General features: G+C 40.9%; 3 protein-coding genes across 3 annotated transcripts; 1 reads left to right on the top strand and 2 right to left on the bottom strand.

The window, feature by feature from the left end:
* Positions 1-1,061: 1,061 nt before the first annotated feature.
* Positions 1,062-5,273, bottom strand: cd226 (CD226 molecule; the record flags this gene model as incomplete). Its single annotated transcript, XM_080488966.1, is given in 7 exon segments — positions 1,062-2,126; positions 2,465-2,519; positions 3,339-3,441; positions 3,717-4,106; positions 4,179-4,502; positions 5,088-5,208; positions 5,211-5,273. Coding segments are annotated over 7 exon segments (1,200 nt in total). The 3' UTR covers positions 1,062-1,982.
* Positions 5,274-5,582: 309 nt separating this feature from the next.
* On the bottom strand, positions 5,583-39,979 carry rttn (rotatin). The gene is made up of 49 exons (XM_080489902.1): positions 39,806-39,979; positions 39,357-39,544; positions 38,400-38,589; positions 38,119-38,217; positions 37,938-38,028; positions 37,513-37,627; positions 35,447-35,597; positions 34,962-35,130; positions 34,185-34,375; positions 33,884-33,999; positions 32,814-32,981; positions 32,527-32,739; positions 32,239-32,351; positions 31,997-32,123; positions 31,545-31,670; positions 31,150-31,266; positions 30,462-30,601; positions 29,711-29,882; positions 29,534-29,633; positions 28,569-28,654; positions 27,864-27,981; positions 27,242-27,338; positions 27,094-27,159; positions 26,793-26,984; positions 24,980-25,222; positions 23,556-23,712; positions 22,504-22,673; positions 21,548-21,767; positions 20,354-20,482; positions 20,052-20,162; positions 19,296-19,454; positions 18,726-18,803; positions 17,898-18,096; positions 17,691-17,788; positions 17,503-17,590; positions 17,022-17,223; positions 16,402-16,492; positions 15,976-16,126; positions 15,490-15,627; positions 14,521-14,723; positions 14,124-14,229; positions 13,065-13,162; positions 12,739-12,816; positions 12,136-12,262; positions 8,916-9,109; positions 8,492-8,765; positions 6,597-6,700; positions 5,856-5,925; positions 5,583-5,736 (listed from the first exon to the last, which is right to left on the bottom strand). Exons 1-49 carry the CDS (start codon positions 39,834-39,836, stop codon positions 5,660-5,662), a joined length of 6,741 nt encoding a protein of 2,246 aa, XP_080346028.1. The 5' UTR covers positions 39,837-39,979; the 3' UTR covers positions 5,583-5,659.
* Positions 39,980-47,292: 7,313 nt separating this feature from the next.
* On the top strand, positions 47,293-51,898 carry socs6a (suppressor of cytokine signaling 6a). Its single transcript, XM_080488968.1, has 3 exons — positions 47,293-47,475; positions 48,098-48,166; positions 48,971-51,898. The coding sequence occupies exon 3, from the start codon at positions 49,097-49,099 to the stop codon at positions 50,708-50,710; it is 1,614 nt and encodes a 537-aa protein (XP_080345094.1). The 5' UTR covers positions 47,293-47,475; positions 48,098-48,166; positions 48,971-49,096; the 3' UTR covers positions 50,711-51,898.
* Positions 51,899-144,179: the final 92,281 nt, after the last annotated feature.

The following is a 144,179-nucleotide window of genomic DNA, read 5'->3' on the forward strand; positions in this document are numbered from 1 at the left end:
TTTCCCCCGACGACAATCACTATTTTCTCTCTCGTTTCAGTGTGTCTCTTTGTTTACGTCTAGAAGTGAAGTAGGTCTCCGCAAAGAAGCGGCTCACTCTTGTGTTTGAGTTAGACTGTGCAGCCGTCACTTTATTTGGGTCTTTATTGACGGGAACTCGACCCCGAGTTTCTGGGTGAGTCGGTCTGAGACGTCCGGCCTCGTTCCCGCCTCAGCCGTCTCCAGTTTTGTTTTGTTTTTTTTTTAGCTCAAGTGTGGTAAATAAATGTTGTTGATAATGTCCCACATCGCTCCTTATGGACATTTCTGTTTGTGTCCGCCACCATCTGTGTTCTGTTAAAGTTTACGTTCATAGCACTTTTGAGTACACGAGTGTAGGACTACAGTTTTCACTAAATGTACATATGTAATGTTTTTTGATGAGTTAAAAAAAAAAAAAAGAAGAAAAAAAAAAAAAAGGTATTAAATTGAATGTTCTATCACGTACCTGCATTTTCTTTCTGCAAACATATTTAATACAGTTAAAGTGAAATAAGGTCTTTTCTGGAACTTTAGAAGATTGAATCAAGCAAATAAAGATAAATAACAGCCAAAGGCCAATAACATTACCAATGATTTAATAAGTTATATTACCGCCTGGTTATTACATAATTGAAGTAGCATTAGAAAAAACTCTTGAAAACAGTCAATACATAAATAGGATTCTTTCTTTTTTCTTTTTTTTTTTACTTATTGGCAACTAAATTTGACCATCGTTAAGTTACATTATTAAAGTATCATTAACAAAATGCCGTAACTTCAGTCTGTGATGTAATACATAACTACGGCTGCATTTCTTGGAAATAAGCCTTTTTTTTGCAGTTTGCTTGAGTGTGTGTGTGTGTGTGTGTGTGTGTATGTGTGTGTGTGTGTGTGTGTGTGACCCCTGGACTAACCACCCTGCCGTGAAAAGTTGAAGTGATGAACATTTTAATTTTACAGGAAGTTGTTAACGTTTCCTCAACAGATTTTTTTTGGGGTGAGGTTGGTAACCTGAACTCACAACAGGAAATCCAGACGTTCGGGGGTCTATGACTTGTTTTATTTGCACCACACAGACTCGTCAACAGCCGCTGGCATCGCTTTCACTCTTGCAGCTCGCACGCGCTCCGTCGCAGGCGTCGCAGGCACAGCTGCGGCTTCCAGCGTCTCTCCCGGAGCAGCAGGACGAGAAAACCGCCGCAAAAACGTGCGAATCCAAACTAAATTGTCCCTTCATGTCTAGCTTGTCCACATTTGTCTTGTTTCCTAGCGGAATAGCCCGCTTATCCATTACTGCCTCGGCCACTGCCTCCACTTCTACGGAGATAAATGAAGGAGATTACAGAGCAAAAAAAAAACAAAACAACAACAGCTTCACAGCACCACCTTTAAGTATTGATTCACAAAAGAAAAGCAGTTTACAAAAGTTGATCAAATAGATGACTTTCACATTTCGAGAGGAAAAAACAAACGAGAGAGAAAAGCGCGAGGAGGCCTGAAGTAAAGCTGAGGATTATCTAACTGGAGGCCCAGACCCGGAGCCACCGGGGGGGAGGAAGCTACCGTCTCAAGTGACGCTGCGCTGCCGAGCCGCTGCTTTTCTTCCCCGTTAGATGATTAGACGCCATTGTCAAGCTCTGAATGGAAACCAGGAGGGATGAAAGTGAAAGAGAGGGGCAATTACACAGGCTTTTGTCAGTGGTTTTACTTTGGGGGGGGTTATGGGAGTGAAAGGGATGATTAGAAGGGCTTTTGTCTGCTCCTCCGTGTGGATGTTCCCGTCAAATAACGTGGACCAAACAAATGTTTCCTCATCGGGGATTACGCCGCACGTCCTACGTCGGATGAGTGGGGACGAGGACGGGCCCCCCAACCAACCTGATAGCTTCAAGCAAGAGAATTCATCTGAACGTGGAAATAAACTGTAACCTGCTCGTGGCGACGTCTTAACTTGGCTCTCGCTACGTTTTGCGTGTCCTCTTGCTGTGAGCTTTGGGTTTGACTGATCGCACGCTCTCCAGGTTGGCGTAGACGGGACACTTCTCTCTCCGTCTGGACTTGGACGCCATCCTGGGGCACGTTGACGCGTTCTCATAGACGTTGGGCTGCAAGGCGTTATTAGTTGTTGTTAGTAGATGGTTAAGGTGTTGACGCGTGCAAAACGTGCAGCGGCCTGGCGACACGTCCTACATATTAAATACTACAGAGATCAAACAGTTGAGGTGCATACAGGATTAATAGCAGACTTATTAGTCAGGCGAGCATAAATTCCATTAAAGGATTTGGGATTACCTGGTGAAGAGGACTGCAGGATCAAGCAAGATTAATAGTCAAGTCTCACAGCTTTGTAATGAAGTGTGTGTCTGATGAGCAGGTGAGGGAGCGCCTTAAAAGTGTCCAGTGTGAAAACCAGAGTGGAGAGCAGGAATAATGCGACCCCTACCTGTCTCTGGGACGGGTGCAGTTTGACTCTGTACTCCTCCCTCCTGTTCTTCTTCCTGTCAGAGACAAAAAAAAAAAAAATACTAAAGAGTTTTTAAATGGATCGCGATGACAATTTCTACAAACGAGCTCGTGATGCAGTGGTAGGGGAAGATTTCTTTCAGGTGGGAGAAACGAGGAGCCCGATGGAGCTGTGAGTTTAGGAAAAAAGCCACAGCTTACCTGGTTTTCATAGCTTCTGCTTTGAATGAGTCAAGTGTTGTGTATTATTTGTCATTAAAAACGTAATCCCCGAACACGGGCCATCTGAAACCCGACTTCAGTGAAACATATTTTGAATGTCTCTCTTCCAAACCCTCTTTGTTCTGCATCAGTGTTTCCTTGTTTGACATGAAATCCCGTTCTGACCAGCAAATCTACAAGATGTATTCAGGGTCAAGAGAATCGTGGCGGCCGTCTTCAGTGTAGAAGGAAAGCAGCCATACGGCAGCAACACTTTTCATCCGATTCGCTCTTGACCTCACGTGGACCAGAGACGAGCAAAGGGCCGCACGGCGCCCACGTCCGCAGCTTCAACAGGTAATGGATTGACTTTAACCCGGGTGGCACATTTCACAGCTTTACATTCACACGCTCTCTCGCACCGCAGCGGACATGCAATGTGGCCTTGGTATTTCTACTCCATCCCGAGAGTCAACTGCTGTTTCTGTTTGTCACCCAGAGACATTTTGAACACGTGGACAGAGCGAGAGGGAAATACGGACTTTTAAAGAAACGTTCAGCGATTCCATAGATTATAAAATGAGAAGTGTGTTTTGCGTAGTCAGCATTGTGTAGGGTTCACAACCCCCCACCGAGTTAAAACAGACTGGTACCTGTGTCTCACTGCGAGGATGAGAATGACAGCGAGCAGAAGGAGTCCGGCAGCTCCGGCCCCGATGTAAATGTACATCATGTATAACGACAGGCTGAATCCTCCTTTAGAGGGAAAACCAGAGAAAACAAATGGGATTAGAAAACCGAGGCGACACTACGGTTTTACTTGTGTTGGAGACTTCTAACACATTTTCTTCCGGTGTCACAACATAGCGTCACATTAAAGCATGCGACGCGCGGGGACGAGCCACAGGAAGTTGTGGTTTTAACATGCTTGTCGTGTCGCAATGAAATTTCCAGCACTAATCACTGCGAGGCACATCTCCACAGGTGACTCGCTGTCGGTCTCACTCATGGTCTTGTGGCTTGTTGCGTACCTGCAGCAGCGACGGTGAGCTGCACGGTGGTGATCTGCACCCCCGTGTCGGTGTTGAAGGTGCAGCGGTAGAAGCCGGTGTCGTCCAGGCCCACGTCGGTCAGCTGCAGGCTGATGTCCAGGCTGTCCTCGCAGTGCACCCGGCCCCGGTCGCTGTAGTCCTCGCTCACCAGGCCGCTGTCCACCTTCTTACACACCCCGATGATGCCCCACGGCTGGCCGCGCAGCATCCTCTCCAGAACGACCTGGTACACGCTGCCGTTGTGCCGGTGGTCACAGTTGATGGTCAGGTTGATGTTCTGCTCGGCCAGCAGCTCCGTGTCCGCCACCGTCACCTCGGGAGGCGGCGGCGACTCCGTGCCGTCGTCGTCTTCTTCCTCTGGCGGCTCGTCTGCGGACGCAGGACACAGCCGGTCAAGCACATTCAACAGCAATGATCTTTTTTTCTCTACGGGTTTCTTACCTAAATCCTCCACCTGGATGGTCCTGGTCCAGGGGCCCTGAGGAAAGGTCTGAACAGAGCAGTGATACACCCCGATGTCCCGGTGGGTGACGTTCCTCATGGAAATACTCCCGTCCATCGGCGTGGTCTTCAGGAACTCCACTCTGTCCCGGTACAGGTGGGAGAAACTCACTCCGTACTCGGGGTGGAAAACAGCCACCGGATTCCTGTCGGGCACTTTGGTCCAGGACACCATGCTGAGGTTTCCCCCCCAGGGACACGAGCAGTCCAACACCATCCCCTCCTCCAGCCGCACCGTGGCCACTTCTTTATCCTGGACAGCAACTACACACAGCACTTCTGTTTGTTATCAGCTTAAACAGGCAAACAAACTATGTCCATTCAAATCTCATATATTTGAGTATTCCTCTAAACAATCTTGGAAAATAAAAAGCCATGTCTCTCTCTGAAATCTGTCCTACTTGAAGATTACCGCAACCATTCATGGTTTTAAGGCCGTCCCTTGGGGAACGGTAATTAGGCTCATTTGAGCCAGTAGCTGCACATAAACACAGCCGACAATAGCAGATGATCAAGCTTCCAAGTTTTCAAAGGCTTTTTTTTTTTTATCTGAGCTGAATGACAACTCATTTTCAGTCTAGTGAAGCTCCTGGGAGCTCCGGCTGGTTTGGAATAATAATGTCCACCAAAACACCCTTTTATTTAAGGTTGTACCATCCAAAAGGACTAAAATGAAGGCTTTAGTTACTGAGCTACAGATCACAATCTAATTAAAGTACACGATACATACATGTTTGTTTCTTTGGCGTGCAGAACACAACACCCTAAACAAGACTCACAGGAGTTATTGTCAATATGACACGTCGTTTAAACAAACTAGAAACACTTAGAAAAGTCGGCAGATCATACCTTTAAGAAAAGGAAGAAAGACGAGTACCACGAAGTACCAGTATTCCTTTTGTACAGCCTCCATCTTGCCCCACCGAGGCAGAATGAAAGCTGCATTGATGAGACGAGTGGAGAGGCGCATGAGCTGCACTTCCTGCTCGCGCTCTGGCTACAGAGGAACACTTGAGCTACTGGGGCGCACTTCATGGTGGCTCGCAGTAAGCTCCATCCACACAGAGGGGCACTTTATCACAAGGGGGGGGGGGGCAGGGAGGAGAGGAGGGCAGGCCGATAACATAACACAACACTGCATGGACGCTTCTCCAAATACAAACTCCAACAATGTGTCAGGTCTCACGCAAACATCCTTCATAGGACTTTTTTTTTTTTTCATGTCAAAGGTGGAAGAGTATAGAAGCGCAGCTTCACACCAGGTTCACACCTGCTTCACCATAAACAGCTGGGTACAAACCACAACTGGAGTACTTCAGAAGTAACTACACAGCACTCACACCTAATGCATCTAAAAATTCTTTATTGTTTACAAAAAAAAAACAACAACATGATCTTAAAGAGTATAAATAAAGTGACGTTCAGGTGTTTAGGAGCTGGGAAAGGTTTTCAAGGCACTTCAGGAGGTAGCTCATTGTAGGTCCCTGCTTTTGTGCGTCTGCAGACCAGAGAAGAAGAAAACAGTTGTTGACAATACAAGAAAAAAAAAAAACCTTGGAAGTTCAGCGACAGGGGCAGGAAAAAGCCTGGCGCGTTCGCAAGTGAGGGTGCAGATACCTTTTTTAGAGATGGTATATGCTTCTTCGAGTCTCAGTCGAACAGAAGGACACTTTAAAGCCGTCTTGGCCTTTTGAGAGGAAAGCAGAGGTAACATGAAGAGAAGAAGAAACAGTGGCCTCACATTATATGAGTGGATAGTGAGATTTTCAACGTGTGTGATTGTGTTAGAATTCCAAACTGCAGCAGAAAGTAGAGTTTTATTTTTTTAATCCTATATATTTACCGATACATGAGCCTCCACAGGGAGGACTAAAACAGAGGTGCTAATGGCAGTAAACACTAACATTTTTAGGTAAAAGCACGCTTTGAAATCAGGCATTGGTTGGGGTTAACGCCAACCCTTAAATATTGTGAATTAATATATCATTAATTATTAGATTAAAAACACAATGAATACATTTCACAATCAAATGCAGACAAAAATCTACAATTTTCCATTAAATATGTCTTAAAAAAAAAGCCTACAATCATTAAAGATTTCTTCACTGGACGAAGTTTGGTCAGAAGTTGTAAATATAAGAACTCAAAAAGGCCTCATAAGACATAGAAAGTAAGTTTTGCATGTGTGAACATTGATTCTGGATCTTGCCCAATGAAGGGTTTAGGTTACAGTACAATGAGGGTTAGTCAAGTAGCTGTTGCTACTGGAGGCATAGAAACGTGTGTGTGTGTGTGTGTGTGTGTGTGTGTGTGTGTGTGTGTGTGTGTGTGTGTGTGTGTGTGTGTGTGTGTGTGTACCCTTTGATTGTTATGGAGCAAAGCCCAGAGTGCTGACGCTCCCATACAGCGGGTTTCTGTCTCTTTACTTTCCAGACAGCCAAGTAATGCCTTCATGGCTTTACCTGGAGAGAAAAACAAAGTCATTGAAAACAACAATTACTCATTATATATATGTATATTATACACCGTTTCTGAGGAAGTCCTGTCCTGCAGCTTTAGATGTAGGATGTTGGTGTAGGGTCACAGGTCAGGAGGAAACCTGCAGAATTGTTCCACAATGGATGTGACGGCTGGTTCTGGCAGTGATACATGAACGTAGTGAAAGTAAATGTTGAACAGCAGCTTTGTTCGGAGACTGTTTCCTTTGTAGCTTTAACTTTGATACACTCATACAAACCGTCGGTTTGCTGATAAAATCACTATACTCTTTCAATTGTTAACTAGTGATCACACTGCTTAACTAGTTGAGAAACCAGTTTGGAGAGGCTCCATGATGTTCACACAGAGAACTCATAAGTATGTCTATATCTGCAAATGAGCACCACACTGCGCTCAGAAACACACTTCTATGTGGGTATTATCTGATGTCATTTTGTTTCACACAGTTCCTACACTGGAAATGTGATCAGACTCTCACTTGGGTTCATTTCCTGTACATCTGTCAATTGAGGTCTTACAACATGCTCAGCATGCGCAAGAAGTGTGATCTTTCCACAGGAAACAAAAGATGTTGCGGGCACCTGATGTCATGACTCCCACCTTGTACCCTACACTGAAGGAGGGGGACACGATCCGTCTCTTGTTGCCTCAAAGTTCCTCTGTCTTAGAAATGTTCATCCTGATTTGTGTGCAAAGCATTTGTCCAGCATTATGGACTGGAATTGTCATATTTGTGAAACTGCATGTTTTGACATTTTCCTCTAAACTTAGGTGAGAGATTTGATAGTATAATTGATATGAATCAGTGTATCTTCATACCGGCTTAAAAGTCAACACTGGTTTCTAAAGCAGCCATTTCAAGTGCTTCAGTTCTCTGAAATCTGGTTACATTGACCAGTTCAATCGGAAACTGAAGGAACTTAAACAATCACCAGGTGGAAACGTCTGGAGTGTTGTGCAGCGCTCATGACCTGAAAAATCGGAAATAATTAAAACGGACTGAAACCAGTTAAAAGCCTGGCTGTTCATTTTCAAATGGCTTACTGGCAACCCTTTGGCAACACGGCAAAGCTTCTGTTTGACTGTTAGTTTGACATGTTGGTGGCCCAGAGATTAGATGAGCAAAGGTTATTAACTGGAAGGTTGGTTTGGAATAAGGGAGGGGATCCTCGTGCCAAGTCAAACATGCAGCTCACATGATCTGCTCTGGCGACCCTGGAAGGGATCAGCTCAAAGAACACCATAGTCTTTGGCAGATGTCTTCAGCTTTAACTAAAATATTCCCTAAAAACCAATAGATGTATTGATTTAATGTGTGAGTCTGAGCCACAAGCTTAATAGATGAGCTGGTAAACCTGTTTAACGATTGAAGCAAAGCCTTAAATTGTGCAAAAACCTTTGTTTCATACACATTTCTTTCTGCCTGCAATACGTCTGTACAGCAACTAAAATTGCTGCAAAAGTAAGTTTTCTTTCCTTCATCAAAGATAAGCAGCGCGAAGCTGGTCGCTGATGCTCCTAATCAGTTTTAACTTTCAGCAGAAATACCATCGCACTGCACGCACCTCATGGTCTGTGGATTTTAACAGAAGCAAAACAAAAAGATTTGAAGAGCTTTAGCTGTGTAAAAGGATTATTAACACGGGTGAATTTGCATCGTTTTACTTCCCTTTTTTTTTTTCTTTTTGCTACTTTGACACTTTTTACGTCCCTGAGCGAGATTAATAAACTTAACCCCGGCTTGCCTTCCATACCGTTGGCAACGATGTGGGACTTGTTGGCAGGGCCGAAGCAGAGGTTGTGGAGGGTGAGCAGTGCGTGCCGCCGGTGCGGCGCCAAGTCTGCCAGCAGTTCCAGGGCTCCAGTCACCCTCAGGATGCTCTGCTGGCCGTCCTCCGCCGAGGAGAGACTGACCAGCAGCCGCAGCCACAGGCTCAGGAGGCTCCCACCACCACCGGCAGCAGATGTAGACTTTACAGCCGCCGCCTTCGGGACCGGCACCGACAGGAAGGCCTGCAGGAAGTTATTCTGAAAACGCAACGACAAATTCATTTAGAGGACAAATCAAAAGTGGCATTATGTGAAAATAGATTAGATAGGCAGCGTATATGCACTTCTCGCCTTCGGTACAAAATAAACGTGAAATACATTTGGAATGAATTTGCTGTGACCGCGTACCTTCTGCAGGAGGCATCTACAGTCTCGGGACATGGCCAGGTTAGCCAGGAGAGAGAAGGAGAGGCTCTGGATGGGGCTGTTGTCTTGAGCAAGTCCTGAGCTCAGCTTCAAGACGCAGTGCATCAGAGAGCTGCCGAGGGAGCCTTTGGATCCGGGGACGACGGCAGGACCGCTGCCACACAGAGAGCTGCATGCTGGAAACAAAAGAACAAACTGTTCAGCTCCAGGAGTTGTAACACTGTTGTAACGCCGCGTCTTCGCAGTGAATCTGTTAGAACGTGAAAATCTGCTTATTCCCGAATATGTTAGGGTTTTTGTTTTGGTGCCATTGACTCTTGGTTCAAACTTCTGGTTCAATGGTCTAAATTCTGGGTCTGGATGTGGTGGAGGCAGACTGAAAATACGAGGCAGCATCTCCCAAACTGTAAAAGTGGCAATCCCATATACTCATTCCTACAAGATGACAAGTTGTGTAACACACAAGCTCTTCTGCTCATCCCACAAATGCATGTCCCAGACAAATGTAGCACCATTCAAGAAGGAAATATTCAAACGGTAAAAAAAGATTTATTGCAAAAAAATAATTTATAGCAAAGAAACAACCAACAGAACACAAATTTTATTCCATTGTGTGGATTAGAGTGGAACTGAAGCAAAGAAAGTGACTTTTCTGATTTTAAAGATCTTTTTTATTTATTTTTTTAACACAAGTATTGTTCAGTCCTGTTCCCTGAAAGATTTGACATGTCACTTGGCTCATGCATACCTAACTGTGACGAGAGGATCATTAGCAGGCTTTCTGCGCCGCCTCATGGTGATACATTTATTTAATTCAGTTTTGTTGGAGCAGGAGAAATCAAACACATGGAGAGCAGCGACCCTCCAGTAACAGAATTAGACGATAGTGATTTTAAAAATTAAGACCCAGCTAATGCGGCGTAATCAGAAATTCTATTTCCTCCATTCATTTTACCACCAGTGACTCTCCGGGACTATCATATATCCCACTGCGATTCTCTCAATGTGCAGGAATCCCAAAACAAAACAGGGATACTTCAATGGAAAATTATACAGGAATTAAATTTTTTTTTAATTAAAAGAAATATTCAAACAGAAGTAATTTACACTTGTTACTATCCACAACAATCATCCGCTGTGTGTTAGTGCTCTTAATCAGTTCACATATGAAAAGAAATCCAGTGTAAAGAAAGTGAAACGCCACTTTTCAGGCGGCTAAAGTTGCTTTCTGCTCTCTGTTTATCTTGAGGCTCGCTGGCCAGCAGCACCAGTGACCACAAAAATAAAGAAGGAGCCGTTGGACTGCACGGCTGTCTGCCCAATAAACCAAAACATCTCTGCATGACGGCACGAGGAGCTTATTTGGAGGGGAGAGTTGTCGAGCCATGGACCAAAATCATGAAGAGAGATGGAACTCCTCTACAAAGGAAGAATATAATGACTTTTCAGAGAACCAAAGCAAGGCTGGAAAACAACGATTTGGAAGCACGGAGCTCGGCGTGTCGAATAGGACAGCATTCAAACAACTAAGAAAGTCTTTCATCTTCTAACTGGCTTTTAATCTTCATTCAGCACGGGAGACTCTGACGGATGATGACAGCCATGCTCTCCTGACTCTGGAAGGGAGGGAAATTATCAAGCCTTAGGCTATGGCAACAATTTATTCGACTACAAGGCTATTCAGAAATGTAAACCCTAATAGATATCGCATAAATGAGTGATGCAAATGAAATATCTGCTCTGGCACCACATTAACATCAGGATAACTGACGTGACTAATTGCCGCAGCTGCAGATTACATCCAAAACACAGAAATTAACAAGCTTAAGTCACAGAGCGTTGGCAAGGCAGAGTCAGGCGCTGATTGATGCTGCTTATTGGACAACACGACAGCTTATTGGTTATACTAATCCTGGAATGGGAACATTTGGCAACAGGCAATTCCTGATGTTAGCCTGAGGTTATCTCGATACCTGTCAAGAAAGCTGCTGGATTTAGAATTTGATGAGAAGGTCTCCTTCATAATGTATCTATTTCTTTGACACATGAAAAAAAAACAACAACATTTTTTTAAAAATTCCTCCGCCTGCTGCCTTGAATGTGATCAATTACTTTACAAGTATGCAACATACAGGACAAACTATCCCACAGTAGGTGTGGAAGAAAGAAAAAAGAAAAAAAAACAGTTTCATTTGTTTAAGTTTCCGTGTGTCTGTGGGAGGAAGGTTTGGAGCTGCTACAAAAATGTCTGTGGAAAATCTGTGGGGCATAGATGAAAACAACAATCTGACTTGAACTAGCAGTGCTAACAAAGCTTTGGATGAAGGTGGTAGACTGGAGATGAAAGATTGAGGAGACATGTAGCGGTCTCAGGAGAATGAACGGTAGCCTGAGGGTGTGTGGTGTAATACTAAGCCTGGCTGCATGCAGCCTGAACACAACCTGCTGTTCGGTTAACCTTTAGGGAAATACTGTGCCTGACTTCACTGATTTCTGGCGCTTTGCAGCTTGAGCTTATATCGGGGTCTAATGCGAGTGAGTTTAGATCAGAGTGTGTGCACGCACCTTACCGAGGAAACCCTGCCAATCAAATAGATTTCACATATAGACACACTCAATCTCAGAGATGTTGATAACTTCCTCTTGCTGGCGTAACCCAGCCAGTTCCACGTGCACGCAAACACACAGACACATCAAAGGGACCATGAGATGTTTATCATAGTCAAAACCCCCCTTCTGTTTCCTCCACATGAATCTTGCTCTTTCGCTACTCAAAAAGTTGTTTTTAGTGTCCCACATACACTTTTGTTATTTGGAAAACAAATATCCCAGGCAACACAAGAGTCGTGCTGTTCCCCCTAAATAATCTCCCACTGGTCTGAAACTGGTTGCCATACATACAATGAGACAGCCATGCCGCCTGATCTCTCACTCCTGACACTGTGCCCATTGTGACTGACAGGCAAGCAGGCGGCGGCCTTATACAGTGAGAAACAATGTTGTTCAGTAGTCACTGGAGTGCACAATGGGACTCTTGGTGCAAAGTGTGTATGACTCAGTCAGAACGCAGAACTGCAGACAGATGCGATGGGCTGGCACGGGCCAGGCACAATGCCTGTGCAAACATATAAACATACAGGCTGACAAAGCAGACACACACGCGCGCAAACACACACACACACACACACACACACATACAGACCCGTTGTGCAGTTGGCCGTATAGACACACAGTAGCTCCAGCACCGCCTCCATGGTGGGGTCGTCCAGTAGGAGCCAGGGCCAAAGAGCATAGAGTGCCAGTGTTAGGCGGGCATCTGTGGCTACCACCTACACACACATACACACACACACACTGATTATATCCACATGCACACGTAACACCTCCAAGCCCACATGCAGGCATGTACAGGATAATAGTATGCACATGTGGTAATAACATACATTAGAGATTACTTGAGTTGTCCACCAGCATGCACACAGATGGCCGAAATCGACATAAAACGCCTCAATGATTTGCTTGGTGTGGAAAAGTATAACAGCAGGGTAAACGCTGGTGTGGAGCCTTGCTGACTTTTTAGTCCAAGGTAAACCACCAGTGACTGGAAGGCCACTTAGGGAATGAAAACTAGCTAATATGTTCCGTGAGTCATGATATTACAGGATTTAAGGCGGTAAACTTGCTGAGATGTTAGCAGGGCCACACACATTTGGGCGATTCTCATTTACAGGCACAGTGCTGATACTGAGGTTCCATTAAAAACCAGACAGCAGTGGGAAATTAAAAGGCTGACAAAGGGGCTCACTTTGCATTCATCGTTGTGGTAAAGAGCACTCCGCAGGATCTCCACGGTCAGCTTGACGCCCTTTAAATAGCCCTCTTCCTGAGGATATGGAAAACAAAACAAAAACCAACATATTTAATAGTTCCAAGTTAAAAACGCACTGAACTGCTCTCATTAAACACTTGACAAAAAGAATAAGAGGATGTTGAGCTGAGCACGACACATTGAGAAGATTTACCCATTAGCACATTGAATTTGGTTTGTTATTCTATTCAGTAGAGGGAAAGAAAACATACAGGCAGTAGAGAGGTGCTGGGGCTGGAAATTTCCAGCAAGTCTCCGCTCACCTTTTTCCGGTGAGAAGCTTTGCCGGGTCGGACCGACTCCAGGTGGAGCTGGGAATAAGTTTGCTTCATTTGCTCCACGCAGCTGTCAATCAAACCGGCTAGAAGAACAAGGAAACTAGAGATTTATGGCTGAAATGAAAAGATTTAATCCAGCTACTTCAGGATTTATTGGCTAACTGACAAGTCAAAACCTCTCAATCATGATAGTTCGGTTGACTAATTTTCTGACACTGACAACAGAAAGATTTGGTGAAACCATCAAACATTGTGGTGTCTTTCAGCTTTACGAGCTAATCTTGGCCGTTCTGCTTTTGCCGCCACTGCCACAGGTAGGTAATGCTGATAGTCACATTTAAATAAACTTCTCTAAAGGCATTGTTGTGTGACCGTTTCTCTAAACCAGGGCTTTTCAGAGTGAGGGTGCATGAGCTTTGTTTTATACACGTTAATATTTCTGGTTGAAATTTCTAAATAATTTTATAATCAAGGATATTATAAGTAATGGTTTAGAAAGCCAAATGCAACAAAAAAGTTGTTATATCTCATTTTGATATATAATCTGCAACTGATAGTTGTTACAGTTTTGTATGATTTCTTAGATTACCATTTGAATTAGTCTATCCATCCATCCATTCATTTTTCTTCCACTTATCCGTTTCCGGGTCGCCGGTCCGGTAGATTGACCAGTTAACACCAAAATCACCCCTTGAAAAGCACAGCTGCCGTCCCCGCCCTCTGGAACTCCCTCCCTCAACCCATCAGGAACACGGACTCGGGCGCAAAACTTCAAAACACTCCTCAAGAACCACCTGTTCTAACTTGCTGCTCCTTAACCTCTACATTTCATTTTTATTGTTGCCTTCTTTATTTTTCTTTATTTGTGTTTCTCCTATGTAAAGTGGCTTTGAGTTCACAGGCTATGCAAGTTTGATGGATAATTATCATTATTATTAAATTAATGGAAAATACAACAAAAATGATCATTCTGCTTCAACATGAAGAAGCCACTATAAATGGGAGGTGAGCGTTGGGCTCTAAGTTGAGGTTGGTGGAAGTTACCTTTGGCTGCATAAATCTGAGCTGGCTGACTGCACGCCAAAAGCGTCATCAGAGCTCTCGCTGTGGGCTTCTTCAGAGGGTCCTGAAGTGTCTTCCTCTCAAAACTCTGATAATAACACAGAGGGAAACTGATCAGTCAACATAACCATACCATAAATCTAACAGCATTGTAATATAAACACAGATCGACTCCATACACATCTACCTGAAAATCTCAAACAAAACGGATTCCCTGGTTAATACTGGATGGTGCATGTATTTGCATTCAGCCAGCGATTTTATTTTAGGTTTTTACAGCTCTCACATTTTGGCAATAGTGGTTCTAATAATATAAATAATAATAATCTCCAATGGGACCGCATAGATATAACCATGTAAGTGCAGTTCGCCCACTTACCTGCAGTAACAGCTCACACAGTCGGTTGGCTGGGGAACCATTTAGGATGTCTGACAGAGAGGTGGCCGCTTTACAGTGTGAGGTTATGGCCTCTGGGCCTCGGCTCTTCGTCTCCTCTGTGAAAATCGTGCAGAGGAACTGCAGAGCCACTGTTTGCAGAAGAGGGTCTGCAAGCCTCTCATTCACACACACTGATAATGTTCCTGCAGACAAACAATAAAAGAGTGAGATTGCAGCTAAATAGCTTTCTTTTAATGAATGAGACGCTGAAACGCATACTGAATCACAGTGAGACAAAATGGCAAATCCATAGTTGAAACCTTGTGACAGCTGGGTGTTTGTTCATGACTGAGGGAGGATGCACTGGCGGGGAACACACCAATCAACTGAATGTGTATGCAGACACCCAGATACCACAAACATGTACTCGCAAACAAAAATACACGCACAAAGGCTCAGCATTCATCTTTTACTGGACTCATCAGACTTCTCCTGCTGTGTCATTAATCACAGAGGAAGATGAGTGGGAGGAGTAGGGGTAGAATGAGGACAGGATGCAATTATCCTATGCTAGCATCTGTTCAGTAAAGTTAATACAAACAATAATGATACAAGGAGCATGTTAAGATGATCGGATTTGTTTATACTTTAGTTGACTTAAGACTGCAATTATACCGAAAATGCTAATCCTGAATATTTTGCCACTTACTGCAATCAGCATAATTACCCTCATCACGGTTATCAGTATTTCATAAAGTAAGGCTTCATTTCAAGGAAGATCTTGTGTCTTGAACCTCAGTGGGCTATTGAACTCAATGAAATTCAGAAATGCAAGAAAAATAACAACGACTTATTGCATGAAGTGAAAATTGATCCGTAACTTGCGATTACGCAACTAATTCTTCAACCCAAACCAAAATAATCACTTTTGTCACTTTTACACACTCACAGAGCAGAGATTCTGTGTACCTGCAAATGTCCGCCAGCATTTCCCCAGCGCAGCGGAGACAGATGGGTGCGCTGCTGAGCCGTCCCTCTTCAACAGAGTAGCCAGGAGCATAAACACGTCTGCCCAGCACACACAAACCACATCCTGGGTACCTGCATCTGAGGAGGGAGAGAGTGAGTCACAACTTTTGTGGCACGAGAAAGTCAAGAAGCCACTCTCAGATCACGACGTGATGAGGCAAATATCCATACAAAAGCTGCATGTGAAAGGTTTTCCAAAACAATCGTTGTATAATATGAATCAATTCATGTATCTTGTACACCACGTTTTTATAATTCAGGGTTGCAGGGGGTTGGTTACACCCTGGGCAGGGGCCAATTTAGAGTCACTCTCTACCCTGTGGATTGAAACCTAAGTGCGAAGTACATCACCGTCCAGCGCTATGTGGTCTTCACTAATTCTAAAAAACATAATTCAGTCACTTTTCTTTTTCATGAAGTCCTGACCTAATCCTGTGATATCCAGCATGAGTGCAGCCACCAGAGAGGAGAGCAACTGTTTGAAGAAGTCCATCTGGCCAATCAGCCCCTCACTCACAGTCGCACATGACTGCAACAGTTTGGCGAAGCTGGACAGGAACCGGAGCATGGTGACAAACTACAAAAGAACCACATACACAGACAGTGATTGGACTATAACACAGGCAAGCAAACATGTATAGAGAAGGAAAACTTGTGAAAAACACAGTAAATAAGCAACATAAACAACAGGAAACTTTGAGGGAGCGCTTGTTAAGTATTCCACCCATGCTGAAGTCTAGAGGCGCCCTCAGATACCCTGCGCAGTGTTGAACTGTGCCAGCCCACATTTTCTGTAAGTCATAATAACAAAGTAAAACATCTCCTTGTAGCTGTAACACTCACGCGCCTTACCTGACTCCTGATGTCCTCTCTTTCTCCAGGAAGCACAGTGGGGGTCTTCAGTTCAGCCAGACATCTCTCGATGAGCCGCACATCCACTAGACTGAGAAAGGAAACAAACATGATGGGAAAAACATGTTGGAAGAAATAACAGAAAAATTAAAAACAAATGTGCTAAGTAATGAGATAGGTGTTGTGATTTTTGAAGTATTTCCCATAATACTAAAAATACTAGTGTTTGGTCCTTTTCATTTACCTAAACTTCTCCTATTCCCAGTTAGTGCAGCTGATTGATGCACTCAACACAAGCATAAAGTGAGAAAACTGATTGAAAATATCGATTGTATACAGAAAGAGACAGGATTTTTACACATACACCCAATAAGTACTTTTGATAATAACACATTGTTGTATATGACAGTAGTCTTTAAGAGGGAATAAACCCATTTAGAGAACTTTTAGAGTAGAAAAAGTGAAATATGTGTGATTTTGGTCCATTTTCTAACACCTTGCAAGAGATTTAATTTGATTTAACTGACTAATCTGAGGGTGGACTGAGGTAGATGATTTTATGTTACAAGGAGGGAAAGTGGAGAGGTAATCATCAGTATACTGAGCATGTGGCGTCCTACCTGGCCAAGGCCTGGAGGAGCTGGTTAGGTCGGATAGCGCTGAGGGTGAAATCTGGCAGGATTGCCAGCAGGTTGGTCAGCAGTCCACAGTGGGCAGTCAGCAGGTCTGGAGTTACTATGACAACATGTTCCATGGCTGAGGGTTCACCCTGTCGGGAGTCCTGCGAGGTGACCGAGTTGCTGGTGTCTGTATCACTCTGACCTGGGACACACATCAATAGACTGCTAATGGAGAGATATTCCCTGTGGCTCATGCACACATAATCAACCGCATCAAACCGAGTTAAAACACCAGAGAACAGTGGTTTTCTTTGTAGACTGTATATTCAAGGACCCAAAAAAATATCCAAATGCTGGCAATGGCATTAGTTTATAATTGTCTTGAGCACACTGAGGTGCTATGAAGGACTGAACAAAGTGTTAGTAAGGTTGTGAACGCACATGTGCACACAGTTGTACACACACACAGCTCTCGTTTTACCTTGAGCCATCAGCCTGCTGGTGGGAGTGTTTTCCATGATGTTTAACAGCGAGGGAGCCTCCAGGCTGTGTGGCCCTGAACCTCTTATCTTTAATGAACAAGATGGAGATGTGAGGATATAGTTGACTTAATGCAGCTGTTGACTGCAGCTGTTGTGCCTAAACAGAACGTACAACATTGCTGCTGACCACGGTGCTGGAGGTAGAGAAGGAACTGGAAGATCTGCTGGAGTTTATAACAGGTGCTGGTGGGTCACATCTCCAAAACTGCAGAGAGTCCTCAGAATCTATCCAAGTTGAAACAATGTGACATAAAAATGTTTATGGATTTCACAGTTTATTTTTTGTAATCTATGATGAAGATGTACTTAAACAGACATACGAGTGAAAGCTTACCCACTGAAGAGCTCCCCTGTGGACTGGGGCCACGGCTAGCGCCAGCACGAGGCTGGAGGTGGAAGGCATACCTGCCACGGTAACAGCTGGAGGCAGACTGAGCCACATGCTGGAAATAATGACAGTGGTGGAGCAGAGCCTGCAGAGCTGGAAGACCCACCAAAGACACACCAGACACCTCATCATGGACACACGGGTGCTGGAAAAGAAGACAGTGAACGTAAAACCGAAGCATTTTCAACATACTGGAATTTTACTGTTGAAGTTCAAGCCCAGTGAAGAGAGAAAGACATGGGTATTTGTTAGGTTGTGGCAGTTATATAAAACATAATTCATTTCACAAATGTCACTTGATATCTACAGGATGACATTTTGTGTCCTAGTTTCTGTTTTGTTTTTTTACCAGGCCCTGCAGAAGCAGTCTCACAGTTAACCTGCTTTGATTATATCTTTTCAACCTGCCTGTTTTGTACCTTTCATCTATATCAGATTTACTAAATCACAAGCCTTCACAAGATGAAAAAGAACTTCTGCTTGTGACATACAGCCCTGTTTGCAGGTAATGGCATTCCACTTTAAGATGCTTCTGTTTTTTGGGGGGAAAAGATGTAAACCTGATTCTTCTAAATGAGAGTGCTACATGCCTGCACTTCAATGCAGTTTTGATTATCACCAGCAGTCCTGGTCTGAACCCTGCAGGGCTCAATGAGAGAGAAGGTTTAGGAATGGAAAAGAGGGACAGAGAGGGGATATAAACAGAAAGATGGGGAGAGAGAAAGCGGTTCATGGTCTATAAAAGCTTTTTAACTGGCTGGCAGATCTGCTGACCTGCCAGTGGGAGTCCTTGGCCTCCTCTGTGTTGGCAGGCATTGGCATCACCAGCAAGTTCTGCAGGATAAATGCAGCCTAGACACACACACACACACACACACACACACACACACACACACACACACACACACACACACACACACACACACACACACACACACACACACACACACACACACACACACAAGTTACACTGCATCAGCAACAGTGCCATCTGCCTGTACTTGGCTAGTAATACAAAGAAGTCTTTCCTCGTTTTCTGACCGCTGATCAGATGAAAATTAAATCTGCCTTTGCTTTCACAGTTTAATATTTGGTGAATCAGTGTCAAATCCTGGAATACATTTTAGAACAGTAAAAAAACAGTAGATCATAAGTTTTGACATTTACTAGCAGATATTTGAGCTTTTGTAATTCATTTCTGTAATTTTTACCAACAGTAAAATATTACGTCTTTCGCCTAGGACTCCTCAGAACAAGTTGTACATTCTTTTAAAGCAATAAAAGTAAATAAAAATTGCATTTAGCATGTGAATAAAAATCCTTAGTTCCACTCTTTTTGAATACCTCTCTCCGAACCATGCTGCTTTCCTGCTGATCCAGGAGGATGTTGAGCAACGTGCCCCACAGACCTCCGCTGATGTTCTGACAACTGGCACACAGAGCCTGGCACCCGCTGGGCATCATGGACAGAGCTGCACCTAAACCCAAACTGGCAAACCTTACCTGACATGAGACGGGGCACACAGATTTGGGTGGATGTTTTGGGAGAAATAAAATAAAAAATAAAGAAATAAATTGGAGGAGATATATGACAATAAAGCCCCAAGATGTGCAACATGCAGCTGCAGATTAAACTGAAGGATTTCAAAGACAACACTAATGTCATGAGACAGAAATTTATAGTGATGCTAAAGATTAATTTGGCCACACTGGTTGTTCATAATACTCGACTGGCATCTGAATTGATGATGGCAAAGACAGACCATTCACTGTCAAGGGAGCCACTTAGACTGACTTGTGAAGGGATTTAGTTTTGAAGACAGCGAGAGAATTTGGTACAACTTGCTGTCATGTACTTCTTTTTGTCAGCGAGTTCATGCACAACAGTTACAGGTTTCATTGCGTCCCAAAAGTCAAACATCTAAAACTTCCCTTTATGACGGGAAGAATTGAGGGAGTGAAGCTGCAGAGTAAAGAAATAACTCTTCAATACTTAGAAAGCCATTGTGATATACTCCATATGTATGCAGTACAAGTGCATGCACAAGTTTAGACAATAGTATGGATTGAAGGCGGCAGAAGGCAAGTGGTTTTCCTTACCTCTTGATCTCTGTCCACCCATAGCGGGACGAGCCAGGCCAAACCCAACTGAGAGGGATTAGTCTCCTCAGCAGCTGTCTCGTTCCCCAAAGACCACTGGGAAATCAGGTTCTGATGGGAAAACAAATTCAGAAGGAAATGAGTTTGATTTGACTCTAAAAAACTTTAAAACCGTAGTCTCTCTACCAAAAGTCAGACGTTCAGAGCTGAAACATCCCCAACAAATGGTTACATCAGGTGGACAAATCTGATCAAACATTTTCATGCATCACTAAACTAAGCAGAAGTAAGTTTCCACTTGCCTTGTCCTTGTTCTGAGCCATCATCTCATGCGACAGGTGAAGCAAACAGATGATCGCATTCTTGGTGACGCCTTTCCCCATAAAAGACAGGGAGTTTCCGCCCCACTCAACATAAAATGAGGAAATCACCTGTGCAAATGACATATATGCTTCGGTATGTGGTCAAGAATTTCCTCATACAAGGACACATTTTATGCTGACCTCTTTTAAATTTAGTGAACACCATTGGATGAAGCTACTGACTTAATGAATAATCATTAAAGGTTAAAAGCTCACTGTAAGTTTATCCTTCAGCATATAGCATTCAAATCAAAGTTAAATACATCAGAGGCTAATTATTTTTGTTTTGTCAAGCCATTAGGATGTGAGACTGCACATTGGGGGCATATAAAGAGAAGCTCAAGGCCTGCTGAATTTCAGGCTCCTCCACTGCCAAGAATATGAGCTGGGAGGTGAATCAGAGGGTTTAAAAGGCTAATGTGAAAGAGGTGAGTATCTGATCGTTTCCAAATGCATGGAAGAGGGCCCCCATAAATCCTGACTTGAAAAGCTAAGATCTTCTTTTATTGTTATGATGATATAAACTGCGCTATGAGATACTCAGAACGAACAGCGATGGGTTGCGTAAACAGGACTGCCTAGTCTTTAGGGGTCTTCATTTCCAGGCAAAAAAATAAGAGTTTGGACACCTCTGTGCAGAGTACTGCTGTGCAAGCTGGTCGACACTATGTTACGCTATTGTTTTATGGACCGCTGAACAGATGGAAAAGGCAAGGCTGATTAATCTCATCAGCATCTTCACAGTGTGGCATATCTAATCAATGAGATTTTTTACAACTTACAATTCATGTCTCGTAACCACATTTTGTTTCATTTTAATTAATTCCACGGAAAGTACCATGCTACTCAATTTATTTATTTATGTAAGCATTCTTTATCTCTTGAGCTGGTAGGAGGTTTGCATATGCCCATAAAACACATGAACATATGCACATATAGTGTGTAGACGCAACTTCACACACACACACACACACACACACACACACACACACACACACACACACACACACACACACACACACACACACACACACACACACACACACACACACACACACACACACACACACACACACACACACACACACACACACACACACACACACACACACACACACACACACACACACACACCTCCAATAACCCGCTGAGATACTTGGAGCAGAGGGAGCTGGGTTCCAGGTCAGGGCAGTGGGAGCTCCAGCCAGGCTGGGCAGTCAGGCAAACCATGCCCTGCAGTGTCCTCTCCAGGCTGGGAAGGCCATAGAAACGCGGGGCGTCGGACACCCGCAGGCTCTGAAGCAAACGGATTGCCAGCTGGCTCTTGAATGGCCCTGCTAAAGCCAAGCATAGCCTGGGCAAACAGGAAATGAGAGAGCAAGTAATGAGTAAATATGAGGCAAAAAGATCCAAAAAAAGACGATGAATTTGATTATCCAATATTTCAATCATGCTTCTAATCATATACACTGGGTACTACTACTTTAAAGATTACTCTCTTATTCCACAAATCTGCACTGATTACATATAACTACAAATATGGATTGCGTCCATCTTCTATTTTCCCTTTTCCAGCTCAGCGTGCTGGAGAGCTGGAGCTGATCCCAGCTGACTATGGGCAAATTCAAGGAAGACCCCTGGAGAGGTTGCGAGTACACCACAAACTCACATTAACACCTGTGGGCAATTTAGAGTCACCTCAAATGTTACCTCAAATCCCTGTTTTTGGACTTGCTTGAAAAACAAACAAACAGAGTAAGCAGAATAAACCTACACACATACAGAAAGAGCGCCCAGACACAGACTCAAATCGGGGACAATCTCACTGTGAGGGGAGAGAGCAAACACTACTGGAATTGCTCTTTTTATTTAAATCAGTAACAAATCGTTACGGAATATTGAGTCAGCAGTACAAAAAGGCCAACTGTGTCTTTTCAGTTGATGAGTGGTAAAGTCAATACATCTAAGAAGGGGATCCGTGTGACTGTTTTAGCTAATAAAACTCAAGTTGTATTATGAGTTGTGCTTAATTTAACGATAATACATATAGAAAGGTTTTTCTAGGTTTTCTACAGGTAGAATCAGTCTACCTGTCAGCAGTGTGTGTGAGATGGAGCAGCAGGGTACTAAAGAAGCTGGTGAGTTCTCTTTGCAGTCTCTGGCTGACATGGTTCTTTAGCTCGTCCGACTCCCCGAGGCTCTGAGTCGAGGTCTGCGTTTCCACATCAAGCAGTAAGTTAAGAAGAGACATGTTGTTCTCCTGGAAGAGTAGTGAAGGGAAACAAAAAAAATATTGGATTTCTGTATGCCATTATCTTCAAATTATTCTATTTTCATTGTTCGTACATATATATAAATATATATATATTTTGTAGGCAGCAAAGATCAGCAAGCATCTCCTCTTTTCCTTTTTTAAAAACACACACTGAGCCGCACACACATACTGACTGAGTAGTTAATGCAGGAGTCTGACGCGACAGATGTTCCTGAAACAGCTCAGTAATTACAGAAAAGACGGTGCAGAGTAGCGTTGCTCACCCCTACCAGGCATTCAGTCTGAGTCTGCTTTAGCTGCCAGGGGAGGACTTATTGTTTACACACACATTAATGAGAAAGCCTAGGTGAGACTGATTAAATCCTAAAAGTTGATCTCCTTGTGAGGTGGTATTTGTCCTCCGGTAAAAAAATATAATTCCAACTTTTTTTTTTTAAAGAGCTCAGGAAATAATCTGAGGTGGAGAGCTATGATACCACCTTTCTGTTGCTATGAGAAAACAATTTGCCTGGCTTGTTTGACAATGTGATGTGATTTATTCATGCTTTGATTGGAGGTATATAACTGTGCGTTGAAGAGGAGAGAGTATAACAACATTACTAGCTGATGGAGAGGAAGACTTGCATATTTCCTGGCATACACATACATCAAAGGCATTCTACAATGGTACACACATGGAAAAGATAGCTACTGTCGTACTGGGAAAACCCTGATCATATTCCAAAGACTTATGTCATGCCAGCGAATCTGTATCTATGCTGCCAAAAAAAAGAAAACTATATAAATCATCCCTTGGAGTCCAAACCTTGAAAAGAAACACTGCACGATGGGAGTGAGGTTTGTCCAGGAAGTGTAAATGATGTGCACCTGGTTGAGAAGCAGCTCCAGTATCCAGCGTAGGTCCTTGTCCTCTGGGTCACACACAAACTCTGTGTGCATCTGTTTGAAGTAGGCATTCAAAAATGCAACAATGCCCACCAGCAACTTTTCATCCTCAACACAGGCAGGACGCACCTGGAGAAACCTGCAGGGAAGGAGAGACAGAGACCGTGACAGCAAGAGGAGAACACAGCTGAAAGAAGAAAAATATTGTCAAATTCTATGTTGATATATTCCTTACATACTGTACACACTATACAGTGAACGTTTTATCTAAACTGATGGTAAATTAAAGACTAGTGCTGCAAAGATGTATAATAAATGTTAAGCATTTCTTCAAATCTGTATGGATTAGTAAACATAACCTTTATCTGGCATGTTTATGACACGTAGAAAATCCAAAGACATATAATCCATCCATATAACTTTATCTGTATACACTGGTCATTACAGTAGCCATATCTGCCACGACTGGACCACCACACGACAGGTTAAGACTTAACCCAGATAATGAAAATTTTAAATATCTGGGGAAAGGGCAGCATTTTTGACAATTCTACTATCATAGAATAAGAATATAACCAGTCAATTCAATCATAAGAGGAGTAACACGTTATATCTGATATATCCTAATAGTTCATGTATTTAATCTGAATGTATTAATTCTTCTAAATATATAGATGAAAAACAAACCAATGTTGTACCAAATAAGAAGTTTTACTGTTATTGCCGTGGATCTCAGAGAATGCAAGGATGCGGCCCCACTCACAGGACTCAAACCAAACTGTGACCTCAAATATGTCCACATGGGGCAGTAGCGGCCTAAAGGTTAGTGAAGTGGAAAGACACTGGTGGAGGAGTGACAACTGTGACCTTAAACACTCCATGGTGGCTACACAGTGGCTGTTCACTGCTTGGTCGGGATGCGTCAAATGCAGAGGAAAAGTCTCACTGACTGTGGTGCTGTGTACAGATGACAAATAAAGGGGTTTCTTTCTTTCCTTCACTCTCTCATGCCAAATAGGAGGATTAGGTTGAATGCCAAACTTCCTGATGTCAAAAGGTAATAAAAAGCAACAGCATAACCTTTCTCCTGCTAGTTAGATACTTTTAGTTTCAATTATTTTTCAAGTTTTCCACATATACTCTGCAACTATCATACTGCAGCTTATTTTAACATATTTAGTTATCTTAATTACACAAAATTATGCTCTGAAATTGTATTCCATTCCCAGATGTTTTTCTGCTGCTACCTCTTGGGAGGCCTGCCTCACACATTGAAAACTACACCTATCGAGTGCCGAGGACACAATAAACCGTTTTCTTAATTCATGAAAATTAACAGGATGCATTTAGTGATTTGCATGAAACCAACTGTTTATAAATCTTCATTTAAAGTGTACACCCTATACCTTGTTATTGCGGTCTGCCAGCTGAGAGAGCAAAGGGTGCCTCTGCAGCCGTAGGTGGGAGCGTGAGGGAGAGCCATTCTGTCAATCAGCAGGTAGAAGCTGAGCCTAGAGAGGGCAGAGGCCACAGAACGGTGTCCTGCTGCTGTGACAATGGCCTGGATGCAGTCATGCAGCACAGTGGGGAGGTGCGCTGCCTGCAGAGACAAGACCTGTGCTTCCGAGAGCATTAAATCCGGATGAAATCTGTGGGGAGCAAAATGTAAATGGTTAAAAAAATATATATTCAAAATCAGATTGCATGACTATTGATGTGCTGACAAGTGTGTTGGATGAGCAGCGCCCTCAGATGCATACTAATGGTGGCATTAACAAACATATTTGATCACCAATCCAGAGGGATGAGACATTTATGAGTCATCAGAAGAGAAACGCTGGCTGAGGATTTCTTGTAAGTGAGTTAAGCAGAGGCAGCAGCGGCCATACAAGCCAGAATCAATGCAAGAAGAATAAACTGAACTGGTAATAATATCAAAAAAGAGATTTTGGCTTTGCATTTGATATTGAGACTCTCTACCCAAACACCAAGATACCGTTCAATTTTCATAAAGAAATCTTAGTCTTAAGCAAGTACTCTTCTACCAATCATAGCACTGTACCAGATTTTGCTTCAGATGGATTGATCAATCCATTGTGCGTTTCAAATGTCTCTGCTGTAATCAAGCCGGTTAAAACTGTGAGAGACATTCTCATTTGTTTGAATTAGGTCACATTAAGAGTAAATGAAGACAGATGAAACACAAGATGCCAACTCTCTGAATCTAATTCTTCACTGTAACTCCTCACCAGAGAGAATGTTACAAAACGCTGAGATGTCTGAGTGAGAAGCAACATTTATGCACTGAGATACAATTAGTGTGCGAGACCTCTGGTTCCCAACATGAGGTTTGGGACCTTCTTTAGGGGAACACGAAGGCTTTGTCTCTCCTGAGACGTTGCAAACCAAAAATTACAAAGAAGAAATTAACTGCAATTTTTAACTGTAATTGTAGCTCCAGCTTAATTATTGAAACTTACAATTTAACAGCAGACCGAAGCAATGCCTGTCGTAAAATCAAATGACCTTGTCACTACCGAAATAGAGAAAAAAGAAAAAAGTGACATCTAGTTAGATAAATAGTTTGATATTTGTGAAAATATTTACACTGAAGGCCAAAGAATTGACATGCTTTGGCCAACAGTCTGAAAAAACAAAACCAAAAAAAAACCTGAGGATTTGAAAAATGTTGAACATTTTTAGAATGTACTCAATAAAAAATGTATGCAATAAAACGAAAAGAGAAAATGTGGTGTTGTCGTTATTTATAAGTAAAACTGCTATTATTTTGCTGCTCTGGCCACACTGAGAACAGACTGTTCGGTACATGACCCCTGAAATGAAACGATTTTCACACCCAGATTACACTTAAATTGCACATTTCAACAACTATAGTCATCTCAAATAGCTTTGCACTCATTTTTACTCACACACTCAAACACCAATGGCAGCTGCTGCATTAAGAGGCGGTCACCTTTATTGGGAGAAACTTTGGGTTCAGTATCTTGCCCAAAGACAATTTGACACAACGAATAGATCGAAATTCGAGATCAAACCACCAGTATAGTGATTGGAAGATGAGCCACTCAACCTCAGGACCATTAAATGATTATTTAATCATTGCTATTACAAAAGAACAAGAATCATGGGCATCATGGCTATTTAATCATGAACTTCTCATTGCATGCTTTAAGGTAAATACATTTAAACAAAACTCACTCTGTAACGTCACTTTTAGGACCACTCAGCTGCTCCAGGAGGTTATCTATCCCAGAATACCATGAAGTGTTCCAGGCCACCTGAAGGGCTTGGCGGGCAGGACGGAGAGTGTGGAGGTCGGATGAAGGAGCCAAGATGCAGCAGTGCGGGCTGACAGCATGATGGGCTGCTGCCTGGAAGGGAATGTTGTACCTTAAAAGAAAAAGCATGCACCGATAAAAAATGATGTTAATGGGTTCAGTGAAAGACAGGAAGTTAAACTTTCCATCTGTGACATTTGTACCTTAAGTACTAGTGTTACCTGTGTATTACTGTCAGTGGCAAGGAGAACGGAGTCATCGTCAGGTCTGTGTTCGACTTCTCTGACCTGAAAACAGGAAATATTAAATGGATTTGGATTAAAATTCGAGGCAATGAACGCTCAAAGAAAAAAACTGAAATAAACTCACCAGGTCTCAATGTGCGCAATTTCATCAAATAGCAGTAAACTCATCAGGACCGCAATCTCACTTCCATTACTTTTATTTTCCTTTAATATCAAGGACGCTGTAATGAAGACACAACAGAGACAATTTTCATTATAACTTCCCTCTACAGTCTATCACTCAAGGTCGTGAATAATTCATATGGGCTGTAATTGTGAAATTCCACTTAAAGCCTCATTTTAGAACTGAAGATAGGAGAGCTTACATTTGTCATGCATCAAAACATTTTGTATATTTTGCAGTGATTTGCCCATAACTCTATTTTCTAATCTAAATCAAACAAATTATATTATGCAAAAATACAAGAAGCAACCATGAAAGTGACTACATTTAAATGAAAAACACCCGAACTTAAAGAGGCCGACAGACAATTTAACTATGACGATGTGGGTTGCTGTGAGGTAAACTGATGAACACTGTATCAGTGCACCAATGCAACAAGTTGCATCATGCTAAAATGCCACTTACTACAGTGTGACAACAGGGTTAAAAGCAACGCATCAAGCGGATGACTTGGCAATGTGCCCCGGGGCTACACAACACACTGCGTTTAGCTGTTACTTAATGAGTTGCCTTGCGAACGTACCCCTGAGCAGTGTCAGGAGCAGGAGGTTGTGCTGTGCCAGCCTGTGCCTCAGAGACGGATCAGCATACACTAGCTTTCTCAGGATGCAGGCACAAGGCTCCAACAGACAATCCAAGCTCTGGGGAGAACACCAACATTCACACTTTGTGTTTAATTGCAGGAAAAACACTGACAAAACTTTTCTTTCTGTCTATTCCTGCTCTGTATATCACATTTTAATGGAATATATTTCTTTACTGTCATCACGAATAAACCAAACTCAAATCCATCCTGCAGACACCCCATTACATACTTTTCAGCTTATGGTAGTCTTTCAGTGTACCCATGTTCCTTCACCTCAGTTTATGTAGCCATGTTGTGAAAGTACTCTGGGTATTTTATGATTCAAGGCCTGGGAATGATCAGCAGACTGCTGTAACTAGAGGGAGAATATCACTGCTGACCAGGGCCTGTCTGACTCTATTAATACACACTATTTCATCCTTCCATCATCCACGCCTCAGTGGGTTTCCTCCAGATCCGCTGGCAACACATGTACTCACACATTAGCACACAGGAACAAGGACATGTACACAAATGGGAGAAAACACGGCAGCATTGAATTTCCAGAGTTTCTTTGATTTGACTGCAGTGGCAGTTCATTCAGAAGCATCTACTTATCACTTTGCTAAGGCTGGGGGGTTTTTTTGGGTGGGGGGGGGTTACCTTGTCGCCATTTACAGTCTCCATAATGAAGGAGATAACTTCATCTGTTATTCCAAGACTCTTTAGTACCGCGTGCATTGTTGTGTCTGAAGAAAACAAGTGAGAGAGCAATTTAATATACGAGGATAAACATTTGCATAATCGTTGACTATTTTCTTTCCCCTTTTTGCCTAAAACATATGGTAGTGGGAGGACAGAAACACTGCAGCACTGGTTGCAAATGGCAGTTCTCATAAAAGGAAAGCTCTCGTGTATGCACACAAACTTTCAAAAGTTTATTTTCTTCTTTTTTTTTTTTTTTTAAATTGCAGTAAATGCATAACATTTCATTTACGTCTGTCAACTGGGACAAGTAAGACACATAATCAGCAATTAGACAGATGTGAATAATTAGCCATTAAATTGTGCTTGTACATTTTTCACTGGCATGATAGCCATCTCAGGGTGATGGTGGTCAAACTCCAACTAACAACAAGGACATTTAGTGGAAAAACACTGGAGCTGGATGGTAACCTCAGTCAGTATACAGTATCTGTGTGCTCAGATAAAGAAGAATCTATAGGTAGAAACTGTGGTTTAAAAATACTGCAGTAGTGATTCCCAACCGAGGGTCTCTGAATTAACATTTTGATAAAATACAATGAAAAAAGTTTACAATCTTGATTTTCTCCTTTCTCTTTACGGATAAAAAATACAGGTTCAGTCAGAGGAGGTGGGATTAATATTGACATTGAGAGACACAGTTGGGAGGCAGGAAACAGCAAGTTGCTGGTATTTAAAGGTTGCTGCTGTTATGTAATTGACAGGTTGTGCCCAAATGTTTTTGGCTTTTCTGTAACGTCTTCAAGGCAGTCTCGAGAGGATCCAAGAAATCACTGAGGTGAAGTAAATGTTTTACTTGAAAACCCACCAGAAGAGGCTATGATCCCAAGCAGTATCATTGCGGTCTTATACCGTTAACTCACCTTGTAGCACAACAGACAGCTGTTCGGCCGCTGATCTTCTCAATGAGATGTCAACAGTGCGTGAGCGCAGTATAGAAAACAGCTTCTCCACCGACTCCACCTGATCACCATTAAACATATTGAGTAAACTATTTCTGAGCACAGTCTTTTCTTTTATTCATGTATCTAGGTCCATACCTTCAAGACAGACTTGTTGCTGGTGTCGAGTGTGATGTCTAGAGGATCCCGGAGGCAGTAGATATTAGCAAGTAAAGAAACAACTGGCTGATCCAGCTCTGGTCTGGCTTTGCTCACAGTGTCACTGCCAGTTAAGTGAGGCAGGATTTGTTGTACTGCTGCTATTCTCACCCTGTTCATAATGAGAAAAGACAAGATTTGTGCTTTAGTTTAACTAAGAGTTATATGGAAACCTGTTATCTGCAGTGAAGCACGAACATCATTAAAAATGTTACAAGCTGTAATTTTTTTTTCTTTTTTTACATGCAAACAACAATTAGTCGTCAAAATAATGCCAGGTATTGGAGATGATTCAATTAGCTGCTGCCAGATTTTACCAGGGCTTCTCTGGTGTTCATTTCCAGCTTTATCAATATTCATGGAGAGAGATTGGGTGTATGGCCATTTTAAACAGGCCTCAAAGTCTGTCACAATGACTTAATGAGCACATGAAGTGACATCAACGTATAGCGGTAACATGTCCACCGCAACTGTCAAAGGGCACAATTGAGTAAAACAATTCCACCCACAGTCAACTTAATCAACTTCACTCAAAAAGTTGAAGAAACACATCTGACATGCAGTTTGATACTTCACAGGCATCCACAAACAAGAAAGCACACATCTGTGCTGATATGTAACGCTCAAACAAACACAGAGAGACACGACTGCAAACAAGGACAATGGAAAGACCCCCCCAGCCTGGACTCACAAGGGCTGTCTGGTGAACAGAAGTCGAAGTGCAGCTTTTAGCTTGGCCGTCCTCGGAAACACGATGTCTGTCGCTACGTCCGACATGTCACTTATCAGCAGTACGCAGTTTCCCAGTGGCTCCTCAGTACTGGTGTAACCCTGACACAGACACACACACACACACACACACACACACAGACACACACAATTCTAATACCGCCTTGGCAGACATTCAAGCAAACAATAGGGAATTCCAGCTAAGCAGTGCAACAGTAAATAGAATATGCAACGCTTTGATTAGGAGTGGTTTCACTTCGTCTCCTGTTGACATGGTGGGCCCATATCTGAATGGCCTCCTTGAATTAAATCACACTTGACAGCCTAGTCAAAATCTCATGTTTATTCATGATGATTTTCCTGGCTTTCCTCCTGCCTGAAACTGAACAATTAATGATTTTTTTTTCCCACCCAAAAAAACAAAGCAATACAACACCGAATATGTAAATGAGAGAATAACTAAATTTTTCTCACTGGCAGCTCAATATGCAGTATTTGTGGTCCAAGAGTGCTAATATTGCACTTTTGATCATTGTTGTATTGATTGCGGAGAACATACCACTTCCTCCTCTACAAACACGTAATGTAGTAATCCAAACATGATGCCACTTAAAAGAAATGGAGCGCAGACACTAGGGAAAATACAACACCTGTAATATGGGCATGACCGGGTACAGTGCCTCATTGAGCTTGTCCCAGGTTGATCCTTTCATCATCAATCGTCCCTTGAGAAGGAAGAGCAGGATATCCTTGGCAGGGAGGTTCACCTATAGATCACAGGTAAACTGCTGAATTCACAAAGACAACGCTGATAAAAATCCACTTGTATGGAAGCTCGGGGGCAGATATTTAAAATGTGTAAATCACATAACAATCTACAATAGCCTCAAAGTATAGCACAATAAATGACACATAGGATTCATTAATCTTCGTTGCTCAAGTACTTGTCTGTGATTCTAATATATAACATGGATAAAAATGGCCTAACTGATGTTTCTTAAATGTCTAAATCATTAGATTCCTTATACATGAGTAGTATGTGCACCTTTTCGGAAGAATCCTGGAGTCCAAAAGTGCTTATTTCATAGAGCACCCTGTGGTGGAGAAGAATGTTGACTCCAGCACACACTTCTGGTTCCTGTCGCGACACATTCTGGATGCCAAGGCAGTCCTGGGGGTATATATAATCACAGCAGAGCGCGTCATAAATTATCACAATCCTCTCACTTGTGCTTGAATATGAGAGTTTTATTTCACTTTAAACGTAGCAATGCACTCCAGACTGTGAGCCGTAAAGTGAAAAGAAAGACTGATTTAAAATGTCAAGTGGGGTTTTTTACAGCACACTGTCAAGCAGCGACGGCGCATCCATCTTCATTCCAGATATTTACATATGAACACACCACAAAGCAGGCTACATCAGGCTAGTACAGCTTAGCAATGATCCTTCACACTCATTTAAACAATGACCGTTTCTATAAGACGGCTTGCTCTGACCTTGACGAGGTTTAAAGTGCACTCATAAGTTTCAGACTTGACAGGCAGTAAAGGATGGGCCAGCAGCTTGAGGAGGACCTTCTGACTCTCAGTTTGGAGGAGGGGACTGGGCTGATCAAACTTCCAGCTAACCAAAGAAAAGCAAACACAAACAAGCACAAATGAGCACGTGTTATACATGAAAGCAGCAGAACATGGGACTGATATGACAAAGCAACACATGAATACGATTTTTCTCTTACAGGTAAGAGCAAATGTGAACACATTCTTTGACGATGGGCAAGTGTTGATGAAATGGGAGGCCGTCTATGGCTTGGTCTGCCAACTCCAGCAACTCCAACCAGTTATTTTGCCCCTTAAGATGGAAAAAGATCGAAGATATTACAAAAACATGCAGTGTGGGTTTCTGCCTTAACACATTTTCTGATGGAAAAAAAAAAAGAAAAGAAAAGAAAAAAAAAATATATATATATATATATATATATGCCTCCAAAAGATGACTGGCAGCTCAACTCGACCACAGCTTTTACCTCGGCTTGTGCTTCTTTGAGAAAGTTGCAGGTGGACTCCATCCAGAGGGAAGCTCTGGTCACTCTCCTGTAGATGTCATGGCTGTCTGAGTTCACCTGCTCTAAGTAGGCCACTGCAGTCTCTTGCATGCTGGGTATCAAAGTCCCCACTGATGTGTCCAAGCATATGTGGAAAAGGGCAGTTGCTGTGCTTTCTGGGATATTTCCACTGGCCTGAGTGAGGTTAAGAGAAACATTAACTTTCAAAGAAAAATAAGTAATATAATGTGAGTTGGGGAAGCACACACCTTCTCAGGAGGGAGGATGGTCTGTAGGAGTTTGACGGTGAATATGGAGCAGCCTATGTGCGCCATTTTATGGTGAAGCTGGGAAATGTGTGGAATATTTGCTGAGCAGCTCTGGTGATAGCTCAGAATATCTCCTAGTAGCTCCATGCAGCACTGTAGCTTCTCCTTCTGAAAAACACAGAGACAGAAATGTAGACAAAAGCACACATGCCTCACAAACACACCAATATACACACACGTGCGCTGGCATGGCGTGCATGCTCACACACTCAGACGGAGCTTTTGGCGGAGAGCCAGGAGAAAAATTGTTCGTTCCAGGGGTTAGGAATTGAATGTAATCAGATTTCAGGGTTATTTTGGGACGAGATACAAATCCACCCTATCTCAGTATGAATAAATTGGAACAATCTATTCTCAGCCACTTTGTTCTGGGTGTACAAATTGAACAATGGGAGACAGACTCCAGCAGGGGGCAGTACATGTCCTCTGCATCACTGAGGTTGGCTTGAACACTTTGGCCAGTTCCCACAGGAAAAACCTAGAGGTCTGGCACGCGAAAGCTGCTCTCCACATAAAGATGACAAAATAGTTCTCAGGCTGTAAGGCTCTAGGCATGTATTAAACAGCAGAGGGCCACAGGGGCCCGGACTTGACAAGTGTGTAAATCCCCCTGCAGAGGAACATACCCTTTAAACAGCCAGGGAGGATGACAAATGATTCTGCAAGGTAAAAAAACACACCTGCTAAACAAGTCCATTTTGTGGACTTTATACGCATAATAAATGAAGACATTCACTAACACAGTAATTTTGTTTGGATAAGCTCAGAGGTACAGACGAGTCATGCATGCATGTGCAAGATGGTCTTTGTTACCAGCGGGGGAAAAAAGCCTTTGTAACCTCGTATAATTCATTCAGCTCAATCGCCTGCCCACAGTTCTCCTTGACAGTTGAGTACCTTATGCCTGTGTGTCTGTGGCAAATTGTCTGGTGGCCAACCCAGTCCCCCCCTTTCAGTGAAGTGTATCCATTCATCTACATAAGAGGCTGTCATGAGTTGTGTTGACTTGCCAGCTCCATCCCCACCAGGCTGCGATCGTCCCAGACCAGCTCACAAACACTATCCCCAAGCAGGAGGGAAGCGTCACAGAGCAGCTCCAGAACACGATGGAACACATGGAAACCTTCTGAGAAGCAGGAGAACACAGGAGTTCAGATGGCTAACAGAGTCTAGTTGACACAAAGAAACAGGTGAGGGCACGTGTACAAAATCTCAAGTTTCTTAAAGAAAAATGCAAAAATAGGCAGGAAAGACTTATCTATGGAATTAAAAATATTGTTGTCAAAACAATAAAAGTGCAAAGAAACATACCTGTCTTAAGCATTGGTATGGCATGTTCCATAGCTGATACACTGAACTGAGCCAAAGTGAGCTGTTGCAGCTGCAGCTCGAGGACATCTTCCACACCCAGGTCCGGAAACTCCAAGTGGGCCACATCTGCAGGTGAATGGGGCGTCTGTGAGGGGGGCCGGACTGCCGCTCCACCCCTGTGTGAGCTGCCACTGATGAATCACAGAGAAGAACGAACAACAAGAGTAAATTCACGATCTGTTCTGAAATGACTGAAATACAAGGGGATGACTCATCGGCTGAGTGGGGATGGTTCATAGAATTGAGCGTGCCATCACAGGAATCAAAACTGATTTTTAAACACTACAGACCAGCCGCAAGAGGGCTCCTAGTGTCATTCCTAGTGAATAAGAAGGAAAATCCTCCACAGTTTCTCTTTTACAGTCTTATCTTCTTGTGTGGGCTGCTCGTGTCACTAACAATTTTGTCATAATCAAAGCAAAGGGAAACCCTTCTGTGCACCAATTTTCAAGCCCAAATACAAAAAAAGGAAAATACACGACTCCATTCTAACATCTGATAAGCTGCAAAGCAGAATTTATATCAAAATTTTATTTCAACAACCCAGACAGAAATAATACAATTTATGCTTCAAAAGTGTGACAAAAGCTAAACTAAATAAATCACTGCTTTCACTGACATAACATTTTAGACGACAACAATAGAGTCACGATCTTGATTCTTACTTTTTTTGCCTTCAAAATGCATAGTTAAATAGCATTCTCTGCATGTACAAACCTGTTAGAAGCTACATCGCCATCTTGGCCATCTCCTCTGGCTCTCTGGCCTGTGCGTCCCACGACAGAGGGCCGGGGAGAACCCTCAGCCCCGGGGGACGAGGCCTGTGAACGCTGGGTGGCCCGAGCCTCTTGGTTGTGAGAGAAAGACGAGTTCTGGGACACTGGGTCTACACAGCCACGGGGAAAGGACATCATTTCACATTTGCGACAGGGGGGGGGGGGGGTTCCAGTCTAGCTGATGACAGCTTGCCACTGTGAGTTCTGGAGGAAGGCTCTTAACCCCATTTACTACACAGTGACTATATAATGAACTAGATTAAATACACTGGTGTTACAACATTTAGTTTGACAGGATTAGACAGATTCACGCTATACTATACATATATATATGAAAACTGTTTACCACTCATGCCAACTGAAGTCAGCTTTAAAAAAAAAAAAAAAAAAAAACACCAATAAGAATTCTACATATAGGCATGCTACCTTGTTTCACAGAGCAGAAGCTTGGATCTTGATGAAAGCGCAGTCTCTTCCTCAGCCCTACACAAAGCTGCCGCAGGCACGAAATCGCTGGCAAGTGGAGGTGGCTCCCCTCACCTTTACCTGTACCCAGCCTTAACAGGGACAGCAGGTTCTGAAGGCAGAAAGAGATGTTAAGGTGCTATATAACTGTGATTAGGATTAAACATCTAAAAATATATATCAAGTATTTTATTGTAATGGGGTCAATAATGTTTTTTAGGCCAATATAGAGACAAACTGAGACAGATAATGTTCAAAGACTGTGTGTAAACAAGACACTGACAATGATAGAGAAGTCGTAATAAAGTTTGTTACATGAAAAGGGCAAGTGGAATTGAATTATTGAAGCAGCAATTTGTTCCAAGTTCAGATAGCCTGCCCTCTGCAGCTAATGATGTCAGGTCTCTAAATTCAAGTCTTTTAATTTTGCTTAATAGGTCCAGTAACTCAAAGACGGGGCAAGTGAAGCCACAAGAAGAAAAGTACTTTCCAATAATGATTTCTTTTTGATGAGGAGACTACTGGGTGACAGTATGCTAATGATGTCCCGAGACCGAAGTAATTAAAAGCACCACTTTATTAACAAAATAGCAATGTTCACTGTGGCTTGTGGGGACAAAATGATGCCTCCTCCAACACTCCGTCCATGCCAATGAAATGAAGAGCTCAGATAACACATGCACTTTGGTGCCGACGCGGTGTTGGTAGATACATCAAAAAGTGCAGCGAGTGCCTGCAGAGATGGAGCGAGAGAGCGCGTCTGATGAAAGCACAAAGTGGGAGCTCATTGCAGACTTTAGGATTATGACCCCACTCGTCAGCTGTTGGCATTCCTCAAAAGCTGACAAGACAAGTCTGATGACTGTTCGGAGCCCGTGGACGTCTGTGTCCAGTTAGACAGGAACTCTCAAACTGAAGGAGACCTTAGAGGAACGAAGCAAAAATGCTTCCATCAAGGACATTCACGCCCTGCAGAACGCACATCAGGACCAAACGATATCCTTGCAGCTATTTAATACCTACTCGAGCAAAGTAAACCTCCAGAGGCCTCCTGCAAGATCAGGGACAGAGAATTATAAATTGATGTTTTGTTCAAGGCCACCATGTGACAGGTTATTATTTCGACAGTGGCTGGAGTGACCATCCAATAAATCCATTATGAATCGGTTACACTAGCTGCTCGAAACAATATATTGCATCTAATTGATGTAAATAGACAAGATAGCAGCGGAAAATACACCAACTCTTGACTACTCTGCTTTCTCATTTTTAACCTCTTCTCTCAGCATTCCTGAATCAAGCGTCACTTTCACAATACGGGGAATTATGTTGAGCATAAGGATGTCAGAACTGAAGTTAAACTTTAGCAGTGGAAGCTATTATACAGTACTGCATGGTGCTAAAAGAAGAAAAATCCCCACGCATTTTTCAGAAGTAAGACAATAACAGAAAATGAAAAGAAAGCACTATCCATCAAAATACACTATGCCCATTTTAATCAAAAAGCATCAACAGCGACCACAGCAGATCTCTCGTTGTCCCATAACCAGTCTGGGTAACATCATTGAGATATAACACAAAAAAGTGGAATAGTTGGAGTATTTAAAATAAAACAAATTTGGAAGATGCCTTGAGATGAATGTGTTGTATTTTGCACTATATAAATAAAATTGAATTGAACTTCCAAATACAACAGAAAAAGATCTACAATCAATATAGAAACACTGATCAATTTTACAAGCGTGAGTTTGGATTTTAGGAGAAAGAAGGAATACATAGAGAGAACCAAGACACACATGGAGAACATGCAAACTGCACATGCACTTCTTGCTATGAGGTTAACCACTGAATCACTGTGTGCCAGCTTATTTCCTTTATATTCTATTCCAATATATTAATACAGTTCATAAAACAACAGATTCTCTCTGGTAGAGTTATAGTGGTCATCATTAAAAAAAAACATACAAATATGTGGAAATGTTCCTATTTACAGTTCCACTACTAATAGAGTTGAGACACTGCGGTACCTTTACTATATTGGGCCTTTGGAGGAAGATCTCAGCAGGAAAGTCTTGCATGATGACGTCGCACAGGAGTTCGCATGTCGTACGCACCAGATTAGGATTGCTGTTACCTAAAGAACTTGTTTCAAAGACAAACTGAACAGTTCACTAACTTCACAGCAGACACGTTTTGTAAATTTACAGAGGTTTCTTGAAGGGGGAAATAAGTTGGTTTGGCCATGATTTTGAATGCAGAGACCATCAAGGACATAATTCGATGTGGAGTCTTAATTTTATTTTTTACAAGTCTGAAATCTTTGAAACAATTTATGCTATTTACTTACCAAGATAAATTATAAAGCTAATCAAGCAAAATGGCATTATTCATATCTGGTTTATTTATTTAAGTGGACGTCTAATATATTATTGGTTGTAGCATTGCGTCTTACCTCTCATTAGAGGAAAGTATGTGTCTGTCAGTGTTTGTCAAGGTCAGCCATGGAAACACAGAAAACTTCAGACATCTCACAGATTCGTGCACTGCACAACACAGAATGTGAACAAGAGTTAAAAAAAACATTATTATGCTTATTTGGACAACGGTAATTGCTCATTTAAAGCAAAGGGCACCTGCTATCTTCTGAGGTGGTTCTTCCGTTTGGCCCTTCATGCTCTTGTGAAAATAACCCATTTTACGCAAATCCTCTTCAGGTATATCATCTTCTAGTGCTGCAACAAAGACTTGTCATTAGGATAACATTCCCACACGGCAAGTATTTATCGCAGTGCTTTCAGAGTTACAACATGCATCATCTCATCCTGAATCTCTTCAGTATAGTATTGCAAACATTTAGCGTTATCTAAATGACAGGCACTAAGCAGAAAGAAATATTTGGCTTAAATCCTAACACCTGTTGGAGTAGTACTTGGTGGTCCATGTGAGTAGATGACTGTCTGACTAGGGAACAGCTCAGGTAGCTGGAACAGCTGGTCCAGGGTACCATCGATGACAGCTCGCAGTCTGGGCTCCACATTAGGAGAAAGCTGGGTGAGAAATTCCACAGCCCCAACGTCTCTCAGCATCTGGGCTGCACTTGGATGCTTTGGCAACAAACACACAAAACAAATGGTCACATAATGAACAATATGGAGAGTGTGGTACCGGCATGAAACCGGTTAGCGTAAGCTATGGTCACATATTTTGTCCCAACATTGGCATGTTTTCTGCGGTGCGTGCAAGAAATCGACTGGATTTTTTTGCAGAGATGTAAAAATAGCACTGGTCATTAATTCCCACGACTAAGCTTTCGTTACTAATTAAAATGTATACAGCATGCCATAGCACGCCAGAGTACTTTCTAGGTTTTGTACATTGTGTATACGGTTTCATCTTGCGTGGTAATCTAATGGTATTTGTTTTTTATGATGACATGGTAAAGAAAATAAGAGTTGGCTGCATGGTGGAACAATGGTTAGCGCTCTGGGGTTCAAATACCAGCCAGGCCTTTCTGAGTGGAGTTTGCATAGTCTCTCTGTGAGTGTGTTGGGGTTCCCGCCAGGCACTTTAGTTTCCTCCTAAGGTCCAAAAATATGCATACGACGTTATGTTAACCTTAAAATGCTTCTAAGTGTGAATGCAGGTGTGTGTGGTTGGCTGGTTCTATGATGGACTGGTGACCTGTCCAGGATAAAGCAGTATAGAAGAATAATAGAAAATAAGAGTCAATAAGACAGATTGCTGAAAATCCATTGCAACAATAGCATTTTGAATCCATCTCGTCCATATTAAAATAGAAACTCTATAATCAAAGCAAGTCTAATAACTTTTTTGACTGAGTGTAGTTCCTAGTGTGAAAACCTTATAATACCTTTGATAGGGTGAGGAGCAGTTCAAGGACCTCCTCCTTCATTGGCACTTCGGGATAATTGAACCACTCCAGCAGATGCACAAAGAGCATCTTTTCTTGCACAATATCGTGGACAGAAATCAGGGAATGGTCCAATTTACTTAAGATGTTCTTCAAGGCTCGAACTCTGATCTCCAACAGAGAGTGACCTGAAGTTAGAGGAAAACAGTATTACACAGACAATACAGCAGAGTTCAACGCGATTTCCTCTTCGAGTACAAAACTGACGAAAACGTTTCATCGTCAGGCAGCTCCTGAGTGTTACAGCAGCGTTATAGCAAAGTAAAACCATAAAAGTGGGAAAATCAATCAATTCCAACAAGGAGCCACTACTGTTCACTAGCATACAAGCAGCTACAACATAAGTTTGGGGAAAGTCCGTTTCCAACCGAGCAAACAGTTCAGCTTACTCATTTTCTTTATGAGAGGGGATAACTCCATATCCGCTGTGATGTTATAGAAAGTTTAGGTGATAAGACGCTTTAAAACACGACCGCTGGTGTGTGCATTGTGTCTGAAAGCTTCATGTCAACAGCGCCTGTGAGCGGGTTTGTTTTCAACGGCCGCGCCGGCGTCACCGCACTTCCTGTGGAGGTCAGGACACGGTGCGTTCACGGACAGCAGCTTTGTGGGATAAACTGATTCACCACACAGGGTGCGTTCATGGGCAGCAACAGTGTGGGGAAACTGACAGACCACACAGTAAGCGCTCTAAATCTCACACTGGTGTGTTTAGAAAAAGTATAAACACAGTGGAAACGTTCATTTTCACCACAATTCAGTTAAAATTGTGAAACGTCCTAATGTTTTAGATTTATAACACATGAACTGAAAACTGAGAATTTGTTTTCCCCTTATTTGTAATGTTGGTGTATTTAGTCAATTTAAACCAGGGGTGGACAACCAATTTTCCCAAAGAGACACATGAAACGTTCATGGAGATTTAAGTTGACTTGGTTCTTTTTAAAAGCAGTTCTTAACAGGGTCTTTTTGAGCTACTGCTGCTCTGCATCACTGTTTTTCAGTCTGAACTTGTCTGGAAATCATTACCGGTACATTTTTTTCAATTTCGAGTTCAGTAATTAAGTAAATAAAAACTATTTTTTTTCATTAACCATGTTTTTATCACTGTGAAACACCAATTTTGCAAGGGAACATTTGCTATCTCTGCTATCCAAGGTGCAGCTAGACACAACCAATAATATGATATTGGCCAATACTATGAGAGAGATGTGTCAATTTTAAATGCAATAAAGTCAGTAATAACAGTAATTTTGATTTTGATTCAGGATTTCCCTGAGGGCCAGTCACGGGGTGAAGGGCAACATATGGCTCCCAGGTCATATGATGCCCAAGTCTGATTTATACAGTGAAACACATTCACATTCAAACCTCTCGCATTTTACAGTCTCAATCTGCATGTTTTGGGACTGGCAAAAACCCACTCAGGGAGAACATGTAAACTCAGCACTCCATCTGGGGTTATTTTCTTTTTGAGACAAACATGCCAACCACTACACCACTTAAGTTTGTACATGTTTTTCCTTTTTAGTGCATGGTGGCACCATGGTTACTGGCCATAAGTTCCTTGGTTCAAATACTGGCCAAGACTTTCTGTGTGGAGCTTGCAAGAAAGAAAGAAAGAAAGAAAGAAAGAAAGAAAGAAAGAAAGAAAGAAAGAAAGAAAGAAAGAAAGAAAGAAAGAAAGAAAGAATATGTCCAGGATCTTAACTTTGCTCAAACTGCAAAAGCAAAAAGCTTCAATTGAGCTTTGGCAACATTTCAATTAAAGAACCTGTTGTGCTTCATACACCATCAATAAGATTAGGATGTTATACGAATTCTCTTGCCTCAGATGTCGCAATAATCAGGTTTTTTTTTTTTTCTGACGTCAAAATTTGCTTTATCATCTGTTCCTTCTTGTTTTGTCTCTTTTAAAGTGTCTATCTTTTTTTATTTCTGTCTTGCATGCAATGCACTGATGGGAACAGATAAGAAAATAATGTAATGCAATGATGCAAAACAGACTAAATTTTATTTAATTTAATTTAATTTAATTCAAAAGCAATCAAAACAACGCTGAATCAGTAAACTTTAAAATGTTAATTTTACAAGATAAAAAGATTTGAGTTTTTAAAAAGAAAGTGTATATATCAGGAATTCGTATCTTCATATTACCTGCCCTTCAAAACCTTTCAGCTCTATTTGCCACAGACCTTAAGTTAGTATTTGCAAGATATCTAGCTCTTAGGTTGTTTTTTTTTTCTCCCCATGCAACCCAGCTGATGTGCCATTTAATGCCCCACGTCTCTCATCTGCTTTCAAAATGTTATGCAAACAGGCTGAAGCAGTTTCTCTTTCTAGTGTCATCGGGGTTCGAAGGCAAGTTTTCAGAATGTCTGACAGCTTCTGGCTTGCTGACATATTGAATAAAGTTATGACAGCCGCCGCGTTATCCTGTCATCGAATTAATCTTGTCAAACATTGATGTTTTCAAAAATCAAACTTGATGTGCGTTGCCTCGCAACACAACTTTCACCCTCTGTGTGTAAATTAATCCACTTGCACGAGATCTCACACATCAGACGTGACATGGATATGATCCGCCGACAGGGTGATAATTAACAAACTTAGCAAATTGTAATTTGATATAATAATAATAATATAATCAACCAGCTTTTCGGGATTCCACAGGGATTTAAGACCGTAATTAATTTAGCCGCATGCTACATGTTCTGCAATCACCATGACACTTTCAAGTGTTTGGGGAAATTCATAATTCATGATCATTTTATTGTAACAGGAGTCAGGTACTTAACTACATCATCCATCTAGTTCTCCCCATGATTCTTCAAATGGACAGAATTTCTTCCTCACAGTCATTGTCAGCCACACAGAAATCTACAACCTCATTTTCAGGGTTAGACATCGAAAAAGCAAACGCAAGTTGCAATGAGACGCAAATCTAAAAACAAATAACACAAAAATCTCCTGCAATCGGCCCCAATATAACATCCCAAACATTTACAGGCATTAGTTTGGTGACAACGCAAGTAATCAAACACAGCAAACATGGATCAAACCGTATCTTTCTGGAAGTGTAAATTTAAAACGGCTGCTATTTCCATGCAATTTTTCAAGTGGCTTACTTTTAACATCAGCCCATCGTCAATGTTATCCTTTACATCAATATCATTTTGACAGTTCTGCAAATAAGTATATCCTGTTTAATTTACATCTTCAACAATATTTTTGTTGGGGTTTAATACACCCCATATATCACATGACGTGTTCAATATTCCAATCTGGCCTGAATCAAATTTATATTGATTTCATCCTTAATTTGAGAGGCGATGCTCTTTTTTTTACCAACATGTTGTCGATGTTGTAGGACATATTTGTTGTGTTTGGAAAGCTATGCATCTGGACCAGAATATGAAATAAAGGTTTGTGGGTTGGAACAGAGCTTGTCCGCACAACATGAGTCATATTGATGGACCTGCCAGTGGGTCCATTGACCTGTGGAAGTTAAAAATTTATTCCAGTTCTCTCAGTGTCTGATACTGTATACAGGACGGAGCTTCCATGAATGTTTGGTTTTTTTTTTGACACCTTAAAGCTGTTCAACAAAAATACAGGGAGGGAGAGCAAGAGAGAGAGAGAGACAGAGAGAGAGATCGGACATTCAAACAGCTGAGGGGGTATTCTTTACCTGGAAGGGAAGTGCATCGCCCGAGGTCAGGCAAGGAGTTTGCGGTAGCAGTGGAGTTTACTTACAAAGAGTGCCTCAGTTCTCTGTTTGACAGCCAACGCGTGTCTTGAATTGTTTGTTAACTGGAGCTGCGGACAAGACGCTAAGTGTAAATAAATGAAAACATGGATTGAGTCTGATTCAAGTCTGTATGCTTGCAAAAATTCATGTTTTTTGTTGTTGCTTTTTCGTAAATATCCATTCATTCAGCCATTTTCTGTACCACTCCATCCAACTGTCAGGGCCGCAGGGGGCTGGAGCCGATCCCAACTGTCTATAGATGAAAGCAGGGGAAAACCCGGAGAAACAGACAAACATACACACTCACTTTGTCATATTCTCATTTAGAGTCACCAATTAACCTCAAATGACTCATTTTAGACTGTTATAGAAAACCAGAATACCTCAAGAAACCCCACATGTGCACAAGGAAAACACGCAAACTCCTTAATGACCTCAAAAAACAGATTCAAACCAAAAGTATTCTCACTGAGTGTAAACCACACTGACTCCATAGTCTAGAAGTGCATGAACCTATTCACTCTCCACCTTTAATTGATGACATTTGAAGCAATTGTATAGATTTTTTAACATAAATATGAACAATTGTTCATTATGGATAAGTTATTTTTCATCAGGCGTCTCATTGGTAAGAAACCATCCCAGGCTGTTGACGAATGCTCGCCTGAACACTGAGAGGAAATCATGGCAATCTAAAACCTTCCCAATGTGTGGATGTTTAAAGCTAAAGAGTTGAAATATAGACAGAATAGCCTAAAACAGTCTTGTGATAATCTTTAATATAACAATATCATTATGGAAGCATATATTCACAGTAGCTATCATTGCATTCATTTGAAGCTAAATATATAGTTTACTGACATCAAGCAACAATAACAAGAGCCAATGAATTCTAGTTTCTCACTCTAATCAAAGAGAAACTTAATATAATGATTGGTGAACACTGCAACTTAACGAAATGTGCAAAATTTTTTAAGTTCTCTGTAAAGACAACCAACAAAAGTGTCTGTGTTTAAAGGTAATATTCAATCGGGTACAAATGAGATGTAGTATGGTGGTACAGTGGTTAGTATTTATGACTCACAGCTGAAGTGTTTTGGTTAAAACTCAGTGAGTGATTCATCCTTTAAACAGGGAGTTTGGATGTTCTTCCCACATCTCCAAAGGTTTTTTTTTTTTTTTTTCTGACTTCCTGCAGCTTTTCACCACTCTGCAGGGATAGGCTCCAACCACCATGATTATCGTGTAGATTAACACATTTCTATCTATTTAAATTTTAGGTTCTTTTTAAAGCTGAAAACCTTTATAATTTTAAATCACCACTATACTGTTAGAAAAATACATCCTTCATTCAGCAAGAAGAAAAAAAAATCCCCCACTTTATTTGTTTCACCCTCCAGTCTTCGCCTAATGTTTTTTTTGGGGGAAAAAAACTGCACTAACCGCCACCTGTCAAATGTTTCAGAAGAGCAAACTCTGAGCTGCGATAGTGTTAAATGTTGGCTTCTCATGCATAATACAAGGTCAACTCACCTAATTAACCATATCATTATTGTAATTGTCCAGAATTCAGCACCCCATATGGCAACAAAATAAAAAGAGTTACAAGCAGAATTAATAATGTGAAATGAAGGGTGGTGTTACAAGAGACCCGAAGAACTAGCGCAAGCATGGACAATTTATTCATTGTTTTAAACAGGCAGCTGTTTGGACTGAGCTCTAAAGCTGAGTCATTAGATTGTATATGGACACAGCTGGTGTAATGGTAATTAATGCAAATCTTTGAAGACCTTATACAACTTGTAGGGAGGGGAAAAGTGAATGTATAGATGGATTTAGAACTGCGGAAGCTTTTGCTGTGAGGATCATTCTCTCTGTAACTGTTCAGATTGTGTTTGGAGACGAACACTTCCCATGTTATTCCACCGTCACTCCTGAAACAAAACCTCAAGTGGTCCCGCTGGCCCTGTCTCTGTCTGACATGCCTGCTGTACCCGTCTTCCGCTCCACTGCAAGTGTTGAGGATATGAAGGTGGGCACTGAGGGGCCCCACAAAATCCCCCGTCGGCAGAGGAGTCAAGTCAAAGGCCTGAGTCAAAATGAGCCGAGTGCAGACATATTGTGCAAATAATTTATGGCTGATACAGCGTTCATTTGAAATTAAGATGAAACACGAGGAGCTCCCCCCTCCCCAGACGGAGGGGGTGTCTCATTAAGCAGCGTGGCTGGCCGGCGCCTGTACAATGTTCTGGCTTGACTTGTGATTCAATATTTTGATTCGTGCTTTTACATAAATTCAAATTCTTTGGGAAATATTGATATGGAGTGGGAGTGAAGAGGGATGGTCCTGAGGCACTCATATGTTGTGCTGCGTGCCTGTTTAATAACGTTGTGCGGTTACTCAGCTTCCATCAAGCTACGAGAGCAAGATTTATGTAAATTCCAAACAGCCTGCTATTAGTAACTATTTGATCTGTTTACCCTGTCTGTACTAAACAGACTGGGTTATTCCCACTGCTGAATATTTACTTGTTTTTACTGTCTGGCAACAGATCTCAACCACACTTAAACTTTGTTTGTCAGGTCTAATTTAGTTTGTGGAAACACTGCATCCTCGTTTCCCAGTGTCCTTGGTGTTATATCTAAGTGCTGCCACCCTCTTCTTATTCTTCCTCCCCCACCCGCTAGTCCTCCCTCCCTCTCCCCCCCTGCCTGTGCTAACACATCAAGTGAAGGCAGCCTGATCAACCCTAATAGGGTCTGGTAATTAGCGTCTTTGCATAGAGCCAGTCTGCACGCAGCTGCCCTAAGCAGGTTGGGGAAGGACTGCCATACACTTGACAGTGTGGAAAAAAACAATGTAATGTTCAGTATATGGACCAAATTAGCCTGGCAGTGGTAAACACAATCTACTTTAAAACAATACTGACACTAATTAGGCAACCAATGTATCATTTCAGAGTTCAAGTTTTAGCTGCGGTATCAAATACTTGGAAATACTTTGCGAGCCAACTTGATGTTTCCCGAATACAAATTAGAAGGACCTTTCTGGATAAAGGCTAAGCACAGCCTGCATTAGAGGGAGAGAAATGGCGGTTGATGTTTCTGCTGTTACATGACTTATGTAGTGGAGAATAGAGGGTTGATTTTGTTACACAGAGGGAGATTTATTTACTGTGTGATGTAAATAGGAAGCAAACTAAAGAAAGCATGCATTCTAAGGATCATTAATCTTTCTTTGGAGTCTGAATCTATATCAGTTGCAGCAAAATAAAATAAATGTTATCACTGTCAGTCAACAGGAACTTGATGTGGAGACACATTGCGTCAATTAACATTTTGAGCAACAAGCCATCAAAGCATGACTATTTGGATGAAAGACTGGATCATGTTACAGTAATATAAGAAAATTATAAAATGCTCTTAAATTGGAATCCAATTTGTTTAAAGTGAAATCTTCTTATGTTGTGTTTTTTTTTTATTATTAATGATATAGATTCTTGTATTGTGAATTTTGCGACAGTTATTTTATAGAATGAAACATCTAAAATAGGAATAATTATAATCAGATATTTGTAAAGATGTTCAATATAAAATTCAGAGATATCATGTGCCACTGCAAGACTGTTTATTTTCCTAATAATTGTCAAAACTGTTAGGGAAACTTTGTAGAAACCTTTCTTTATAAGTTTATAAGTAGAATCGCAGAATTTTTGGGGAGCTGCACAACCACATTTATTTTTTTTAGATTTTGGAAACAGATCTGCATCCAATTTCGTAGTTTTTTTTTGTGTGTGCCTTTTTATTGGCAGGTTATTCAAGAAGGAACATGTCTTTTTTAAAATTTTGAAATAGTGCAATAGTAAATATCAAATTGTCTATTTTAAACAGATATTGAAAAGCATGAAAAGGGTCAAGTGTGGTTTTTAATTAATTAAAAACATCGAAGAAAAAAAAGGTTTTATTTTACATTGGGTGGATGGCAACGACATGTTATGAATTTTCGTTCTTCTCTTGTACTAAAAAGATTTGCTTTTACCTAGATTTTTCCTGTGTTTGTGGGGTGTCTTGTGTGGATGGGAAACTTGCTGCTGCGCGTGATTCGCTGCGTCTCGCTCCGCTCCCACAATTCAACAGGCAACAAAGGAAGAAAGGAAGAGGCCGAGAGCTACACACAGCTAGCCAGCCCACACTCAGAGATGTCACCTTATCCTGTCATCACCGCCCGCCTGTCTCAATAGGTCCAACCTGCGGCCACTGAGACGCCGCACACGGTCGCTTTTCGCTCCGAGGCGGACGATAAAGAAGGTAAACGGGGATGTTTTCCACAGAACGACGCCAACTGGCTCAGGTACACAGATAGCATTAGCCGAGCTAACATTAGCCAACAATCGTCCTGGAGCGACTCTTTTCATTCAGAAAAATAAACCTTTGTTTTAGTTTTCCGCACTAATAAACGGAGAAGTGGCGAGGTGAGAGGCCTCGGCGTGGTGGTTTTAAATGCGTTTACACGCAAAAACTGGGTTTTAAAGTCGGAATGCTAACATGCACCCTGGCTGTTGGCTATATTTTATTAGCACACACAACTGTAATTGTTGTATTTGAAAGCGATGTAGGGATGTGCCGTGACTTATGCGTGTATTAATTCAAGCGAATATACTATTTCCGTGTTAACCACAGTGTTTTGTTGTAAAATATTGCAGGTAAAGTTGTAAAAGTGAAAAAGCTAATAGCTAAGCTAAATGCATGCATGCTGTTGTGTCCGCGGGCCTTTACAGGTCAGGACAAAGCTGGGCAACTTCAATTTTACAATCACACACCGTCTCATGTTATTATGCAAGTTCATGATAAGTATTGGTGTTTATCGCATGTTTAGTCATTATATTAAATGACCTGACTTTGTTGTTTTTTTTTACTCCCTTTTCTTCAGCATCACATGAAAGGTGGTAGAAGTGGAGCTTGACCCATCCAACTGAGTCACCATTTCCCTGATCCCATGGTGAGTAATCAGATTGCAGCTGTCTTGATTATCAAGCAGCTTTATTTAGCACACGTTTCTAGATACATGTCCAGACGGCTGTGAAGCCTTAATTACAAATGACAAGGCTGTTACTGTTCTCTTGTATTGCTTTGTAGCCATTCATGTTAGATTTTTGGTGGAAAGCAAGAGTAAGGCTGGATGAGTTTTTCATCAATACACCAAGGCAATAATTTGAAATGTGCAAATAAATCTTCCAAATATTAGCAGTGACATGATAGTAGGCCCTGTTTACGCTACAATGGTTTCAATGACGCAAGGCTTTCATTTTGTTTTGAGTGTTTGTTTACATGACAATGGTCGGAGCCACTGACGACACACTTTTTTGAAAACGGCTCCCAAGAGGGAACTTTTTGACAATGCTCTGGCTTCGTCATTGTTTGCACAATTGAAAATGGAACTTTTTGAAAATGCTCAGGCTCCGTCTCCATGTAGATGGTGGAGACACTGCTACTGCACATCGTACCACGGCCCTAGTAAATGGTTCTTCTGCACATGCATGAGTAGATGGACAATAACAACAATGGCAGCCTCCAGAGTGTTGTGACTCCCCGTCCATACCCTCCTGAGACTTAGTAGTTTTATAGTTCAGTCACCTGTAATAGCATCTTAGTCGCTTTTCCGTGTACTTGTCTAAGATTATGAAAAGTAGAATTCATTTGTGTATTTGCAAGCATATATTTTGTTAAAATAATCTCATTAATTTATAAGTAATGTATGAGAAAGTTATTTCTTTTGAATCAATGTTTGTTTTTCTTCTTGCAGGGTTTGATGTCACATCTGTCTGCATGACTTGCGTTGCGTGGCCTGATGGGAGGACATTGTGGATAGTACTTTCATCGGGACACCAGGAGAGCCATCCCATGCCCCCACTTTGGTGGGCCTGTCAGAATGAAGAAGATAAGCCTTAAGACCATCCGCAAGTCCCTCAGCATAAAGGGCAAAGAGGAGGGTGACTTTGTCATGCTCCAGCAGCCCTCGGTGACGACAGAGTTTTCCAAGGAAGAGTCACTTTTTGGGGGCTGCTACACCAAAGAGCTTTCTGGCTGTGACCTCGGTGGAGAAGAGGACAAGGGGGACCAGAACAAAGGCCGTTCAAAAAGTGAGGGTATTATGGGATCGCTAAAGAGGAGACTGTCTGCCAACAAGCAGAAGGCTAAAGTGAAAGGCAGCTCCTCGGCCATAGGCTCAGTGGATGATGACGACACCTTCTCCTCCTCTTCTGTGCCTATCAGCTTCAACGAAGTGAAAGCCCAGAGACCACTCCGATCTGCGTCCTTACGGAGTCACCACTATAGCCCCTCCCCGTGGCCTCTGCGGTCAGTCAACTCTGACGAGGCGTGCATCAAGATGGAGGTAAAAGTCAAAGCCATGGTTCACTCTTCGAGCCCAAGTCCTAACCTAAACGTTGTCCGGAAGGAATTTCATGACTTCCAAATGGAAGGGCTCTTTCAGGACCAAGCAGAGTCCTTAAAAAATCTCCAGCAGCCACAAAATGGTGAACTGCATCTAAATATTGATGAAAATGACGTGCCTGTGGTGCTGGGGCTAACGCCCCAGGACTACATCCAGTACACAATGCCTTTAGATGAGGGAATGTACCCAGAAGGGTCCCACTCCTTCTGCCTGGACAGCTCCTCTCCTATGGAGGTGGTGACAGAGGCTGACAGTGGATCCTTCCACGCAGACCAGGGACAGGACGAGCATGAACTGGTCAGTGCGATGCCTCCGGATCTCTTTATGGAAACCTCAGTTAATAGTATTCTTCTCGGTTCTGCTGGTGTGATGCTACAAAGCTCCAGAGCGGAGGTCCCTCCACCTCTCTCTCCACTCCTGCCACCCATGACGGTTAGTGGCCGTATTCCCAGGACTTTCTCGGGCTTCAGCTCTGCAGACAGCCAGGTAGCCGAGCGGGTCAGACACCATCTCAACTTCGACCCACATTCGGCTCCCGGCGTGAGTCGGGTGTACGACTCGGTCCAGAGCAGCGGGCCCATGGTGGTGACCAGCCTGACGGAGGAGCTGAAGAAGCTGGCAAGGCAGGGCTGGTACTGGGGCCCAATCACGCGCTGGGAAGCGGAGGAAAAGCTAGTCAACTTGGCTGATGGTTCCTTTTTGGTTAGAGACAGCTCAGATGACAGGTACCTGCTCAGCCTGAGTTTCAGGTCACAGGGCAAAACGCTCCACACTCGCATTGAACACTCCAACGGACGCTTCAGCTTCTACGAACAGCCCGATGTGGAGGGACACACATCAATCGTCGACCTAATCGAACACTCTATCAAGGACTCTGAGAATGGAGCATTTTGCTATTCCAGGTCTCGCTTACCAGGGTCTGCAACCTACCCTGTCAGACTAACTAACCCGGTGTCTCGGTTTATGCAAGTGCGCTCCCTGCAGTACCTTTGCCGCTTTGTCATTAGGCAATACACAAGGATAGACCTGATCCAAAAACTGCCCTTACCCAACAAAATGAAAGATTATCTGCAGGAGAAGCACTACTGAGGACACAGACAGGACAGTGGTAGCAATTTGCACTTTTGTGTTCAGTATAAGAGATTTAAACAAGGTTTACAGACAACCACAGTTTTGAGGTGATTGGTTCATGTGGCTCTTGGTTTGTGTCCAGGTGATCCTGTCACTGTTCAGTCCTCCATTCCACTGTTCTGAGGTGTTTCGCTCTGTTTTAGGAGGCTACGACTTTCAGAAATATCAACCACCGCATAATCTTATTCAGAATTAAAAGTATACAGCCAAGTGATCTTAGGAGTGCTGACAAACAGCACTTGTGATGTATGGTTATGTGTACTATACAGCTAGAGCAGATTACATTTAGATTCATGTTAAAGTTGGGCCTGTAAGAAAATAGTCCGAAATTGAGAAGTTGCTGCATTTAATCCACTTAATTGTACATGTCGGATAATTTGAAGATGGATGTTGCTACGTCAGATTTTAGGATCTCTGCAGACTGTCCCATTTTGATCTTTTGTTGTTTTGTTTTGTTTCCAGCGTTTACATGTTCAGATGGCAAACATTATTCTTCACCCACATTTGAAATGAATGTATAATGTCATTGCATTATTAATCCATGAGTTTCAGATTATTTGTGAACCTAAAACCTTAATATGAAAGGCAGTCTCGTCTTTGTCGACATTTTGCGCAACGTCTCTGCATCAGATGTAATGTTTTTCATAAATAACACTTCTCTCCGACCATCAGCAGAAGATTCCGGTCAAGCATTATTGCAACATCATCATTTATAACCTTATTTAGCCATGGAAGGATCCAAATGTGCCAGTTTGTCAGAGGTCACACACAGTTAGGACACAGAAGTAGCTTTAAATTGTACGGCTGCATGTAGCCATTATACAGACTAAAGGTACTGATAATGCTGGATTTTACTGTTGTGCTGTTTGTAGAAATGGCCTCAAGTTGATGTATAAACCTTTTTCAAACAATGTTAATATAAATTTAAAAAAAAGTAAATTTTCTGCATTAGGAATGTTACAAAAATCTGCACCGCAGCTCAGGCCTACAACTTTGTCACTATCTGTAACGCTTGTATGTGCATGTAGTAAAAAGGCTTTAAGACTGTCGAGTTACTTTAAACGAGAGAAGATGTCACAGTTCAGAGGGTGAGACTTCTGATGTGTTGTTAAAGTGCGACTCTTGAGTAAAAGGTTGTTGAACTGCACACTTGCATTAACGTAAAGTAGGTTTATCGGTGGAGACAATTGCCCTCAATCCCCCTCAAACAGGAAACAAAATACATCTGTAGTCAATTGACGTGAATCTGTGTGCAGGAAAGGCCGTTTGTTAGTCTCTTAATGCCAGCAATGAGCTGGACTCGGATCAGAGGAATCCCAGAAATGGTGCGAGCTCCGGTAAAGGGATTTGGGAGAGCCAGGGTTAAGTCCTTCTTGCCATGTTGGGAGCGATGCCAGGGTTTCAGCGTGTGACAAAAGTCCAGTCACTGCTGCTTTGCATCAGTAATGTTACATGGGTTTCCGGAAGACGATAAAGCATAAACAAAATGTTTCCATTTGCTTCATCACACTGTCCACACACACACACAGATTATCTCTCTACTGGGCTGTTTGTGCCGGAGTAAAGGGAAGAGCACACAGAATGCTACGCAAGTGCTTTATATGGATACTTGACAGGGAATCGTGTTTTCACATTATGAATGAGCATCTTTTTTTGACATCAGTGTCCTTAAAAGTATTGAGAGGGAGAGAGAGAGAGAGAGAGAGAGAGAGAGAGAGAGAGAAAATAAAAGGTCTCTCAGACAACTGGTAGGTCGTTAGCGCATAGTTCTAGTTTTAGTTAGCTGGAAGCGTCGGTGTCTGAGGAAGTTACCATGAAATCTAGCACAGCAGTAGATAGGAACTTTGAACGGTCTTGCATGTTTAAAGACTTAAGCATTTTAAAGCTTTGAGTTGTATAGGAATGAAGGATTTAGGTTGTGTGTTTGGCTGTGTAGAGAGATGTTTCTTCTGTCACAAACATTGGCTGGACGTTCTGTGTACAACAAATGTGTTTTTCTTTTATGAATCCTCGAGTTATGTTGTGTTTTTTTGTTTTGTTTTGGGGTTTTTTTTCTCTCCACCCTCTTATTTTGTGACATTTGCCGTCTGGGGGATAGGGCTGTACAGAAAAGAATGTTTGAGGTATCGGTTTCATCTGCCTGCAGACCAGTTTCAGAAAGCATGGGAAACACAAAAAAACCCCACATTGTCACATTATTTGCACTTGAAGATTTCTCACTTGACATGCTTGGATCCTCTCCTGCCAAGAGTCGTCCCTCAGATAGTGTTTTTTTTTTTTTCTTTTCCTTTATTGAAAAAAAATAACTGAAGTCACACGTTGGTCTGTATGTGATCATATAACTGTTAAGTGAACTTGAGGCTTTTTGTCATATCTGTGGGATACAAAGGGTAAAGGCACCAGCATCATTTCAAAGCCTCTGCTATTGCTCATCAAGGAATGAGATCACTGCAAGAATGTGGATGTAAATTTAATATTTTCTTTTTGTGTGTGTGTATGTGTTTCAGTTAAAATGTGAAAGCAAAATGTCTTTTTTTTTTTCTTTTTTTTTTAAATGTTCAAGTGTTTTTCCATTTTAATTTGCAATTATCACTTTTTTTTCCCTTTTTTTTTTGACAAGCAGGAGCCAGTTTCATTTGGTATGCTGCTGTGATTTCTCTGAACATTAGTTTATTATTATTATTATTAAGCGTTCTTGCCTTCAATGTTTAATTCCAGAGGTTGAAGCTTGTTGGTTAATGAGAGCTCTTCAGCACTTAACAAGCTACAACTGTTGGTTTAGTTTCTTTTTTTGTGCATCTCGGTGAGTGAAGGTAATTGTTTACAGCCTTTTGTCCGGACACCCTCCCTTTGTTTACCCTCTCACACATGAACATCTTGGTACAATTGTTTATATTTCGTTTGATGTGTTTCTACACATTCGTGCTGCTTATGGATATGATTGCCTTTCTTGTATTGAACAATGGGGAAGTAGAATGTCACCAATGTAGATGTATGTACACATAAAAAAGACTTTGGTTATCACCTCGGGAGAGCGGAGCAGATTTGTTAACAGCCGTCGTCCGGTGGAAAACGAGAATTCGTAGCGAGTCAGTGAATCCCTCTGTAGTGTCACCAGTTCACTCCCGTTTACATTGGTTGTCAATTTTCCAAAGTAGATGGTCTTTTTGTATTTTTCTTTTGGGGGAAAAAAAAAATCAACAGTGATTTATTGCACATTTTGGATACAGTTCAAGAGTTTTTTGTATCTGCCAACTATAAATTATAAATAAAACTATATTCTAAAAAAAACAAAAAAACAACCCAAAAGGTTCACTGTCTTTATACACAGAAGCCTCGTGGTCAGATTAATGCTGTAATACCTGTAGCCCAGGAGGTGTTAAACATGAGACCTCAGTCCAGCCAAACCAAGCAAATTGTAAAAATATTTAAGATTTTTTTTTTTTTTAACTAATTTCTTAAGTTTAGTGGACAACAAAACACTGAGACCCCAGCTGAGATATCAGTGATGATGCCATAAGAAATAGTAAACTACCATTAGTCTCAATGCTGTCAGGGTAAGTTTGAAAAACACCCATAATGCAACGGGTACAGAGGTTTTTTTCTTTGACATTTCACAGGATTTTGCACCAGAAGGTTTCATTAAAATTGGCTGTTAAGGTCGTAGAAATGGTTTGTTTTGCAAAGTTACAGACATTTTGATCACTTATACTCTGTGCCACAACAGAGAATTTGAGCTATATGTATTAGATAAATGGTCCGACACGTCATAAAAATATTAAAGCATTTGATCTACAAGCACATCGAGACAAATCCAGAACGCTATTGAAAAGGTAACATTTTTTTGTCAATTCAACATTTGGAAACACTGAAAAGGTGTCAAGCATTCAAAAATAACTGTGGCCTTCAATGCAAAAAAAAGAAACCCTTTTTGTATTCAAACTTTTTTTTTAAATTTTGTTGGTTTATCAGTTAAAATGCTAAAGCCTTGAAATGTTTATGTGAAAACATGAATGGATACCAGATGAAAGGGCAAAAAATAGAGAAGAAATAATTTGGATAGTACTAAAACACAAATCATATTTGCTTATAAGTGGTTAGAATGTTATAAATGTGTTGGTTGTAGAAACTTCAGCATAACTTCCACTCACAATATCTTTCTGTAGTCGGCTTTTTTCAGGTTAAGATTCATCTTATCTTCTCTGCCCAACAAATTCCTGCTGACTCGGTGAAGGCAGGGTATGACTGGCTCACATGTATAAATACGGGCAATGTAGAGACAGGAATTAGCCTAAAACGCATGTTTGTTTTTTTTTACACTCCTTGGCTTGGAAGCTGGAGTGCCTGGAGAAAACCCACACATGCACAGGGAGAACATGGACTCTCCACAGTCCCCAAAGTTCAACCAGGACAGAATGAGATAAGTCAACAGTATTCACAATGACATTATATGCATTTAATATTCTATGTGGTGAAGCAATTTTAATCATTATATGCTGAGGATTTAAGTTTCTTACTCCCTGTAAGCTTACATAAATAACTAAAAATCCGAAACCAACTCGGGATTCCAAGACAACTGGAACAGACCTTTGAGCGTCTTGCATGTTTAGTTTAGAATAAATCGGCTTAGATTCGGCGATGCACTCGATAAGAGTTGGATCATGCTCGCTAATGTGTTAATAGGTTGAAAGATTAGAGGGAGATTCCTTCCACAGTGGGTAGAAATTGGCGACTAATCTCCATTGCCTAATTTACAAAGACAATCCAGCCGGTCTTTAAATACAACAGAGTGAAGCGGAGACTCTGGGGAGAGATTAGCAGCCATGCTACCAGTCTGGCTTTAACTTCTCTTTATGTCTACTCTGGAGAAACCCTGTGTGAGTTGCCGTGTTGCGGAGGGAGAGGGGAGAAGACGGGAGGTGGGGTAGTGGTGTCAGGTTTGGACTTGGATCTGCAGAAACATGGCTCGCATGATGATGAGGAGGTAGACTTTGTTAACTGCTGTGTCTGACAGCCCTCTCCAGGCATCTTAGGTGAAGATACACAACTGTTTACTCTCCCTCTCTGCCCGGTTCAGGATGATTTATTCATGGCACTCGCTGGTGGTCGCATGTCATATAGAGATGCCTCCATCATAAAAGGACTTGTCTGCCTTCCACAGTTAGTCGTGGGTTTTTTTTTTCTTCTTTTTTTTTAATTTGCAGATTTTGAAAATGTTTATATTCGGGATCTAGCGAGAGAGGGCCATACTTTGCCTGGAGTGTGCGACTTGTCTTGATGTGACAAGGCATCTCAGCAGTTTTGGATTTATCTGCAGATGCAATATCCGCAACACTCACCTTGCTATCTTCTACTTGGGCTGTTCCCTGTTTCCCAGAGTGCTGTACTGTGGTTCTTCTAACGGGCGGCTGTCACTTGTCATCTGTTACTGTCTCAGGAAACATTTAAATTATAAAATAACTTGACATAATAATAAAAGTATCTATATATTCCGTCACATCACTTCATGTCTTTTTTTTTTTTTCCAAACAAATAATGGCAGGAAAAATGCAGGTTTATCTGGTATGATGTAATCTGAGCCAACAGGAAGGATTATAGAGATCCCACCCATCAATTGTCATTGATATATAATTAGTGACATGAAAGTGTAGTGGTTAGCACTATTTTCCATTTTGAGTCTAGGATTGAGGTTCCTTCCTGTGCAGTTTACATGTTCTGGATGTGCATGAATGGGTTTTTTCCAGGCACTCTGAGGTTGATTGGTCACAATAAATTGATTTTAGGTGTAAATGTGTGTCTGTCTCTGTGTTTTCCCTGTGATGGACTGGAAACTTGTCAAAGCCATGCAATCCTTTTCACCCATAGCCCCCTGTGACCGTGAGCATGATACAGTTGTGTCATTTGAACATGAGAAGTACATAAGGATTGCTTTCAAATACTGTCTTTTGCAGAGGAAATCAAAGTGTCGACTCCTCTGTCACAATTCATCATCCTTTTTCGTAGGTTGTTGAAAGCCAGTTCAGATACGTGTCTCTGAAATGTAGATGAAAGTCAACACACGCACATGGGGTCTAACAGAACCTCCATCCCTCCATTCATCTTTTATACCGCCTCTTCCCATTCTGGTGCTGCAGCGGATCCCAGCGAGCGGGGGACAGGTTAGATCCTGGACAGGTATCCAGTCTATCTCCGCTGAATCACTGGATCACCAATTGACCTGAGATACATGTTTTTGCACTGTGGAAGGAAATGGGAGTACCTGGAGGAAACACATGAATGGGGAGAAAACACAAACCCCAGATACAGATACAGATACACATCATTCACTAGCCACCATTAAGTTATCAATTAAGTTTTGTTTTTGGAAGGATGCCAAGGAAAACTCACTTCCAAAAATGTTGTCTCTCCAATCCCAATGGTGGCAGTTTGATGCCCATGCCATGTCAACGTATTGAAGTGCTCCTGGTTGCTCCTGGTGGTGTGTGAGCACCAAATGGCATCTGTCATCACTCGTGTGTGAGTGTGATTGTGATTGTGTTGGCAAATGGGTGAATGTGACTGATCACGTAACGCAGCTCAGTGCACTATATATGTAAAGCTCAGTTCCCATAAAACATTGAAATAACCTGCAGGTTGATCAATTATAGGGGAATTAAAGCATGTAGTAAATTAGAGTTGTGTTTGCAATTTCTGAGTGAATTCAAGGATCCATTTCATTTTCTTCAGTTTTGTGGTGAAACATCTGGATTTATACCTTCACAGAATTCTCATATGTTCACTGGCTATTGTCGAACAGTGTAGACTCTTTTGTGTTTTGTCTGTTTTAGTGCTTTTGCTGTGAACAGCCAAACAATTAGGAGAAACCCATTTTGAAGGTCTTTAGGGCGCTGATGCTGCAGATTGTTGACATTCTATGAGCCATTAATGTCTTTTGATGTTCGTCTTTTCACATATAACATTCAAATGCATTAAAACTACAACTTCTACAGTTTTTGTTTGGTTTGTTTTTTGACCCAAAACTTGAATGTGTTTGCATTTTGTTGCGGCACATAATGTCACCACAAAAGTGGGCATTTGTGAGCAAATTTGTTCTCAGTGTGGTTCTTAGTTTGAAAGTGTTTACTCTGGAGAATCCATCCATCACATGTCGTCTGTCTCAGATTGATGATACATTCCTGCCATCTGGTGCGCTGCGTGGCGCAGCCATTTTTCACCTACAAACAGGGAGGATGTTGACAGCTTGAATTAGCCAGCAAACATATATATCGCTTTAAATTGTCATGCCAGGAAAACATCGGTGGGTCTAGCTAGTAATGATAAAGCCGAGGTTACCTGCTGGCAACAGATGTCTTTCAGGCCAGAGTGAAAGGTTCAGCTCTATTAATGCTTGTGATCTCATGCCAGCAGAGCCATATACCACTGAGACCTTCTCCTTCCCCATCTATCATAAATGAGATGCCTCTGAACCCCCAATTAGCCCCGTTAGAGACGGGACTGCCTTCATCATTAGCAGGTCCCCACAGAAACAACTGCTCATTGCGGTATTCATTGTGATCATTCTTCACAGTTTCCCATGTACTCGTGGAGAGCATGTTTGTTGAAGTTCAGCTTGGTAGCTACCACCTTGTGCCTCTCACACCGTTGTGCTGCGTGCCTCCAGATCAAAAACCATTTCCTAAAGCGACATTTGTCCCACAACAAGCAAAAATAAACATTTCACATGCAAAAGTGGTTCGGACTGTGTGCACCGAGCCCAGTTCCTCTAGCAGGAGAAGAACAAGAACTCGCACAATTTTGAGGAGTGAGTGTGTTTAATGACCAGAAAATGGCTGTTCCAGATGGCCTCAGCTCCAGGGTGTCAGCAGAGAAGGATCTGGCTACTTTGATATTTGATTGATAATCTGTGCAGAAAATAATTTGTTTTGTGAGAGCCTTTCGTGCTTTACATTTTCATTAAAATATAATCTCATTTCGCATATTCTGCTGTTCTTTGTGATATAATTTGACAGCAGGTGAAATGTAAATGAGCTACCTACAAACTATCTTTCAGAAAGACAGCTTCGTAATTACCAATAACGTATGCACACAAGAATTGAATAACAATAATAAGCAGAACTTGCGTGTGTGTGTGTGTGTGTGTGTGTGTGTGTGTGTGTGTGTGTGTGTGTGTGTGTGTGTGTGTGTGTGTGTGTGTGTGTGTGTGTGTGTGAGTGTGTGTGTGTGTGTGTGTGTGTGTGTGTGTGTGTGTGTTCGTGTGCAAGCGTGTGTGTGGTCGTGCCGAGTGCACATCTTCAGCACAGAGCCAAGGCCAAGGGGAGTTGTAAGACGGCCATAATTATGCCATTAAAAAGAGTGACATCTGGATCTTGGGGGCCATCGAGCAACACAGAGTACCCACCTCCTTCCCTCCTTTGCCCCCCCCGAGACTCTGACAATCCACTTTCATTCCCTCCAACAATCTGCCCATCCTTCATGCAGGGGCTAGGTGTGCGCGTGTGGCAGGGAGGGAGGGACTGTGGGCTGGGGGTGTGTGAACAGGTGGCAGGCATCAGGAAATGGATGGGGAATGTTTTGAATGGGAAGCCTGCCTCCATTCCTCACGGAGTACCTGGGTGTCTGCCCTTCACCAGTGGTCCAAGAGGCACAGCGAGGATGGGAGAGATGAAATGAGAACAGGTGGTGGTTTGTCGTTTAACGAGGAATGGAGTTCCCCAGTAGGTCTAGGAAAGCGCAGCCAACAGAGCGGTATAGCACGTGCCTTCACAACACGATCCCCACCCCACTGCTCGTGGGTCTCTGTGGGATCCACGCTGTATGTGAAACAGAGGAGCGTTTAAAGATAAAGCCCGATATGAAACAGTGCTCACTGCTGGTTTGAAATTAGTTTGGCAGACGCTAAATGGGGAAATTTACCCAGGACAAAAAGTGCACTGCTGGAAGAAATTGAACAATGTGTAATTAATGACATACCTGCCTCCAATCTGGTTTTGGTCAAGGGCCAGGCTGCTATCATTTTGTACTTTGATTGAATTGCAGTCACACTCCCCACTCTTTGAACTGCCACTGTCCCACAAGTGCTTCACACTCCCTCAACTGAGATGTTGCATGGCAATTAACAACCCCTCCCCACCACACACACACACACACACACACACACACACACACACACACACACACACACACACACACACACACACACACACACACACACACACACACACACACACACCCCTCCATGCAATGGCTTACTCAGTGGGACCCCGCCCTCCTCTACAGCCTCTTCCGGCTAATATCCCACCCTCATGTTCTCCCCCTCAACCCTACTGTGGCGGCTACAGTAGCTCAGGGCTTTCTGCTCTTGTGATGAGCCCATTCCCTCAGTCCACACCTCTGGTACACAGCATCTGCTCTGTAACTTTCCCGAGCGTCATTGTGACACAATCGATTTAAACACGTCCCCAAAAAACTCCCCTTTATTTGATTTATGCACGTTTGTTTTGATAGAATTTACCAGACGAGTTATAATTTCTCCTCCTTGATATGGTGTTTTCACCAGTCAAATTGGAATGCATCATTTTCTCTCAACCATTTATTCCTCATATTCTCACAGCTTCGAAGCAGCTGATGGGGCCTAATCACTGAGATATATGCTAATTGTGCTGTTTAACATCTCTGAGTGATATTTATATAAAAAAATGAAAGCAAAATTAACTTGTTTCACTGAGAAAAAAAAAACTGAAAGGATGTTTTCAGTGATTCCCAAACATCTTTTTAATGTTATCCCAGCAATCTCTCTCTCGATTGTATACTATCCCAACGTGTTTATGAGCTTCTTAATTGTTTATGCGCGCATATTTTAAATTCAGACTTTTTACATTCATTACGCTTTGATGCACCATCATCATGCTGACATTTACCACCCTAAAGGTTTGACATTTTAACAACCTTGTTAACCTTAAAACTCGATTACATTATCTCTGGTGCCATGCATAACAACCGAGGAGTACATTAAAAGCTGGATCTCTGGAAATAGTAAACGCCTGAATTGGGTGAGAATCTGATTTGCCTCGGCTCCTGCCTCAGTTCTGAAGTGGAAAGTTTTTTTTTTTTTTCCTTCCCTCCTAAAAAATTATAACATCGCAGGTGATTTGCAGTTTCCCACAGGACACTCGCGGTGCTCTGGCACGAGTTTTCTAAAACACAAGATGACTCTAAAAACTTACATCAACCATTTCCAAAAAGGGGAATCCAGTTTCTTTTTGACAGCTTCAAATATTTACCCAACTTGATATCATATGATCCTGTGAGTTTTTCTTTTTTTTTTTTTTTCCTTCCTCTCTCTTTTTCTTTCTTCTATTCCAGGCAGCATGACACTGGAGAAGGCGTGGGCGGTCTGTTAGTTCATCAAAAGGTCTGCGACACTGATCTAGAGTGACATAACTTAACAGCTCGTGGATGCAGCCTACAGAGATTGGCAGTCCCCCAGGTGTTTTGTCCTTAATTCCCCGTGAGTAGGACAAGATTGGTTAACCAGAGCAGCTCAGTCAACGCTGATCGTCACATCTTACAATCCCATTTACCTCCATATCTGAGGAGGATCAGAAAAACTGTAGTGACTATATATAAGAAAAAGACTGATGTAATCAACAATCTGTATGATAGGAAGTAAGTGGATAAATAATGTGCTTTTTTTGGGGGTGATTTCAGAGCAGCAACTCTAAAAAATAGTGTTTATCCTCTGTACCTCTGTATACACAGTCGCTCCCCTCTGATGGAGGAGATCAGAGGAATAGGCACTATCTCTAATACTGATGTAAATCTGAACCAGCACACAGAGGTTGCTGGCTTGAAAGTGGGCCTGGAGGGAAGTCTTTTAACATTACATCCAAACTGCACGAATTGTGAGAAATATTGGACAGAGCCCCACTGGATAGACAGCAAGAGCTTATTCCTACTGCTGCCTTCAGTTTATTCACTTCTTGTGTTTGGCAATTAATCAATCGGATGCCATAAGAGAACTACGCTGTAATTTTTCTAAGGGCGAGCATGTGGTTTCCGTTTACAGTACAAATCTTGGAGCTCTGTGGAGGGAGAGCCATCTATTACCCAATGATGCAGGTCATTTGAATTGGGCTAACTCAGTCTCCTCAGTGGTTGTATCAGCTAATCTGACTGACGTTGTCTCCGGCCGGCCATTTATTGAGTCCGTCTCTCTGTCAGCCTGTCCATCTCGTCTTCAGCGGGATCCCTGCAGCCATGTACTCACTGCTTGAAATCCTTCAATCCTTCAACGTGATGTAAGTCTTTGCCCAGCGTCTGCCCAAAACAAGTCAAAAAGACAATTGTTGTCCTGAATCTGTCTACCTCCCTTCGTCCAGAAACAAACAGCAGGTTGGAAGAAAGGCATCGTTCTTAAACACCACTTCACCAGATAAAGGCGCTTAATGGAAAAAGGCGCAGTAAATGAAGTACTCATTCATAATTCAGGATTAAGTTTTTAATGGGTGACTCCCAGTCCTGTAATACAGTGCTCCTTCAATTGTTTTCAGTTTGTAAATAATGTAATGCAGTCTTGATGAGTAAAAGTGGCCATGGGCCATGCAATAGTAATGAACTCAGAGAGGAGGCTCAAGCACAACTGAAACAATTCTGTTTGAGGAGGAAGGTTAAATATCCACAGCTGTCATTAGACAAATCTACAGGGGTGTGCTCGGATAAAAGAATATGTTCCTTCACTTATTCATCTCGCAAACTGTCAAGTGCTCTAAAGACTTGGTAGTTTGTTGAACGTCAATGAAAAGAAAATGCCTGGAGTGGGGTTTGATAGGAGGCATTATTCGCTACTGGCAGGTCTGTGTGCACAACTACAAAAAAAACGTTTTTAGTCTTATTTCTTTTTTTTTTCTGGGTTTTGACTCAGCTCTTTTTTGATCTCAGCAGAAACTCTTTAATTACAACACACATACAACCTGATAAAATACATATGAATACATTTCTGCTCACAATAGCAGAGAGTTGATAGTTAATACTTAGCAGCCTCTAATATTGTAATCTTTGGAAGCCCTTCATCTTTTTTTCCCCCTCCTCAGGTCTCAAAGGTCAAAGCAGCCTCTTCAATCAAAATCAAAACCACTGCAAGTACTGATTGAGCGTGATGAGGAAAACGAGTGTTCCTGAAAAGGGCGCCTCAGTGTTTCCTGTTTGAATGAGAGTCTTCAGAGACATCAAGTGGTCTTTGTCGCGTGTCTGATGCAATTTGTGAGTAAAAAGGAGGGGAGGAAAAAATAAACACACACACACACACACACACACACACACACACACACACACACACACACACACACACACACACACACACACACACACACACACACACACACACACACACACACGCGCGCGCACACACACACACACACACACGCAGAAAAACCCACATTCACAACAAATTCAGGAGTGTTTTGTGATGCATCCCTTGACGAAGTGAACACTTACGCTCGCGCTGTGTTTATACAACCTAATTCCATGAGAGACGTCAAAAGACATTCTTCTATTTATTGACTAAGCAGCTTGTGCCCATGCATGTCTGCTCCTCCTACAGAAGTGTGCCATTCAGTTTTAAGTCGAAAAAAATCCTTCCAAATCCCCTCCAGAAAAACAGCGGCTTAAGTAAGGTTAATGTTCACCATCCTTACTTCCCCTTTATGTAAGATTATAGTAAAGGACGCAAATCACCTCTACCGTTCAAGCTGTGAGCCGTGTGGCTGTGAGCCGAGGGGACAGCAGGTCGTGACCTATCAGCAATAATGGAAACCAAACATATTTTTCTTTGTCTCTGGTTTGTCACAGATATAGTCTGTAATAGATTTGATGAACTGCATTTCTTTTAATGGACTGAAAACCGTAGAAAGACAGGTTAATTAGGTTTTCCATTAAAAATAACAACCCCCCCCCCCCAAAAAAAAACCCCTGAAAAAAACAAACTAAATATTATTGCCAAAAGGAGCCTCCATTCATGGTGTTTGTATTATCAGATGTGACCCATAGGTGTCCTTGTTCAGCAAGTCATTCTGCTTTGTCCACTTCTGAAAATAACTTGTCTGTTTCTGAGCACAAAGTGAAAGCAACTTCACAATTTTCCTCAGAATTCACAGACATAAAATCAAATGTTTACCTACAACAGTAATCCTCAACTTACTGAGTTGTTCCCTCTGTTCTTGCTTCCGTTTTGCATCCTTCAAAACTATCATTTGTGTTGATGATTTAGACCTTTACAGCTTTTCTACCGTGTTGCCGGGATATTCTAAATAAATATGTGTTGCAGAGGGAAGCCTTTTTGGAAGCTGCAGTGCAGACTCATCTCCTCTCTAGCCCCTACCAAGGTCTCTGCAATTCAGCAACAGCAACAGCAACACACAATTTGATCCAGAAGAGCAACAGCAATGTTTCACTCTGATTCACACGTTATAAAGGCAAAAACAACAACAACACACATGTTTAATCATAATTCCCCGTGTCTGTGGTTTAAATAAATCAACCTAGACTCCTTGAAAGGGATTCATCTTGCAGGTATGATGAGTGCTCATGATTATTCATTACTTGCACAGAGATTCAAACAGACTGACCGTTAAATAAATTTTTTTTAAAACAAGATATTCTCAACAGTTTTGTGTTAATTGCATTATCTCAATTGCCTCAATTACTCAAAGAGCACCTCATAGTACAAAAGTAATTTTTAAAATTCTGAGAAAATGTCTTTTGATGGCCAAGCTTGGTGAAAAGCAGCAATTTAAATCCCCCAGTTGGAAAAGATTGCAACTTGTGTCACTAATTTCTTGTCGGTGCATGTGTTGTGGTGCATTTCAGAAATCGTTTGCACCCTGCAAGGATACACATTATATCTAAAAATCCTCTGCCAGTGCTGAAACGTCTGTAAATCCACATTTAGAGGAGTAAATATGCAGTATGTGAGGCTTTTGGATCTATGAATCACAAAGGTAAGAGACTGTCAGCTCTGGTGCTGCAGTGCCTGGATCTTAACGAGTGAGGAGACAAGAGGAATGTGGAGCAGACGTGGGTGGTATTTAAAACTACATATAAATAAATAAAAGGTGAAAATAAATAAATAAATTCTACCTACATCACTGAGCAGATCGCTATCTCTTGCAAGATGAATCCAAGTAGAGCAAATGGAGGACAAGCTGCTTACATTTCTTAGTTTAGTCTTGAATCTTTAAATTTTTTTCTCCGTTTTCATTCCGCACATGTTTAGGTAATTTCTTTATTTGATATGGAAGGTTCGTCTCTATGATCAGCTTGATGAAAAGCAATACCAGAGGATATTTACTGGACATATAGTGCAACGACTGTCACCCATGCAAAGAAGGAATGACTGAGGTAGCAACACCTTTCCAGAGATTTCTTTTCCTTCATAATCATAGTGAATGGGAACTATGAATGCCAGCCATGAAAAGGCACTTTTCAAGTTATTATTCAAATCGAGCTTTCAACAATATGAAAGGACCCCCAAAAGTTTGGAGTTTCAAAGTGCCTTTTGCCTGCCACTTCAACAAAAGTGTTTTCATTGTTCATTTATTTTTTCTTTCTCTAAAGTGTATAACATACAATATTAGCACAGCAAGCAAGTAATTTGGCAGGTATCCATAAGTATTGGAACTTTTGGTTTTCTGAAAACTTTTTATTTTACATTGGAAGATAAATATTTATCCTTTTTGCTCTTTACATTCCTCGAAATGGCTCGTAAAGTGTTGAATATCTTTGAAGATAATTCAGTGTTACAGTGGAAGCAGATGGTAAAACTTCAATGCAGAGGTTGAGGATAGTTAGAGTGATAAAGCTTCACCAGTAATGACTGAATGTCAAGACTTCTTGTTTTCATTGGAAATGAGAGTCCTTCCAAATGAATAGTGAATAATCCATAGATGAATTTTCGTTTCTCAGTGAATTTAGTTCTAAATTCAAAACTGTGTGAAAGTTGAACTAAAATGTCTCTGAGAATTACATGTCATTAAATCCTTGTTTTTTTTTTTTTTTTTATAATTTACACCTCATCCCAACTTTTTAGGAAATAGGTTTGTAACTGTTGATTAAACTGCTCTAGACAGACTTAATATTACAAGAGTAATAATGCCTGTACATGCCTACACACGACAACCTCCCACCACAACCAAAGACTCAAAATGCCTTAAATTGTTTGTGTATAAATAATGGCAGAAAATTGATTTCTCCTTTTTATTCCGGTACATTTTGTAATCTGTACATTCTTACTTTTACTGAAGAAAATACGTTGAATTGGCACTTTTACTTTAAGGTTTTTGTTACATAAGTATTTGCACTTCTACCTTAGTAAATAATAGGTGGAAGAGTATTCAGACAAAGAATAAGATAGCACCATACAATTCAACAACAAATATCAGCTAATAATCTACACCAAATCCCAGTTTTTTTAGATGCTCTGCAGATACTACCATCAACCTATTTAGTTTAGAATATACAGTACTTTAAAAAAAAAAAACATTTTTACTGTCTTAATTTTACAGATTTCCCACGGGAGTGAAGCGGACAGCACTTTTATCTCACAGTAAGATTATCTCCAACTAAAATAAGCTATCTGAGTGGAGTTTGCATGTTCTTCCTGCCTTTTCATTATCTAAAGTAATAGAGCTTATCTCCACATTCCAAAGGTAGTCAATATATAATTAGTCTTAATTTTGATTAATTTGGTCTGTGTGGTGAGTATGGATGGATTGGATTTTGTAATTAACACCTATGTCACTGCCAACAGTACTGGGACACACCCTGTAATCCCTGGGAGAGTTCATATTAATATAACAGACATAGAGGCAGTGCCACATCAGTTCTTTACTTTAATTTGCTTTAGTGACAATAAAGTGTTTCTTTTTGTAGTGAAATGTTCACAGTGATTTTTCTAAAGGATCAAAAGATCAATTAAGTTTTTGACTGATTTCTTATGATGGTTTTTACATCAGGGTAAAATGTATAGTAAAATATTTAGTTAAAATAGAGAATAAATTCTTCTGAATTTCCAGTCATTTTTTTTTTTTTTTACAGTGTAAGTATAACAGTAGGAAAGGTTGGGGCGATGGAAGATAAAAACTGAGAAAAAAATGTCAACAAAAAGAAGGTGGGCATATTTATCCCGGCCTCGTTGCCTCCCTCCTCCTTCTGTCTTTCACTGGGCCATGATGGACACAGGGGCACAGTGAAGGTCCAGACACACATCCATCCAACATCTTGCCAACTCTGGGCTTTTAGATTTTCTTTTATCCCCCCCCCCACCCCATTACCCCATCCCCCATCCCCCACCGCACCCTTTCCTTTTCTAGCCAATCCACTCAGCACACATTGTGAATTTCACCCACATCCTTCACTGAGTCGCCCAATAAATCTTTCACTCTATTGGATAAGGTGTGGTCTTATACGAAGCTGATATGGTGAAAAAAAACAAAAAAAAAACAGAAGGGAGGTTGTTGTATGTTGACATCCTCAACTCTGCTTATACTTTCCGAACCTTTTGAACTACTATTTGTTGAATACATTAGATTTTCATAAAGCAATAAAAATTCATTTGTATCTTCTTATACTGAATCAATCAAACTTATTGCAAATGTCCGACAGCACATTTTAGCATAATTAACTGATTCAATTAATCAGTCATAATTTATTCATAAAGCATTTTTCATCGTAGCAGAATGCAACAGAAAGTGCTAAAAGCACACGAGCCCATTGAAGGCAAGGGCTTCAAATCTGTAAACTGTTATGAAAAAAACATTAATCTGAAAAAAAAACAACAACTTGAAACTGAATCTGCTATGGTTTGTAATATCAGTCTTTGCTTTATAAGCCTATATGTTTATGATGTGGCTCTTTGTGGTAACACAGTCATTTTTGTGGCTCTTGATTACTGACTAGTCGGCCCCTGCAGTGATGAATACAGAATCGAAAGCGGTACAGAGGGTAGATAGATGGATGAAATTACATTAATATACATGTCTGAGATGTCTTTTTCGCCACAACAGGCAGGCCTAAAAGCTCACCGATGAAGGCAACTTGGTCTGTATACAATCAACTGACAGACACAAGGAACTGGTGTAATTTAATAAAGCGTCAATTTCCATAAAAGTTGGTGGTGACCATAGTCAGAGAGGGAAAACAAAAGGAACTACAATACTCAGACAGCTTGAGTAATTTAAAAAGAAAACATCTGCTTCACTTTTAATGACTGCTTATGTTGTAAAAATCTCAAATTGTTGGATAAAAAAAGAAACAGCTTACAAAGCAACGAAACGCCAATGTGCTCCTGCTGTGTCTTCTTCATCATTTATTTAAAGACAAATAGTGTAAAACGTCATCACCTAATCCCAAAGACTATTTCTTTTCTTCACTTTAAAATTGCACTTGTATTTCCTCTCGCTGCAGTTGCAGTGGCACACATAGACATAAAACTTCTGCCTTCAAGCTCCACTTGAAAGGAGGCATGTAAAATATTGATCACACTGCCATCGCTCTCCCCCGACTGGTCAAACTGACAACGTTACAACCATCCTCGGTCTCCTCTCTGTCTCCCACAGGGATGTGCTTCTCGTGGTTGCCTGCTTCCTTACAACAACAGGGCACAACACTGGGTCAGCAACACAGCGGCGCCCGCGGAGTTGGCAGAGATTCATAGTCTTGCTCAGGGACACTTCGACAGCACTCGGACCGCGACAGCGTCCGGGCCGAGAGTCCCCACCCAAAGGATCACTGTCTTTGTTCACTGCAGTGAAGCGCAGGCAGTCCTGCTTCACTCACAGCAAATGAAAACACACCCTCATGATAGACGCATTTACATTTTCTCTTGCATTAATGATTTTCTCATGCATATTTTAATTTTGTGGAAATTCATAATAACAATATTTATACCACTGTCAAATAAAACTAATAAATCTACCTATCTATCTATCTATCTATCTATCTATCTATCTATCTATCTATCTATCTATCTATCTATCTATCTATCTATCTATAGATATAGATATAGATATAGATATATAGATAGATAGATATAAAGGTTTGCCTTTTTAAAGTGTCTTGGTCCTACTCATGTCTGAGTATTGTGAATGACGTCACCAAATATCGTCTATCAAGTCAATTTATAGTTATTTTTTAACTTTTTGTATAATGTATGCACCTAAATAATCTTAAACATGTTTCTATATGTAATAAAACAAATACTGAAACTTCCCAATTACATACTTAGCTGTAACAATAAGTTATATTTTACACTAAGTCATTGTAGCTTTTTAGTTTAGACATGATTACATTAGGTCTCTATTCACTTTTCTTTGAGTCCCATGAGAAAAGAATATTTAAGAGTTTGTGAGGACATGCTTTGGCAACATTTATGACCAAAAGTGATGCTTTCACCATTTTCCACCAGATTAAACATGTTTAAAATAATAAAAAAAACGAAATTATGATACCACTGCTCATAAAGGTATGAACTTTAGATTTAATTTCTTACAGTCACATTTTAAAATAGCAATCGCCAAAAAGCTGGGGTACTTAAATTGTTTGACCTGTTTTAGTCATTTTCAGTCGTTTTAGCCATTTTTGCAGTTTCAGCTGGTTTAGCGATTTGACTTTTCTGCTTTTCTATTTCAACCACTTCTGGCAATTGTTAGCTGCTACTCCTTTCTACCCTTTCAACGCGATTTGTTTTTATCCACTTGAACCATTTCAGCCTTTGAAGCAGTTTTATCTTATGAAGCTGTTTTCTGCAATTTTAGCTGTTTTAGCAATTAGATACCCTTTTCAGGCCCTTTTCAGCCAGGAAATAAAAGTCTGATGTGCAAGTAAGATTTAAAATTGTAAAACTATGTGTATGTGTAATTTTCTGAGAAGTTCAGGGACACACCACCGGGTTGCAAACCTTTGTATTAGGGGGCTGTTATCCAGACCCCAAAATAGAGAAACTTCACTGCATGTCAGTATCCCTGCTCATGCAAAACTCAGAAAACTTCTCACTCAAAACTCTGCGCAGTAACTTTTTATATTAAAGTCGTGATGGAAATTCTGATTTAAAAAAATATAATGGGAACACTGTGAAATAATAATAATACTAATTCAGGCAATTTGGTTAATCCAGAACCCCAATTGCATCAGCCCTGGCGACACAGTATGAATTTCATCCACGACTTAATTTATCCGAGAGAAAAACCTCACCCACCTGTGTCTTTGTGTCAGAGTTTCCTGGGGGGAGTGATGTGCACCGAGTCGGGCTCTCATTTGGTCAGGTGTGGCGATAGACATCCAGTGTGTGTGGCGCTGGAGAGGGAAATAATAGGCCATATTCATCCAGCTGACATGTGGCCCCTCCGGGACAGGAGATAGTAACCTAATTATGGGAGAAGATGTAGAATGTCATGCTGTTGTTATATGTAAGCTCACTGAGTCATGACTCAGACAAGAGGATGGTATTTGCTTATAGAAATGCATAATTAGGACAAAGACTTTCCAGGGACGTACAAAAATATGTTTTGACAACCTTATAATGGGCATTTGCTGCTTGCACACTTTTACTGTAATGGTAAAATAACCTTTAGCAGGCCTGATCCTCACTCAATAATGCTTTTCATCTCAGGGAAAAATAGATGGGGATAATATTTCAGTTCTTAAAGGAAAGGAGCACCGTCCTTATACTTCCCGTTACTCATCGTTATCACTACCAACCTTGCGAAGCCTTTGACCTGTGCAGAGCTACGTCAGTCTCTGTGCCGCAGGAATCCAAGGTATTCTCCACGGTACCAGCTGGTGCGCCACTTGTGCCTGTTTGATCCCTTGGCAGACTCCCCATCCTGTTTAAAGTATATTTTTAGGATAATAAGATAAAATGCAGAAGCGATGTTGCCCACAGTAATCTTGGTTAGATGTGTCATCTTGCTTCTGCGAGTCGTCACGTCACTTCTCATTAGCGTCTCTCCTGATTGTTGCAGAGTCACCACACACGGGAGGGTCAAGGGAAGGTTTTTGCGTGGTCACGCTGTGTTGTTTACTTGTGTGAAACATGTTTCAAGTTACACCTTTAGCAGGGGGCAAAAAAAAGCAAGCTGAAGGCAGCTGCCTGCAATACGCAATAATTATTATTTAAGATTAAAGAGGTTTACAATTTCAAGCAGAAATTTGAAGGCCACTTGATTTAATAGGGGGAAACACTTGGGGTGGACTTTTCTGCATGGTGTCTGCATGCATGTTTACACTAAGCATGTGCATTTGAGAAAAATTGGTGACTCTAAAACTATGAGTGGTTGTCTATGTCTCTGTGTTTGGCCTGTGATGGACTGACAACCTGTCCAATGTGTCCGCTGCATTCACCCATGACCACCTCTGGATTGAGTGAAATTCACGAGTTGAGATAACTTACTACCAGTATGTCCAATATCTGGATTAACAGTATAGTATGAACTTTCTGCCTGCCATTTGTGAAAAGAAAAAAAGAAATCAACTCTCACTTTGAGCTCGGTTCCGTAACAATGGTAATGACATTTTTTCTCATATCGATCAGACTGTGCTTGACAAATTCATATTCTTCCCGTTCCTATTTCTTTTTAATGATCGTGCCGTGAAATCAGTCCGTTCTCGTCATTGAAATGAGCAAAAACAAAGACACTTCCTTCTTTTTTCACCTTTTAAACTCTGACTACACACACATTATCTTCTCTGTTGAGGCTGCTCGGTTGCTCGGATCTGGAGAGCCGTGTAGCAACAGGCGCTGACAGAGAGCCGTACAGCAGCAGCTGTGTATGTCATGCTGAACTGTTCTCCGCGGTGTTAACCGCGCTGTTAGCTATGAATAAACACCCTCAGCTCTTGTCATGAAAACAATGTGACATTTATCCATTTGCAAAGCTTCAGAATTTCTCGTGTAGAATTATTGTCAGCTGTGGTGAACTCGTGATCAACATTTGTTAACCTGTTGAAGAAGAAGAGTTTTCCAGTCAAAATAGAGAAAGAACAAATTCAGATAAAATAGGAAATAAGAGATAAGTTATATTTGGAAGTAATAGAGTTTTAGCCCAAATAATCATTAGTATTGGGAAGTGATCATGTTGTACTAAAAAAAAAAAAATTCTTTTTCACAACTCTGAGCCATAATAATATAGTATAATAATATACTCATTTCTCCTCAATGTGATCATATATCTCATTACATTGCAATGTAATAATCTATTGCTCCTGCTCTGCATCTGTTGTGTTCTTAGATTTATTTGTGTCTTTTGTGTGATAAAAATCTATTATTGACCCTTCATGCACTGGTCAGGGACAGTCAAAGGTTCACACGAGCTGCACAATGTCCACTCATGAATCAGAATTAAACGTTTTGCACAACCAGGAGAGTGTAAATGCAAACAGATCCTCACTCTGACTGGATGACAGCAGCGAGCAAAGATCTGTGCTGATTGTGACTGTGCAAACCTGCCTTGGTGGAAAGGCTTGAAACTATTGTTCAGGGAGTTATCCTGTCAAGACTAAATGCAGGTGTGGTTGACATTGTGGATTTGAACTGACATGATTAGTGTTGCTGCCGGTAAAAGTGATAGTATTTGGCTTTTGAGAGTAATATATTATTTAATAGTCTCTGCAAAAGACATGAAAAGTCAGTTTGATAATGCAGCTGAAGCAGTAATGGATTATTACATATGTGTAAAACATGAGGCAGCCTGGTGTCTTCCTTGCAGATAATTTTGCACTATGTGGAAGTACATGCCAGGCGCTTGCTGCTTTGTGTTCGGACAGATTTGTCAGTGAAGACTGATGGCATGTTATGTCAGTCTCTCCGTCTCTGTCTCTGTCTCTTTCCCTCTGTCTTTACTTGCTCTCTCTTCCACACTAGCTCTTTTGCAATATCTCCCTGTGTTCCGGCTGTGGTATTGTGGCACCTCGTTCACATTACCGGGCTCCACAGTCTTGACTTCCCTTTCCCTTTGTTAATCGGCAGTAAACAACATGGCTGTCTGGGGACCCTGCATGGTGTAGGCACATATTTTTACCCAGCCCAAAAAAACACATCAAAAAAAAAAAAAAGACAACAACAAAAACAGCAACAACAATAGATGATTAAAGATGATGTCGCTCACGCTCTGCTCTGTGCACGATGATAAAAGGTGCTCAGATATCCCAGTGACAGGTCAAAGCAATGCACACAGCTAATTGATGCTGTCTTAGAATCTCACCACAGTATCAGACACATTTGGCAGTTTCACATCGTTAGCCTGCATATTTATTCTCATGGGTGTAAACTGCAGTCTGTCTCGGTTAGGATACTTTTAGTCAAACAATCAGTTCCATTTAATACCCACCTTAAAACAATAAAAACAGGGTCAGGTATTATGTGTTAATTTCCACTTGATATTGTCACAGTTCGTACTTTCTACTTCAGCAAATATTTTGTTTTGCTCGCGGCGATGTGTGCAGGCTCCATTTCGAAATGTGTCAGACCTCATTTGCAAGACATGGCTTTTTTAATTTCATGTGATTTCGACATTTGTTATCTTGATTTTGCATCCGTTCAAGGGCGCAGTCATTTTTAAAGCTGGAGAAACACGCTGCGGACGCAGATTAACAACTTGAGAGACGAGGGTGTTGTGTTTGAAATTCAAATGGCCCTGCTGATGATTCATGAACACAGCAGGGTCATTCAATACTAACTGCTGGGGTAACCTCACTACGAGAGAAGGATCCAAAATTGCAGCTCCAGGGTAATTATTAACTGGTTACAGAATAAGACAGACATATAAGCATTCACAATCTTTCCCAAATCAGAATGATACATGTTGCATGTATCTGCTGTTCTCAGATACAGATCAACTCATTTCTAATAGCTACCAGAATCTCATAATTCCTGCTGTCATAAAAACTAATTCCATGATAAATATTGTCCTTTGCAAGCAAACCCTACAGCACACCCTTAAAACGCACGGGCGCGTGTGTATGTGTTTTGTGAGAGCCCTTTCAGCTGATTAAATATGTGAATATTTAAAAATGACAATTCTCAGCACAGCTGCAGATAGTCGGCAGGTCTGTTCCTCGGGGAGCCGCCAAGCTGTTCCTGCTGCATTCAGCCCCACGCGCCGCGCGGCACGAGGCGGCTCCAGTGTCTTTGGAGGGGACTCCATGTCATTTGTTGAATCTGATTTTTCCCCATAAATACAGAGCACTTGGCACGCTCCATGTATGAAAAAAAAAAAAAAGAAGAAGAAGGAAAAAATGAGCACGAACCCAGAGGGCTGTGGAGTGTTTGGCTTTCAATTAGCTCTTCCCTCCCTTCTATGGCTCTGCCATTTGCCTCTGTTTGACCGTGGTGATCATGGCAGAGCCACGCTGGCCAGCTCAGCTTTGATCATTCGGGAAGGAAGACAAGCTGCTGGCCTAGCGAGCGAGTCCGCATGTAAACATGTAGTCGTGTAAGTTTAGATCGTCTAAAAGAGATGGAGGTTTAGCAGAGGAGTTGAGTGGAGAGGTCGTGGGCCTGTTTTGCAAAGATTCTACATAAAGCGTGCTTAGTGTCACACTCATGCAAACACATTGGGCTTTCAGTTGGTGTGTGTTTGCGGGTGATTTACGAGGAAAAAACAACATGAGTGACATAACGTGCAAACAGCTTCTGTGCGCATTAAACCCTCTTAATGTGAGAAAGATCTTCTGCAATCGCTTGTGCAGATATTTGTTTGTGGTCACCAGTGATTGCATAAAGCGCTAAGCCTGTTGGAGGAGGGGGTTATCAAACATATTGGAGTTGAATTGAATTCTGCAAATCATCTATCAGACAATGTGTCAAATTTTCATTGAAAATAACCTTATCATTCATCCACAAACAAAAAGTCGTGGAGAGCCAGCTGATGACATGACTTTCACCACAATAACAGCATCTCTGCTGAAGGCTGAAGTGCTTTACATCCTGTAACAAACAAGAATGTCATCATTTTCTCCATTTTGAATTTAATGAAGTCAATAATGTAATAACTTCCCTTTAGAGTAAGAAGGCAGTAAAATACCTTTTTACAACCATGCTTAAGAGAGACTGTTGTAGAGTGTGTATCCTCTGATATCGATCCCATCAACTGTACCTACTATAGAAATGCAGCCCTATATACATCATTATGACATTATTGGCTGCAGTTATTATTTTTAATGCCACTTATCACATTATTGGATTAATATTATTAGGACAATGGATCAAGTCTCTTATTAAACTTTTGGATATCATTACACCATAGGCTTTTTTTTATATTGAAAAAGGCCAAGATCATTACATTATTGGCCATTAATGCAATATTGATTGCTACACATCTCCTTTTCAAATGTGGTAAAATCAGATGTAATAAATAACCCTGGGCAACCTATTCAGAGGTATTAAATCATTCCAAATATTTTACAAAATCTGGCACACGATTCTGATATTCCATGTTCATAAAGGCAAACAATACACAGTGTGTTTATTTTGAGTGTCACCCCTTTAATAGATCAGCTTTCACTCGTTTGAGCACAATATCATGCTTACATCTGTTTTCATGGGCACAGACTTTTAGTAGATCAGTACCTGTATATGGTGCTCTAGTGCTGAGCATTCTCACCTCACAGAGAATGTTCCAGTCTGGGCTTGCTGTCCTTTCTATGCAGAATTTGTATGTTCTCCCAGAGCGCGTTAGTTTTCTATCGTATAAAAACATGAGGTGATTTGAGGATATTGAAACTTTCCACAGAATATGGATGGGTGGATAGTATATATTGTGGCAGTGTGAGAAAACAAGGATATCCAGGGACTGGTTAACTCATACCCTCTAAATTTAATTTTGTACTGCTGTAATTTCATACCTAAATAGTAATTTCATCCCTGACTGAACAACCCATTCATATCCAGAATTAGGATGAGATAAATATACAGGTTTCTTAACCAAGTGCTACAAAGGACATTTATGCATGTTGTTTTATACTCAAAGGAATTTGTAAACATATTTACATTGGCCTCAATTAAAATATGTTTTTTAAGACCTGCTAACATTTACACTTTTTTGAAGTGTGGGATTAAGGTTATGAATTGAAGTTATTTCAGTGTGCAACTCTTTCTTACGGGTATTACTGATATATCAATTATGGCATCAAGTCAATGTTTCCTATTTACTGATTTTGATTTTCCACCAGTGGAAAGGGTCAATTTGTCCATTTTGGAGAGGGCCGGGTATGGAATGACCTCAAAAGTATGAAATAACTCTGAGCAGCAAGTACAAAATAATCTGGGTACAAATTAACCTCCCAACCTGCCCTAACAACATTGAGTGATCAATATAAAGATCCTTTGCTTTTGTGCAAACATCTTTAACCTCACATGACTTCTTTTGTTGACATCTATTGGCCGGGTCTGTTGCAGATTAGAGCCACTGAGCGAGCTGTGTTGTTGCTGTCTTATGCTATTACTGGCAGAAACGACGAGGACCTCGCCCTGAGCAATTCATTGGTATCTTCCAAGCAGGAAAACAGACAGATGTCATTTACATTACAGCAAATATTGCCTGCATGTTTACCTGTTTATGGATGGCATGCCAACAGGATAACCATGTCAGAGCGTGACGTTTCCACTTCTCTACACTAATGTTACCCAGTGTGTACTGGCAACTAATTGTTATGTTGATATGCCAATGTACACAAGCGAAGCGGAATAACCACAGAGAAAGAAATACAGGAGGCAATAGCAATATTACCTTACATTTTTATTTATAAACCTGTGCCTGAAATCATAACAGTTTACTTACTTATAACATTAACTTAAAGTCACAAAGATACCGAGTCTAATCATCTACAAATGACATTGCTAACCCTAGCTGTGTCCCTGCTACGTTGGATTCATTCATTTATTATGAACACAAAGGTAACTACACTATTCTGCCACACAACAACAACAACAACAACAACAACAATAATGATAATACTACTACTAGTAGTACTAATACTACTTCTACTACTACTACTACTACTACTAATAAGAATAATAATGCATTTCATTTGGAATGCACTTATGTATAAATTATGAACCAATCACAAATACAAAACTCAGAAGAGAGAGTTAAAAAGTAATATAAGGGAGTGTCATATAGGCCTTGGAACTCAAAAATAACCTTCAGCACATCCCAAGTCCAGGAGGCAGCATGAGATTGAGAGGCTGGTGAAAGAGAGAAGGTCCCTGAGGAAACAGTGGAAGAAGGCCACTGAAGTGGAGAGAGAAGGAATTCAGACACTACAGGTGACATCAAGCAGCGCCTCGCAATGCTGTGAAGGGCAGAATGTCTAAGAAGGCACCTAAAAAAGAAAGCACGAACAAAGACAGCCTTCTACAGAGACCCCTACAAGTTCACCAAAGGCCTCTTTGCCAAGGAGAAAACCAGCACTCTCAAAGTACCTGTGAGGGAACTGGAGGAACACCTGAGAAAGACCTACTCCGATGACCAGAGTCATGTGCCAGATACCATCCCTAATGACATGGCACCGATCCAACCACCTGAGCACCAGCTGGACAGAAGACCCCCAACATGGAGCGAAGTTAAGCACACAATAAAACCGACAAGAGCAGCATCAGCCCCAGGGCCCAACGGAATTCCATATAGGCTCTATAAGAACACGCCACGCACCTTGAAGGTCCTCTGGAAGCTTATGAAATTGACAAGGGAAAAAGGCGTAATACCTAAAGCATGGCGAAGGGCAGGAGGGATCCTGATTCCTAAAGAGAAGAACTCCTTAACCATCCACCAATTCTGCCAAATCAGCTCACTGAATGTGGAAAGAAAGATTGTCTTCAGCGTTGTGGCCCAAAGACTCTCGGCTTTTTTGCAAAAATGTTGACACCACAGTGCAAAAGGCAGGGATAAGGGGTTTTTCAGGACGCCTGGAACATGCAAGCGTCATCTGGAACAAGAGGGATCTTCATGTCGTTTTTTTAGGCCTTGCCAACGCTTTCGGGTCAGTGCCTCACAAGGTGCTGTGGGCAGCCTTCAACTCCTTTCAAGTCCCTGAATGCATCACAAGGCTGGTCAAAACCTATTTCCAGGATGTTCAGTTCTGCGTCACAACTCAGGCTGGTACAACTTCCTGGCAGAACCTGCAGATAGGAATAATGACGGGCTACACCATCTCGCCACTGGCCTTCACCATGGCAATGGATCTAATCATCTCAGCATCTCGGTGGGTGGTTGGAGGAAAATGCCTGAAGAATGGAATGCGGCTTCCTCCAATCAGGGCGTATATGAACGACATGATGACCATAACAATTACAGAAACATGCACCAAATGCCTGCTGGGCAAACTCCAGGGAAACATCAGTTGGGCAAGGATGGAGATTTAAATCCAGCAAATCCTGCAGTATCTCCATTGTCAAGGGCCAGCTTGCCAACGAGAGTGATGCCTCGGGCGATGGTACAATGCTGATCTCAAAGATTCCACACAGCTGGAACAACTCAAGATTTGATCAGTCAACGGCACTGCCCTCCCAGGGAAGCTGAAGCTCTGGTGCTTCCAGTTCGGTCTGCTGCCCTGCCTCATGTGGCCATTTTCTATCTCTGAGGTCACCTTATCCCACGCCAATCGGCTGGAGAGACTGGTGAATGCACAAGGGAGGAAGTGGTTTGGAGTACCAAGATGCCTCAGCAGCAAAGGCCTGTATGGAAACTGACTGGGGAGTTGACTTTTCGTGCTGAAAATGTGTGCTACCACGGCCACAAAGTTGTTGAACTCATACAGAAGATTGCTTTTTTTTTTTTTTTTTTTTTTTTACTTTTTTTTTTTTTATTGTACCGTATCTGTGAGGCCTTCAGCACATTTTTACACAGTCTTGGAAGTAACTACCTTACAGATGCCTTTTGTTGATTTCCAGAAGTGTTTTGTGGAGGTTTGAGCCCATGGTAGACTGTTAGACCGGTGCTGATACTGTTGGTGCTTCACCCAGTTTTTGATCAGCACCACGGACAGCAGCTCCACTTCAGCTGCTGCCCGGCGGTGCCGATGAAAAGGCTGCTTTTAAAGATGAGGGTTAGTTTCTGTGGTAATTTGGGACATTTTTATTTTGCAGTTGTCTGGTAAACAGAATGTTGTGTGCATTTGTGTGTGCGGCAGAAGGCGGAGGGGCAAATATTGTCATTGGGGCCAATCACAATTTGGCTATGCTGCAGTGCAGCTTCATATAAAGGTGCAGCCAGGAGATGGTTAGTTTAGTTTTGCAGAAAAAACAGCAAGTCTGGGTCAGTCCAAAGGTAACCAGGCATGCCTACCAGCAGATCTAAAACTCTCTAATTAACACATTATGTCTTGTTTGTTACTTCCACATAAAAAAAAAAAGAATTTGTGGTTAGGGGGGTTTTATATTTTATATGCTGGACCCATTTCATGAAGCAATTTAATAACTCCCTGAAAAACAACAAAGTGTCGAGTTTACATTTCACTTTCTGTTTGAACACATACACCTACACTTTCACACCCTCTGATGTGGCACATCGCCTGCTCACCAAAACTTTATTTTGCAACATTGACTACTCATACTGCAGCCAGTGAGTGGGTCCCCTACCTTTGAGCCTCACTGAAGTCGTGCTTCAGAGTCCTCAGCTCTTACACCACTCACACACACTCCCTGCTGAGTCCATCTGTAAGCTCATTGCCCCCCTCCTCCCACCCCACCCTCACTCCACCCCTCAACTCCGGCCCCACTGCTTGCATCAGGCGTGCCCCTGAATCGCCCCACTCACTCTCCACTTGAGTGTATCTCAGAGCTCTGCCAACCTCCCAGTGATACACTTCAAGCACACACATACGTGCTGCCGTACCCGGCACACACTCACGGGAGAGACTGGAGCGGGGAAGGAGGTCAGTGGGTCTCCTCAAACACAAAGAACCTCTTGAGGAGGGATGACTAGTTTACACTGCACTCAATTACCTGTATTTGATTATTGGCTTCTCTGGTGATTGGCTCCTACAAGGGCTGTTGGGGGAAAACGCTGTAGCCTCACACTCTTGCTTCCAGTCTCCTGTCTTCTTCTTTTTTTTTTTACTACTTTTATTTCTTATTAGCCTGTGTGGATATACTATTTTGCTTGTTTTAGCAGGTCTTTCATACCTACAGCAACAGCCATTCGTGATTCATGTTTTCCTGTTCCTCGCATCACTATTTCTTCTACTTCTTGCCTTTTTTTCTCTCTCTATTTTTCCACCTCTCTCACCACCTCTAATATCTGTCACATAATCTGGTGCACACTCAGGGAGCGAGCTATGTAAAAATATGAAAAGGAAATGCATCATGGATATGACGTGAACCTATTGCACTTACCCACATATATTTCTTTCTTTGTGCATGATACAGTGACACACCATGGTTATTAATATAGCACAGCATTGTGTCGAAGGACTCTTCTTAAACCACATTTATACCAATAGTTGAGTGCACTAAAGAACCTTTTGGTATTGAGATTTCTTTACAGAGGAAGAGTTCCATAATTAGCAGGCTGAGGGGCATTCAGTCCACAGCATTTCTCAAGGGTTTCCGAATTTCCCATTGCTGGCAAAATTAGGGTTGTCAGTTTACAAGTATATTAGTGAACAAGGAGACCAAACTCTTGGTCAAAGATTTGTAGAGGGGGAACAACATGCTCTATCTTTTTGAAGGATCGTGTTACTTTACCAGCTGCTCCTCCATTGTAAACCTCATTATATACTCATTTGAGCAAATAGAGGGAAGCTGGAGGATCTCTTTTTATATTTTGATATTTGCTTTTGATGCACATTTTCCTTGAGTTTCATTTAAAAGTGTTTTAGCACATAACTACTGTCAAGATGAGAAACAGTTGGAAGTGTTCCATTGGAAAATGTGTTATATAGGTAACAAAATAAGTAGCTTCTAAAGAAGTGAGAAAATTATTTTGAAAAGTTTCACTACGGATGAGATCCAGAGGATAGTAAAGTACAAATAGGAATACTGAAGTAAAGACAATCGGAGCAAAGGTTCTGTACTTTAACACATTTACTTAATTCGATTTAAGAAAGCACTGAAGCGTTGGTTCTGAGGTGTAGTTAAGTACAAAGCAAATAATTGTGGATTATGGTAATGCATAACAACACAGTGAATACTGTGAAACTACTTCATCATTCATTGAGTTTTGGAAAGAAAGAGGACTGTGAAACTTTAAGTAAAAGATAATACAATTCATGTAACGAGCACGAGGGACACGCTTTAAAACACTGTATGTGCACAGGACACTTCTAATAATACTTTCCCCTGTGTGATATTTTGGTAACAACTATTTCCCAGAATGTCTCTTAAATCCCGATGAAATCAAAGGAAATGTGAGCTTTTCTGTTTTTCATGTTCTCCCTGTGCTTCTCTGAGTACTTTGGTATCCTCTTACGGTCCAAAAACATACGCTTGAAGCTTCTGAGTGTGAGTATGTGTGACTGTCTGTCTCATCACCTTGACTTGGATAAAGGGGAATAGAAGATGGATGGATTAACTTTCTCGGTATAATTTAAACGTTTGAGACACGCCTGGTTTGTAACATGTGTTTATGCTTTGAAAATTAGAGATACTGAGGTCACTAAATTGCTTTTCAAATTTCACACAGAATTTCACACCCTAAATGATGCAATTCCGTTTTAATTATTGAAAGCACAATAAATACAAACTAGCAAACCAGCACCGTTTCTTTCCCCCCATGTCATAGACACAACAAATGATGAATGATTGGAAAACTCAGTCAGTCATAGATATAATTTAAATTGTCAGCCAGATGGTCATTTCTTTTTCTTTTCTTCAGGAATCCGGCAAATTTCATTCTTCTTAATATGCTATTCTGTGATAAGGAAGGGATAGGCAAAGTGTGGAACATCTCCTTGCTCATGAATTATAATCTATCTGACAGCTACACAGTAACACAGACGATGCTGGAAATCTGCCAACTCCTAAGAATATTTTCATACGGAATGAAACTGCATTGCTGAAGCATTATATGGCATTTTTGTGGCCTATGCTTTATTAAAATCCTGCAAAATGACAGCGAGAGAGGGGGAAAAAAAAGGGAAGCTATATTTCAAGTCACAGCAAATGGTTCTTTATCAATTATTCATCAAGAGACTGAGGTGTATTTATTTAAATGATTTGTGATTTGTGGTGTTGTTTCTCACTTGTCCTCACCTCACCTATACCTCCATCCTGAAATCCACCTGATGCCGCCTGTCGTCTCCCATCACTATGAGTTTGTGTGGTTTTGATTCACCCCAGCGAGGAGCAAAGTTCACCTAATTAGCTCCAAATCCAGCTGAGCTCCCCTCTGACAGGGGCGTGGCACCATCACAGACACAATACCACCCTTGCTGTATTCTATGATGGAAAAAAAAAAGGAAGCAACTAACACACATGACAGGCCTGACAGACCAAGTACCCAAAAGCTCCCACCCCTACCCTCTGCTTTTTTTTGTTGCCCTCATTTTCTCCACCCTCCGCCTTGGTGTCTGTCATTCTGTCTCTCCTTCTCTCCCCGCCAAACCCTCTTCTTCCTTTACTTTCCCTCCTCCCTCTCTTCTTGTCACCTGCCTTCACCACCTACACAGCAGTCGGCTGTACGGAGCAGCTCCCAGATAACATCGAAGCCCCGGACAGTCAGACACCTCATTTATCGGCTCATACTCGAGTTATTCACTGTGAAGACACACCGATCCCGCTTGATCAGCTTACACAAATTAGGGAATGAGATCTGACAGTCATTAAGGTGCATCACAAAAAAACAAACACTGAGGTGGAGGGATTTTTTCCATGAGCAGGACTCCTAAATGTTTCAGAGAAAAGACAGATATGGAGAGGTTTGAAGGCTTTTGCACATCAAAGTGCGTCTCATGCATGGCTTTGTGGTAATGGAGTGCCACATGTTTGATTTTCTGATCTAGAAGCTAAGGGAAAGGAGGAATGTACAGATGAAAAGAAAGGGACGCTGGGAAATAATTTCATGTAATCTTCTATCCCTCACTCCAAATTCTCTTGATATTAAAATAAAGCATATTATTAGTTATCCAGGAGTGTGTCGGGATGGTGTTCTCCATCAGTATGCAAATGTTCACGAGACCCGAGTGTCATTACTGTAACCTCTCATGTAAAGAGATTCACCGGGCTGTTGTTTCTGATTTCTCTCTTCCTATGGAATAATGGAGTTGGGTGGCTGTGCAATTACTGGCAATAATATGTGTGGAACGAATGTGTGCTGTGAAAATCAACCTCTTTAATTTGCGGCTGAACTGGCGCAGACACAAATTCACACAACAGCATTTCTGGCTGAATTTTTATTTAGCTGCTCTTGCCGTCTTCAAAATGCTTTGAATATCTTTTAAGCAGAGGAATGAATGCCAGACTACATTTGTCTCTTGATTATTTGTGTTTATGTCTTATCACACAAACCTCATTAGAAGTTATGAGATTGGATAAATCAGCAATTACCCTTTCATGTTTTTGACATTTTCACATCATCACAGAAAGTCCAAATTTGACATTACTCTGTGGATTCGGTGAGCTACCAATCGGAATGTTGCAGGTTCAATTCCCATCTCCACGTGTCCTTGGGCAAGTCACTGAACCCCAAATTGCTCCCAATAGAGTGCCTTTGCATGGCTGCAGCCTCCATAGGTGTGTTAATGTGTGTGAATGGGTGAATGTGATTAACAATGTAAAGCACTTTGGGACTGCTCACACAGTTGAAAAGTGTTTTATAAGTGAAGTCAGTTTACCATAGTGATAAAGACTTGGTTTACAAAGAGAAAATATCCGTTTTTAAAATTTTGTTTGCTACATTAAGTCTCCAAAGCTAAATTATAATTTGGTTAAGTAAAGCATTCCATGTTGCTATCAACATGTAGGTGAAATCAATATTACTTAACTGGTGTACATTTATTTCATTTTGTTCGGCACACTGCTGCCAGCACTGTTGTGTAACATATCTAGGATTTGTTCTCAGAGATGGCGTCTGTATGTCATCGACTGAAGACTTTTTTTCACAGGTTAAAGGGCACCTGATTAAAGCTCTCAACATACAACCATGCACAAGTCATCAAAGACACATATTCTGGAATGTAATGAACTCTATAATGATCTAAAACTGAATTGGTGAGGTCAGAAAGAGGCGTTCACTCAGATGAACTCACAGCTATACGTATATGGAGTTATGCAGTGAAATGTCCAGAAAACAAATACTTAATTTTAGCATGAAAGCGACAGCTAGATCACCAGAGAAAGGCTGTTTTTACCAGTTTAGCATTTTCCACAGGGACATACATGAGCTACAACCTTGCACACAAAACATGTCTATGAGAATTTTTTTTTTTTTTTACTTTAAGACTTTTAATGGAATTTAATGGACAAAAATGTCATAGTTACATTTAAGTTTGTCTTTTATCTTCAATACAAATTTTAGCCAAAATTAAATGTGTCAAATTGATGTTTAAGCAGCTCTGGTGTTGGACAATTCTGCCTGAGCAGTTCATCAACATAATTCACCACACATTTGGTCTTTCCAACACTGGGTGACACACTGGTTAAACAGGAGCAACTTGTTTCCTGCCACAGACTCGGGCTGATTCTGCACCCACAACAACCCTCAGTCATCCCAGTCGACTTCCCCTGCATTTGACGTCCCCCGCATTCTCAATCCCACCCTGTGCCACACCGTCTTGTCCATTCATCCATCTGATTGACAGGTTATGAGCCAATCCCTGCATAAATGACTCTGACACACTAGGAATCCAGACCAGCTGGGTTCAATCAATCTCACTTAAACTATTCTCCATCGCTGCTGCGCACTCTAAAACTCAGACAGCAGAGAGGGCAGTTCCACTGTAATGCTATCAAACGTCTCCTGAAGGGCTGGGGCGATCACTCTCCCGCAGAATAAAGGCAAAGAAGAGGGTACAGACGATTTGTTTATGGACGGGGAAATAGCGAGGTAATGGCACCTTTTATTTTTGTGTTTGGATTGTGAAAGTAGGCATGGGCAGGCTGTAAAAAGAGGAAAAAATGACATCTTTAGAGAGTGTCGGACATCGGTTAGGTATGAGGAAAAACCCATAAGAGCAGCTATAGTTCTGTTAATAGAGGCGATAAAACTGAATGGACACAACCATCTGTGTTTGGCCAGAGCAATGTGGCACAGAGAAAACCCCCCCAAGGCATATGTCATAACAAATGCTGCGAGGACAAGCACTAGTAAAAAAAAAACGAAATCCCTCATATTGTATTGACATTGCTTCCTCTGTCGAGGGTTTGCTCCCTTTGTTCCAGGTCTGGTGTCATGGGGAAAGTAAATTCACCCACAAACCCTCAGTGGTGAACAAGTGAACTTTCATTATTGCAGATTCTGTCGACCCACAAATAACTTCACTCAAGAGACAGAATGATTGATACTCTTCATCATCTCTGCCTCCCTCCCCAACCCCCCTAATTCAATTCCAAATAACTGCGAAGCTGTGTCGCCCATACCAAGGAACTCACCAATGGAGCAACACTATTGATCCACAAACACCACAGAACCTTATGCGTTTTTCAGGCCGAATGAAAGCAACTGAGGAGAAAATAAATTACAACAGACCTCCATCCTCGCAATATGTCTCTAAAAGCTCAAAAATGAGAAAAAGTGATTGTCATAGCGGAGAACAAGCACACTTAAAAAAAAAAGCGCACGTGGGACTTCACATTTCAAAGAGGACGCGTCATTCAAGATAAATGTTCTTAATTTAGGTCTTTCATTATAACACACACACACACACACACACACACACACACACACACACACACACACACACACACACACACACACACACACACACACACACACACACACACACACACACACACACACACACACACACACACACACACACACACACACACACAGAGTTTCCCAGCCTTCATTTCACTGTCCTTTTCCTGAGGTTACTACCAGTCAGCATCCTTCTCTCCTCCTGAATAGTCATCATTTTTCCAGCCACAGCGGTATAATCGGCCCCAATCAGGAAGCCCCCGGACTCCGAATGAAGCAGTTTTATGCAGAAAAGCCCAACAGCTACAGTCTCATCGTTCTATTTTTTCTTTTTTTTTTCGGGAAGGGAAGGGGGCAAACTAGCACAACAGCGTTGATGGTTGCTCGCAGACCCTCAAGTCTGTGTGCATTTCAGTAGTTCTTCAAATTTATCACATCAAAGACATGGCAAATTGCTACATAATTCAGTTTAGAAAAAAATCTGCCAAGACTGCACAAAAAAAAAAGGTGAGGGAGAAAAAAAATAGTCTCATTTTTGCAAGAAGATGAAGTTGCTAATGCGCAGGATTATTCAAGGCATTTGTGTTGATGAGAACAAAAGTTTTTAGTGTTTAAAGAAGGTTTTGCTTGGTTTTGCCTCCCTCTCGGTGAGATGACCACCTGATTTCATCTGCTGGCAGTTCCCACGATGCTTTGCTCAGACAGCTTAGTTCAGCAACCAGGAAAAAAAACAAACAAAAAGAATAAAATCAAAAAAACAAAGCAAGATTTTAAAGGCACACCCAAGAATACAACATCTGGCTTAGACTCAGTTTCCTTATCTGTCCCATCGTATTCATGCACACAGACGCTCAGCTCACACTTCAGGCTTTGTTTTTGAGTCCTATCTCCCCTGACATTTGGGTACAAACTTAGTTTATGATGGAGCAGTATGTGATTTAATATTGCAGGATGACATAATGCATTTAACAATGCACCCAGGTAAATATTATCAGTGAGAAATGGCTCATAAAGTGTCATCAGTCTGCGGTAGGGACGCACAAGTGTGAGATTACGTGACGTCAGAGATGAGTAACTGACCTGATTAGACCACTTTGATAAACACTGAGAGGATTGTCTCTCATACTCACCTCCTCTCACGCTGCCGCACTCGTTAGCTGCCTGAATGGCACTGCATGACAACATTTGCTTGTGTCTGAAATCATCCCCACCTTCACGCGGATTGAATTAGTGCCGAAAGAGGAAACTAGGCCGATAAAAACAACAGATGCGCTGCATTTTCATGCAGTCCTTCTGGAATCATCTAATTTCTAACCTCTGTTTGTACATCCCACCATCTCTTAATGCCCCTAACATACTGTAGGATGAGGATGAATGTAAATGAAAAATGCATTATTCATTTTCCCACCAAGCCATCTAAGAGTGCTGTGCCAGGGAGCCTCATCCAGGCACAGAGAGGGAAAGAAAGACAAAGCTCGCCTACACAATTTATTATCAGTTTTATTGATTTTCTCCTCTTTTAGGGGGGCGGGATGGGAATGTCTGCAACTATATTGTAACCCAAATCTATTTTTTATGCTTCTAAAATAAGTTATGTGTAGCAAGTCAAAAGCCTGACTTATGCAGCCAATATTGTTCCACCCATTTTTTTTTCAAGCGGATGCACTTGAATAACAATGAGAAAGAAAAGAGTTAAATTCAAGGAATGTAGTGCAGGCAAACAAAAGAAGAGAAAAAAAGTTACCTGCACCTTCAAATCCAATGTGATTTATAACACAGCTGGAAAATTACATGTAATGATTCAGCATGTTGATCAAGGGTTTGTACAATAGTGTGTGATCCAGAAATATTGCAGCGAATCCCAGAATAGACAGCAATGCAGATCAATTACTTCACAGCTCCACACTGTGCACTCTGGCATTCTACCTGCGGTTACGGCATGTAGCATCACTACATCACACAAAATTGCCCTGCTGCCGGCTGCAACATATGACTAAAATATGCATTCTTGTTTAGCACACTTTACCCTCCTTCTGCCTTAAAATAGAAAAGGAAAATCATTTCCGAGCAGTTTCAAAGACATTTCAGATGAGGAGAGAGGGGAGTTTAGCAGGCTGTCTGCCATATTTCAATACAACTCTGTGATTCGTAGGGGAGAGCCACCAAGAAGACATGTAAATAATTAAGCAGTCACTTGGTCACATGGGGCTGTATCTACAGAATGAGCAATTACTTTCTTCCTCCGGGGATGAGAGCCGTTTATGGTGTAGGGTCAAAGGGGAAGACAAACTCCAAAGGCCAAACCAGCATCAAATCCCTCTATTACTGATTTATCATATCGGGCAATGTCTGATATGAGATTGGGGAATCTATATGGCTACGAACATCCATCACAAGAGCACACAGAGGAGTTCATGGGCAGCTAATGTTTTTCATATGTCCACGAATTATTTCTTTTTTATGAACACAAATGATCTCGGCCAGTGATGTCAAGTAATATTCTGATCACAGCCTCTCTTGTATGCCCGTCACTGTCATTCTACTATTTTTGTGAGTGTACTCCTTGATTATTGTTGAGAGCAGGAAAAGGTCACATGATGTAGCATCGCTGCCAAACGAATGTATGTGAGACTGACTTAAGAACGGCACATCCATTCAGTCATTAAGGACATTTTAGGACTTCTAAAAGGTTCATTTGAAATTATGACTGTTGCACTCAAAAGGAACAAATGGTGAGTATTTGGAATGAATTCCTGTTACAGTAGAGGTTTGCAAAATTGGTATTACACATTTGGAAGCTGCTCTGTCGGGATCCACTGAAGATTTCAAAATAACGCGCAGTATCAGTTCAGCATGTTTGATGAATTTTACCAGCTGTGAGAAACTATGACATTAAGTGCAATATATTTGACCACATTTAGTCTGTATCATGTGGTGAGTCATTTCAGGTCATCAGGATTATTAAACTGTGTCTATAATAAAGGTTCTACTGAGACATAATTTAGTTGAATTTGCAGTTCTTTCATTCAGATTTCTGGCTTCTTGTGTGTTATAAAAGAACAGTTCATTAACAGTGAACCTCTTAATGGTAAATGCTAATCAAAGACAGAGATTTAGAGTACTAGTTATTCATACAGCATATTGTAATGCTATTATTTACTGGTCTGGCCCAGTTGAGATCATATGGACCAGAAGCAAAGTGAGTTTGATACCCCTGATGTATAAAAATGTGTATTTATTACTGTTGAAAAGTGTCAGGTCTCTGTCTGCCTCTGTGCGTTTCACCTCGTGTTTCTGATTAACCAATGGCCTTCTCCCTCTGTGTGCACCCATCGTTGTGTTCCACTTGTGTCCACCCCTTCCTTGTGTATTTAAACCCCTCTCCCTCTGTGGTCCTTGTTGGATTGTCTCGTCAAAATATCTCGCTGCTTGTCATGGTGGCGCCCCCTGCGGTTTCCTCGTGTTCCCTGGACTTTGTGTCTATAAATCTGTTTTTTACGGGACTTCCTGTATCTGTGTTTGGGTCCACCCTGCATAATCCTGGCAGAAAGGTTTTCCATGTGTAAAAGAGTTTCAAATGGCTGAGGAAGTTCATTAGGTGGCTCCCCACAACTTTTATTTGCAGACTTTATTATGACATTTTTCTGTGTTGTACACCTGCTTAGGGTTTTTTTTAATCTTTTATAAATCTCAAGCAAACAAACACTTTCGAACACATCGTTCTGGCGTGAACAGGCTCTAAAGAATACAAAAACACTCATTTTCAGTACTCCAATTTATTCTCACTCATGGTTATTCCCAGCAAATCACCCACAAAAGGCCCACAAACCGGAAGCAAAATCTGTTTGCATATAATTGAGCACGCTCAGTACAGGATTTTGGTAAATCAGGCTTTGAGTTGGTAAAAAATCAACAACAACCACAGCTCACGTTTTCCCATCATTCCCATAAAAGCGCAGAAAGCAAAGTCACTGGGTTTGAACTGGGAGTACAAACACAGCCACAGTGCTACATAAATATTTGCACGAATTCAGCACTCAAAATGGGTAAAATGCAATCCAGACATATGGTGCCATTTAATCCATCTTGCTGTAGCAAACCTTGTAAGATCTGGCATCTGTTTCTTTAATAGGCTTAAGAAGGAAAGACCTTGCCCTAACCATATCCACCCACCTTCCTCCACTAACCTCAGGTGTTTTGTGCATGTCAATGTGTCTGCAGCGACAACGATCTGTGCCCCTAATCAGAAGCAAATCTTGTTTTCAATAATTAGCTGACAGACAAAAAGGAGAGAAACCTCATTTTCCTACGAGACTCCATGCTGCTGCAAGATCAATATAATGAATGTCTAATGGCAAACCTGTTTGGCTCCACCAGGAAGACGTTAATGTCGAATTAAAAACATGTCAGACATATTGCATGTTCTTGTTCCCGCTTGCTTCAAATCCGTTTTGGCTGACAGCATCTGCACTGATAAACACAATGTAGGAGTGTTTGAGTTATGTGCAGTAAACAACTCAAGAAGGAGAATTATAATGAAATATTGTATTTGGCTGACATGTCAAAAATGTAGCAAAGGTAGATTTTGGGATGGTCTAAGTTTGAGAGTGCCAAACAATTGAATATATTCTGTAAACATAATGTAATATTTTGCACACCTCACAATATTCCCCTGACTTTGACGTTAAGTTATTCTGCTGTTCTTTATTTTTGCTTGTTCTTGCTGTAGATGCTGCTCCTTCCTCCACCCCCCGATACCTTACCCACAATAAAAGAGCCGAGTGTCGGTAACCCACAGTGACAGAAACTCCTGGAGTCCAGTATGAGAGGCTGATCGTAAATGCTTATGCATCTTTGGGGGATATCAGCTCCTGATTAATGCAGTCGTCTCACAGCATGCTGATAGGAGTGTATCCAGCCTGGAGGTGACATCCAAGAAAAGCAGTCCTGATAAAGGACTAATTAAAGATGGTAAAAGGTGAATATGATTTTGGGATCTGTCAGTAATTGGGCACATGAAAGATACTGGCAGGGTGTAGAAGCCGCTGCTGCTGTATCTTATTAGGCTCTAATGTGAAAGGTAAGCCAGTGCCCAGGCGCCTGGAGGAGGGTGGTGGCATGGCCTTCCGTGCCCCTCACAGGGTGAGAGCTCCATGGGGCCGTTTGGAGGAGACAGGAACACTGCTTTCTCTCCTTAGTTTTAATTTGAAAAAGCTGTCAAAAGAGACAAAGACCAAATTCAGAGGACATTGATTGACTGGAACAAAGGGCTGGACAAAGTGGTAAAGCAGAGTGTGGAGCTTTAAACAGACAAGAGTCCCGATATCACTGTGGAGCTGGAGCTGTCAGGCTGCAAAAACAGCAAATCAATTTTTTTGCAATCTTATACAATCATCAACAAAATTTGACATGAAATACTCTCTTTAGTGTGGAGTGTCAGATTGCAATAAATACCGACATGCCCACTTCCAGTACCTCCTACTCTAATGTGGATTTTATAGGTTTTCATTGAGGCTTAAAATGAGGTCATAATCACGACAGTCCTACTGTCTGTTTACAGCAGAAGGTTTTGAAGAAGGTAAATATTTAATCACTGTCAGTCTATAATGTTTAAAGCCAATAAACCCATCCATCCATCTTCTGTACCGCTCATTAAACGTATAGTTGAGGGTTGGTGAAGCCAATCCGAGCTGATTATGGGCAAAGGCAGGTGGTGACATCAAAGGTCGTCGATCCATCACGGGGCAAACACAGACACTCAAAGTCACACCTTCAGGTAATCTAAAAACATCTTGTTTTAGGACTGTGGGAAGAAACGGGTACTTACAGTACACCCAGGTATGCACAGGGAATACATGCAAACTTTATAGGAAGGCTGGGCCCTTTAACAAATTATCTAAATATATTTTCATTCTAATAGTTTCTTTACACCACAAAGCCAATTTCCCTGGTTGTCTATGAATTCACTACAAATATAAATCTAAATCTACAAGGATCCTGTTGCAGTGAGACGCATTGGCAATGGCTAATTATAATAACAGTAACCTAATGTAATGCATATTATAATACTATATCAGGTTTAACTAAATTAGTCCAGCTATCAACTTCAGTGGCAGTTCGTCACCTTTGTGTGAAAGCTGTTTTAAAAATATCAATCAAAGGTGTGATCATATTTTCACCAGTGGAGCTGGCTCTCTCGCCTCACAGTGACAATATCGCTAATTTCAGTCTGGACCTTTAAATGTGCATTTTTCTTTCCTATATATGTGGGTTTTCTCGCTGTGCCATGGTTTCCTCTCACAGTCTAAAGGCACATGAGGTGAATGTCTGTGACGATCTGATGGACTGGTGACCTGTATAGTCATCAGCTCCAGCACTCAATGACTCACAAAAACAAAGCAATAAGAAGGGATAGAGATTTGACCAACTAATCCACGAGCAACCATTTCCACAAAAGTCTCTTTCTAATAATTCAAGTTTCAAAGGTGCCTTTGACTTATCCCATTTGTAAATTGCACAAATGCAAGAAAGTGATTATATTGAATCAATAAAAAAAACATTTCTTTAGTGAGTCCCTTGGTAGCCACAGTAAAAAAACAGCTAAATTGACATTTTTAGATATTCACTGAAGAAGAATGCTAATTAGTTTATTGTAAAGTATTTTGTGGCCACTGGACAAAGCCGGGCGACTTGTTTCAACTTCCATACTCTTCACGCTGGGCTTCATATTTACAGAGGAGATTACCAGAGCCAACTCAAATATAAGCATATTTCTGTTGAATGCTGAACTCTTCCATTACACAAATATAATCAAATACTATCAACAGAGGAGTTGACAGAAAGATTCAAACCCATCTCAACTTTGCATTTCACGACGAGACAAATCTAATTTCTTCACTGAGGCAGACTTGTCACCTTCGTGCTCGTCTTTGGAAAACACCACAAATTGCTCAATGCATGACTTCTGTAAGTTTAATGCTCGATATCCCAGTTTATCATGCATTCCTTCTGAAATCAACCACGATAAACTGGGAATGTAGTGGCTTCCCACAGACAAACACATCATGCTGCAACATACAGCAGAAGCGAATGTGCCCGTGTTTTTCTTCTTATCATCCAGATCTTCCACTGATACCTCTGGGAAGAACCTTTTAAGACCGCGTGTGGAAGCGCCAAGTGGTTTGGTCAAAGGGATTCGGTGCACATTACAAGAGATATAATGCCGCCTGACAATATGCCAATTGTATTATAACAGCTGCACTGTAGCTGATTGAAATTCACCAGCGATAGCAGAAAATTTGTGCATCACACTGCAGCCGCATGAAAGTCTCTAATAAAAAAATCTATTGCCTAATTAACTGTCCTGCTTGAATTAATGAAGTAGGTTGAGAATATCTTTAGAGGGGCATAGCAGGAATCAAACTCGAAAAGAACAATACAGGAAGAAATGTGGCTGTTTTTTTTAACTCTACATTGCTCTCATTTACCAAACTATCCACCACATCGGCTGTAATGCTGTTATGCTCTGTTGATTTTCAGATATGTCTGTATACTCTTTCCTATGTGTGATATGCATAACATTCACTATTGTTCCCCACTTAAAAAGACCAGAGTGAATGCCAAACTGTTTTTTTTTTTTTTTTTTTTTTAAAAGCCATACAGGACTGCTTTAGTCTCAAGTGAAGCCCTGACTATTAAGGCTAATGGTAGCCTTTATGGGTTCTTGAAATGCCCTGAAGTCTTATTAGTGCTCCCGTCATTGTTCCATTCGGTGGTTCATTTTTACTCTGCACTTACCCGAGCAGAGATATAAGTTTACAAAGTTTCAGACGATTCATTCATTGTTTAATCGCACCCTGAGGAGACAGGTGTCAGCCCCGATCTTATCGGCTCTTGCATAATGAGTAAAAATGATGGAGCTGGGTCGGATCCTGCAAAGGTCACACTATCACACCGTTTTACTAAAACAAATAGAAATAATGAAAGCAGTTTGTCTGTTACCCTGAACTCATTCACTATGTGTTGAACTCTTTTGGCTTTGTCTTTATTCTCTCTGCCTCCTCTTCTTACTGGATCCTCTAAAACTGTACAACTTACAGCAGCGCAGCCAGCACAACGTTACAACTATAAGCTGTTTCGGCAGTGTTTGTGTCCCGCTTTCTCAGCTGACTTTCTTATAAAATCCTTCTAATAAAGCCAGATATCATATTGGAAGGAACAAAAACAAACAAAAAAAAATACAGAGAGAAATTAATGGGTTTGGTATACTATGAAACAAAAAAATAATAAAACGTATGGGTGAATTGAAACATGATTGGATTATTTTCTGCAAATGCATTCTCTCAGTGGGGCAAGATATTGCAACCTCTAATGTAAACAAGAATCCAGCAAAGTTTGAACTTGGCAGGCGAAAAACTGCAAATGGGTGAAGAACAAAGGTAGCAAACGTCTTTGAGGCAGTGAGGAGGGCATGACAGCTCTAACATTGTATTTCCTGCCAAGAGTTTTTCCATCTAACACACCGCATTCTTAAAGGTGTAGCAAACGAGGCTGAGGGAAGCGTCTGACATAGAGACTGAGCACATCAGGGTCGGTGTAGCACAGAGACTCACAATTCAGTGCTTATCGAATTTCCCTCTGGTCCAGCATGAAGGGAAAATACACCTAGCGTAGCGTGAGTTTTTCTTAGGATGTGGTAGCCTTCCTTCACAGATCAAAAGATTGTGTCCAAACCCGGACAGAGGGACCGAGGGAAGCCTCCAGGCCACGCCACCCTCAAGCTGTTTTCTAGGTGGGAATCAGATACTGGTGTTTTCTCAATGGACTCTGTATCACTCTTATCCATTCACAATGAATATATGCTGTCATATGGAGGATTAATCCAACGGGGGGGGGGGGGGGGACAGAGGATATCTGAGTGAAGGTTTTTCACTGGGTGTTTACAAAAGATATGGAAAAAGAGAAAGAAAAAGCCTAACGACTCTAAAGAGTTGAATCATCCAGTCGATATTCTGGGATTTCACCTGGGGGGTCCTCCGCCGTTGTGTTTTGCACTACTGACTCACAGTGTGTGTATGGAACGCTGCTAAGTTTAGACTTGTGTATGTTTTCTCCACAAACGAATCTAGTTCATAATTGGCAGATGCAAGGGGTGAAATATTGACTGTGTCTGTGTGCGCGAGCGCGCGTGCGGCTGTAGCTGCGTGCGAGCGTCTGTGTGCGTGTGTGTTTGTTTTTGGCTGCCATCCTGGTTTCATCTCAGTGTGCTACCAAGGAGACATAAGCCACTTCCATCTGCCTCATGTTCCAAGTTTCTTTGTGTTCCCAATAAAAGACAGGAAGTCGAGTTTAAATCAAATTTTTATCACCGCACCGGTGTCTAATTAAAGGATAAGGACATTATAAGAAAATAACTTTTCCTCAACTTGACTGACTGACAAACCACCTGAGAGTAGAGCAGGGAAAAAAATCTAGTCTAATGACTGCTATAAAATGACCGTGAACAAGGGAGTCAGATAAGAAACAACATTAAATTGATATTTTCTTTTTATATTTGTGCACCGTGTCTGAATTCTTTCTTTAGCTGTGCTGTCTTGTATACCCCTGTCCTAACTTTAGAGCTTGTACCTCACACAGGTGGACAGTCTCCATGGGAAAATAAATTGGAGGGTTTATTTTTTTTGCTTGGTTAAATGTGAGAAGTTGTTGTTTAATTAATCCCACTAGTGAGACTGAATGCACCCTCTAGTGGCTGTTGTAATTATAATCAGATCAATGTAGAAAACTACTTCACACACACAACAAACATATTACATTGGGGGGACTGATTGAGGATGGCTGACTTAACATAGGGACTTACATTCAGAAAACAGACTGTTGCAGGCGAAAAGTATTGTTGAGTATTTTACACTTGGATTGAAACAAATGTGCCACATTTATGCATACATTGATCTGTTGAGTGGTTTGAAACAGTTCCTTGCAAAGCATGCACAAACTAGTTAGAAAGAAGAGACAGGATGGCACGAATGGATCACAGACCAGGCTGCTATAATGCTGGACAGCTAAAACAACTGGATTTATTAATATATAAGGTTAATACAAAGTCTCCCATTCTACTGGTTATATATATATGATCCTGTTGATTGTTCAGCATGCTGCTTGTTATTCTATTCAATGTGTTTATAAATGACAGAAACAGTAGCATTTTTTTCCTTTGTTCTTTGCACAGAAGCACATTGACGGCTTATGAAACATTAGAGAGACGCAAAGGTTTAAAACAATCCTAAAACTATGACTGCTGCATGGAAAAGTAAAAACAAAACATCTTCACCAAACTGACCTTTTGACCAAATGAGGATGAGAAAATTTTAAAAAATATATATAAACACAATTAGAGGAACCTGCACATGCAAAATAAAGGAAAACACAGTTCGTTTGGTGGTTTACAAGAATGGCAGGTATAAGGCTGGAGCAAGTGTTAAGTCTAAATTAAGACTAAATTAGCAATCAGCCCCCCTTTTGTGGTTCTTTCCCCCCTGGACGCGCTGCATGAACAGCACAGGTCACTGATCAGATAAACAAACAAAAACAAATGCATAAGGTCATGGTTAAAGTCTGTCTAATTAAGATCTTTGCAGAGATTAGAAGTTACAACTTGAGGATGGAAAAAAATTAACTTGTCGGAAAGAATATTAACTTCTCTTTCATCGTGCTGTTTTTTTTTTTTTTTTTTTTAAAGGGATCAGCTCCGTCTCTCCTTGTCTCCTGCCTCCTCCACTGTTCCTGAAAGAATATTCACTATAAAGTAATATCTATGTCTAACTTTTAGATTTCAGCATTATCTGACACCTCTTCTCTATTCGTTTCTTTTTTTTGTTTGTTTTTTTTACACCTGCGTTCAATACGGAGAAGGTTATATTGTATTGCATCAGCTTCTGTATTGAGAAAACTTTCAGCCCCAGATGACCAGAGCTGAACGTATCCATATGGAGAGCCTGAGACTCTTGTTTTTCTCAACCTTAACAACTCTCTCACCGGTGGCTCCAAACACAAACACATGCAGCCAACAGCTGGATGCAACACGTTCAAACAGACCTTGTGCTTGTTTATGGCCAAATGTGGTAAGTCACAAGTGGGAAGAACATCATTATCGACCTTCGTGAATTCAGTTCAAGAAACCAAGGTGGGAGAAACATGGCCGCCTGCAGGAAATATTTGTTTGGTCTCACCAGAAACTTTAATTGAAACAATTGTACCTGCTAATGTAGCTATATTGGTCGGTTAAAAATACAATTTCCCATATATTTTCCGGTGTCTTTATGTCATGTGTTTATTTAAATAGATGTGTGATTATTAGTGTAGCTCATTTTGACGTCCGATAAAATAATGTCAAATGTGAGATGAATCATGCTGCACACTGGGTTTCTATTCTTTCTATTTATGCAGTATTGCCTTTAAAAAAAAAACTTTAAAATCAAATGAAATCTGCAACCTGTTTTTCTAATTTTTTTTTCTAGTACAATTATTAAGGGGATTATATAATAAATAATGAATCTCAATAACAGTGATTTACTTACATGTCAGTTTTTGATTATAAAAGGCAACATTTTTCAATTCAAACAGATTTTTGGTAGATTAAGAAATAATCTCATACATGTTTGCACAAAACAAGTGCCTGTTGTGTGAACGTAATGCTAGAAATAGCCTTAATGTTAACCGGAGTGTCCATGCTCGAGGCCAAATGTTTAGCATCGATATTATACTAAAGACTTGAAATATATTGGTAATATGTTACCTCGTCCATGCATTCATCCAACTGTTTTCCAAAGCAAAGCTTTCCATCCACTGTGCAAAGCAAGGCGCTTTCATTTGATTCATGGATCTGTTCGTAGCCACTCTCCTCACGGAGGTTTGTTGTGTGATGTGTCTGACGGAGTGGTATTGTAGTGTCTTATAAACTGCCACTTTATTAACTTTATTATTAAATGGTGGCTGTCAGCCACAACCACACTGAAACAGAACAGCAGCTGCACCTTCTCCAACTGTTGTCTCACCGCCTTTAATATCCCTCCACCAAATCAGTGTCTCTGCCCAAAGCAGTCAACGTGAACCATATTCTATATTTCATTTAGATAAATAACAGTGAAAAACACTTTATGCATTGAACAAGATAGTGTTGCTACAGTAAGATCGCGATGCCAAGAAGTGGAGGGAACTTTCTCAGAGGCACTGAGGAACATTTAAAAGTAAAGCTTCAATGATTCTGTTAATTTTTCAACGTGTTAGTTTTTTCATGTAATTAACTCAAATTAATCCCCAGACTCAATGTAAATATACAGCATCAAATCAATCGCTATTGAATGCTCCTTTCTTGGAATGCACTTGGAATGATACTAGCATCGCTTATTAAGTCTGACACGAGACACCAACCATGATGCCAAGTTACAACAGCTTGACATAAACCGTCCATCAAGACAAGGAGGTAATCAGTCACACAGTAGGAACTTCAGTTTCTTCTTGTTTCTTTAAGATCAACAATAGTGAAAAAAGTAAAGATTCAGCTCAAGCTGAGTGCAAACGATGCACCGGGCTTGTGCTGAATCATCCGATTGCACATTAGCGATAGAAGGAAAGGGGGAACTGTTTTTATTTGTTCCCTTAGCAATACCTTAGAGAAGTTTATCATCAGTTACGGAAAGGACTCTGAGAGCATGCTATGAAGATTGTAAAGGATGCGGATAGGATTTGTCACCAAAGAAGTTGTTGTGGTAGTTGTGTCTCCAGTCGTGTTTTCTCCAGAAACAGCATGAGGCGATCGAGACAGAAGTTCCGACGAGAAAGGCATAGAAAGTTGTCATTCTCAGTGTTGACAGATCAAATTCAACTTTAGTCATCGAACATCACACCATACCTGTTGGAGACGGGCAAGAAGTTAGACAAGAAGTTACTCAGGCACACTTAGTGATGTGTGGATGGATAGCAGAACATGGACATTTTTACTGTCTGTCTGTTTTTGGATCAACTGCATGTTAGAATTTTCAATACTCAATATGTTAGATTCCATTTTCTGCAGGTGGTATCACTATACCTTCTTCATGTGACTGGGAGTAGGAAGTATTCGTAATGAAAATAACAGTTTTCATCAAAATAAAATGTATCATTATTAGATTTATTACAAGAATTGTAATTTCATTAATAAGTACTCATTTGAGTATTACAAATCAACAAGTACACAAAGGCATCACTTCTGCTTTCATTTAAACTTACCTTTGGTGAGATGTTAATCTAAAATCGTGTCATTAAAAGTTTCTCTGTTCTTTGAAGCAAAAGCTCAGAACACTGCGGGATACAAATCACTTGACTTGTAAAGAAAAAAAAAGAAAAAAAAATCAAACTATGACTTTAAAGTATGACTCTAATTGTGCCAGAAGCCACAGAACTGTATTTAACACTATTCAACTGACTCTGCAGCCTGGTAGGTTCAATCACCACAGACTGATTATAAAACATCAAATTTAAGTTTTCATAATTTCTCTGTTAAAGTTTTCTGGTTTCCTCCCACAGTCTAAGTACATGCGCACAAAAGAAGAACATGCAAATTCCACACAGAAAGACCCTCAAGCCCAAACCTGGAATATTGTTGCTGTGAGGTTGGAGAGCGAACCACTACTCCAATGTGTGGCCTCCCGATGACATTTAACAATAAATTAACATCAAACTGTGGAAGAAGTGGGGCAATGATCTCGAAGACTTGTGCCACTGGGAATACCAGGATAAAGATATATGAAAGAATTGATTTCTTTTAGCATCGTGCAGCAAACAAACAGGGTTTAAAGGCATTTAGGGTCCACTGTGTCGGTGATACACTTTCTAAATGTTAAAATGATTGACAGCCACACTTCTTAATCCTCACAGAAAACTGCTAATAGAAACAGTTCTTGGCTGAGTGTCTCTTTTGACGAGTTATCGTGTGGAAAGTATATTTAAAGTGTTGATTGCAAAAAGAAGAGAGAAAAAGAATGGTGTTAACTGGACTTAAGAGAAATTTAAATAAAGACTCTGAGGTGTCTGTAAATGCTTTAGTGTTGTATCAGAAACCTTAAACAGGTTTATTATCCTTTATTAGACACTACAAATTCAGGCTTGATGGTGTTTAGGAGAGCCACAACTTTTAAGTGACACGGGCCAGAATATTTTGGCCTCTCCAAAAAGATGCTCCTTTAGTTCATAAAAACGTCTTCGGGTCATTACGGCTTCTGTGCGCAACCTTTTATTGACTTTCTTTAAGAGATTGTATATATATTTTTGCAAGCATTTTTATTCCAACAATCGTAACTTAAAATTGAATTTAAAGTAAATTCCTACAATTAGTAAAGTAATGACACATGAGGGACATAGATTTACTTTGATTGAAATTGACAATATTTGATGATTATGTCTGGCATTTATTTATTGTTAACTTTAATTCCATTGATAGATGTATTTTGAAACATTTCAGGGATCAGCAAATGGTCCACTGCAAATTATTCGGCAATTGCAAATATTTTAAATCTTATTTTTAGACATGATAGGTAATTTGACTCCTTTTAAAACTGCTCTTGTTTGCGGTGTCCAAACAGTAGATATAAACAAGATGCTGGACAAGAACTAAAGTTGTCAATAGAGTGGTTCAGACTCGTTGACAGCGTCAACTGAATTATAAAAAAGTGCTACATGTCACTGCTAAAACAATGCTGTGACAGACCTGCAGCTGCAGATGAAATGGAGCCTGACATATTGCCATTTGAAAATTTGCCAATTGTCCCGGGTGGTGGTGTGATTCAGCGTGGCCAAATGTGCTCTGACAGACTTTGATGGCCGGAAGCACTTTTCTGAGTGCGTTTTGTTTTGGGTTCTGACAACTCACAATGCTAGTAAACACCAGTGTGCATCTCCACATAACACTCACTACTTGTGTTTCAAATGTCTGTTTTTTTTTTTTAAGTGATCTGATTGATAAATGGTGCATTTTCTTTGTGAATGCTTTATAGTTTTTTTTAAGCCTTTCCTACATCTAAGTTCAAACCCAAAATCCAATAATTAAGGAGAGCTCTTCTTGTAATTACACTGTTCTCAAACGGCAAAGCAGGCCCAGTTGGTTAATATAAAATAATTAAGCAACATAGCAAATTCAAGAGACATTTTACTTTACACTTCAACATAGTTAATGCCATTATGGGGGAGTAGCTTTATCGCAGATCCCATAACACCACAGGGAGTGTTTCCATGTTTTAATCAGGTGCTAAGTGGCTACAGCTCAACAGTGCATGGCTATACCTGGAAAGAGCCTTGGCTGCTGTCTAATGAGGAATCATACTTAGCTCTGCCTGCAAGTGTGAATATCAAACACATCTCAAAGTATCACTCTCGTTCTCTCAGTCCATCTTCCTTCACATCATCCCTCCTTTCTTAAAGCCTGAAGCGTTTCATTTCTGATGATGGTACCACAAGAAGGCAGACAGGGATGGAGCCCGGTGAAGGACTTGTGTGAAATAATTATATAAATCAATATTTTTAAAAGATTATAAACAAAATCAAACCATGGCCATGATTTTCAATGTCGGAAGAAATATACTTATTTATGATTTCCCCCAATAAAGAAACTGAATTTCATCCATTACGTAACAGAGTCTTTGGTCTCTTCTGCAATGTCTTGTGGTCTTAATGTGGCATTGCACAGAAATAAAGGTGTGTATACTCTGCAGCATCTGCTGCTTTCTGATAGCAGCATCACCACATTAATTTAACTGGCTGCTGTAACAACTGCTGTCTGAGTTTAAGCACAACTTTTTTCCCCATCATCCATTCAATATCAAAATCAGCTGTAACTGCATCCAAGAAGCAGAGACGTCTTGTGATGTTATTAATTTATTGGGTTTATAATTACATGCAAAATGTCCAAAATTATTACAGTATTGGCAGTTGTTACATTATCGGTTGCTTCAGTTGAAAATACTGGATATTTGCTTACAAACGAGAGTAAAACAACATGTGTGTTTACAATCTAATTTAACATCAACTGCAACTTAGAGGTCATTAAACATTTGGCTGATTACACTGAATTTAAGACCTGTTTCTGTTGTACATTAGGAGGTAATGTTGAATTATTCCAAGACCAATCTGACTTTAAGAGTTTTGGTTTATATATGTCAGTGTTCTAACTGGGTCCAATGAGTGAATTTACTGTTCAGTAGCGAAGCGCTTCATCCATTTCCATATTAACTATTCCTCTTGTCATTTTTCAAGTGACTCAATACACTATCTTATGTTGCCAACTTGTGTTACAAGAATAAACTGGCTGAAGCAAGTTGGAAAACTGGCTTACTTAGTTATCCAAAAAAAGAAATTTCATTAGTACATGCTGAATTCTTTGATGAAGTAACTGTTATCAAGTTATTTTTTTGTAGATGCTTGTAAATATTCATTTCAAAAAAGCAATTCACAAATCTGCCCTTTTGTTCAGATTAGCAATATGGCACACACTCAGTTTGAATGATTTCTATAATCCTATCTACTGGAAATGAATAATTCAAAAGTGAATCCAACACAAGCAATAATCATCCAAATCTTTTGTTGTGATAACTGGGCTCTGTTCCAAAGTGGGATCTCTGTTTGTGATTTTCACGTGTGTAGCAACAGATAATTGTGCAGATTCGGGATAACCTTTGCTAAACAGCAATGTGTTCAGTAATGATGATGTCGACACAATAACCTCTGCTGATACACGGGCCAGATGGCCGGCCAAGTTGCCCTTTCAGAACCCTGCTAAGCTCAGTGAGGGATTGTGACAGCCCAGTGTGTGTGCGTGTGTGTGTGTACATCCTCAATTTCATGTTTGTACCATTCCAACACATGTAATAAGTCGCATGTTCAGTGGGCCAATGCAAAGTCACATCTGTTGTTATTTCATGTGTTTCTTATTGTTAACAAATCACAGGAAAAGATACTGTCAGAGTCTTTCAGTGATTTAAAACCCCGTGCTCTGTCTGAGGGATTTAGCCTCCAGCTCACTTGATTCCATTGAAGATGTAAATCTTTAAATGTGTTTTGACTTGTTTTATTTTTCTATTTTAAATGATTTTTAAAGACAGCCAAGAATGTTCATAGCTATTTTTTTTTTTCATAAATGGTGTAATTGGTGGGAGTGCGATTCTCTGTGGAATAAGACTGTATCCAGATAGAGAACGGCACTAATGATGAAAACCTTCCCCTCATTTTGTTGAGCCAGATCAGTGTTTGGCAGTGCAGAATGATGTGCAATCATAACGCTTTGGGACCAGTACTGTCATGCAAATGGGTGTGGCAGGTTCAGTCTCGAGCAGAGAGAGTGAGCAGTAACCCAATTTTACGCATGGATTATGCAGCACTGTGTGGCTCCTCATGACCTCGCCTAATCTTCATGTCAAGGGACATCAGCGGTGTGGAGACGTGAGACTGCGACTTCCACCCAGAGACCCAACAGCACAGGAGGCGGGTCAGGAGCGCCGCCTCGGGGGAGTTGCGTTGCTTTTTTTTTCCCGCCTGCAATTTTCAGTATTGTGCATCAAGAATTTATCCCCCAGGCTCAGATTGTGACCTGTGTTTTGTCCAGAGGCATCTGAGGGACAACATTCAGCACATTGTCAGCATGCAGACAGATGACATTCATTATAAAAATCATTGAATATTGATTTATCACAGCAATTCCATGTTGAGTAACATTAGTGTAATGCACACTCAGACAACTTCAGTATTGCGGTTCGGAGGAGAGAGTCAGTTGGAGGATTGATGACTAAATTAAAGTGCTTCTACTAAAAGTTGCCAGACTTTTACAATTGTACAACTTTAATCTATCAACCCATCCTTGGACTTTCTTCCACCATAAAGTCACAGCCTGGACTACCAAGCCTTTCATTAACATATACTACCTATTTAGGCAGTGTTTGCACGACGATATTTCAAGGGAAAAAAACATATTTTTCACATCGCCTTTGCGACCAGTTTTTTTCTTTGCCAAATTCATAATGAATCCCTCTGTTTTTATGACTTTCTCCACAAACACATCCTGCACCACAGTATGACATTTTCATGCTTTTGAGAAAAAAAAAAACGTAAAATCCCTCCATGGTGAGTGTATGCAAATTAACATCGACGTGATGTTTCTCATGCAAAGTTACTTCCAATACTGCTGTTTATGTATGACGACATCATTGGTAAATTGTCCGCAAAATGCACGCAAACTGAGAGCGCAACTTATTTGTGTGGGTGTGTCGAGAGAAATCAATCTAAACTGCCTGTGTGATTGTCTGTCTCTCTGTGTTTGCCCTGTGATTGACTTATAACAGGGTGTAACCTCCCTTCAAAACATAGGCAGGTATAGTCGGCTCCGACGCCACACAGTCCTAACTGGATTCATTTTATGCTACTTTTGGTTTTTCTGCAAAAAAATATCTAAAACTGTCATGCATTTTGCTGACAACTTTATTATGTGTTTGACAAAGAGTCCAAAAGGGAGCAGTTAGCGTGCCAAAAGTTCAGCAGTCAGTGTACAAGTGTGTAGTTATGCTTGTTAAGTAACTGAATTTGACTGAAGATGCAACAATCACTCTGTTATCATTCCTTAAAGACTCCAAAACATTGTGTTTCTTTGCAGCTCTGAGCTGTTTTCAGGCTGAATTCTTAATAACATATTTGGTGTATTAGTGAGATGAGAAGGATGATATCCAGTGAGTGGGATGAATAAAGTACACTGCCTGCGTTCATGGTAATGAATGAGAGTGTCACTCAGCGCAGGGGATTAACGCAGTGAGGCACTTTTGGTATTTACTGAACCACAATTGGAGGAATGGCACATTGGAATTACTTATGTCCAGCTTTTGTCCGCACGTACATTGCGTGATAGAGGAATCAATTCACTGCTTGTTGCGGTCGCTTTGTTTGCTTTTAGGATTATAAGTGGAGGATTCAGATTGTTTGACACTGTGGTAGTTGCGACTTGTCTCATGAATGCACAACACAGAGAAATAAAGTAGAGAGAAGAAATCCACAATTTCTCTGAGATTGAGGGGAAATACCCAGGCTATGTGAGCAGGTTAGCAGCGCTCTGGAAAGCTCATTGGGTTCTTAACTTGTCAGAGCAATACAGGTCCACCCCTAAGGGGCGAGCTGGCTACTGGCATTTTCCCTGCAATTTGTTATGAGAGCGAGTTTACATTTTGATTTAATAAGGCCCATAGGTATGGCCCCAAACAAGAATCAATCATCAGACGAGAGCAAATGAGGCTCTGGCCAGCGGAGAACAAGTTGACTGGCTGGCATCAGTGCAGCCAGAACTCACCCAGTCGCTCTCCTCCCTCCTTTTCTTTCATGTCCCTCCTTTCCTCTTTCTTCCTTCACTCACTCACGGAGCTAGCATGTGGCAGCATCGTGAGACTCCATACCGGTCATAAAATAGTTGGTTTTCATCTAACCTACTATCAAAGGCTTTGTCTACCCGCTTGATTGTTCGAGGCACATGAAGGAAGCTGTTTCACTTTAATAAAATATGGCCTCCTTGCGAATTGAATGAATGCAAATGTATTTAAACCACTGAATCACATCCTGCCTCGAGACACCAGAGCCTGCAGGGCCATACTTCTCTGTGTTCCATTTCTCATTAGTGTCTAATACCTGGCTCCCTTGATATGGCCTCGAAACCTCCTGATGGAACATTCATAATTGATTCTGATTTGAGACCCTCATTACCAACAAGTGACTCTGTACTGGTGTGTGCACATTCAGTTCCAGGGGGCAAGTCCTTTGGAGGGTGCGTGTGTGCATGTGTGTGTGTGTCAACAGTTGACATCCTTTGGAGTGCGAATTTCAGTTCTTTTCTGTCGTCCGTGCTCTCATTTCCTTTGTTATGCACGCAGACATGCGCGCGCGCACACACACATACACACACATGCACACACACACACACATGCACACGTTCTCTTGAATGCTGCTCTTTTGGTGTGCATTCTTTTCCCCCTGCATCTCACACAAAACAGAATCAGCAGGGTGATCTGTTTTGCAGATGGAGGCAAAACGGTAATGATATCAAAACTGCCAGGGTGACATTTGCAGAAGCAAAGTGTTTGCACTACTTCACACAAAAAGGAATAATGAAAAACAGGAGGCGAAAAACAGGACAAGTTGTACAATAGTCTTTTTTTCCCTGTGAAATTCTTCCCTTTCGAGGGTGAAATGATTAAGAGGCACCATCTCAGGAGTGGTTTCTCTTGAAAATAAATGAATGTTCCTTTAGTAGGTGAAGGGGCCAGGGACCAGCTCTCTCTACACTAAAAACACTCCATCCACATGATAAGATAACAAGCTTAGTGGCCCTGACCTTGTCTAATGGCACCTTTGTCATATTTACCAAATGGTATTTGGAGCAATCACCACCACTGAGAGGAGATGGATAGATTGACAACAAAGCCATCACACCTACAAGGGTATGTGTCCTGCAGCGTCTTATCCTGAGTACAAGGTGCTGATGCATTAGCTGAGAAAGATCTCATATCTTTCTATTTTCAGGGCAATAGCACCATTAGTCCTGTCGTCGGCACTCTGATTTCAACACACATGTTTATGTCAGCGACTGTTTAAAAATACAGGTTGCACCCCTGCCCTGCTTCCCCCTCCTCGAAAACCTTTGCTCTTGTTAAATGAAAAAAAGATCTGAATGGGAATTAAGTCTTTGGGAAACATTTTCTGATGTTTATACCCCTCCACCGTGTGTGAGCTGGGACAGTGAGCGAATGGCAGGAAGGCGAGCCCATCAAAATTCACCAAGACCCCTCCAGCACAGTCTCTCAAGGGCCGTCCCTCCTCAGAGGACGGCCTGAAAATGGCTCCCCGGCTTGTCAGCCATGGTAATACAGTGCAAGCCACTAAAAGGATAAATACCTTGGTGACAAATAAATGTGTTGTAAAAGGGACATTAATCGCCAGCTTTGTGAGACGTGTGTCCTTATGACAAAGGAGGGAGACATTTGTCAGTCTGTTCCACAGATGGCCCCACAGAGCCCTTGATGAATCACCTCCACCTTGCTTTAACTGGCCGCAGAGGAAAGTAGCACCACGGTCGCTCTAACTGCAGCCGTCTGGCACCTAGTCTTCAACCGGGCAAGAAGAGAGAAACAAAAAACACACTTTTTGTCTTGCTTTTATAGATTTAAATAACACGAATACATTGTTTGTGTGGTGCAAATGTTAAGAACATTTCTGATGGATTACTTATGTTGATAGATTTCATGTATACCAGATTAAATTAAGGTTGGAAAGCCGGTTCGCACCGTCTCCCCACAAATAGGAGACATGGCTTCAAGTCCTGGTTCACGACTTTCTCTGTAGAGTTTACATTTTCTTTCTCCAACAAAAATCTTAAATGTCTTCATATTATATACACTGTAAACTACTGGCTCTACTTCACGCAACTATAACATGGATAGTATGGTGTTGAAGATGGCTGGAAAATGAATATATGATGATGTATGATAAAATTTGACCATTACTTCAGTTTTCCTTTGGAAATAATCCTGGCTAATTTATGGATTTGTCTAAAACCAGTTTGATAGACTAGACATGTTACTTGGACTTGTTTCCAGCAATGTCAGTAAATGCTCCCAGCATTAAGTCATCAATTTGGCGACTACTTTGTTATTACTGATAGGATCAATGGCCAATTCACAAAAACAAGATCCAAGTTGTGATAAGCTGAAATTAAGCTTTAATGGCCTTTAGGAGACATCGTTTATAATTTATTCTCAATTCCTGGGCTAGTGTTTTGGCCCTAATTAGGCCTTAAGCGGCTGCCCATTGGTTTGCTAGTGTGTGAATATTTTATGTTTAACCAAAGCACTTTTTTTTTTTTTTTTTAAATGCTGTTTAACAGCACCAGAGCGGGATATGATCGTTTGACCAAGAGTGTGGATGAGAGAAAACTCCTATTTAAGAAGTCCTGAATGTCTCCTCTCAATGTGCCTCCTCTGTCTGAGATCAGAGTTATTGTCTCTCACACTACAAGCTACAATCTGACCTAACCCCCTGATGGTCTTTTTAAAAAAAATTAAATAAAATATTATTTGAGGTTTGGGACTATTGGGTGATAGACCCAGAAAATGAAACAAACCACTCGCACACTCACAGAGCCGAGTGGCCTTGGCTCCCTTAATTGGTCATGCAGTTCACAGTGGATGTGATTAATCACTGGCCAATTAGCCACTGGCACCTGTGCCAACACTGGAGGAGACTGGGAGTGCAAGCAACTCAAGTGAGAGTCAGTACCACTCTGCTGCTCACTAGTTCTCCAAAACTGTTTTAATGACTTTCCCACTTCATGTTTTATTTTTATTTCTCCAGTGCTCAGCGTATACTGCAAAGGACTCCCTGCGAGCGAGAACGATCAATTATGCATGCTATTAAATATGTATATCTATTCCTTTGTTTATTCGATTGGAGTACACTGATATTCCTTTTTCTCCTCCCAATGATTTACAAAGGAAATTAAAGTAGACTCCTTCTTACTCGTAAGTATGCCTGTTAAAGCTTTCAAAACGTTGACGAAAATGACCCGGCGATGACTTTGTCTGTGACATCACCGCAAATCTCTTCCCTGCCTCTGCCTGTCAGCCAATCAATACAGTTTCTCCCCTCCTACAAAGCCTACAGGGACACTTCCTTTGGCACCTCAGAGTGTCTAAATCCTTTTACAGTGAAGCCTCCTGGCTGTCTCACAGCTGACTGATGATCCTGTATTACACGTTTAACTGACACAGAGAATCGGCAGTTGGTGGAAATCCTCCATCCAGAGTGAGGGAGAGAGCGGGGAGGGAGTGAGCGTCTAAATGCCGGCTTGGGACAGACGCCTAGTCTACTCATGACTCAAAGACATGTGTTGGGGCTGGAGGTTGGAGGGATTAGAGTGCATAATAGATTTCAGAGCAAGGGCGCACTGATGCAGCCCCAATTGAAACACTGCCTGGGGCCTGTAAGCCTTCCTCACCAAAAATTGCAGGAGAAATAATGGTAAGTTCTTCTTGCTTGTGGGGAGGCACTAATAGCCTCTTACGAAAATCCCAGACCAGTGTCAGACAGCCCAGCTTTGTTCCAGTGGCAAAGCTGCACTGTTGCATTCAAAGGGCTTTCCTCAACTATCGTCGTCTTGCCAGGATCTCATTGTTTAGGTCTCCTAGAGTTTCCCCTCTAACAGAACGTCAAGTGTGTCTCTTCAGCATTAAAGAAGCCCATCTGTTCAGAGCTTGTATCCAAACTAAAAGTGAAATCATAGTTGAGAGACTTTTTAATGATGCAAATTAAAGGGATAGAAGCTGGTCTTGTTGTGCAAAATGTGTTTGTTTATCTCAATGTTGAGGATCTGTGGTGTGTTAATGTGATCTGAGCAGAAAGATTAGGCCCTGACTACTGACCCTAAACACCGCTAACCCACATGGAGACAGATAGGGCTATTAAAGTACCATAATGGAGGGAGAAAAGTGACACCAATTAGATTAAATGTGCTAGATATTCACCAAGCCTTTCCCCCTCTAATTTCTCTTGGCAGAGAACCAGAGAGCAACTGAGACTGGATAACAGAAGATAATGATCTCATTACAGTACACACTTCTTCCAGTCCGGATTGAACCTGAAACAGGGGAGCGGTGCATCAACCATGACCGACATGAATACACACACACGCATTGGTCAAACAGTACACTCAGCAGAGGTAACAAAAAATTATTCTATTCTGCCTGCATGATATCTGAGCGAATATCAAATGCAAAGCCAGACCAAATGAGAAAATGAAACATGCTACAGCTTGTTCTCTCTGAATTATTAAGCATTTTAAAATCTTACCCATCCCCAAAAGTTCCTACTGCATTAATTAAAGTAGCTCAGTCAGAGAAGCTATGTAACATTCCCCTTGATGAAGTCAGACAAGGTACAACCATTACACTGTGCTCTGGAGAGCATTTATGCTTGCCAGAGCTCTGCCCAGCTGTGTTGCTTCGTCCATTTACTGGAATAAGAGGTTCAAAAACAGACAAGAAGCATGAATATTATAGTCCTATATTGCCTCAATGTCACAAGGCAGCAGAGACTGCAAAAACTCCACTGTGATAGGAAAAAGTGCACTGTTTCTAATGATTCAGTCACAAGTTGAATTTGCATACATATATATGGGACTTTTAAAACTTCTGTAAGAAACCTGAAAGGGGAGATCAGACAGGTTAAAACACCAATAATCTAAAAGGAAATGCATGAAGTGTGCAGATAAATGCAGGAGTGGGCAGATCAGAAAGTATAGTTTATTGCAAGAGGAAAAAAAGGTGCATGTTAATCTCAACAGATCGCCTGTGACACCAAGACAAGGGTGGCATATCGAGCTTCGGTGGAGGCCTCAACGGGTGCTCCTCTCTGCAGGAGGGCACCAGTGGAGGGCAACAATAAGATAACAATTTACATAAACGTCTCAAAAGCTCAAAAGATCCACCGGTTTCTCTGCTGTATCATAGCCATGAAACTATGGGCATGATTAATTAAGAACCCTGCTGTGTGCAAAATTCACTCAAACAGATTGAGCTTCCAGTGAAGATAATCAACTAAGAGTTACAATATGAGAAGCATTCAAAATTTCTTTTGTTGGCTATGACATGATTGGAAGGGAGCGCTGAGCCCCCACAAGCACAACAATGACACTAACAAAGAAATGGAACATAATTGACATAGTGGATCACATATAAATCCCTTGAGATGATCAATTTGAGGTACAAATAAAATAAAATAAAATAAAATAAAATAAAATCTTCAAACAAAAGTCGATGAAAACCAGTTGAGAAAATTTCTAGCTGAGCTGATTTGAACCTCTTTTTGAAAATTTATTTTAAAAAAAGAATACATTTTCAGATATCACACTGCATGTTTTAGAATTAACAATCAGCATATAATTCAGGATTTTGTATAATCTGCCAGACCCGGGCAATATTTCATACAAGTCGGTACTGGTAAACTTTTCATCACTCTTGTTTGTATGTTTGCATTTATATACTCCTTAACATTATGAATATAGACATTCTATTAATACAGAGACAAATTAAGATACTATATCATATAATAGTTTTATTCTATATACTATCATTCTCTAGTATACTATAGTCTTAATATGTTTCATATCGCAAAACAGAAGTACTTCAACTAAAATAACATTCAAATAATGGTGTAATAAATGCTTAACCATCGGATACTAACTTCCATGTCTCAGTCAAGTGAGTCAGACAATTGGTCAAAAGAAGTTGGTGCTGATAAGTTTTCAAAAAATATATTTTTCAACCAATTTAATTCATGACCCAATAAATAATTCCTTGTCTTAACCTGTTTTAAGGTAAACTGTTCCAGCCGATGCCTCTTGCAAGAAGGGGTTTGCTTGTTGCAAAGTGAGGGGAGAAAATGGCATCGATTGCCCGCATGTATTTGTTCTGATGCCATAGATATGTTAGAACAACAGTAGTATTTTGGATTTAAAACTGTTCTCATTTCACACAATTGCCCTCTCCTCAAACTGATGTTGTCCTTACTCCTTACTACAATCAATGGAAACCAGCTATTTTTCATTGATTCTGCTTCCCAGGTGCCTCTTCTGTTTTCTTCTTTGTTTTTAAATGTCCTTATCAGTTCAACGAGCCAGGACAAAGAACATTCAGCACAGTCACGGAGAAACAGAAAAACATTGGCCTTGCCCCGACGTACATACATTTGCGAAATTTTTTTTTGCTCTTTTCACTAAATATCACTAAAGAGAATGACCTAACTCTGTTAGGTTGCTAAGCTAAATGTTCTTCACTTTTTCACATTATTTATTTATTTTTGTTTCTCGTCTTCATGCAAAGCTAAACAAGCTTGTTTGTTGTGCCAACTGTCTCTTTTTTCATTGTTATCTCAAGAGAATCATCCATTTGACCTCAAAAACAGGTTTGCGGACTGTGAGTTGAAACAAGAGTAACCAGAAAACCAAGCAGAGCATAAAAACCTCCACACAGGAAGCCCCCCCCAAGCCTAGATTTAAAAAGGGATATTCCTGCAGCAAGGGGATAAAGCTAACCACTTCACCACTCTCTGGCCAATCTTAAGGTAACAAAAGAATTCAGCGCTCTTCTCTGACATGTGTTCTCATGTAGTCTGATGAAAGTTTCATCTTGAAAAACAAATGTTTAACTTCCTGGGTCAGACACTGTTGTGGAATTTTTTTTTCTCCACCAAATCCCGCCAAACTCTGAGCAATTCAGACTTAGAAGCAGATGCCACATGTTGAAAGGCAGAAGTCATGAGTCACATTTGGTCTGATGACTTACTGGGGCATTGTGGTCCATCTGCTCTCAAAAGACCACTGGCTCTCTGGTTGCCAACCTCCCACAAGTCTGACTGTACTCGGTTGTAGTGTAGCTTAGAGTGCACTCATTAGGGTGGAGAGGCACACAGAAAAACCGCTCTCCAGCTACGAAATCCACTCTTACCATTGCAGCTATCGCTGTTTGGACAGTCGGACCACAAAAGAAAGAGAAAATCTTTTTCACCAATCAAAAAAAATAACCAAACAAAATTACACAGATAAGCAATTAATCACTTTCTACTGGAAACACTTTTTTTTTTTGAAAAACTGAAAAAAAACATCAGCCGCGAGGAGAGGCCGAGCCAAATATTGTGTTATCATGCAATCAACAGCAAAATGTGTGTATTATGCAGCAGCAAAAGGAAACCCTGAGTTTGCGTTTTTGTTTGTAAATTTTGCTGAATGTGAAGTTAATAAGAACTCTGTTATCACACTGGTAATATTTGCACATTTAAATTCCTGTTGGAATGAGTTTAATAGCTGTGAAGTGACTGTATTACTTATTATGTTGCTGCAAGATAAAGCTTGTGGGACAAAAACTATGAGTTTTCTCAATCATATAAAATGAGTGGAATAGTGGTTACTACTGTTGTCTCAAAGCAGAAAATCCCCGGTTTGATTCCAAACTTGAACATTGTGTATTGTCCTGGGGGCAGTTGTGGGATGTCTATAGGTAGAGTACCTATAGACATCCCCCAATCAAGCCAGAGTGGCTTGATTCCGCAATCCAAGGCAGGCATGCAAAACATGCAGCTGGCATGACATTGCAAGGCGTAAAAATTAATATGAAGTCATTAACTGCCATTTTTCAATAATACCTAGAACTAAATGGGTGATTGCACCAAGATGCAGTGGAAGGGTGCATTATGAAAACATGCTTGCTGTAGAAATTGTGCACCCTGAAAAGTAACAAGCTTTAGATTCCATTTTAAAAAAAAAAAAGAAGATTGTTAGTTTTTCCTTTGGGTATGCGTCAGGGGGACGTCTCCCTTTGGTGTGGGGGACCAAGGATGAAATCCTGGCAGCCGGCATTAAAACAAGCCAAGTCTACCTTGTAAGGTGGCAAGGTAGACATAGGCAACCCTATGATTGACAGGAGTCCTATGATGGCGTACTTGGCTCAAGGCAAAGGGGCAAAGCTGTATCGGATCCAGCTCCCTGCAACACTTAGATAGTGGGTATAGAAGATACGTAGATGTCCCACATAGCAATTACTTACTTGCTTTACCTGTTTTATTTTCAATTTTATTTTCTACCTTATCATCTTTACAAAGATGCACAAGTTGTTCAAAGTAATTCTTGATCCCATTCAAGATGCCATTTTACCTCACATGAATGACTGATTTTAGACAGTATTTCTCCACGAAAGGCATCGTTCACATATTAAATGAGCCTATCAAGGTTTGTGCATATGAAGACATACGACCTGTAAAATCCAAGATGTTTTCAAACTTGATGTAAATGATTAAATATGCTTACAGGAGGAAGGATTTGCAATCATGCCTTGAATATAAAGAAAAAAGTTCTCAAGAACATTCATATTGTTACATCGTCATTTTGAAAGAAGCATTCATTAGCTCTTTTTGTGACCGTGCAGCTCAGAATTGTGGGTATGTTCAGCTGCACTGTTCCCTCTGATGTCAGGTCCTTAGATAAGTGAAGCTGTCCACATTAAACACAAAAGCATGACTTTGATTGACAGATCCATTGGAAGCAAAGAGCAAATATAGGTTCTCATATCTTCAATTCTTAGAAATGCTGCTATCAGTTTTCTTTTCCTCCTTCCAATCACATGAAGTGGTCCTATCATTAGAAAGTCACTGCTTCATTCATTTTCTCCAGACATTCTCCTTCTCAGCACCTTTATTCTTTTCTTCTGCGGTTACTCGCTACTTTTCTCTTTCTTTCGCGCTGCCTTCGGATTGGCAGCGAGAGAGGGGATAAGTGCATGGCGGCTGCTGGTTTCAGTGCTCCAACATCATGCTAATCATGGCAGAGGAAAAATGATGGTCCAGGAAAAAATATGATTCAGACCTAATCTTGTGACTTGCTGTGGCAGCTTACCGGTGAGTTATTGTGCCCCGGGGGCAGATTTGGCTTCTAGTTCTTTTCCTTCTCCTTCATCTTCATCACAGTATACACTGTATTTGTAAGAGTGTGTATGTATGTGTGCATGCACGTGCATACGTGCCCTTGTGGGATCACACTGGGACCAATGTCAGTATATTTTCACTTGCGTGCAAGTGCTTGCATCTGTTTATTGTCAGAGTTATGTTCATGCTGATTTTTGCCCACAGAAATAACAGCCTAACAAAGTCTTGGCAGGATTGAAGTGACGTTCATGTTTGGATAGGTAATCATGAGCAAATTATGGCTCTGTTAGCAATAAAAACAGTTTTCCCCTTCATCAAGTCATCTAAACAGCTTCATTCCGCATCAATTTTGATCAAAACTTATGCAAACTCTCTGCAATTACTGATGCTATAAAAGATTCATTCATGGCTAATGGTTCATTAAAAAACAACAACAACAAAAAAAAACTAGACACATACAACTCTTTGGGTGGCTAAATTTTGATATTTTCATGGACCAGATCATCATAGATCTAACGCTATGGAATGCTAAACCACAAGTAATCTGAACATTTCATCTCCTGTTGTCCTTGCTCCGGGGAATGGAGTGGGTGCAATTGCTACAAATGATAATGACTTTTTCTGACAATGTCTGAGAGCAGAACAACGTAAAAAAAAAAAAAGCTCTTCTTTTCCATACTGCAATCAATGGAGACAGAAAAATAACCGTGTTTCCATGAACTGTTAGGTATCTACATCATGTACAATGGAAAGGAGGGCAGAAGGAGCGTCTACATGCGATAGCCCTTCTCTGGGTTTGTTTCACAGCGAGGCCAGATGGCATCAACCTCCTCGTCTCTCGTCTATGTGTAAACAACTGTTCACAGCTTGGTACTGCTAACTGAGACTCAACTCTGTCGGGCAAGGGTGCAAAGATTTCCGCAATCACATCTTTGTCCCTGAAATTGAAGCACACAGAGCAAAGGGCAAACAGAACCGAAACTGGTGTGTAAAAAAAAAAGGGGGGGGAGGGGGGTCAGGAGTTTGAATTGGCTGGGTTCTGTAATGTCTTCTTTTTGTTTCTGTCTTGTTTTTCTGAACTGTGCTGTGTTTACAAGAGCTTGTAATCCCAAGGAAATGGGTCACACCAACAAAGACAAAGGTCACACAGGAGATCCAGATTCACTCTAGTCTAGTCTCTAAGAATCGTTTGGAGCTTCCTATCGTCTCCCTTCTTTGTTTTCAGTGTCTTTATCTCCAGACGCCAGCCTTCCAAATGGAAAAAGGGGCCAGAGCCTGTGAGTTGAAGCCAAATACCAAGGGAAGGTAAAATAGAGTGAAAGCATATTACTGTGAAGTGTTCCATGGATACATAAAAAATGGGGAGAAAAAAAAAAAATCATCCATCTCATTTCCCTGTTGAGGGCCTCTATGAATTTTCTGAATGATGCTGGAAGCAGATTCAGTCCCTTCAATCCTCCCACTGTGAATGTGCTCCGAAGATGACCATAATAAGAGGGGCGGGATCTGAAAGCCATCAAATCCTCTGGAGTGCATTGATAAGGAGCTGTGTGTGTGTGTGTGTGTGTGTGTGTGTGTGTGTGTGTGTGTGTGTGTGTGTGTGTGTGTGTGTGTGTGTGTGTGTGTGTGTGTGTGTGTGTGTGTGTGTGTGTGTGTGTGTGTGTGTGTGTTTGTGTGTGTGTGTGTGTGTGTGTGTGTTTATATTCAGGGGAAGAACTTTGGTTTTGTATGGGCTGAATGGATTCAGATCTTAACAGGATGACATCAGTACTTGGAATACTCAAATTTCTTCAACTATAAACTTATAAACTTTCCTTTTTTTTCTTTTCTGTTCTGATCCACCGTCCACTTTTTGAGACCTGGTGATGTTGGTCGCAAATTGTATATATCCAGTTAAATCTGTTAGTCCGATAGTCTACCTGTTCTCCCAGTGCATGCATGTGTTGTTTCCAGATACTCTGGTTTCTTTAATCGTGTGTATTAGGTGAATTGATGTCCCTAATTTGACTGCATGCATGGATGACATTGTGTGTGGCTACCAAGTCTGATGGACTGGCATCCCGTCAAATACTTTTTTGCCAATTTTATAAGGATGTTATAATCAACTAGAATCCTCCAGGATCTTAAAATGACCAAAGAGGCAGAAAGAATGAGTGAGTGGAGAGTAGCAGAGAGCACCTTGTCCTCTCAGCGAGACGTTCCTGTCTTCTCTGTGTTGAGTTAGCACGTTTTCCCTGTGGTAGGTGTGTGGATGTTCTCATTAGTTTTCAGCTTTTCTCAATAATCAAAAAGCATCTTATGTAATCGGACTCCATCCATCCATCCAGCCAGCCAGCCAGCCAGCCAGCCAGCCAGCCAGCCAGCCAGCCAGCCAGCCAGCCAGCCAGCCAGCCAGCAAGTATAAGCTTCACATATAAAGGAAAAACTTAAATACTAAACTTGTGTTTCCGGCCTTTTCTCCTGTTTGTGCTTAAGAAAGTCTGACAGCTTTGGGCTTCAACATAAAACTCATAAAACAGCTTTGTGGAATTCATAGCTCAGATCATAAAGCTTTAGAAAATACTCCAAAGTGTACTACACAAACAAGACATTTGGTGTTACCTTTAAATGTTGTAAAAAAAAATATATATATATACTTCAGAACCTTTGTAGTGTAATTCCATGCTGGGTATTAATATTTCTTCATCTTGAGCGGGCCAACATTTTTTTAGGTTAACAACTAACTCATATGTGTGAAGTTTTTCTTTGTTGTGGCACAGAGTATACATGATGAAAATGTTTATATTTTTGCAAAACCAAACAATAAATATTGGAAATGATTACAATCTCAACTTAAAGCCAATTGAAATGATTTTAGTTTTCTGGCGCAAAATCAAGAAAAACATCAAAAGAGCAGGCCTTGTGTTTTACACGCCTGGTTTAGAATCATAAATCAGACTCAAATGCATGTTTTTGGCTGTATGAGGGATCTAGACTCTCATTACGGGACATTTTTATTACAAGGTGAGGATGCAAACCATCACACCACTGTGCAGTCCGCCTTGAATTCTTGAAAGTTTCTTTACATGTGTTTTCTTTAACATTCACAAATTTTGACAATCTTTCAATGTCAGGGCAAAGAAAGTCTTGTGGCCATGCCCATCATTTTGTCTAGACATTTCTATAGACTCTACTTTCCCTCAAACTCTGGCAGGAAGCTTAAATTTGCGGTTTCGAGAATGTCTCCACAACTGTCAGGTGGATTGAATGGTAACTGTAACTTAACTTTGATGATCCCCTCAACATCTGCTTAACACCAACGTTGGCATTGTGAGTATCTTCCTGTTGACAATAACATTTAGCTTGGAGCAACACTGTAGGCCTACTTAAGCGCAGCCTCCCAGAATTCCTAGCGTGATTGTGGAATTTCAGCTGGGTTTTTTTTTTCCTTCCTTTTCTTAGTCATTTCTATTCTTTAATTCACCGGCATAACTTTCCGCAAGCTGAAGTGCTTTACGATAAATATAAAACAAAGCGCATTTGCCATTGGCCAATCACAAATTAGCAGAAACCCACACAAAAACTTAATTGCCTCTGCCATCTGCATTGATTTGATTAAAACTATACAGCATTTTCCCACAGGAAAAATATGTCTTGGTTTAGATTCATATATTTCAAGCAATATGCTGGGTTCATTCTTGTTTTTCTCCTCAGACGCAGCATCATCACACAGAATCACCGCACACAAAAAAAAAAGGACTACATTCAACTTCCCAGTGCCTGAAAAGTTAGAAGTGTCCATCGCGTGTCTCATATTTCATAGTGATGCCAATCTGATTGAGTAATCAGACAAGAACCACATTGTAAATCTAATAGAATGAAAACACAATTAATCACAGCAGATTGCTTCAATCTGAATGATACTGTACTTCTGTGTCAACAGAATTTAGTCATACAGTATATAAGCCTATCTCACAATCTGCAAGGATCATTATTCAACTCTGATTTCATTTGTTTGGTCTGGTGATATATGATTGAGTGTGTGGGCTTCTTAGCTTTTCAGGCATTCTGCTACATTTTCCCACAGTGTTAACAACTAAACTGAATTTACTGAAAGATGTATTGTAACTCCTTGACTGAATAGGTTACTAATCTTTTGATTATCACTTTTCTCGCAACTTAAATTGTTTTTATGTTCCCGCAAATATTTGTGCTGGAGGTGTTATACTGTCACTCATTTCAATTTCCCCACTTTGCAGGCCTTGAATGCACCTTGAGGCATCTTTAAATGGCTTTCTGCGAGCATTGAGACTTTCATTCAGAATGAAGTGGGGCAATAACGTCTATAAGTTACAATCTGCTCTTTCCAGTGTCCTCTGTGGATACTGTGAGTTGAGTCGTAACTCAGACACAAAGGTCGGACTTGTGTTTGCCCAGTGTGGAATTATCCACTGAAGTCTATTTTTACAATAATTTGTTTTTTTACCATTACAGATTAGCTGACTCCTGATTCCTCCTTTTCCAATAATTATTAATAAAGCTGGAATTGTAATGTTTCCCTCACAAATCATTCGTACCCATTAGATGTGTCGGGTATAATTAATGGTTTTTAATAAAGAAGAAGAGATTTCTCATAAGGCAGCAGGGCCAGGAAAAGGTACAGTGCAACGCTGTATTAAAACATATTGCTATGCTGAGAAAGAGGAAAACAGCCATTCATCACACCATGCTAATGTCTATGCTTCAGTATCCACCAATCAGATCTCGCCTCTGTGTGTGGTTGAGTCTTTGTGTGTGCAGACACATAGACATGCTCACGGCTTTCCTCCATCTGAATCACTGATGTGTGGTTTTCTAAGATGTAGGTCTTTACCACAATATAATTGGTCGTGTGATAAAAGGATCATGGTTTGGGTAAATCCGTCTGTCCATACGCAGTGACATAGACTGTGCCCTGTGCTATTCCTGACGGTGGTAGCTCGGCTTTTGATGCATAAATACATAAGTGGAAGTCTTGCATGTGGCGTTTGGTTGAAGAATGTGTGAACAGAAACTGCATACAGGATGTGGAGCTGTCACTTTGATTTTTAAAGCTGGTTGACACTCTGGCATTTGATGAAAACGTGTTAATTAAAAGATCCTATCTTTAAATCTGGTTGTTCATGTTCCCTTGGGAAGTCCTGGTACAATACCATCTGCAAACTACAGTAAATCAGTTTAGATCTAGATAGCAAGTTTCCAGTCAAAATCAATACATCCTGATCGAAGCTGTAATATGAAACATTTTGCTGTAACAAAGAAAGTTTGAGCTGTCTCTTTCTAAGCTTCTAAGTTTTCCACCCCAAAACTTGATACTCGTCTTGATTTGCTGCAGAAATGAAACAACTTCCATGTGGCATCTGTGCTGCACACAAACAAACATTTGTCAAGACAATTGTGAGTGCAGCTCTCCAGAAATAGAAAAAAAGGAACTTTTAGATGCTCCACATTGTATTGTTTTCTTTCTGACGTGTCATGGTGGTGTTGTGATTAGCAGATTTGCACAAAGTATAATGTATTGCCGTGGATTTGTTAATCATATACATTTTTCCACTAATGTGAAATTATTTAAATTGTGCTTTTAAGATAAGATAAGATAAGATATCCCTTTATTTATCTCGCATGTGGAGAAATTTGCAGGGATCAACATGTAGACTCTCAAAGTCAAAAAGAGTCCTTTATTAGATTTATGATTATGTCGACCAATAATGCATTCAAACAGACTCTTCATGCATCACGTACCTCTACATTATTTAGTTAAATTAATTTAGTAATAGGCTTAACATAAGAGAAAAGAAAAAAAAAGCTAATCTATGCAAGGTAGAAGGAAGGATAAAAATATGTCTGAGTCTGGAGTAACAATGAGGACAGATGTATCTGTAAGTATTTCATTTAGATAGGAACAGAGATTTGCACACTGGAGGAGGGTTTTCCGAGCCCACCAGCCACTCCGACCTCCTCCTGCCAACTAAAATGCAATTTGTAAATCTGGCACCTTATTCACTCACAGAAAACGTTGCCCTGTAATGTAATCCAGCCAGTGATTGCACTGCTCTGAAACATAAGTGGACAACAATTTGTAACAATTTAGTGTGTATGAAGAGGTAATTTCTGGGAGACAGGGTGGGAAACAGTGCACCATATCTGCTCTCCGTCTTTCAAAATGGCTTCATCTTCCTTGGCTGCTGTGCGACCTTGCAGGTGTGTCATCAAGCTTAATGACTACAACAAGGTCGGCACCATTATGGATCCCCCTCCACGTCCAGCAGTTACCCCCAAATATCATGAGTTGAAGGTGTGGCTGCACAAAATGCCAAAATGAAGAAAATTAACATACATTACAGGATAGGAGTTTCCTTTATTAGTAAACTTGTGGTGCAGACAGAGACATGGCACACAAGCAACCTCTATATGCACGCCATACATTTTCAAGTCTATAAAAAGCAACTTTGAGGAGCTCACAACCAGCAATTTTGGTTGTGACAGGATGGCAGAAGTGCTAATTAAGTTCGTTGATGTCTTTTTTTTTTTTTTTTTTCCCCAACTAGAACATTTGTGTCTCTTAACCACTAGGTTGTAAAGTGTTTATCTTTGCCACTGTTCTTGTTTTTGTGTGTCTTTTTTGGGGGTGTAATCATATTTCAACAACTCAAAAACAGGCAAACACCATGATAATTATGACTTGAAATGTGTATTTTGACTTATGTGTTTGTTAAAGTGAAATTGCTGTAATCATGCAGAAATTTCAATTTGTGTGTGTCGGATGTACCATCCTGGATGGGTCGCCGGTTCATCAAGCACAGACAGTCCCACACACTCAGCGTAATCAAAATGATCCTCAAAATTAAAGCCACCAAGCCCATACTTGAACCAGGGATTTTCTTGCTGTAAGCTGAGAGTGTTAACCCCTACAGCACCAAGCAGTCACCTGTAAAACAACCTTTTTTAAATTGGTATTTTCAGGCTGAATCCATTAAGATGAAAACTCAAATTTGTAGTGAAGTGAAGGAATGTCAAGCACAAAAAGTAAATAAATAAAAATAAACTAACATGCAAAAGTGCACCACAGCTTGAATAAACAAATACGAACTTTACAGATCTAAAGTAAGTCTCCTATAATCTATAAAACTTGTTTTAAGTTAATACATGCAGATAACTTACTTTTTCAGATAACATGACATTCGACACACAGTGAGGTGTCCCTATAAGGTCTCTAACCAGATTGCAATTCAGACACAATAGGTGTGTATTACTGGTCATTTTATCCTTCTGTCTCCCTCAATGGGCCTCCCCTTGGTGTTGCACCTGTTGTGAAAGAGCAGACTCCATCTGCAGCAGGTGCGGGTCTAATGATGCTTTGATGCCATATGTCAAATCTCATCACTTGCTGAGTCGACTGACATTTCCGTTGATGGCTCCTAGCAACAGCATTACAAGTGGTCTACACTTACCTTGCCTGCAGAGAAGGAACTTGTAAGTATGACAGCCCCCCCCCCACAAAAGTAAAAATAATTTTTTTTAATTAAAATAAAAGAAAGACAAACAGTCAACAATCCAGAACACCTGCAACAACACTTTTATGTTTACTCCCACAACAGAGATTTATTATTTAGGACATCAATAGTTCTGACAGTAGCAAAAGGTCATTTGTGAACATATGGTGGTATACATTCTTTTCTTTAACAGTTTTTGGCACGCTTTACTGTCTTTGTGGTACTGATAATACATTGAAGTGTGTGTATGTGTGTGTGTGTGTGTGTGTGTGTGTGTGCGTGTGCGTGTGTGTGTGTGTACACTTTCGTCTCTCGTCTCATGCCGTCAGCAGACAACTCCTGATTATTGCATCAACAGCAGTCATGTCTTTAATGTCTCCCTAAATTGTGTTTTTTTTGGTCAAATCATAGCTCTGCAGCCTGAGTAACTAGTAATCATTCCACTTTGGTTTGATGTGTGGGGTGCTGTCTAGTCACAGGCAGCCCATCTGACTCAAGTGGTATGGAGTGATTGCCCGCATTGTGTCAGTGATGGAGATAGAAGACACCGTTTGTCCTTGTGCAGTGTATATGAAAAAAAAAACAACAACAACTGCCAAGACTAAAAAAAAACATAAAGTCATGTGTGTGTGTGTGTGTGTTTGTGTGTGTGTGTGTGTGTGTGTGCATTCAAGGCCCTTTTCTGTCCCAAAGAACCTGTGTGGTGATACAGAAAACAGGCAGCCACTCTAACGTTACACAACACTGCTAACAAGCTTGTCAGAGCAGCAGGTGGAACGTGTCTTTTTTTATCTCTGTTACATATCACTTAGCCAATGTGCAAACCATACCGATAATGTATTGAACCACGTGATTTTAAACTGAATATTATTCAGTGGGTATTTCAGGATCACAGAAAAAAAATAAAACACAGGTATTTCTTCCTCTGCTGGGCAAATTAAAAACTTTCCCTGGATGGCATGGATGTTTGATGGATGGAAATTAGGATGAACACAACAAGTTTGAACGCTACAGGAGGATCTGCACTTACTAAAGCACTATATCATCACTATAAACCAGAGGTGTCCAAACTATAGGCAGCGAGATGTTATTTCGATTTAATATCTGCAGCAAGTTGTAAAAATATCATAAATTATGAGACACACACACACGCACGCACGCACGCACACACACAGACACACACACACATTAAACTTGCATTCAACTGTCTTGTGAGTTTTAACACAAGGTAGAGCTTCAGAAAGAGCAAACCGGGGTCATCAACTTTTAGAGTGAGTGAGTGAGTGAGTGAGTGAGTGAGTGAGTGAGTGAGAACTTAAGCAAGTAGTTGAGTAGGTAGTTAAGTAAGTATTAAGTAAATATGAAAGTAAATAAGTATGTAGATACGTTTATTTACTCATTTAATCATTTTGAACTTATTTATTTACATTAAATAAACCCAACAAAACAAATGCTATTTCTTTATAGAATAACTTCACATGTACACATTTATTTAGTTAGTTTCCCATTATTGTAGCATATTTATGGGTCAATTCGGATAAGGGTTTTTAGGCTTTTTCAACTATGACAATTTTGATTATCTACTGGAAACTCATCTATCTATCTATCTATCTATCTATCTATCTATCTATCTATCTATCTATCTATCTATCTATCTATCTATCTATCTATCTATCTATCTATCTATCTATCTATCTATCTATCTATCTGTAGTATTTTTCCTGGGGCCACTTTCATGGTGAGTTTGGCCTCACCATGAAAATACTCATGAGTGTAGGTGGTTAAGTGTGAGAGCAAAACCCAAATTTATTGATCAAATTTAATACTAGGTCAGATAGGTTTATAAAATAGATTTTTTTTTATCGACAGAAAGTGGACGTTTAAGAGGTCAAATGATTGTGGGAAATATAGAACTGGGCCAGTTTCAGATCAAATTAATACTGGATTTACAGTCACGACACCGATCCAGTCGTATCTATTTTAAATCAAAGTTTTCCACGATCCTGCAAGTGTATTGACTGAATGTATTTTTATATGTTGCAACAACTTCATGAATTGAGGCTTCATCATAGTCCTCCTCTTTTTCCACAATGCTCATCTGTGTATGTTCTTCCAATTTGTAATTGTCAGGGTGACACGTCACTTATCAAGACAAGAAAAATGTGTAATATCAAAGGGGCAAGAGAGCGACCAGACTTTCCTTACTGTTGCTGTATAATTGACTGCTAAACTGTAGCCCTCAAATAAATATGATGATCTACACGGCGCATCGCGGAGATGTATGCTAATACGGCCCCTTTCCGAGCTTTGGCGTCAATGTTGTTAAAGGTGTATTCTCTCCCCTGATGGCCTCTAATCAGCTCCCCTCAGCCAAGCTTACTCCACCTGGAGGACTGGCTACTGATTTTCTGTCAAAAGGAGAAGCACACCATAATTATTCTGCCATTTGAAATTCGATCAGTCTCCTTTTGCAACAGAAATAAGATGCATCTCATTGAAATGTATGTGGAATGCTGGAGGGATATATTCTCGGGTAAACCTTGTCTTTTTAATTAAACACACGGTGGCCTTGGTGGATTGCTTGTGACACTGGGAATGATCGGGGCACTCAGAGGGCTGCAGTTCAGGTAAATATGCCTTTAATGTCCCAGAGGGCAGCGAGAGTGGCATGACTTAGCATGTTTAAGAAACCGTGGTATTTTGTTGGCATATTTGAAACATACAGAGTACAATAAAAACAAACTGTAAACTCCGTGAAGAATAAGCAGTGTTAAAACCTCCTGTTTTTCCCTAAGAGTCAAAGTTTTACCATTAATACGAATTCCACGAAGCTGCTCACACATATCCCTCACGCATTAAACCTGTGGGGAGATGATGATACACATCCTTTATGACAAAGGCAGATTATAAAGAATAATACAAGATCACGTTTTGCCGTGTCCCATTACTGACCTCCTACGAGCAAATCCCAAACAAAGCCCTTGCTTCTGAACAAACTCTGCTCACAGACATGACTCTGCTGTTTCTGTCTGTCTCAAAGCCGCTTGTCTGGAGGGGGAACCGTAACCGCCTCCCTTTTTGGATGATCTGTCTCATCTTAGCTTTTTTGTTTTTTACTTTTTTTTTTTAATACAGGGAGGACAAATGGGAGCAGTTTCTCACGTGCAGTGAGAGAAAGATGACACTGAGATCGGTAATCCTAGGAAGTCAAAGTCGGATGACCTTGACATTTCACTTTGCTGAAATGCCAGTAGATTCTTCAGTCAAGTGAAAAACGAGAAAGACAGACAGGAGGAAAGAGAGAGCAAACAAAAATAGCATTACTCTGAGGGGGAAACAGACATTTGAATTTTCACTGTTGCCAAATGTATTTTGAGCTGAATTCACTTCCAAGTCTTTGTCTCTACAGCTGGGAGAGGTTACAATATGTGGTTCACCTCTAAATTGCTTTTCAATACACGTTTTAATAAGCAGTGACTTTTAGAAACTTGTAGTTTTGCTATTTATATGTGGATACAGTATATGCATGCTTGCCCCGAGGGTTGTGGGCGGATGCTGTGGGCTTTTCTGAGTCAACTCCCCTCACTGTTCCCTCGCCTCACTGCCTCTCACCTGCCCTGTGGCCCGCCGCCCGTGCAGACAGGCACTGGCTTCATCTCACCCTTCTTTCCCTCTTTTATCTTCATCCTCTCCTTCACGGCGAGGGGACAAGACCTGACCACAAAGCTCACACCCTGACTACGTCCTCCACCTTTCAGCCTCATGAAACTCTCACTAAATGTCAGTTAACATTGAACAACCTTGAGAGCACATTCGAATACAGGTTTGGTGTTTTCCTCACTATTATTCATGAGCTTGGAAAAGACACAAGTGCATTCTTTCGTGAGCTGCACGCTTGTGTTTTCACACCCCACGGACGGGGTTTAAATAACATCACACTGTATGTTGTGTGCCGGTGTTATGCCATGTACATCTGATCCCTGCTCATTTCAGTCCGTGTCCCTGTCTTGTTTAATAAATGCAGCGTGCGGTTCTTGCTCCCCTCCTGTCCGCATTGTTTTGCCAGCAGTGCCGCGTCGCTCTGACTCGTCTCCTGAAATGTGCATCTGCATCACCTGTCACTCACGGGGAGGCATGCCATGTGCTGCGTGATTGACGTCTGGATCCGCTTGAGGAGAAGGGACCGTCTCTCACACGGTTCAGTGCGCCAAAATATGTGTGAACAGAAACGAGGACATTTAGGTAGAATAAGAAACTGTGAAGATGAGGAGGGAAAAAATAAAAAAAATAATTATATGAGTACAATTCTGGTCCCCCGTGTGTCTTGGTTGGAAGTGGGGAGGTGGGGGTGGAGGGTGGGTGGGTGTTTATTTGACAGAGCGTGAGTCGTTGCTTCTGTGTGCGCTTGCATGTATTCCTGAGTGGATTCCTCAATGCAAAGCTGTGAGTGAAGGCGAGACTGTGAGATCGCTCTCTCTCTTGTGCCCCCATTCCAATGTTTCCCAGCCAGGACAAGCAGCCACTGGCAGGAAACGACAGGTACAGGTGCTATCGGCAGGACTCATCTGTAGGCCTCACACGCTGTATGAAACCATAGGGTGCATTTACTTCCTGAGGTCCTACTACTAAAGTACAACATATCACACACACACACACACACACACACACACACACACACACACACACACACACACACACACACACACACACACACACACACACACACACACACACACACACACACACACACACACACACACACACTCACGCCTGTCTCTCTACAAAGGACCGCGATGTGTTAAGCTTTGATGTTCTTCAATCCTTCAGTGTCCTCTGTGGTCACATTTACCTTGTTGCAGGGCACTGGCTCTTAAACCAGAGCATAAATCAAAGCACGATGTGGCCCACTGATGTCAGTGAAGGTCGGCTTTATGAAAAAAATATAAATTTGGGTAACTTTACAGCTGTGGGGCATCCTTGGTTGCATCAAGAACACAAACAAATCTGTGATCTGATCCATAAAGAACTTGTATTGATAATATAAAACAATTTAATATTAATATTTGTATCTTTCATAGACTTTATTAAGTCATTCAATGCACTTGATACAAAATCATCTGCCAAGTCCAGGTCCTGGTATTACAAATATAACATAACCTGCTCACAACTCCAGGGATAACTACAATTAGCCCAGAGAAAAACTCCCGGGAAATCGCTTCCCATAAGTCCTTGTGCTACCCCACCCGACAGCGCCACCGGCATCCCATGTTACAATATTATAAAAGAGTGATTCTTAAACTGGGGTCTGGGATCGCCTTGGGGGATCCCAGAGATCACATGGGAGAGCCAGAGTCAAAACCCCCCAGAATAAGACACTTTTTACAATCTATAGCAGATCTGGAAAACTGCTCATTTCTTTCATTTGACTGCTTCTGCATGTTAGTGAGATTGTCCGCCAGCATTTGGCTTCACTGGAATTTTTATTTTCCAGTAAAATGTAAATGAAACATCCATGGCCTTTGTCAAAGATAAAACCGTTTGGGAACAACTGCCCTAAAAATAAAAAATAATTACAAACAATGAATATGTAGAAAATATAAGAAATGTACACAAGGCTGGTTATTTTTATGCACTATCCATATGTTTATATACAGCATGTGCAGTGTAAGAGTTTCAGGGTATATATAATGTCTCTTTATGCTTTCATTCATCATTTTAAAGTTTATATATTAACAACAATATTAACTATAGAGTTGTAGGTACTGTGGTGGTTTGAGTTTCTATCTGCAGGATCATTTGACAGATACTTTTTGCAGTGTAAGCTTCAGAGAGCCTACCGACAAGTTAACATTGGCTCAGCTGCTTAAATGCTTTATTTATTCAACAATCGGCGCGCTGGCATTCTTCGACATCGAGAGTTTGTGTGTTTTGATAAAAGGATTCACAAACTGGCTGAATTCACTGAAAAAAAAAATATGAAAGGTTCACCTTTGAAAGAGACTACGTGCCGTTTGAAAATGCGTATCTGACAGTTGCAGCGCCCCCCCCCCCCCAAGAATTTTTGACTTTTTTTTTAAAGAGTGGAAACTTGACAGTTCTGTGACTGTCTCCATGGAAACGCTGAGAGGGTCTCATTAGGATAGTACCAGAAAAATCGGATTTGGAGGAGCAAAACTCCTGACAAGAAAAAAAAAAAAGGGAGGAAAAATAAAAGCTGAGACCAGCACGATTTTAAGAGAAGTTAAACGACAAAAGCAACAAAGCAGCGACACATTTCACTTGGAAATCCGCAAAAAGTCAAACTTCAAAAACAGAGGACAGCAGAGGACTGCGATTATTAAACATGTTTGCAGAGCGGCGGATTCAAAATGGCTGTTGACAGTGACTATGGGGTAGTGGTTGCATCAGACGAAGCCATTTTTCAAGGGTAATCTTCCTTACATATCTGCTTTGGTTGGCCACCTATTTTACTGGCATCACCGTTGTCTACAGTATTTTGTTTGAACATCTTCCTTTCAGCTTCGCACTGTATTTTCCCACACTTAAATTTTACACCTCATAATATTTTTTCGCCCACCAACAGATGTAACTGGCAAAGACATTTTTGCAAGACTTTTTTTTTTTTTTAATTTCCTATAAGAGAATAATAGAAACCTCTCCGCTGCACTTTCCCTCGAAGTAATTCTTCTCAGCTGGCACATCAAAACTACAGGGATTTTTATTTTATTTTTTTTAAATCTCATTTAAAACTTTTAATAAACAAACACAAGTCACAATATCATTCAGTTGATGCCTATGTGTTGCACTGATGGTATGGACAGAGTAAAGCATGCTTACAAGGTGGCGTCACTCGTTCAGTCTTGTGAACACAGCATCTCATCCAGGGATTTTCAGTCCATGTTAGTTCAGGGGTCACATAGGATAGTAAAATATAAAAAAAAAGAAGTGCTATCTGAATTCCAATCTCCATACACTAATGCGGTGTTTTAGAATTTCCATACTCTGTGTCCCGTGAAAAAAATAAAATAAAATAACAATGGTGGGTTTATGTGAAATAGCATTCTCGTGTGAACAGGCCCTGAGACTGACTGTTCTAAATGTTTTTACATATATTCTGAAATGGACTGCACACAGGACTTTAATATCCCAAATATGAATGTAGAGGGCAGAAAACTCTGTATAGTTTTACAGCTTTACAGCTTTACAAAGGCACAATTTTAAGTATTATATTGTTTAGTATAAAGTTGTACAGATAATGTTGATCTCTCAGTCAGAGATCAACATTTGCATACATGATGCACCAACACAATTACTTTTTTTAATTAACTTTTTTTTTAACATTTTGTCTTTAGTATGTTTATTGTTTGGGGGTATTTAAACTGTTTTGGCTTGCAGTTCTAACAAAAATTTAAAAAAATATTGATGTCTAATATTCAAGATATATTTATTAAATTCTTTCTTCTGTTTTTAGTGCACATGTCTGTGAAAGGTGCTATATTAATAAAGTTCTATTCTATTCTCAGATGTCTGAGGAAGAGTGCCACGTTTTTGTTGAATGATCTGGGATTACAATATGACTAAAATGCAGTATAACAGAATACCCGGTTTACTAATATCCTGCATAAAGTCTTCAAAATTGCAAACAAAAATAGTTTGCATATTTGGTTTCCAAGCACTTTATGGATGATCAACAAACTATTTCCACAAGAAAGAAATTTGCTGAAACAGTGTAGTTTTCATTTCTTGTATTCACCACAGAGGGATTGTATCCGGCACCCAGCTGTCACGAGCACAAATTGAAAAGTGATATCATGGAGTTTGACATGTTGGTGGATAAAGTTATCAAACGCATCGTTAAGTCTGCAGATAAAAATCGCGAGAAGCCAGAGGAGAAAGTGCCTCTTATCACAATAACAGGAGATTTTCCGATAAAGGCTGAGCTGTTTCGCATCTTCCTTTCAAACACATTATTCACAGAGTCATTCACACCAATACAAACATTTTCAAACACTTTAAACCACATTGCCAATGTATTAGCATAAAATCCTCCAGTATTTTGCACCCATTTTTTTTTTATTTATCTTTTTTTTTTTTTTTTACAAACAAACTGTGAGAGGATCACACAGGAAATTTAATTGCCCCATGATGTTTAATTTGTGACTTAATACACATCGGTTTCCTCAGATGATTCATTGGAGAGGACAAAAAGGGGTCCCCACTGACCAGTCCAAGGTATTCACAGAAATAATCAATGTAAAACAAGCAGAAAAAACCCATCACTCCTATTTTCCTCTGTGATTCTATCCTGTTATTTAGCATTCTTAAATGATAAAAACACAAAACCTTTAATGAATTACTGACTTTTGGCTTCTTGTAATTAAATTCCCATGGTGCGTTTCTTAAATGCAATCCTATGCAAATCATATCATGTGCTTTATATTTATATCATCATCACGGTACAATAATATGTATTTTAATTCAAGAGTCATGGTTATTAAATTATGAACTATTCAACTTGCATAGCATATTTCTTTTTTTATCCGTGAAATGCCCTCAGGGTGTGGCATAATGTAAAATAATGACAAAACTGTGCCAGAGGAGGATGTGTGAGACCTCGCCGAGTGACTTACAGTCATCATTAGCAATGAAGTGCTTGAGTCACCTAATTTACGGAAATAAGGTGGAACATTTAACTTAGTTTTAGTTGTGTAGATGAGCCCCTTTGAGTTGAAATGAGAACGATGTACCAGAAATGTAGTGTTTTTGCTATTATGTGTTCGAAAAGTCATTATTTTTCAGGTCAAAGAAAAAAGATCATACCCTGTCTGTGAACACGAACAGGATGGATAAAATACATATGAAGTTGAGCTGACCGGGCTTTGTTTATTTCCCTTTTTATATATATGTGTGTGTGTGTGTGTGTGTGTGTGTGTGTGTGTGTGTGTGTTTGCTGAGATGCTTTGTGTGTCTCCGTGGAGGTCTTGTATGCAAATGACCACTGTGTTTGCATTTTCACTCGGTTTCTTTCTTTTTTTACTGGCCGAATGGATAAAAGTGGTAGCATCAATAACCATTACTCTGTTTATCGCATATTATAAAATGTGATTATCAAAAAAAAAGAAGTAAGTGACAACGCTGTTATTGCCTCATCGCAAATATTTTTAGTAATGGCGCAAAGAGTGCTTACGAGTACTCATTAAAGACTGCTTTCCACACATCTTTCATCTTCATACGTCTATGTAAAAATAACATCATTAATGTTAAATTGAAAGTAAGTGAAAGGGTGAAACGTTTGCATTTTTTGCATCCGGCTCAGGAAGCTTACCACAGCGAAGCGCCGGCAAAAGGGCCAAAGCATGCCTCGTGGAAAGCTGGGAATTAAGATGTCTTATGCCAGGAAGAGAGGACTTTATTTATGGGAGCATCCGGAATAAGCAAAAGGAAATATGGTAGCAATACCTGGGGACAGTGCTAAATAGTGTGAGACCATTCCCAGGACAGGGGTATTGCAGAAAAAACCCAGGGAAAGAGCTGGATGTAGCTAATGAGAGCCACACGCACATCCAACAAACAGGGGCTTTATGCAAATGCGGCAAAACAACCGACTGAAATGAATGAAAAGTTAACAGCGACAGTCGACTTCGTCACATGAGAGTGCTTCTTTCAAGTTGTGTATCGATCGCCACACGTAGGATATTAATTACAGGTGAGACCAAAGCAGTCAAATGGACGTATTGCGTTGACACGTTGTGGTTTTCAGCAATAGCAACAGAAAAGAAGGTGAACAGTGTGCATGTGTGAATGTGTACTTCTGTGTATGAATGTGTGTGTGTGTGTGTGTGCGTGTGTGTGTGTGCATTCATCACATGTGACTATTTCTGGATGTGGATGAAGCAGTGTGAGTGTTTGGCAGGTATCCACTGATTTAACAGAGAAAAGAGAGGGAACAGTGAGAGCCAAGTGAAGCAGGAGGGAGAGGGTGGGTGACAGGAGGGGTGGTGCTTCACAGCCAAGGCAGAAGCAGGCGAAGGAGATGATGAGACAGGTCCAGGAATGCAGGAACCCTTCCCCAATTTGGAGACTCACTCATGTCTTTTGCCTTGTTTTCTTTTTTTTCTTCTCCCCTCCCTTTTGACGTGGCCTTCACCCTGGTGTGTCGGCCCTGATGGCCTGGAGCACTCAGGGGGGAGGCGGGCTTGTTCTCCTCCACCCAACCTCGGCTCCAGCCTCTCCTGAGAACACATGACAGAGAGCATGGAGCAAAGCAGCGAGCCTCACCGAGTCAAATTCCCCAGCCTGTCAGGGCCCACCCAGCCAGTTTCCTCACTGTCTTCTCGTGACTATTCACAATCGGCCGAGAGACAGACAAAATATTTACTAATCTTTAACTGCTGAATTGTAAGGGGGTGGGGGTGGTGAGTATAGTATAGGGCTTGACAGCAAATTAGTGCCCTGCCGTGACACATGCGGTGGTGTGGCTCGACAGGTCCCCTCTTTTTCCATTTTTATTATCGTCCATGGTTGAATTATTCAGTGGCACCCATTAGCATAACAGCATCCATTTTATATTTAGCTCCCTCTATGTTGACTGCGTCAACATTTCACTCCAAATAATCTGCTAACATCCTTGACACGGAGAAAAGGGCAGTGGCTTCGAACCAAGAGCAATTAGTGACCAAGAAGGGGAGATTTTCTTCCCTTGGTCTTTTGATTCTGAAATCACACAGCTAATGTCTTTTCATTTTCCGAACAGGACAGTGGGGGTGCGGGGGTGTGGGGGTGTGGGGGGGAGTCTATATTTTTGATTAGCATAGCAAACTGGTAGAATCTAATGGCATTTGCCAAAAAGAAACTGCCACACATTTATAGATGTGCTGTAGCTGTCACACAGACTCATTTGTCACTATTAGCTGTAATATGAAAGATCCCTCATCTCATCTCCGAGGTCTAATTTGTTGGCTTGCAATGGGAGGCAGACTGAGCAAAGTGAAGCCACAATGATGAAAGCATTCAATGCTTCTTCTCCCTTACCGAGTGTGAAATTAAAACCCTCGCATAACAGTTACAAGGCTGATCTGTACGCGTCACTCTGTGTTAACACATTTAAAGACGACTCAATTGAATAGCATTTAATTTCAGGCCATGATATATATGGAAAGATGGCTCTGCGGACACCAGGTTGACGCGCAATCATAACTGTATCTACGTGTGAATGCGACTGTATGTGTGTGCCTGCTTGTCCGCAATATGCTTGTGACTGGCATGTGATTCAATCTCCCCACTGCGTTTTGTGCTCTCCTCATCCCCACCAGCTGTACACTTTGACCTCCCACTCATCTTTGATCCACTGTCAAAGAGCTCGCTCTCTGCTGTCGCTCAGCCTCACTCCGCAAACCTTCACTTCTTGCTCCAGATTTGGGCCTGGAGTCACTCAGTGTGAGCTTCTGACAGTCTGTTTGAGGCAGCTCCCTGGTTAAGCCCTTAGAAGAGAGAAGATCCATTTGTAATTCACTCAAACCAAAGAAGAAAAAAAAAAAAAACAGCTCATGCAGCCTGGGCGTCACAATTTATGCAGTTTGTTAACTTAATTAAACTGCAAAATGTTACGGAATCAGGGGAAATAAAGCTGTCACTCTCCCCCACACAGCTGGGCTGACAGACCAAAAGCCCAAGGTGGCGATTTCTCATAAACCTTTTCATATAAAGCAATAACTTATGTCTTAAAGTTGGCACAGTGATCAAATATTCTCATAAATGTAATCCTGATTTAAATATTTGTGTGTGACAGCTTTTTAGTTTACCTATTCAAAATAGAAGACATGCATAACTTTAACATTTCTGAATGTATATTATTTATGTGCAATTTGAATGTAAAATGTATAATTCCGATTGATTTTCTATTAATCAAAACCAGATGAAGTGAGCAGCCTGACTTTTAAGCACTCGAAGAAACTTGTCTTAACTTCTGTTAATTTACACAAAAAGGGGGTTCAAACAAAAATGTATGCGATTTCCCTTCAACCTTTCAAAAGGTTTTCATTGAAATACCACAAATCCAAGAGTGTTATATAAGGATTTTTCAATACTTTAAAGTCAATATGAAACACTCCTGTTTGCCATTTACACAATATTTGTTTAAAAGAACTGATCTGACCAAAATCAGCATTTCTTTTTTATTATTTGTGACTTAAAAAAAGTTTTTATGCCAGATACTTTTTGATTTCTTTATGCTATTGAACATCTATCCAACTACATTTTGCATGTTTTGCCATAAGGTACACTTGTTATGACTTACTGAAAGCAAAATGTGTATATTTGAAAATATACAAGGTAATGTATAAAGTTTTATCTGTAGGTTTTATCATGTATCTTATATGTTTTGATTAAGGACAGTTTGCCATAGTTTAGTTATATTTTAATGTTAAATTGATCATTCTGGATAACTAATAGTACACATAAAGCAGCAATGTTTGGAAAAATCTATTTAATCGTGTCATACATGATTCTCATCCATATACAATTATTGATTTTAAAGAGACAGGAAATGGTGTAGAAGTTATCAACTAGGGTTATTTACCTAATAAATGTTTAATATTTCATCTTGAAAGATAAAATATGTCAGAGTAAGCTCTGTAGGGTCATCTTCCAATTTGATATGTTGCACATTCTCATCCAGGTTCAAGAAACTTTGACTTTCTATGTAAAATAATGGAACACAATGTAAATTCTTTATAAATAATTGTGGATTTAAGAAGAAGCCTTGCGTTCATCAGAGCGTGAAAGCTGTGAAAGCACTGATCCTTTGCATGATTTAGGAGGTGGGGAGGAGAAACTGCTCAGGTTCATAACCGCAACTGTTTTATGTGGCTGAATGTTTTCTTAAAAGTCATCCAAGAGCAGTATTTTTTAAAAAAGAGCCTGCTATGATGCAAATGAGCTCCGATCGGCGCAATTACAAATTTATGAAATGGAGCAACTTCTGTTTAACCTCGGTCAGCAAATCTTCCATTTGGTTGCCAACTGGTCTCTCAATAAAAGCAAACTGTTCTCCCCCTGAGCTGCAGCTCCGATTGTCACATCGACGCCTCTGTGCATATTTGGACACCGCCGATACCCACTGATCTCACATTGATCCCGTCCCTGTGTATGTTAGCCAGCATTTCCCTCCTTCCCAGGACGTTACTATGTTTTTCAGTCTTTGAACTGACTGAATTTGATTTACTCAGTGCCGGTGCAGGACCTGATTTTCGCTGGCTTCCTTTTCTTTCCGCATTAGCATAGGAAAGTACCGCATAAGGATTCTCACTTCCTGTGCACACACTGCAGTGTTCACTGGAAAGTTTAGCCAAAAGAAAACGAAACCATGCTAAACTTTTCAACACCTGTGGTATGCTGTTTTAAAAAGCGATTGTTTCTAAGTGCCTGACACAGTTCTTTTCCTCAGATTGTACGCAGAAAGCATGAAATAAACACAACGTGCACTTTAACGCTGACAGTCACGTCTTGAATGTAGTCTGCGGAGCCGGTGCCTGTGCAGGAGATTGAGGAGCGGCGTGTCACCGCTCCCCAAGCTGTGACACATGTCTTGTTGGGCCGGCGAAGCCCCGCTCACTCCATCTTCTCCCCCACCCCTCTCACTGTATTTCACAGAGCGGGAAAAGAACATGCCCTCTTTCTATGCGCTCCACAGCCTCCTTGTTCTCTCCTTTCACTGTAACACTGCAATATTTCAGCATACCAATAACAGGGACTGTGGGGTATCCTCGCCTCCTCGCTGTGCTGCCAGCCACCCAGGTGTGACTGCATGTCAGGGAACAGTCTCACGACAGCAACAATTACACTCCCCTCCTGACTTTTCAATGCAAGACCCCCTTATTATTCCATGACCCACAGAAACTGCTGTTGTACATACATACACATTTGCTTCCATGTGTCTGGCATTACATTTCCTGTAAGCACAGTTGGCCGATATATATCTGTTGGCAGGTTTAAGTTTCAGCTGTGATGGTAACTGAGCTGCAGTTCTTGCTGCAGCTGGAGTGACACATAAAGAGATTAGGCCAGGATGTATAGAATAAAAGCCCATTGAATATAGAGAAAAGAAGAAGCTCACGAGAATATTGGTGTCATTTACAGTCATGACGCATTTACAGCCACAGCCTTGTGTGTGCGTCAACACGAGCAGCATGTGACTTAATTTTTCTTCATTTCCTTGTTCCTTCATCATCCTCAGACTTCATGTTATCGACTTTATCTTTGAATAATCTGTTCACACATACACACCAAATATAAAGATCTGACGATAACCTTTGTGAGGAAGAATGCATGTTTTTTTGTTTTTTTTTGAGGGATTATTTCCTGGTTCAAGCAGCCGTTTAGTTTTTTTGCTTTAGTAGGCGTCAGGTGACTGACAGTGAGCAGAGTGTAATGTAATGTGTGCACTGACATGAAAACACTCATCTGAGTCACAACAGAATAACAATAAAACAGAGATAAGATGACATTATGACTTCATACAGACTGTGATGGATTATCTCACATTGGGAAACTTCAAAGTCTGACGCTCTTTTGGTTTTTTCCGCAATAAACAAAAATGAATGGCAGGAAATGGCAGCTTCTATATTTAGGCAAGTCAGCCTTGATACCTCCAACTCTGAGCAGGGTGGGTGACCTCCATGACAGCGAGGACTATGCACAAACACACACACACTCTAGTTACTCCAGAGTTTTGTGATGATTTATGTTCACTGGCTGAAGAAAAGAAACTGAAACAACCTACACATGAAAGTAAATTGATGACCCCCCCCCCTCCAATTAATGATGGAAAAAGTAATTAAATGTGAATTGAAAAGCAAGTATATAAGTTAATGCTTCTTTTTACACTGTAAGTCTGTTTATTTCTCCTTTTAAATAGTCCCATACACACTGTCATACATAACTGACCTCATACCTTTTGTTTTAAATGTGCTCACCTATTCCAGTGGAAGCATTATAAATCAATGAGTGAATAACCACCACTGCTTAGTGAGGGGGAAATATGCCTGTGCACCACAGGTGTCTTTTTACATGGATGTTGCCACCGACATCCCATATGTTTAGTCACAATTAAGGTGTGTTTTGGGGGATGGATATACTCACCACCTGCTTTGGTCTACACCTCGCTTCCCTCACAGTCTATCTCCGGCTCGCAGTGATCACAGTTACTTGAACCCTTTCAAAATGTTGTAACTGCAGCCGAAATTGTCATTATACATTAATAGATTTTTTGGGGAAAAAAGGAGACAAAAGAAAAAGATTTCTTTGCATGTCTTTCTCAATTATGGTTGGATAACTTCTTACTATTTTATAACATCATTAGGAAGTTATCATGTAATGGGCTGTATTACATTCAGAATGTTATTGGCAGTCATTAAGTAATTGGTCGCTACATACAGGTTTATATAAAGGCCTGCACTACTACAGTCACATTACATTTGGGTGTGAAAATGTGTATTATACAATATATGGAATTACTGTTAAACTAATGGTGTGAGAGGTTATATATATTTGGAATAGTTTAGACAGTAATAATTGAACATTGTTTAAATGCCAAAGCCAACCTGAGTATTATTGGACATTCACATAATCAACTGTGTGATGCTATCATGTCATGATACCAACATTCAAGGCTGTTTTGAAGGAAAAAAAAGTTCCAACCCAGTTCTTGTAAGGTGTACCTAATAATATGGCTAGTAGGTTTATATTCACAACATTTTATGAACTTATTAATACTTTCATCGACCATTTATCTGTAGTGTTTTTAAATGTGGCACTGTATGGTTATTTTTTGCTGTTGAAAAGTCAATTTTTCTTGTTTTAGACTCATCAGAGATGAGGCAATATACCGATTCAAGAGTAGTTCTTTCTTTTTTCTTTTCCCAAAAAACAAACATACATACAAGCTAAACAGTTTTATACCAAAAAGTAATATCGTGCAAATCATTCTCACTCAAGATTCCTTTATTTGACGACTTTTCCTTTGTGAATACAGACACATGCTTAGAATTAATGTGCAGCCTGGGTGTGAGATGCAGCGTCAATATGGAGCTACAGCTCTCGAGCAGATCTATGTCTTTTAACCCAGTTTTCACTTCTTCCAGGACATGGCTGCTGTCATTCTCAGACTGTGGTACGTCACAGGCCGGCTCTGAGCTGCAAGCAGGGCGCAACTCAAAGGGACAAACTGTGGGAGAGGTACAGTTCAGCCTGAGGAAATTGTGCCAGAACAGTGCCAAAAATATCGACTTGCCATATAAATTAACTTCAGAAGTGTTTCGCCTTCTTTTGGCCTAGGATCACTGGAATTTGTTGAGCTACTGGCGAGGGGTATTAAAAACATTCTCCAATTAGATGAGGTTTACCGGGAGAATTACTTTTCCAGCCTCTTTGTTTCCACCATATGTGGAGACAGAAAATAGAAATGTTATAATGATGCGCCGCTTCTTCGGTGATGCTGCGAGTTTCCCTCCGAGCAGAGCAGGTAGGCAGTCACCGGCTTGCTGAAGGGCACATCAGCAGGGTGGGAGCTTGCCTCTGCAGAAGTGAAGGGTGGTCCCTATTGCTCACCCATAATCTCTGAGAAAAGGTGGGAGAGTAACTAGAAAAAAAGAAAATAAAGACAAAACAAACCAAAAAAAACAAACTATAGGGGTGAGGTTAAAATGCAAATTAGTGAGAGTGTAAATCTGGAAAAAAAAAAAGAGAGAAGGGATGGGAGGGGGACGAGGGCGGCTGCCTGCTGTGGGATCAGCAGGGTGAGGGGGTGGGGAGGATGTGGTGGGGGGGCAGGGTGTCTGACATCGCCCCCACGGTCATAACAGCAAGGTCTGCATATGGGAGCAGCTGCTGTGCCCTCTGCTTCCTCCCTGAAAAATATGGCTGGAATATTAATTGCTCTGCTAATTCTGCTTATCGCAGCTTTTCGTGATGCTCAGAGGGTCCGGTGAGCATCGGTACGTTTGCCTGTGAGCGCTGATGGTTGTCTCACCCAAGCATGGGTTGGTCTACGTCACAAGATGAATATTTTAGTGGATGAGACACAACAATCGGCAACAAAAAAAGATCAGCTTGTTATTTTGTGGGAACATTTAGCACTTTGTTAACTCTGGGCTCTTCTGTGTTGAATTTATTTTTGAAATAACAGGAAAAAGAAGACTCTGTTCTCCTCGCCTTGATGAAATCTGCATCGATTTCTACCTTTGGCATCACCTCTGTTTGTGCCTCACATTGTCTGATGTGACATCAGCTTGATTGGCTGGTGTACTTATGGAGGAGTTGGGCTAATTTGAAGTAAACTCTGCACAAGTGGCTGAGTCGTTGTTTTGTGACCCTGTTTGTGTTGGATGAGCGCACCGTTTCTCTCCTGGGAGAAGCCTACAGGCATCCCACAGATCTGACACGGAGCTCCGCACGCTCACCAGGCAAGAGAGAGGAATAGAGAGAGAGAAAATACAGTTCCCCAAGAATCTTGGCTGTATACATTACAGAGAAATAAAAACTAACTTTATGAAGTTTTTTTTTTTCCCCAATGCTGGGGTCAAAATAAGTAAAGATGAATCAGGTTATACATGCATAGGCATGGGATGGGAGCTACACGATTTCTGAGATGTCAAATTTACAGGCTCACTATTTTAAATGAGTGCATAATCTTACAAAAGAGAGCAGAAAAAATTTAAAATAATCGAGCATTCAGCAAGGAAAATGAAACACCTTTTTTTCAGATACACAGCAAGATCTTTTTCTCCTCTGATAAGACAACCCAAGATAAATAAAGTTCTTCTCATGCCATCTTATCAAAAAAATATTCAGGACCTGAATGTACACATAAGGGCCTGCAGGGATTTTTGGGCTCCCCTCCCCGTGCCACTGAAGCACCTCAGCACTCAGCAGGATCTCTCTGATGACTGAAGGAGCCGAAATGTCAAAAGGAGGAGAGCAGGCAAAAAGAAGGGGAGGAGAAGGGATGGGAGGGTGTATGGACCCCTGGGATCCTGGTGTGGGGTGGTATATGTGTAGGGGGAGGGGCAGGGAGGCCAGAATCTGCGAGTGCCAGTTTAATCTGATCGGCGTTCATCCATGTAGAGGAGCTGCAGAGCCAAGCAGAGAAGCAACAGTGATCTGCACAAATTATACAACAGTTCTGGGGGGGGGGGGGGGGGGGGTATGATGGAGGTGTGAGTTTGGAATTTCGCTGATTTGTGACAAGGGAGAGACGGAGAATAGAGGCATCACAGGGTGCTTTGAAAACGATGCGGTGCGTTTAACGTATGGCAGCTTTACGTGACGTCCGACAGAATGACTCTGAGAAGGATGACGGACAGAGATGTTAAAGATCCTGGTGTGTGATCTAAAGAGGTGAGCATACAGTATCTCCCCCTCCCACCACCGCCCCCTCCAAACAGCAAGGGTCACCCCAGCGTTCCTCTCTCCTTCCGCTCCACTGAATCCCCTCGTCATGCACTGTAATTAAAACCACAGGTGGGACCCGTAACACTGCCTGGCTGCACCCAGCATGCAACAGGCGCCATCTGGTTCAGAGGAGGGGTGTTTTTTTCTATCTCCTCCAAACAGCCAGGGGTTAAAACATCAAAAGCCCGGAATCTTTGATCGAACCTCAGTGGGGTCTGGAGCGGAGGGAATAATATCCACTGTCTCTTGAAGCTTTCTGCAACGCAAAGCGTGAAATGGGAACGCGAGCTTGAGCTTGTAAGCCACCAGGTCAGCTACCTGCCATTCCTACGGGGACCTTTTGTCGCCAACAATACCTCTTCTCCTGGTATCATGTCTTGCTAAAATGTCTGCCTGCGAACCTGTTGGAGAGTATTCTCCAAAGACTCCCACAGTGCTGATTACTTCTGCTTCGGTGCATGCTCCGCTAAAGCGAACATGCTCACTACACCTTGAAACATGGCAGAAGTCATGAGAAAACATGCACCGTCTAGGTCACAGCACATCACAGACCTTTGAATATGATCAAATCTCACGTGGATTTGTTTTTGCTTGTGTTTATTTTTTTTTTTATCTTCACAGCGACTGGGGGGCTTTTTGTGACATAGGACTGTATGGTAGGTTGATGTTACCTGTCTTTTGAATCAATATCGGGAAAAAAAAAGTTATGAGGGGCATGAAATCCTCTCTCAAAGCCTTCACTCTCTTTCCACCAGCGTAATAGAGACTTTAAACAAAGCATTATGCAGCTGTCTCCAGACACAAGATGACAGACTAGTTTTGAATTATTCTCACCGACAGGAAAATGTTACGGCGCCGGATGGAAAAGCTCATTTGAGATCAGCAGAGGGAAGGACGGAGTTTCACCTGGGGCGTTGGCAGATTGTAGATGTCTGCTCTTTCCAGTATGCGCCGTGCAAGTGCCGTACACTGATTATCCCCCATCCGGTGGAGGAATTCACTTAAAGTTTGCTCTCCGGGGAACAATAAAGACCCCAAACAGCGCAGATAAATTTAAGCTAGCATGAAATTCCCCCTGCTGCTTCTGGGTGGCTGGTTTTGCCTCTTCCGCCTCTCTCAGTGTCGTGACACAATGCTTCACATGTCACAATGCAATTTGTACGAGCGTGTTAGCCTTGTGCTTTGAAGCAGCAGCGAACCAGCCGTGTACATGTGTTTGTTTGTGTGAGTTAACTGAATGTGTCCTGATGATCTCCAGGGCTGAGTCGTGAAGAGAAGAGCACCGGTGCATTATATAGCATTGCAGATTTAAAAAAAAAAAAAAAAAAGGGGGGCTTGTGATGCCATCTCATTAAGGGTGATGCATATATAAAATAAGGGGGCAAGAATATAAAAATCCCATTTTAGCAAAGTGTCAACAAACCGTTTGTCAAAAACATGATCGTCCAATTATAGATTAGTGACTGTAACCAGCCCAGCATGCACAAACTAGCACAGAAACACATTCTGTAAACGTCTTCCCCCAGCGTTTAAGCACACTTTACACCTGTTAGAGTGCTAAAAACTATCTCCCTCGCTCAGGCTTCGCGGCACAGAGCTGACTCACTTTGTTTTACACTGGAACACTGCATCCCCATGTCATCGACATTACATCCTGTTAACACAGAGCAACATCAACCCAACTCCCACTCACGCTGTGAAGGGCTCAAAACAAACCCACCCTTTGTGCCAGAGCTAACAGGTAGATTGTAAGCAGCTCTGGAGCCGCTGCCGTCACGGGGAAGAGAGCTCAGAGGAGAGACGCCTTAATCAAAAATAGTAACCTTTCAAATGGAAGATGATATGGTGAACATGAAGAGGATGGAAATGATTCAGATGAAGGTTCGGAACCAACCAGAAAGAGATAGAAAAAACATGGAAGCTTTGAACATGAGTTAAAGTTTGTTCTCTAAGGAACAATAAGCATCCCAGCCAGCGTACCAAAACGTAAAAGAGAACATAAAAAAAACATTTCCAGTTGAGCTAGTAATCCTGTGAGTGACATTTGAGAGAAAACTCGGAATACAGGAATTAATAGTATAATACCTAAATTGTTATAGAAACAACTTGTTATAGAAATTACCATGTTAAGGGCCACAGAAACAGTAAAAAAGGGAGGAGAGAGAGAGTGAGAGAGAGAGAGAGAGAGAGAGAGAGAGAGAGAGAGAGAGAGAGAGAGAGAGAGAGAAATGAATGATATTCACTTCTATCACACTTTTTCACTGCAACAGTCCCAAAGCATTTCACATGTTAGTCACACTCATCCATTCCCGCAAGCGCGCGCGCACACACACACACACACACACATGCAGGGAGAAATGACCAACTGTGTATCACCAGGGCTGGATATAACAAATAATTATAAATTTATGTCATTAAGTCATATTTTTAGGTAATTGTATAAAGCTGCATTTGCATTTATAAAAAGAAAACTTTTTATCCCATGAGATTACTTTTGCAACAGTAGAAATTCCTGCTTCACGTCTCCATCTGTTTACCATTTAGCAGGGTGTTGAAGTAAAAAAACAACAAAAAAAACCTTAGAACTCATTCCAGCTGTGGAAATAACCTCTGAATTACTTTAAACTAATTAAACGTTTTGTGGATGTGCGTTTTTCACAGGGTGCACAAAAAGTGAAACAAACATCGAGTCTTACCTTCAACAATATCACAATATAGATTGTTGTTACTTAATTTTTTTGGGAGTGAATTTTTCTCTCTAGTAGTCCCACTCAAACTCAGCTTTGTAGATTCCCTCGGGTAGTTGAAAAAACAATCTAGTCCCACATCATCTCTTGTAATCTTGTAATAAAAACACACCTAAGAATTTGTGAAATCAGCCTTTGTTTTATTAGCATTTGGAAGCTTGTCACCTTCACTGTTATTTCAGACTTCATGCCGTTTCTCTTACTCCAGTGAAACGACAAAACTAATGTTGCTTTATGATCTCTCTGTAATATAATCTGGGGTATCTACTGGTGAGAATTTTGACTTTCACACTGTACATTTTTGTAAAGGAATGCATTACTGTAATGGCACTCCTTTTGTCATCAATGCAGTTTGAATTACTATTGTAAAATGAATAACATTACTACTGTTATTGACTTTGCTTTGAGCTTGTAGACAGTTATAGGGCTGCTTTTTCTTTGTCTGTTTTGTGTCAGCTGTTGCTGATTTTCCAAGAGCCTGTATCCACAACTCCACTATGTATTTGTCCAATTCTAAATAAACATTGCCTACCTTATTAGGGAGTGTCTGCTGTTGTCCACGTGTTGTAAGCCTGTCTCAGCTGTTTTTTTTATTTTCTTATTTATCTTTTGTGTCATGAAGTTCCTTTTTTATGCATACAAATTGGAAACCACCTTGCACCCAGTGGCACGCTCATAGCTACAAATACCAGACTTAAACAAGCCAAAACAATGTGAGTACACCATCCTTTGATTTCCATATAACTGCACATTAATTAATGAGCTATTACAGAGTGTTGAGCGCCCAGATGCTGGAGCAATATTACTATGTGTACATTGTTAAAAGATCCTAATGACGATTAAAAGTGATACACCAATACTTTTCTAGAGAAACAATTATATTCAAGTATATATTTATCTTTGATATTGAGTAGGCAAAGTAGAAAGTCTGGCATGGTGTTGAGTCAACAGGACGTAAAAGAGACAAATTGCATATACTGCAGAGATACTTTATTTGTTCCTCTGGAGAAATCCTTTCTCTGCATTTAACTCATCCTATTTGTTGTTAACCTTAACTTCACATATTAGGAATGGTGGTCTAGGGGTCAAAGGTCACCGCCCCACAATGGTGGCCTGGTGGCAGTGAGATTCAAGCCTGCCAACCTCCAAACACATTACTGCCCCCTCATTTTGAATTCAAAAAAGCATGTGACACCAGTGGGAAATCTATAGAGATTATTAAAAAATTTAAAAAAATTTAAATCCAGCTTTTTGGATTCACCATACACTGACACATAGCACACTCAAAAGAAAGAAAAAAAAAAATTGAGAGCCACTATTACTTTTTATGTGATCACTGACCTTGATGCAGCTTTCTTTG

Source organism: Lipophrys pholis, assembly GCF_963383615.2.
Source record: "Lipophrys pholis genome assembly, chromosome: 20".
NCBI classification, from domain to species: Eukaryota; Metazoa; Chordata; class Actinopteri; order Blenniiformes; family Blenniidae; genus Lipophrys; species Lipophrys pholis.

Excerpts from the sequence above, each read along its gene's own strand:
- rttn (XM_080489902.1), bottom strand. The coding sequence starts at position 39,836 with ATGGAGTTATCCCCTCTCATAAAGAAAATGA. Across the intron at positions 16,127-16,401 it reads GAGAGGACATCAGGAGTCAG|TTTGTCACCATGCTCCGGTT; the intron begins GTAAGGCGCGTG and ends GTTCTTTTGTAG. Across the intron at positions 12,817-13,064 it reads AAGCTTCTCACCGGAAAAAG|GAAGAGGGCTATTTAAAGGG; the intron begins GTGAGCGGAGAC and ends CCATATCCTCAG.
- socs6a (XM_080488968.1), top strand. The coding sequence starts at position 49,097 with ATGAAGAAGATAAGCCTTAAGACCATCCGCAAGTCCCTCAGCATAAAG.